This window comes from Xenopus tropicalis, chromosome 7, assembly GCF_000004195.4.
Source record: "Xenopus tropicalis strain Nigerian chromosome 7, UCB_Xtro_10.0, whole genome shotgun sequence".
NCBI classification, from domain to species: Eukaryota; Metazoa; Chordata; class Amphibia; order Anura; family Pipidae; genus Xenopus; species Xenopus tropicalis.
In genome coordinates, this window is record NC_030683.2 from 47682879 (window position 1) to 47827057 (window position 144179).

The window sequence follows — 144179 nt, forward strand, 5'->3', positions numbered from 1 at the left end:
CACTGTGTTTGAAAAAGCAATAATCATTCAAATCTGGCCTGTGCAGATCCTTACACAGTTGCACTGCAGGTGCATAATATTTAGTGATGGAAATAGAAAATCAGAATTTTTACAAGAGATACTTTGCTGCTAAACTACCAGTGCGTTGCCCCTTGTCACACTATTGCCTCACTGTGAGTGGGAGTGGCTGCATTATGTTGGTACATGTATTATGTAGTAGTTGAACTGCAGTTAACTAATCAATAAGAGACTTCTTATAAGGCTTACACATCGTATTATACAGACTGTGTGCACACAATCAGTCCCAAGTCTCTGGAGAAGCTGAATTTTGTGGCTACATCTATTATGTAGTAATGCAACACATCACTGTTTCTGTTAAGTAGATTATATGCATTTGAATACATGTTTAAATTTACAGAATGGTGTTTCTAAAATTTGTGCACAAACTTGATTTTGCTCTTTTCTTTACTAGAAGAATGTCTGTTTTATACATTTTAACCATTTTGTGAAATAAATTCTGTGTACTTTATTTGTATACAGAATGTATTTTTGTAGACACTTGAAACAAATGGCACCTCATCCCAGTCCACTGGCCGTCGGAATATCTAGAAATCTTGCTATTTATTTCAGCTTGAAAACTAAAATATTTCAGTTTTACTCACACCCTTTGGCTTTTTTCTGCTCTCTTAAACTGTAGCACTTTATCTCCTACTTCCTGGAACCAGAGCTCACTCACAACCCCTCCTTATTAGTCCCAATACCTGTACTGGCTTTTCCAGCTGCAGTGAACACAGCCTCTGGTATTCTCCCCATGTGTTTCATAGAGCATGGGAGAGAGATATACGTTGCTTTGAACCTTTGCCATTATAAAACAGGAAAAGAGCTGGCACTACCATCTTGAACTTCAATAAATCAGCCTGGGTGCAGGACAGGACATGTAAAGAAGGATCAAAGTACTGCACTCACAAGACTTAAAGCAAAGTGAAAGTTTAATCAAGCGTAGAACTGACATTTCAGCTCTGTCTGCATTTTATGTGGTAAATTGTTACAATATGTGCAATATGCTACAGATATCTCTGATATTTTGTTTTCTGCAGTGTATTGCTGTAGGCAACAACCTCCCTTAGCTGTCAGTAGGTGAGTGTTTGTGGGGCACATGGGCTATTATGACTTTATCATCCACAAGGCTGTACAAATATGATTCAATGGGTGTGACTTTGATATTGCGGCATATTTTATTTCTGGTGACTAAGCGATCTTATTCAATTAAATATGGCTGATATCTATAGGTTGGACTGGCTTCACTAGGAAGCAGCATTGACATAATGGTCACCCAATTATGTATAGTAATTCTTCGGTTGAACTTGTAAACCAGCCACTGTCTTTTCTGCCTCTCTACTCATCAAAACAATATACATGTATCGCCTAAGCTCCACTAGAACTGTGTAACAGCTGCACCAGTCAACCTTTAATTTTGGTTAGTCCAGCCGTACTGGTCCAACTAATGTCCCAATTAAACCTTATGGGCACCACCAGTAATACTTACCTTATAGGTTGATGTTAATGTACCTTACAATAGTGCCTTAGTCCTCTATATGCTCCCAACATCACACTGGTAGTTGGACAGGGAGTTGCAGTTCTGCATGAGAGAACATTTGCTCCCTGAATCTGAAATAAAATGATACCTTTTTTTCTTTTGATGTCAGTATTATTCTTATTGCACTGATATTTTACTATTGTGATTGTCTGCACTTATTTTACCTTTTGTTTGTTGTTTTTTGATGATTGCTCTTAGCTGTTTGCATCTACACTGGGGGGAGGATGTCATACTCCCTTTCTTGCGATGTCACATTCTGTTTCGCACCACACACAGTTTATCCGTGGCTTCTGTTTGTTTTTCTGAACGTCAGTTCCATGCTTGAATCAACTTTCACTTTGCTTTAATTCCTGTGAGCGCGGTACTTTGATCCTTTCTCTCTATCTATCTATATATATATACATACACGCAAACAAACATCTATATGTATAAGCAATAAAACAATTATTATTCTTATTTACCTACTGGAAATAGTGCCAACATATTCTGCAAGTATAGAGGTTATGTATTATCTTGTAGAACAAAGTTTTTAAATATCATCAAGCTGCAACAGAAAGGAGCCAATATTGAAAAATAACATATATTAAAATATATTCCCATCTTCCCTTCAATGCATCACATCTATTACAGTTAATAGGCTGATTTACTAAAATAAGTGCTGTATTACAAAAGTACTGTTGCCCATAGTTACGATTAAGATATTTGCTTTCATTTTCTTGTAGCAGAATGATCAAAAGCAATTGTTATATGGTTGCTATGGGCAACTGAACTTGTTATTTAGCACCTATGGTTGTTATTGAGCACTAATATGCTATATTCTGTACATACATTATAATACTCATAATGAAAGAAAGGTAAAATACATCTTGCTCTCTGGATCTGAAAGATGTCTATTATTATATTATCTGTTGTTACATTTGGGGAAATGTATGTATATATATATACATCTTTTGTTCTGATCTAAGACAACCAAGAATGATGTTTTTATTTATTCATATTGTTAACTGTTTCCAAAGTGCAAATACAATAAACTGATCATATTTTTTCCAGAGCAGCCCTTAAATGCCTCTGGTTATAATTTGCTAATACAGTTTCTGTTTGTGATTAGAATAATGCCTCTGCTATAGTTTTATTTTCCGGCACAGGGCAAAGAGTTTTTAGTTCAAGTAAACAATGCAGAAGCATGAACTGCCTGCCAGAACCATACAAATGCCTGAGGTCTTGGATGTACTGCTTCAAACATGCTTAGTTAATTAAATATTAAACAGATCACATGATTTGGTTTATGCACCTCCACATTTCTTTTTATAAGGTCTTGTTTACACTGTATTCAGGGATTTGTCTTTGGTCCTATTAATTAAACTGTGTAAAAAAAAAAGCAGAATGTGAATGCCCCATGTGTTACTTTGCAGGCATTACCAAGTAAAATCCTGTGTATTTATTAGACTGTGTATTGAATTTAGGTGTAGGTCAAGCCCCATGTACAATTTCAACATAAAAAGCAGGGGTTGTTTGAAAAACTTGTTAAAAAGGAGCTTGGCATTGATGCTTTTTATACAGGTTTTTACGAAGCTTCTGATGCAATTTTTCCAAATGACTAACTCTTCCCCTGGCAGCAGTTTTGCCTATTGTAAAAGTGCTAAAAGATTGGGGTACATAATGAACACTGTGTACATTAAATGCTGAAATGTAGGTAATCTGCACACTATCATTTTCCTTGCTAATGATGCAGAATCTGCATTATTGGACAGGAAAGGGTAAACTGGGTATGCCAGTTGAGGCTGTCTAATAAAGCTGATGCCACATGGGGCAGATTCCCAGCCTGTGCATACATGCAGGCCAAGTATCTGCCCCATGCTTCAAAAATCTTATTGTTTCGCCTGCACCAGGAGCCATTGTATTGTGCTAGATGCAAGCACATGAAACAGAATTCCTCTTGGTAAAACACAGATTTTTTTAAAAAAAATTTGGGCAAATTAAACCAAACTGTCAATATCTCCCTGTATGTCAAGCTCAATCTTATCTGACATGTACGTAAATCAATCTGTCAATTGATTTCAGAAGTAATCAAATGACTAAGCAGAATAAATGCCTGATGTCGTTGTTCAGGCAGCTGCCAAAAACAGGATTTAAGTTTGTACTGCCTTATTTATTGTGACAGTGTGTATGCAAATGAAATAATTTAGGCTATTTTCCAATCATGGCTTATCATAGCAATGTATAGGGACAGTATACCTATTGTTCATCAGAAGTCATTTAGTAGGGCTTGTGCTTAATATGTCCTCCTTATTGTATGACTCCAAAAAACTGTGGATTTTGTTATTTCTTGAGCTAAACATGACAGGAAATTAAAGCTACTCCTTATTGGGTCCTAGCAATGTAGGCAGATTACCAGTGCATAACCCCAGGTCCTCCCTGGGCACTGGACCACCCCACCTTTGGCAATTGCCAAAGGAAGAGGTACTCACCATTGGATTTAGCTGTAAGTGTGTGCAGTGGAGGGAATTAATGAGCATGTGCAGTGGGCCCACTGGTGCAGATTTACAAATAAGGCTTGCAGGGTAAAGACACCTTGTCAGCATGACACCACTATGGAGGGCAGTCTGGATAGATACCTCAGTCCTCAGGATGAATACCTTAGCTGTATTAGTATCCCATCAGCTGACTATGGAACAGGGGTTTAAGTACTAGCCTGATTCCTATGTCTTAACACTGCACTGCACTGCGGTAACGGTGCCTGTAAGGAAGGGTACTTCCAGCTACTTCTCCTATCTGCCTCACTTTCCTAGAAATTTCTTGCTATTGACTTTGACAGCCAGGGCAAGTGGGAGATGCAATCCAGGCCACTTCTGCTCTGCACAAGCATGTCTTCAATACCTACAGTACAGGTTTTGCAGACAGAAATGATAAGCAGGGAAAGCTGGAGATGCAATCCTGATCCTATCTTCTGTTGCGCTCCCTAGACAATTATTTGACCACATATTTCGCTGCAAATGCATCTATGGTGATTTTTTTTCACTCATCCCTAGTGTGATATAATAACACATAATGCTTGCCATTTAATAGACACAGTAACTAATAAACTAATTACTTTCAAACAGGTGACCAGTAAATGCTACCTGTTGACTGATGCTATGTTAAAGGAGAACTAAACCCCCCAGATACAAAAGTCCCCTTAACTGCCCAGCATCAACCCCCCTCACCACTCCCTTCTCACATTGCCTATAACTTTGACAAGTAGCCCTATAGAAAAACCCAATCTAAAAAAGCAGGGCAGCATAGCAGCGTACCTAGGTGCCATCTTTAGTTATTAGAAAATGATTCGGGTCTCACCACCGACCCTGCTTGAGCATGTGCAGTTGGGGCTGATTCCCGAAACATATTCTAATGAACGGAAGACGGTTTTCTAGCTTGGGTTTTTCTATAAGGCCACTTTTCAAAGTTATAGGCTATGTGAGAAGCGAGAGGTGAGGGGGGTCAATGCAGGGCAGTTAAGGGGGCTTTTGTATTTGGGGGGGTTTATGCCTGTCACCCAGGCATAAAAAGCTGTATAATAAAAGCCCATTTCAAATTAAATATGAACCCCAAACTCATTTTTTTATTAACACATCCATACCCATTATTTAAAATTTCCAACTGTCAATCACATATTGCCTGCCCCGCTTCTATTCCTTAGGCATAGAGGTGGGCCTGGCAGTTACTTTCACTTTCAACTCAGAACTTTTTAGATGTTGCTGCACTCCTCACATTCACCCTCCCTTCTCACAATCTAATTTTGTAACCAGTGTATGGACATGGGCATCAGGTCCCCCCATACTGGCACAGAAATAAGATTTTGACAGGATGAAAAGCTTGCCTTAATAACAGTGTCCACAAAATGGTGCCGGCCTGCTTGCTGCAACTGTAAATTCCAAGGCTGAAGAAAATAAGATTAAACTAATTTATATGGTGTAAGTAAAGTTTATTTTGCTTGACAAACACAATTGAGAACAATATGGAATTATTCTTAGGGTGACAGGTACCATTTAATAGACCTGGTGCAAAGTTTGTGGCATTTATTATATTATCCCCATAAACTGTATGGTACAGGTATTGTACATATCATCCAGATGGCTCAGGAACTGGGGTTATCTTTCCGTTATTTGGATCTTCATACCTTAAGTCTGTAAAAAATAATTTAAACATAATTGATATGGTTTTAAATAAACCCAATAGGATTGTTTTGCTTCCAATAACGATACATTATATCTTAGTTTGGATCAAGTTCAAAGTTCTCTTTTATTATTTCAGAGGATAAAGAAATCATTTTTAAAAATTAAATTTGCTTAAAATGAATTGAGATGGTCTTTCCCTAATTAGGAATTTTCTGGATAATGGGTTTCCGGATAAGGGATCCCATACCTGTAAATCATATTTTTTGTATATTCACTTGCTTTATGGCATATTATCTACTTCTTATACAAACATGAATACGGTAACTTTTTGATTTCCATTAGGAGCTGCATTGACCTGTTCCTTTGGGGATGATTTCATTTTTCATAAAAAAAAGATTTGTGAAGCCATAAATGGTGCATGCCTTATGAGTACTAGACAGAATGCTTGTTCACAGATATGTGAACCAAATATAATCGAATTGAGTTGTGCATATGGTTTGATATGTATTCATCAAGAATTCCATTTGTGTATAAACTAAAGTAATATCCAAAGCACTTATTTATTATAAAGGTAAGTTCTGCCCTCATATAAATGTAGTCTTCTGCTTTTTGGCTTATGTATTGCCACTGAAACAGATTGCTGCGGTTTCAGTAATATGAAAAGACAGGAAACCACTTGCCACTGAAGGGAAATGAGTCAGACTTCTGCATAAAATGATAGGAAGTAAGAATTTGTTGCCTATATGCATATTAGGAGAATTTCAAACATGAATAAGATGTAATGAATAAAACATGTTACATGAGGATTCATTCTCCTGAATCCTTTCTTTATGATTGTGGCTAGGACAAAAGAACGGCATATAGCTACCATTTGGCTGTAAGACTGTCCCTCTTGGCAGTATAGATTATTTCAGTTTTGTTATGTATGAGACAGCACCAGCAAAGATCGGAAGGTATAAAGGACTGCTTGGTTCTCACCTCAGATTCAGGCTGTAATCCCCCTGTATTGTTTAAACATGTAATCCCCTGTTATGTTCACACTTTTTAATCCATGCATTGTTCATCCCCTGCAGTGTTCACACCTCAGTCTTGGGCTGTAATCACCCCCATTGTTCACACCTCAGACATTGTAGGTACTGCCTGGACTATGCTGCCTGTGTGTATGGCACACACAGGGAACATAGGGCAGGCAGAGTATGGCACACACAGGCAGCATAGGGCAGGGAGGGTATGGCACACACAGGCAGCATAGGGCAGGCAGAGTATGGCACACACAGGCAGCTCAGGGCAGGCAGAGTATGACACACACAGGCAGCATAGGGCAGGGAGAGCATGGCACACACAGGCAGCTAAGGGCAGGGAGAGCATGGCACACACAGGCAGCTAAGGGCAGGCAGAGTATGGAACACACAGGCAGCATAGGGCAGGCAGAGTATGGCACACACAGGCAGCATAGGGCAGGGAGAGCATGGCACACACAGGCAGCTAAGGGCAGGCAGAGTATGGAACACACAGGCAGCATAGGGCAGGCAGAGTATGGCACACACAGGCAGCATAGGGCAGGGAGAGCATGGCACACACAAGCAGCTAAGGGCAGGCAGAGTATGGAACACACAGGCAGCATAGGGCAGGTAGAGTATGGAACACACAGGCAGCATAGGGCAGAGTGCTGCTTGTGTGTGCCATACTCTGCCTGCCCTTTGCTGCCTGTGGGAAGTGAACCTGGCAGGGGTTTGTTCTGGGAGTTTGTTAGCAGTTGGAAAGAGCCATTAAATGGTCCCTAAGGTCTGTAATTATGTGCTGGGGGTTGCTGTGCTATCCACAGGGGAGGAGGAGGCATATGGGTTTAAGGATATGTCTTAAAGGAGAAGAAAAGGCAAAGTCACTTGGGGGTGCCAAAATGTTAGGCACCCCCAAGTGACTTTAATCGCTTACCTCACTGTAGCCCCTGTATGGAGAAAACAGCACCAGTCCGAGGAACCTGGAGCGCAGCGCTTCCTCCTTCCTTTCTGAAAATGGCAGTGGTCGGCGCATGCGCAGTAGAGTTAAAGGAAAAGGAAAGGTAAAGTCACTTGGGGGTGCCAAAATATTAGACACCCCCAAGTGACTTAAATCGCTTACCCCGTACCCCGGGCTGGTGCCCCTGTACGGAGAAAACCGCACCAGCCCTGTTAAAAGTTCGGCTTTTAACCCTACTGCGCATGTGCGCGCAGGGAACCCGGAAGGAGGAAGCGATCGATGTTCCCCTGGGCTGGTGCGGTTTTCTCCGTACAGGGGCAACAGCTTACGGGGTAAGTGATTAAAGTCACTTGGGGGTGCCTAATATTTTGGCACCCCCAAGTGACTTTACCTTTCTTTCTCCTTTAATATGACATAATATAATTCTAAATTTCATTTATATGAATGACGGTTGATATCCCGCAGTAAGGACCAAGCATTTGGGTTTTTGCTGCACTACCACCATTGTGATAGGTGTGGTTTGAAGTGGGTGTGGTTTAAAAAGGGTAAGTGGTCAAAACTGGCTTCCATTAGTGGCCCTCCACCAAGTATGCTAGAGAAATTCCGGGCCTCCGCACTGCAGAAGTTGGAAGTATAAAAGAAGTTTCTAATCTCCCCGAAATGCCATCCCACCGGCGAATATGCAAATCGCCGGTGGGATGGCATACAGGCGCCGCAATTTCCCTTAAATTGCAGAAGTTTCCTCTCAAGGGCGGTGGGATGGCATTTTGGGGAGATTAGTCGCCAGCGAACAGGGAGATTTGTCACGAATGACTAATCTCCCCGTGTGCAAGAGCCCTTAAGGTGGCCATACACGACACAACCTCACCAAGCGAGTGGATCTTCTCCCAATATCCCCACCTACAGGTGGGAGATATCAGCTAGAACAACGGTGTAGGAGCCCGTCGGTTCAGGGACCGCATCAATGAGACGATGCGGTCCCCGATCCGACTAATTTTCAAACCTGCCCGATTGAGATCTGGCCAATTGCAGTGTGATTACACTTTAACTGGCCTTAAGAGGCTTTCAGGGAAATTCAGCAAACATTTATTTAAGGAAAAATATTATTTTCCTTACAGTCATATTTATCCTTGACTGGTCATTATAGACCATCTGCATGATTTAAAATAATGTTACAGCTACCATTGCTTGTTGGCCATTTATCCTAAACTACATTTCCCAGAGATCTCATAAAGAAGTGCTCTGTGGGAAGAAAGCTGGTAAAGGGGACCAACAAAGAGAATGGAAACATATTAAAACAATGAGGGCTTGTTTATCTAACAAGTAAAAAAATAGGCACAAATCACCATAGGGTTGATTCACTAAAGTTCGATAAAACGAGTGCTATTTATAGTATGCGTTAAAAATGTTATTGCGTCTTATTTTTTGCGTCTTAATGCACGATTCACTAAAATTATATTTGCGTTATTTAAGTTGCAAAGACTATTTTCGTGCGGTATTCGGCGCAATGCACGCTAATTAATGCAGCACGCTACTTGTCGCGCGCTCTAATTAACGCACGTGCGCTACTTATCGTGTGCACGCCATATTAGCCATACACACCATTACGTTCGTAAAACTACTTTTTTTGAAAATGACCATTTCCCTGCAAACTGGAGGCTGCATCACTCTAGGGCCAACACATACTTGAATAAATCACACTGCAAAGTCCATATTGTGTTGCCAAAAGCTCATGAACTGTACTTTTCTATAATTACCGCCTGCCCCAAGTAGGTGTTAATTTTTGCACAGACAAATGCGATATTTAGCACGTCTAAGTGTTTGTGAATCATGCGTTAGTATTATTTCTGCGAGAGAATTAACAATGCGGTAAAATTAACGCATTCGATTGCACGCTATTTAAAGCAGGCGATATGCGACTTACCGCATGCGATAATACTTTAGCGAATTGCGTGTTTTTTTGCGTCAATTTTAACACAAAAATGCATGTGATAAGTGTTATCGCACTTTAGTGATTCACCCCTCATGTATTTACCCACAAAGCAACATTTTTTTCCAAGAATACCAGTGTTATGTATCTTGCTGCAAATGTTGCACACCACAACTTGCACCTAAAATGTATATCCTCTTGCAAAATGCTTTTCAGAAATTAGATTAAAAAATGTGGGCATGTTGAAGTGTGTGTTAGAATTAAAGGGGATCTTGTGATTTATTAACTTTTGAGATTTGTTTCCCGTCTTTTTGCCCCGTCCATTTAAACCTGCTGCCATTTTCACAGTAATGACCCCAGGGCCCCCAAACTTTTCACTGTTGGTCACTAGGGGACTATAGTTTTAGTTTTGAAAAGTGGGCGGGGCCACCAACAGCCAATCATATTTCACCTACTGAATTTTATTGGTTTGATGCCAGGGTTCCCAAACTTTGCACAGTCAGTCATTGGGTGACTATGTACTCAAGGTTAGGAAAAGTGGGCGGGCACCAAAAGCCAATCACATTTTTTTCGTTGTTTTGAGTGGGGAAATTTTAACTGCTGCCATTCTCACATGTTTAATGTCAGGGTCCCCAAACTTAGCACAGTTGGTCACTGGGTGACTATGTTTAGAACAGTGGGCGGGGCCAACAACAGGCAATCAGATTTCACCTGTAGACTTCATACGTTTAAATTTAAACTGCTGCCATTCTTTAAATATTAATACTAAGGTCCCCAAACTTTGAGCTAGTCACCAGGTAACTGCAGTTCAGAGTTAGACAAAGGTGGTGGAGCCACCAACAGCCAATCAGATTTTAATTATTGATTTTTCAATGGGGAAATTCAACCTGCTGTTGAAGCAGTTGACACTATTGATGTCAAGGTTCCCAAACTTTGCAGTCAGTCATTGGCTGACTAAGTATTCAGGGTTAGAATAAGTGGGTGGAGCCGCCAACAGCCAATTCATTTCCACCACACAATTTTTATCCACCACAAACTTTTCAAAGTTAGTCACTGGGGGACTCCAGTTCAAAAATAGGAAAAGTCAGTTGGGCCACTAACATCAAATCAGATTTCATTCATTGAATTTTATGTTTAAATTAGCTTTTAAACAGATGTTTACATTTAAAATGCTGCCATTCTCCCACTATTTATGCCAGGGTGCCCACTGTTTGTCACTGGGTGACTTCGAATCAAGGTTAGAAAAAGTGGGCACACCCACCAACCACAATTTACCTATTGAATTTTATTGGTTTAAATTTAAATTGCTGCTGTTATTTAACTATTAATCACTGTGTAACTGCAGTTCCAGGTTAGAAAAAGTGGGCGGGGCCACCAACCACCAATCAGATGTCACTCGTTAAACACTATTAAAACCAGGGTCCCCAAACTTTGCACAGTGGTTTTTACTATATAACTGTGGTCCAAGGTTAGAAAAAGTGGGCAGATCAGATTTCATTCAGTGACTTTGCGTTTTTCAACCCAACATGAAGTTTGTTCTCAAAATTCCCTTTCTAGTTTGATTTTGTTTCTTCATTCAAGTTTTTTTGCGCTTTAAAAAACTCGAATTCAAGTTATGATTTAAAAAATGCGAATGTCTGGTATTTAATAAGCGCAAAAAAACCCGAATGTAACAATTTATCATTGAAAAGCATGTGAGTTTCTATAGAAGTCAATGGGAGTTGTCATAGGCAAAGTTAAGCCATATTCTCAAACTCTTAACCTCAAAAAATTCGAGATATTCAAGTTTTTTATTCAAACGAGTTTTCCTTATTAATAAATAAGCCCCCATTCAATATACAAGTTTATTTGAAATACACAAACTCGAAAACTGAAAGTGTTGGTGTCAGTGTCAAGATTTTATCATCACGGTTAAATATCAGTGATTTTGGGGTACTAACTCTTAGAAATTTTAAGTAGACAGTGTAGAAGAATATTATAGAACTAGACAGGGAGTTATAGGGTGGTGCCATCCTTGGTTTGTATCTGACTCATTTTATATATATTTATTTGATTTGGCTACATTACCAACTATTATATGATCATTGTATTTTTCACATAAGCACTTTTTTTTAAAGGGTTTTTTATACCTAAACTTTCAAAGCATGTCAGGGCAGTGACAGCTTGGCAAAATCTAAGCATTAATTTTATAAATACTGAAGCATACTCCTTCCTTAATAATATAAAAAGATGCACAATTGCATTCTGACACTTTGTTTGAACATAATTACCTAGAGGTGGGTGGGGTGCTAAATCTTAGGAATGTTGTGTACCTTCTAAGACACAGCACATTAGCTGAACACAAAATTAGAAATACATTGGCAGTGCAAGTGGGGCATCTGCATAGTTTCATGGAGGTTCCTCACTTGTTAAAAAACATCATTAATATAAATGGCAGGGGTCTTAGGTTTTATGTGTTTTAAAAGGTTCAAAAAATGTATATACAAAACATAAAACATTAAAAATGTGATTGACAGGGGTCTTCTGACCAATTTGATTGATACCAATATGCACAGAATTAGTCAAGTATACTTTTGTGTCATGTGGAGACCACTAAATGACATGTAATCTCAAAGTTCAATTTATACACTCATTCATTGTACAACACTGCAGAATATGTAGATGCTTTATAAATATGTGTTAATAACAATAATTATAATAATAATTTAGAAATCAAGAACGTTCTCCTTACAATGGAAAGTTGTATTAATGGCTTACTCATCTGATAATGCTACCAATAACTTAACAAACTCATTGAGCTTCTAGGCCAGCCCACTTTGGATTGTTATTACTGAATCATAAACAGCAAACAAGCCCTGTGGGTTTTGATTGGGAGATTGTAGCAAACTAATGCAGAAGTTTGGAAAATAATGCAAATGGGATAAAAAGCTTAATATTTAAATTGGCTAGAGCAATAGGGAAAATACAAAATAACGGCAGAGTAATTTTTTAATATAAGGAGCTTCATATACTTGCAAAAAAAACAAAAACAAAATATAGCATGCTAAAATGTCCAAAGTTAGAAATGGCAAAATCCAGACAAATTTTGGGTAGCATTACTGTGCAAAATCATATGTGAGTGCAACTGTTGACACTGAGTACTCCTTGGAGGTGATGTAATAAAAGGAACTAAGTTTGCCCAGGTGCAGTAGCCTATAGCAACCAATCAGCAGGTAGCATTTACTGGTCATCTGTTTAAAAGCTAACATCTGGTTGTTTGCTATGGGTTACTGCACCTAGGCAAACGTAGTGCCTTTTATTCCATATGGAGGATGAAACTTTTGCCATCCTGAACACAACAGTAATTTTAGGGTTTCCACAGCAGGTTTTCTCAATAGGCACAACGGCCTTGCACCAAAAGAATTCAACGCTATTGCGGTTTTAACACCATATACTGTAAGTGACATAATCTCTGCTCTGAAAATGTAACACAAAACTTGTGCACATGGAATTCAGTTTATTTTGGCACTTTGGGCACAACCGTGGTGGGTGCAATTGTCTGGGTTTACTCGGATGGGTTGAACTTGATGGACAATGGTCTTTTTTCAACCCTATGTAACTATATGTAACTATAATGGCGATATTCGTCCAATACCACAGCAATTTATACCACATGCCTCATAAACAGAAAATGGTATATAAGCCAACACTAAAGTGTAGATCTACCACTTCCACTTTCCTGGATCCACACATTTAAGCTTCTTGGTGGCTTCTGGGATTCAATTAACCTGATGCAGAGAGATATGTAAATGTTGGTTAAACTTAAATAGGAGAACAAAAACAGTACTTTGGACTATCAACACAACAATTCTTTGGATGGTAACAAATAGGTGGTACACACAGAAGTGATGTGATGCTGACCCTCCTGCTGATATAAAAGTCTGCTGATGTAAGCCATTTTTTTCAGAATAAATCATGTACGCCTTTATAATATCTGATATGTCTGGTAAAAAACAAACGCAGCATGATAGTGTGATATTCACTTGGGAGTGCTTATATCCCCTGGGAGTAAGAAAGGGAAAGTTCCACATAAACAAAGTGCTTAAAGACAATAGATTCTGAAAGCTCTTTGGCAGAAAATCAGCATTTTAATATATTTATTGCTCCTGCCCTATGTGGCGTGACTGTAGAGAGAATGATATAATCCAATGACTGTGTCAAGTTTGGTTACAAAAGGGATGAGACATACAGGGCTTGGTATCTATCTTATGCTCGTGACGTGTTTGGTGCTGCTGCAGCAGAAAGCTAATAGGCCCGAGGATGTAATTGCAAAAGCTTGCTAAGGGTTGGCCTTAACCTGCGTTCTGCATTAACTATTTATTGTAGGCAAGATGATGCTGCTATTGTATCCTGGACTTGGGAAAATATATTTTTAATGAACATCAGGTTATTTTGTTTTTTGAAGGCTTCAATGAAGTGGAGGGCCTTGAATCCAACCACAAAACTGACTGAAAGGTAATATTTTTTCATGCATTACATAATTATTATGTTTGTTTTCATGTCATTTTATTTGCTTGTGGAGAATATTACATGCTTTAAGATGATACAAGCACAGTACAGAATGTTTTCTATTGCTGTATTTTTATAATACCAGGAAGAATCTGTTTTTGTGTGTATTGATATTGTCAGTTCTTTTGTAAGTCAATTACAGTTCACTCTCTAATCTTACAGTAATTACAATCGAACTTTGTGTTCCACACATTTCTCTTTGACATATCATGTTACTTATTTCCCATTATCAGTGCTCTGATAAGCAATTTTATTGTTACTGTAATGCACTAACAGTATAGGGCAGGGATGTTCAGGGAAAGAAATGATAGAAATCAGTATATTCTATCTAGGCTATGACATGATTTCTATCCAAAGTGTTTTTCACTATAGAATCAACTCTTCATTGTTAAGTAAGCCTTGCCAAACACAAACATTTAGCATTGGTTTAAATATGCTTCTATAATGGAAAAACCTTTAATTCTGGCCTTATTGTTGAAATATAACAAAAATGTATGTTAATTTTAAGAACATGTCCTGTGATAGCTGTAAAAAAATATTCCGTCATGTCTTGTTGCTGTCATGTTTAATAGTGTACATGAAGCATGAATTCTTAATGTAACTGCCACTTCCCTGATTCTGAATAGTCATTGTAGGAGGGGGACAAAGTCTAATGCTACTTTCAGCTGCGGATATTATTGCAAAGCAGGTACAAAAATAGGGTTGCCACCTTCTGGCATGTGGGACTCTGGGCAGGGGGATGGGCAGTGACATCAGAGCAAGGTGGTGATGCCACAGGGCGGAATAAGTGATGTTCAGGACTGGGATTGTGACATCAGGGGCGCAGGACTATGATCTGGCAATCAGTGATTGGCCAATTGCCGCGTTAATCAAGGGGAGTCCTGCATGGATTTCCTAATTTGAAAATGGTAAATGGTGGGGGCTGTAACAAACTATAAAATGCAAACTTTAATACAAACAAAACAGACCTATGTCAGACCTTAATGCCCCCCATCAGTCAGGTTAGATTGTAAAGACTGTCCCTATGGTTATATAGTGAAGAATTATGCTTCTCAAAATGGGGAGGGGTTAGCTGATAACAGGTGGGGTTTGGGTGTGACTGGAAGGAGTGGGGAATGTTGGAAGGGCTGCCAACTAAGTAATGTTGGGCCTAGTGCATTATGATGGCAGCTATTTCTTTCATACTATTTCTTCTATAGGCCATCTTGCTCAGGCTTAGCTGCACTCCTTCTCTTCAGCATCATACAAGAAGCACCTATTCAGTGTGGCAACTACATGCCAGGCTACAGGTTTCTGTGCAGAATCTTATCTGGGCAGGTATATAATGCAAATAGAACAAAATTGGGACTTGTACCTGGTCTTGTTAGTCACACTTTTCCTTGCACTTCCCTCCCTGTGCTTTACTAATATTGACTGTGATAAATGATATTGCTGATATTTCTCTGATACTGCTGAGAAATGTATCTATTAAGCAGCAACTTAGGTGAGCTTCTACTGGGAACATTAAATGATGGAAAATATTTATTACTAAGTATATTTTTGTGTGATTGTTTCATTTTAAACTTTCAATGACATTTCTTACATTACTGACATCTATTGCTTCTTCATTATGAAAAATATAATTTTTCATAAAAGGAATACAGTTGAGAGTTTCTCTTCATCATGTGTGTCTAGTTAAGATTTTTTTAAATTAACATAATAGACCTATTTTTTTTAATATGTTTACATTTGAGTATACTGCCCCTTTAAATCAGTCTAAACAACTACTTTCCATAGACTTCAGGGAGATCCAGTGTAACCCTCATGATAAAAAATAAGCACCTGTCCATGAGCAAATCAGTCACCGTGTGAGTCAGTGCAAGGGCACACCTGTCTGAGCAGTGTACCTCTGTGTCATATTTATGAAAAAATATGTTCAGTGTTATGCACAGACTAAAGTCTGCTCCAGTTCTGTAAGTCATAGAACCAACCAGATGTTTGCTTTTGTTATACTATACTAACTTCACTAAACAACTAAAACCAAACTGTTGACTGATTGATAGCTTAAAGGGTTGGGCAAATTTTGAGGTAGCCACACATGGTGCGATCCACTTGTATGGGAGGACATCAAATAAGTGGATCACCTTCTGATATGCCCACCTAAGGTGGGCAATATTAGGCTAGCTTGAATGTTTGGCCCTGAAACGACAGGCATATGAGCCGTTGGACCAAGGACCGCATCAACAAGTCCATGCGGTCCCCGATTTGTTGGGAAAATTTAATCTGCCCAAGTTTAGGACAGATATCAGTCGCATAAGCCTGTCGGGGTGCCCATACGTGGACAGATATGCAGAATGTAGACTCAAAATTTTTGTATGAACAATTCAAGCATTATTGTGACCTTTTATAAATACAACAGTGATTAGGGCTGATTCACTAAAGTGCGATAAATTTTATCACACGTTTTTTTGCGTTAATATAGACGCGAAAATTAGCGCGCAATTCACTACAGTATTACCACGTGCGTTAAGTCGCGTATCGCATGCGTTATTTTTCGCGCAACCGCATGCATTAAATAGCGCGCTGAAAAGAATACTAACGCATGATTCACAATCACAGGCGCGCTAAATATCGCATTAGGCTATGCGAAAAATAACACCTACTTGAGGCAGGCGATAATTATAGAAAAGTACAGTAAATGAGCTCCATATAAAATATGGACTTTGCAGTGCTATTTATGTATGTATGTGTTGGCCCTAGAGTGACGCAGCCTCCAGTTTGCAGGGAAATGGTCATTTTTAATACAGTAATTTTACGAAAGTATTGGCATGTATGGCTAACATGGCGTGCGTTTATTCGCACGACTATTTATATGCGGCTACAATTGATGAAATGTTTCGCCAGTAATGGATTCGTGGCAAATTTTTGGACGTGCTGCGAATTTTTTCATGCGTTTCGCAAAACAATCCGCCAATGGCAAAACGCATGAAAAAACTATTTGTAAGCAGCTACTAATTATATGCTACCATTTATATGCTACCATATATATGTGGCGACAATTCATACGAGGCTACTATCTATTTGCGGCGACTATACGCGGGCATTAATTAGCGCATGTACCATCAAATACCGAACGAAAATAGTCTTCGCGAGTTAAATAACGCATGCAATATCGCGCGTAAATTAGCGCAAGTATGCTTATAGTGAATCGTGCGATAAGTCGCTAAAATTTAGACGCAATAAAATTTTTAACGCACGCTATAAATAGCGCACGATTTATCGCACTTTAGTGAATCAGCCCTATTGAGTTTAATTCAAATTTATACCATGTTAAGTTTATACGACTTTCAAGGCCATAAAAAAACTAATTTTAGTAAATCAGCCCCTTAGGGCCCCATTTGAATCACGAAATGGGTACAATTTGGATTAGGTACGATAATTTCTGATGATCGCAAATGTCACGAAAATGCTTTACGAAAAAATCGTATTAGTCACAATAATATTGTATTGGCGATCCGAAAGTCGGGAAAACCTTTCTGACTTTGATCCTTCTGTGCATGTTTTTGGAAACCTCCCATAGGACTTAATGGCACTCTGCAGCTCCAACCTGGCCCAAGGAAAGTCACGATACTGAGGCTTCCGAAACTTTCGTATTCGTTGCGACAATATGATTTTGTCGCGTAATTTGACGCACAGTGCGAAAAAGTTGCACAAATTAGTGAAAAAATCGGCGAAAATACACAAATTTTTTGGTATTCGGAGGCAATAGTACTTTGAGAAATGGGTGTCAATTTATATAAGAACTGATCAAGCCAAAGGGTCACTGCATTAGAAGGCTAAAAATGAATGAAACAATACTGGAACATTATGACTTGATAACATAACAACAATAAGGTTAAGTATATACATAAAAAGGCAAAACAGCAGCTGTTCAAATGATTGCTACATGCGGAATTTTCAATATATACTGTACATGGTAAAACACGAGATACAGGGCCTTGTTAACTAGCATTTAAAAAATATGTGCAATTTGTGTTTTTAATCACAATGCGGAGTGGTGTTGGTCCCTTCTGTATTCCATTTACAGTACAGGTATGGGACCTGTTATCCATCTTTCCATAATTCCATAAAAATCATTTCAATATTGAATAAACCCAATAGGCTTGTTTTGCCTCCTATAAGGATGAATTATATCTTAGTTGGGATCAAGTACAAGGCATTGTTTTATTATCGCAGGGAAAAGAAATTATTTTAAAAAATTAGAATTATTTGCTTTTAAATAAGTCTACGAGACATGGCCTTTCTGAATAACGGGTTTCTGGATAAGGGATCCCATACCTGTACTGCAAATAATTCCATGAAAGCATTTTGTCCCATACCAATATGACAATTATAAGGCTAACTAAAACCCTTGTGCCTACATTTTGTTCAATATGCAAAATGGTGACAATTGACATAAATACTGTAAAGTTAATAATAAGTTGTGCTTGCCAGTGTCACATGCATTACTACTACTTGGTGGATGCCTAGAATTCTGAGAAAAACATTGTATTGTAGGTAAAAACATAGAAATTTGTTAATGGAAATTGCACTTTGCACATTGCACTGTGTTCATAATTGAGCCCTTATATCTCTAGCCTATGGCATTGTTGTAGTGCACTCCAGACCAACATGACAGCAGCATGTTCAGTACTGCGATCAGGGAAGGCCTGGACTGGCAATCCGTGAATTCTGGCAAATACCATAGGGGCTGCTGTAATATGCCATAGAAAGTCACTATTTATTGGGACTGTGGGGGGCTGTATTATCCTCTGTATACTTTAAATGACAGGACCTCTTTTGAATATCAGTCCCCACCTAGGTGCTGGAGTCTGATCAGGTAAGTAGGAAAAAGTTGGAAGAGGGTAAGTGCTGCATTAAATTAAACAAAATACAGCTCAGGATTGTATATTTACTTTCCTGGTTTACTAACCTTTAATGGCTTTCTTCATGGGTTTGGTACAAGATACATTTTAGATTACTTAGGTTGGGGCAAAGTGTATCTATATTAGGTATAAGTGAGGTAATATAAACCCATAAGCTATATGTAGAACAAAATATCCAACAGCCATAAAACTAACAAAAGAGAAACTATTATCGCCGACTAATTGATTTTTGAGGTCAAATTTTTTAGCTTTGTTGCAATTTCATGACTACTGGTTATTTTAGAAAAATCAGAATCTTGTATTTTTTCTATATGCATGAGTGCAGTTGACAATGTACTATAGGTAATGCAGTGCCCCACCATACTTATCTAATTGTTCCCCATCCACATGGAAAGAAGAGAAATTGGTAGATTTACACTTTCACAGGATGGTTTGCTGAAACCTGAACACCTCAACCCCCAAAGTCCTATCCAGGTGGTCAGCAATAACCATCAAAATCAGCCAAACTGTGCATCTGGGCATGTACTTTAGGGTGATGACACACCTTTTTCTGGCACAAAAAAATCTCCATTATGTAAATCCATTATAAGATTCACATGGCTATGAAAAGTTATTTTCTGCCATTTTGTCGCCTGCCCTGGTGGAGATCAAGCACCAGCAACAAAACATTTTCCATGTCCTTTAAATGGTTATCATGCATAACAAAGGTTTGCTGAAAGCTGTAGGATAAAAATAAGGAGTGTCATGGGTCCCTTAATCTATGCTTGACTGTTAAAAATGACTTTTATAGATTAAATAGAAAGCCATGCAACATGCATATTAATATATACATTTAATCACATGGAAACACCAAAAGAAAACTGTTTGCATTTAAAGGACATGTAAACCCGACACACAAAAAAATAAAGTAAACAGCCTCTTTGAAATCTTTCAATACCTGCCACACTGGTTGTCCAGAGGTTAATAGTAAGGCTGCAACATCTCCTTAATCACTTAAGATTTCCGTCTCCTCCTGTAACCCACTTGGCCCCCTCCCTCAGGAATTTGCTTTGGCTGTTGGCTTGCGGGCATGCTCAGTTGTTCCAAGCTCAGATTACTAAACACGCCCCCCAGTCTAGCAGTCAGTAAAGAGAAGGCATTGCTGGTTCCCACAGAAACTCAGCTCTAGCTGCCTGCTTCAGTTTTTTTCTCCTGAGCTCAGCTTTACCATTACAGTGCTCAAACAAAGCAGAACTTTTATCAGAGACAGTTGTGACTGTGTGAGCCTGTATTCTTGATGAAATGTATGCTGAATAAGGGTCTGTGTGTGTCTATGCTGTTTGCAGATTTAAATGTATCTGATTATGTATCAGAGGAAAAATGGCCACCGGGTGAAAGCTGCTATTTGCTTTAGGAAAATGTGATGGTGCTGGCAAGAGGAGGGGATACATGCAGTACAAATGGTGCCATTTGGGTGGGGGAGACATGCCCAACTGATATACATTGTAGGCAAATGTAGGCTTTACATGTCCTTTAAAATAATACAGAGTATGATTAAAAAAGAAAAATTATGTATAGATTGTTTGAGCCAAAGTAAAAATCCTTAGGGGTGAACTATCGTGTAAATAAGTAAAAATACATTCTCAAGTGTTTTGTACATATTAGCCTTTGTATCCTGTACTGCACATTCAGCAGCATGTCAGGGTGTATGTTTCTTCAGGGCCTAAAGTCAGAGACATATTTTGAATGACACTGCATTCACTGACACATGATCACAAAGTCATCTTGCTAACCGAATGTGCATTACCTCAGCTATTGCAAATGCTTTTACAAGCTTGTAACAGTGCACACACACACACGCCCTGTGTGCTGCAAAAAGCATGTGTCTGCAATGATTTTGTGTTATAGCAAACTGGTAGTTATTCTTTTTTTTATTTGCAGAGTGACACAACTAAGATGTATACAATTGGAAAATGCCACAATGGAAATTTCTGTGGTCACTCTTTCAATGCTTTTTCAGTGCTCGTTTAGTATGAGGAGTGTGGGCATCTAGAAAAAAAGGTATATACTGAGATGCATAGAATCTAAAGTGTGCATTGGCAATGGTTCGATGATGTGCACTATATAAGTAAGAGCATGCACACAGAGCTATGGGGCATCACTTTGGCACAGGACATCTTACTCAAGAGCTTTGTCCAATGTCTACTGCTGTTAAGATTGATTATGAGAAGCAGTTCATCAACAAAATTATTTTACTGGAAAAAACAAAGGATTTTTATAGAATTATATTTAGTAATATGTTTGTTTTAGTGCTCTTTTACTGAAACTATACATTAATATTGTGGCAAGAGTCCCCCCCCTTAACAAATAAGTGAAATCCCCTTTTCATATGCATACAAACATTCGTATGCATCATGGCATATAAATTAACTAATTACATTTTAACCCCCATCAGCTTTGTGTCCAATCAAAAACAGCTATACATGTACATTCGTTCAGGAATTGAATCTAACTTTAAAAAAAAAGAATGGTGAATGGATTTGGTTGACAATTCCATGTATGTTACTGAAGGAATCACAGCTGCAGCTGTGAGATTCTGAAGAACAAAGGTTCATTCTTGTTTCCGAAGACTATTTAGACACTTATTAACACTGTCTAGTATCCTGGCAATTTCCCTGGAGACAGAAACAAAAAAACTGTTTATCTCACATATATAATTAAACTATAAAATGTGGTTAAAGAAAGAAAAATCACAACTGGCTCACCATCTGGATATGTGGTGTGTCAGCTATTTTACATATCCAATAGACCCAAATATATAGGCTAACAAAGCATAAGTCATGTAATTTTTAGGGCCTTTTGGTTAGTATTCCTAAACTACACGCATTTATTATTACTATCATGTATTTATAAAATACCATCATATTCTGTGGTGCTGTAACCAAAGGGTGTATGGATCAAACATAAATTACATACTGATACTGACCAACACAGGGAAAAAACAAGGACCTTCTCAATAGAGTTAAATCAAAAAATTTACCACCAACATAAAAACAAATTTCCATCTAACAATTAAGGGGCACATTTACTAAAATGCGTTTTTTTCTGGGTTTGAAACACGACATGGTATAATTTTGAAGTAACCACGATAATTTCTATAGTTCTAAAATGTGTCGACAATGCTTTTTTTCGTACGAAAAGTCATCAAATTTTTGTGCCGAAAAGTTTGTTAATGCCACGAAAACTTTGCTGGCTTTGATGCATTCCATGTCTGGCTTTGGAAGCCTTCTATAGGACTCAATGGCACTCAACAGATCAACAGATCAAACCTGGTGAAAAGATAGTCCGGATGAAAGTGTAACCAAAGTGTTAACGAATTCCGAAATGTTTGTATTCTTTACATAAACGAAAATAAAATGATTTTTAGTGGAAATATACCATAAAATTTAAAAAACTTGTGGAATTTTAAGAAACTTTTCGCATACCGTATTTTTCGCCGTATAAGACGCACTTTTTCTTCCCCAAAACTGGGGGGGGAAAGTTGGTGCGTCTTATATGGCGAACTGTCTTCCTCTCTGTGCCGCGGCTCTCTGCCGCATCCTCGCTTTTATAAGGTTGCGCCCGTGACGTCACACGCACAGGGCGCAACCTTATAAAAGCACAGAAGCTGCTGGGAGCCGCGGCACAGAGAGGAAGACATCACCGGAGGCCGGTGGGGGTAGGTTAGGGGGGAAATGGAAGGTGCGTGGGGGCCCTGGGGGAAGCTGAAGAAGGCTGGGGGTGCCGTGGGGGAGCTGGAGGATGCTTGGAGGCCCTGGGGGACGCTGAAGGATAGTTGGGGGGAGGGCCCTGGGGGAAGCTGAAGGATACTTGGGGGGGCCCTGGGGGAAGCTGAAGGATACTTGGGGGGGGCCTGGGGGAAACTGAAGGATACTTGGGGGGGGCTGGGGGAAGCTGAAGGATACTTGGGGGGGCCCTGGGGGAAGCTGAAGGATGCTTGGGGGGGGGCCTGGGGGAAGCCTCATTATGTGCGAGCCCAGAGACAATTAACTTTATACAGTTGATATAAAATATTTTACTACAGTATTTGGTTCAGAATCTTTTTTTTCTAGATTTTTCTCCTTTAAAATTGGGTGCGTCTTATATTCCGGAGCGTCTTATAGGGTGAAAAATACGGTACATTCCGAAATGTTCTATAATTTAGAAAAAATATGAATATATCTCAAAATTGTTTAGTAAGAGGCCCCTAATTGTTCATTTTTAGACACAATAAAATACAAAATATGGCCACCTTATATGTAGCTTTCAAAGACTAGTAATAACAGTATATGGAAATTATTTACACTGGCGGATTATAAATTATATATTTATGAATGCAGAGTGCAAACTGCAATTTTATATGGTGTAATATCAGTGTAATTGTGGCCCAGAGGATTTGTCGCTATGGACATAAACGTGTATTCTAACCCTTTTCCTGAACTACTTTGAGTCTTTCTGTGTACTTTACATGTTAACATTAAAAGACAGGTTTAACCAACATTAGCATTATCATTGAGGCACTCTTGCACATAATTGTAAAGACAAAATAAGGCATTTTGGTCCTATAAAAGATAACCAATGTAAGGATATGTTTATGACAAATTAGTTGGTGGCTTCTAAAACATAGATTTAGTATCAAATAAAGTAGTTCCCAAGTAAAAATAAAATCAATGTAGTTTGAACAACTAGAAATTCCTTCAAAATTGTTTCTCAATGTAAACTGAAAAAAAAAATATTATTCCATTTATTTTCCATATATGCAAACCTTCCAGGTACACTGTGACATTTCAGATCTTCTCAAGCGCATATTTCAGGGTTATTTGACTTATTCACATGACTGTGGGAAACAATAACATTGCTCATGCGAGAAAGGAAAGTCCTATTCCAAAATACATACCAGCTCTTATATGGCTCAGGTCTGCTAATTTTAAAGTTTTGAAACAAAATGGAAAAGTTGCTATTAATATATATATCGTGTCCACATTCTCTTTAATAGGAAGCCACACCCAGCCAAACCTTCTTTTGCCTTAATGATATATTAACGCAAATCTTAATAACTAAACTCTGTTACTTACACCCAGAATAAAAGTGAGTTAATTCACATAAAGCTTGCCATGACACCACATAGGGTTAATGTGCAACCAAATCACTTCCCCAAGGCATCGCTGTTTTTCCCGATTCCGCCCAAGCTCTGGAATCTCCTTACAGCAGGGAAGCCGGGGCGCATGAGAGCGCGGTGACATCAGGCTCGGGAGCGCGCAGACAGCCAACGCATGCGCAGAAACAAACAATATGGCGGCGCCGGTTTTCATGGGATGTGACCCAGGGACGTAATTTTTCCGAAGACAGCCCTTTTAATTCGGAGAGTGTCCCGGGAAATTACCGAACTGAGGGTGTGTGTGTCTATCAGAGCTTCCAGTTTCCAATACTCAAAGGCAAAACGAGGTGAGAAAATAAGTGATTCTGAGCTTTCCTGAAATACCATCGTAATGCTGATCCGCTTGTATGTAAACCCTATCGTTTCAACTGCAGATGACGGATTTTAGGCATGGCAAATGTAACTCCCATGCTCATTCTACAGCGTGTTGGTTTTAAACCCATGCACTAATCTGGCGTTAATGTGCTCAAATTTGAAATTGGCAGCAGGCTAAAAGTGCCAGCATCTGTGTGAGGAGCATACAGTAGATTGGGACAGATGCGTGTTACTGCATTTCTCCAGTGAAAGCAAATGATTTGGCGTGATATATTTTTCCAAAGTAGGTGTTTTATTCTGAGGAAATTAAAAGACTTTGATCTATGTTCACTTTAGAATGAACATCAAAGGGGTGCTTTATCTTTGGTTTTAATTATTTAGTTTTTCATCAACAGCTTTCCATTTTGGAATTTCATCTGGTTGCTAGGGTCGAATTTACCCAGCAACATGGCACTGGTTTTAATGACAGGCTGGAAGGTGAAGATCAACCATCAAATCTTCATCAATAGATGACGTTTTTAAATATGTACGAACTTGCTAATATCAATGGTACAAATATTTCAGCCACCCAATATACACACAATTTTTTGGTTTATTTAAAGCCAGCTATACATAGATGCTAGAGGAAGGAAAGAGCTAAAAGTGTTTTTTTTATTACCTTCTTTATAATGTATTTGTTATTTTTCTCAGCTTGCATGATGATGTCAGATGAAAAATGAAACAAGAAATAGTCTACATGGTCTGTAATTTGGATCACATTAAGCCTGCTAAAAATCATTTAAACATTAAATAAACCCAGTAGAATTGTTTTGCCTACAGTATGGATTATATTTTAGGGTTAAGTACAAGGGTTTGTATAATTATTATATAGGACAAAGGAAATAGTTCTAACAAATTAAAATATTTTCTTAAATCAGACTAGGAGAGATTGCTATCCCCTAATTTGGAGCTTTCTGGATAACAGATCCCATACTTGTACCACTCCCAAAATTCTTCCCTCTCTATAGCTGTGGCCTGCGAGAGAGCTTGCTATCTGAGTTGGAGAAACATTACCGACTGACGGTGGTTTGACCAGACATGCTTTTGTCTGGAATTGCTTTAGGGCTTGATTCTTTGCTGGGTGGAGCCATATGTAGGTATGCGCATGCAAATTTGGGGCCTGTGCGTACGCCACAATTGTACCCAAATTTGCATGCACATACAAATGTAAAATGTAAAGAAGAAGTAAACCCTAAAAACATATATAGGTAGAAATACTATATTTTAAATAGTGGACTTAGTGCATCAGCCCAAAGTTTGAGCTTTTATAACAATTTTAGTTTAGGATTTCAGAGTTGTGCACAAGGGGGTCACCGTCTTGGTATGCAATGGACATCATTATGTTTTAATGTCCAGCATGACAATGCTGTCTTGGAGGATGACAACGAAAGTAAAATGGCATCTGTGGTTGTTCTTACATAAGCAAACTTCGCTTATGCATTTGGCAAGGGGCTCTGATAGACTACTGTTTGCCCAAGTTGTTCTTACATGAGTTTCTTTGTCTTTTACATTATGATGTTAATTGCTCTGGTTTCAGAGCTGCCCTATAATGGGAATCTGAATTAATTAATGAACTATCTTGTATTGTGACATTTATATTCTGTATATCCTATATATTGTGAGTCAGTCCCTGAGCTCAGGTAACTTAAAGCAGCAGAGAGCATGTGCAATGAATAAGCAAAAAAGAAGATGGGAAGCTACTGGGGCACCTTTGTAGGCACCAATATTACCCACTAAAGGGCTGTGGTTGTTTTGGGTTGGTTCAGAAGCCCAAAATATAATGTCCAGTATTTCTAGCCTACTACTTTGTCAAGCTTTAGATCTCCCTTTAATACTTTGTATTTTCTCGAACTGTGTAGCTTACAATTGCTTCTGTACTACCCACATGCAAATTTTTTTTCTACCAGTGTAAAAAAGTCTTGTCCACACATTATGGATCTGATTCGCCTGTGGGTGCAAACATGGGCTGGTCCCTCGGTGGAGAAAACATATATGGTTATATATATATAAAACATATATGGCAGTAATGTAAGTGTGTCAGATTGTTGTACTACAGCATCATGCTAACCGCTTAAACCTAGAGAATACTAGGTGGCACATCTATACATTATTGAATGTATATGTTCCTGAACTTTTTACTTTTATTGAATTCAGATGGAATTTGACATACTCTTGTATTACCACGACATTGTTAAATTGCTTATGACATTAAGCCCACATCCCATCTAGTTTTAAGTATGACCAGGAGAGGGAAAAGTGGCTGGTTCTCTTATTGCTATGATACAGATCTCTGTAACTGAGCCTTTGTACTAAGAATTACCCATCTCGCCTGACTAAACTTAGCTCCTCCTTGCTGCTACATCACAGCTCTTGTTACCATGTTGTTAGACGGCACCCCGAGCAGCTAATTTGGTGAGTGCCTGTATATCTATTTGATGGGGGTGATTATTGTGTATAATTATGGGCGTTGAATATACTACTCCTCCAGGGGCTGCACGTGGGCAACCACGTTGCCTTGTGGATATAACAGCAGGAATCAGCCACAGGGTCACTGTCAGTTAATTGTACTTTATATTCTCTAGAGAATGACTGTAATTCTAGCCAGTATACCATTGATACAGCCATTAGCATTTGCTGACCCCATTGCACAGAAGGGCTTTATGTGCAATGGGGAATAGAGGGTCTGGGATCTATAAATCTTCTTACATGTTGAATAGAGATTAGAAGCTGGAACATTTTGACAGTCCAGTTGCATGACTCTTCTGCATAATGTAAGGGTCAAAAAGGTTCTTTTTTTTATGATTTGTTTTAGTTTAAGTTTAACCCCAACACTGACCAATGCTATCCTGGGCATTTAACCAGTAAAAGCAAAATGGAAAAATTCTGCGATTCACAATCAGGGCACATTCTTTGTTTATAAATTTATATTGGATTTTCTGTGAAGCTTTAGTCATTTCTGTGGTGTTTTCATGATGGAGCTGCATAATAACTATAAAGAAGAATCAGTGTTTCAAAGTTCACTTTATTTTTTTTGTTAATAAGCCTTATATTGCCCATTTCCTTGTGTTAGGAAACTTTAAACTTTAAGATAACTGCTACACAGCAGTACACTGAAGTAAAAGAAGAAAAGTGCTGCATAATGTGTCAGTGCTTTGTAACTAAAGAATATTAATTATATTATATTGCAAATAAGAAATGTAGCTCATGTAGCAAAATGTACCTACATTCATTTGAGGGTCGTTTTGTCAACCGCAATAAATCATAACTACCACGAATGACAAAACGTCCCTCGTTTCCTTCCTAGCGGCTAACATGCAAATTGCCGGTGGGAAAAACATACGCTGTGCAAAGCTGATTAAGTTACCTTGCGTATGTTTCCCCACTGGTGATTTGCAAGTTAGTTGGTGGGAAGGAAACAAGGGGATGCTTTGTTGCCTGCAGTAGCAAAGATTTATCACAGACAACAAAACGTCCCGTGTGCCATCACCCAACAGAAAACATTTTATTTAGGTCTAGGTTTGATTTAATTTGTATATTGTCATCTAAATTCAGCTATAATAATGAGAAATTCAGGTAGGCTTTATACTGAAAATATACTTGCATCTTTTTTTAACTGACTTTGTAGACAGCGTGTCGTAGATTGTTTCGTTCCTACGCCTTAATGCTGAAAAGGAATAAGGGCGGAAGTATCTGCTTTGTCTTGCCCTTTCCATACAAAAAGAGAGCTTTGTGGCACGTTAGTTTTAGGTTTTTTTTTTTTTTTTTTGTTACCAAGTATTTTACACCTGTATGCACAGTGTTTATAAACACTTGGCAAATTTACACCTGGGCAGTAACCCATAGCAACCAATCAGAAGTTTGCTTTCATTTTTCTACCTGCCACTGGATGCAAAAATCTAATCACAGATTGATTGCTATGGATTACTGCCCAGGTGCAAATTTGCCCAATGTTTATGAATAAGCCCTTGTCCAAGCTATATATGTATGTTTGTAAGTAATAAAAATGTAATATTAATCATTTGTATAATGATTATTATTATTTTACTTAAACTAACATAAAACCATGTTGACGGCAAGACAATCCTGATATATTTTTTATAGCCCCATTTCATTTTGGCCCATGCAACATCTTTTGTCTTCTAGGATGCATTCTGTCAGCCAAACAGGGGCATGCATATAAATTGTACATGTGTGGTGTGGCTTGATATGGGCTGCCATTAATAGAAAGAGTTACTTTTCTTATTTTTGTTAGTTGCTCTATCATTTTGCTCCTCATTTCTCTTACTCCTCTATGTTTCCACCCTGTTCAATTGTTATCCTTGTTTTTTGCACCTATATTTTTCTTTTCAATACCATACAACTATTTTTATACACTTTTATTTCTCTACTCCACTTTAATTTGTTTTTTCCTTAGCCTGTCTTATCCGTTTTCATTTGTTCTTTCCTTTTCTCCCCTTACTATTGCCTCTCCAGAGGTAGCTACTTGAAAATTTCAGGTAGAATTCTCAAGTCTCCCCAGCTGTCAGTGTACCTGGCAATTTTACGTGGTTCTAATCTTTTGGTCTTCCGCTAGTGGAAGTTTAGTGTGGCTAAAGCATCAAATGACTTATGGTTGATTAATACTAGTTTGTTGTAGTGAGTATACTATTGCACTATGGTACGATTCATATGTTTTACCAATGCAGATTTACGTTAAACCTCCCCCTGTCGGAAATCTCCTCCACGTGTGTTATCACCCTAAGCCTGCATGTCTATATTTAGATTAGTGGCCAGAGGACAAGACTTTAAGTTCTGAATGTCATTTTATGTATATCACATGCTTGCAAAATACATAGTTCTGTACAGATTTGTTGAGTCTTCATTTTGCTGTATTCATGTCTGGAGATTTTACTTCTGATAAGCAGAAGTAACGGATGTTTACATTGCAAATATAAAAGGGATATATAATATAGTCTAAAACAATCCTCTGTTTATTTGCTATGCTGGCAAACTACCTTGCAATATATATATATATAAATTGCTTATTTTTTTTTTTACATTTTTAATAATGGAAGCCCCCTTTGTTTTACTTGCATCACCCCAAGAAGAAGAATTTCACAATTATAGGGCAGTACTATTTAGCTGGAGGCTATCTAGAAGCTTTTTAAAGTGTCTGGTCTATTAAGAGTTCTATAGACATTTTTGTATGACATCATTTTAATATAAATCAGCCCTTCGATCTGCTCTGGTCCAGTGTGCTTGACCAAGATAGGTAGCTCTTTATTACGTGTGCAGTTTTTTTATGGAATTTAGGTTACATTACTTTTCCTCTCCCTTAGATAACCCACACAGTATTCTGCATGTACATAAGGATAATAGGAGTATTTCTAAGGCTCAGGCAGCCTAGCCCTGATCAGATCCCATCTGCAGATTTGTTTTACCCTTTGGGCTCACAAGTATAAGGTTTTCTAAAATGTGTTTTTGATCTGCATATAAATAGCACGGGAACCAGTTCCACCAGCAGCACATTTGGATAAAACCAGTTGATGAACATCAGCTTTAACAGTTTTTTATGAAAAACTTGGAAAAATTGGATTTCCACCCTAGACTCCTGATGTTTTTCAGATTTTTGGGCCCAAAAAAATCAGATGCTCTACTAACTAGAGTATTCCTGCATTTGTCCTTTTTACGTTTCAAATAATAGTTTTTAACTATACTAACCCTGAGAAATGTTTGCCTTTAAAGGAGAAAGAAAGGTAAAAACTAAGTAAGCTTTATCAGAAAGGTCTATGTAAATACAGCCATAACCACTCACAGAAACGCTGCACTTCTCTGTCAAAAGATTTTGTGTCTGTTTTCCTCTGCCAGAGACACGCACCTCTCTCCTTTCTCCCCTGCTCCCCCTTCCCTCAAGAATGCTAAGAATTCACTCCACCCCCTTTAGGAATGTGGATCTGAGCCAATCAGCAGGAAGCTGACTCATAGGGGCTGATTTACTAACCCACGAATTCGAATCCGAATTGGAAAAATTCCGATTGGAAAATGAACATTTTGCGACTTTTTCGTATTTTTTGCGATTTTTTTCGGCGCCTTTACGACTTTTCGGAAATTATCGCGACTTTTTCGTTACCAATACGATTTGCGCGAAAAAACGCGAGTTTTTCGTAGCCATTCCGAAAGTTGCGATTTTTTCGTAGCTTTAAAACTTGCGCGAAAAGTTGCGCTTTTTTCGTAGCGTTAAAACTTAAAAGGCGCGACGTTTTGCGCAAGTTTTAACACTACAAAAAAAAATCGCAACTTTTTGCGCAAGTTTTAACGCTACGAAAAAATCGCAACTTTCGGAATGGCTACGAAAAACTCGCGTTTTTCCGCAAAAATCGTATTGGTAACGAAAAAGTCGCGATAATTTTCCAAAAAAATCGCAAAATACCGATCATTACGAAAAAAACGCAATCGGACGCATTCGGCCCGTTCGTGAGTAAGTAAATGGGCCCCATAGTCTTACTAACTGAGCATGTACACCAGTCTTGCTCTTGGTGCAGGAGTGAGGCATTATGGGAACTTTCTTTACACAGCTCAGTGGTTTTTCTTCCTGTTTGGCTTCTGATCATCTGAACAGGAGAAATATGGGGAGACTTAAGGGCACTATTGAGAGAACTGAAGATATGCCTGCAGCTTGAGATGAACTCTTTATTAGCCTTTCCTTCTCCTTTAACTTAATAACCACTTGCCGCCGAGAACGTACTTTGAGTCATTGTACTTTTTTCATTGATTTAAGTATAACTTTTACAGGCACTGTGTAACATTCTTTTTAGTGTCATAGATTGCCTAAATGATCAAGTGAACAAAAGGCAAGTACTCCAACAATATTCAGGGGAAAACTGTCTCCTCTCCATATTCACTTGTACCTGTGCAGGGGAAATGGCTCTTTTTAAAAGGTTTCCATGCCATGCACTTTTTGATTTCATACTATTTTAAAGTTTACCGGTTCCCTAGTTTTTGTTTTTTGTGGAGGTGCTTGCACCGGGTTAACGGCTTCTTTCCTATTTTATTAATTTTTATTTCCTGTTATTTAGATAGCACCAACACTTTTCCACAGTGCTTAAAGGAGAAAGAATGATAAAAACTACATAAGCTTTATCAGAAAGGTCTACGTAAATACAGCCATAAGCACTCACAGAAACGCTGCACTGACTTCTCTGAAAAAAGATTTATTGTGTCTGTAATTCCTGTGCCAGAGACACGCAGCTTTCTGCTCTCTTCTGCTCCCCCCCCCCCTCAAGAATGCTAAGAACTCACCCCCCCCCCTTAGGAATGTGGATCTGAGCCAATCAGCAGGAAGCTGACTCAGTCTTACTAACTTAGCATGTTTACTTGGTCTGGGTGTCTGTGCAGGAGCGAGGCGTGATGGGAACTTTCTTTACACAGCTCAGCGTTTTTTCTTCTTGTTTGGCTTCTGAACAGTTGAAATATGGGGAGACTTAAGGGCACTATTGAGACAACTGTAGGTATGCCTGCAGCTTGAGATTAACTCTTTACTAGCCTTTCCTTCTCCTTTAACAAAGATTATACATCATTCACAGTCCCTGCCCCAGAGGAGCTTACAGTCTATGGTCCTTAACACACACACGCACAACTGACATATGCCAATGGGGTGACACCTTTCCAGCACACTGTGCAAACTAAACCTGTTCAAATCCGTGATTTGCTAAAGGGCATATTAATTTGTGCCCGTATTGGTGCATATGCGCAATTTGTGCAATTCTGCTTGAATTCTGAAAAAAATGCTGCATTAAGGTTAAAAAATTAAATTTGCTTGTGAAATCGATTTTTTTTAACTGAGTAATTAAATCATTTTTTTTTAAAAAGGTGAAATTTCAAAAATATGTTTTTACTGGGTGTTAAAGGAACAGTAACACCAAAAAATGTATATATTTCAAAGAAATTAAACTATAATGTACTGCTGCCCTGCACTGGTAAAAGTTTTGTGTTTGCTTCAGAAACATTACTAGAGCTTATATAAACCCTGGTGTGTAGCCATGGGGGCAGCCATTCTAAAGAAGAAAAGGCACAGGTTATATAGCAGCTAAAAGATAAACCCTGTAGAATACAATGGTGTCTTATCTGTTATCTGCTATGTAACCTGTGCCTTTTCTCCTTTTTTCCAGCTTGAATGGCTGCCCCCGGGGCTACACAGCAGCTCATTTATATAAACTATAGTAGGGTTCCTGAAGCAAACACCCCAGTTTTACCAGTGCATGGCCACAGTACATTATATTTCAATTACTTTAAAACACTTTAATTTTTTGGTGTTACTGTTCCTTTAATTTAGGTTAAGAGAAACTAAACCTCCCTTTAATTTTACCTCTTAGCTCCCATTGCCCTGCCCCTAAAACTGGATGTTATGTGGCCACTGAAGTTAGCCACCAACCCCTGCACAACTCTGCATGTAAAGTACACACTATGACTATGTGAGTGTGCTAACAGTTAAAATTGTTGGGTTTTGTATTTCTCTTACATTAAGGCAAGGTAAGCAAATGTGTTATTGTTTATATTTATTAGGCTTCTGTTAAAATGTGTGTTTTTTGGATATGGTAAACAATTAGTACTTTCACCTTAGTATTTTTTAAGCTCATTTGTGTTTTTGGAGTTTACCTATGTTATTTCATTGTTATTTGGTAAATATTAGGGTAACCATGCTCATCGATGTACACACTTTTTAAACTGGAATGTGCTATTTATTTCTAATTAAACATAGTTAATATACTATAATTGACACTTAGATTTTTTCTTTTTCTCTTAAGGTTCATGCAACAACAGACGACTGATGCAGAAGTTTTCTCATGGAAGAAAAAATCCAGGATCGACCATCACTAGCTACTAAGCTACCAAAATTTGGTGCAACAAAACAGTTGGGCACTTTCTTGCATCGGACAGCACAGAGTTCACATACAGGTCTACTTGCAAAATCAAACCACATTTCTGTAGAAAATAAGCACAATGACCTTGACAGAACATCAGGATTTTCTTTAAATTGGAGCAAGTTAAAGTGTCGGCAAAATGAACATACTGAAAAGAAACCTTCCAATATTAACACTGAAAAAGTTAATGATAAAAGATTTTCCCAGTCACAGACAGCAGCAGAGAATGATGGATCCAGATTTCGAGTAACAGCCAAAAACCTGAAACAAAGTAATATGTTGGTCACACGAAAACAAGATCTAAATGAAAACCATCTACCTGGACCTCCAAACTCTGGTAGGCTAACAAAAAATCATCCCCAGTTTGGTAGGACTATCTTTTCCAGCTTTAATGCTTTAAAATCACAAGTCAATGGTTATTACAGCAATAAGCCCCCAACTGGTTTAATGAGGCCACGGGCAAATTCTGCTACAACTAGAAATTTTTCTAATAATATTGTTGCACAATCTGCTGACAGCAAGAAGCCTTACTCAAGTGTGAGAAGATCACAAAGCTTTTCAGATTCAATTCCAAATTCTTTGCTCCCATCAACACACATGACAAGGTCTCATTCTTTTAGCAGAGAAGTAGATCTGTCAGGTCCATTTGAAACACATCAAGTACCTGTAAGAACATCCCTCAAACCAGCCTTACTGTCAAGGACTGCAAGGCACTATGAGCTGCCTAATGGCAGCGAGTCCCAAATAAAGTATGGTTTTACAAGGACATGCTCAGTAGGTCCTGCCTCTGGTTTAAGGAAAACTAGCTTATCTAATGGATCTGACCAAATTGTTCCTTCAGGATACAAAAGAACTCGCCCTTCTCTTTTAAAACCCAACAGAAGCCATTTGGCGATGGATTTAATCACTGATAGTACAAAAATGTCTTCTCACATTTCTTCAGTAACCGAGAACACTGGAACAGGGCCAAGTAGAACTGGGGAATCAACAGATGAACAACATGAAAACAAACTGAAAGGGAGAGATTTTGTTATTGATAATTATGTTCTTTGTGACAACCTTGAAAAAACAGACAGTAAAGACAGTTATTTTGGTGACGATATAGATGAACTCTCCATATCATCTTTGTCCTCCTCTGAAAAGAATGATCTGACTGAAGATTTCAGTGATGAATTTATAGATCTAGAAGAGGGAAATAAAACATCTGTTGATTCAGAAAAAGATCTGATAAAAAAATCATCTGCTGAATTGCCAGAAAATAAAGAATCTAACTTCAGAAAAACAGATGACTGGATTGGAATGAATATAACAGGTAAAATAATTTATTGTCATAGAAATTGGTAGCCAGTTGGCTGGTAATATAGGAACATTGTATTTGTTGGGCCTGTTAGGCCAGCTATTAGAGATATCATTATAGTGGGCTGATTTGAATTGAATTTAAATTAGTTTTTATCCAACAAAAAATCAAGGAGTCTTTGGACAGTAGATTATTATAATGCTTTTATTTCGATCCATTGCCATGCTATGAAAGTTACTTTGGTTTAGGAAGGTAGAAGTAATAGAGAAATTATTCATATTCTAGTTAAATTTTATCCTCATCCTGACCAATTAGGGTGGAATTCTCAGAATCCCTGTTACTTAAACTGTTTATTAAGGGGCAACAATGGTATGTATTGCAGGGATAAAATCATAATTAATAACACAGTAGCTGGCAACAGGCATTTCCTACCTCATAAGAGCTAAGAACCCAATGCATTCAAAATTTGGTTATGGAGTTGTGCTTAAATGACCTTATATACTAGTCAGATTTACTGCATGCCTGAAATAAATTGCTAGGGAGGCATTCTAATAAAAACAGTTGTGGCATATCATCTCCCACAATACAATTGGCTATGGGGGTTTAGTTGACTGCTGATGACATCTTATGATATAGTCATTATAATCATACACCATGGTACAAAGCATAATGATAGCTTACAGCAGGCTTTGCCATTTGGATTTTAGCTGCATGGGCTTTTAAGCCCAGCATCCTGCCAAAAGTCAAGGGTTCTGGGAGTTGTAGCCCAGTTACACCTGGAAGGGCGCAGGATTTGCTTATAGTTTGATCATGTCTAGTGAAACATAATGGATAGCCAGGGGCCTGTTAACACGACTTTATTTTCAAGATGGTATCTTATTTTAAAAGAGAAGGAAAGTCATAATTGCTGGAAGGTGTCAAAAGTATTTAATCCTCCGGGCCAGTGCTTCAATTAGGAGAAAACTGCACCTTTCCAGGGTAGATCTAGCGGGCACCAGAGCGATCCTCTTCTTACAGCGGCTTCTTTCTTTGCTACCCTGGGATCCACATGCCCAGTAGAGTGAAAAAGCCTGCTTTTCATTCTGTTGCACATTTGCAAAGAAAGAAGCAGGAAGAGGATCGTTCCATGGTAGTCGCTGGATAAACCCTTGGCTGGTGCAGTTTTCTGCCAACTGGAGCACCGGCCTGGAGTATCAAGGTAAGCGAATACAATCATTGGGGGTTCCATACTTTTGGCACCCTTCAGCGATTGTGACTTTCCATCTCCTTTAATGTCTGATTTTGTGATGATTTACTTTGTAAATCTACTTTTCAACAAGGCTTTAACGAAGGTTACAGATTACAACTGATCACTGTTGAGATTTGTCGTAATGGTGGGGATCGCAATGTGGCTATAATGTGTGTGTGTGTGTGTGTGTGTGTATATATCTATATATCTATATCTATCTATATATCTATATCTATCTATCTATACAGTGGTGTGAAAAACTATTTGCCCCCTTCCTGATTTCTTATTCTTTTGCATGTTTGTCACACAAAATTTTTATGATCATCAAACACATTTAACTATTAGTCAAAGATAACACAAGTAAACACAAAATGCAGTTTTTAAATGAGGGTTTTTATTATTTAGGGAGAAAAAAAATCCAAACCTACATGGCCCTGTGTGAAAAAGTAATTGCCCCCTGAACCTAATAACTGGTTGGGCCACCCTTAGCAGCAATAACTGCAATCAAGCGTTTGCGATAACTTGCAACAAGTCTTTTACAGCGCTCTGGAGGAATTTTGGCCCACTCATCTTTGCAGAATTATTGTAATTCAGCTTTATTTGAGGGTTTTCTAGCATGAACCGCCTTTTTAAGGTCATGCCACAACATCTCAATAGAATTCAGGTCAGGACTTTGACTAGGCCACTCCAAAGTCTTCATTTTGTTTTTCTTCAGCCATTCAGAGGTGGATTTGCTGGTGTGTTTTGGGTCATTGTCCTGCTGCAGCACCCAAGATCGCTTCAGCTTGAGTTGACGAACAGATGGCCGGACATTCTCCTTCAGGATTTTTTGGTAGACAGTAGTATTCATGGTTCCATCTATCACAGCAAGCCTTCCAGGTCCTGAAGCAGCAAAACAACCCCAGACCATCACACTACCACCACCATATTTTACTGTTGGTATGATGTTCTTTTTCTGAAATGCTGTGTTACTTTTACGCCAGATGTAACGGGACACGCACCTTCCAAAAAGTTCAACTTTTGTCTCGTCGGTCCACAAGGTATTTTCTCAAAAGTCTTGGCAATCATTGAGATGTTTTTTAGCAAAATTGAGATGAGCCATAATGTTCTTTTTGCTTAAAAGTGGTTTGCGCCTTGGAAATCTGCCATGCAGGCCGTTTTTGCCCAGTCTCTTTCTTATGGTGGAGTCGTGAACACTGACCTTAATTGAGGCAAATGAGGCCTGCAGTTCTTTAGATGTTGTCCTGGGGTCTTTTTTGGCCTCTCGGATGAGTTGTCTCTGCGCTCTTGGGGTAATTTTGGTCGGCCGGCCACTCCTGGGAAGGTTCACCACTGTTCCATGTTTTTGCCATTTGTGGATAATGGCTCTCACTGTGGTTCGCTGGAGTCCCAAAGCTTTAGAAATGGCTTTATAACCTTTACCAGACTGATAGATCTCAATTACTTTTGTTCTCATTTGTTCCTGAATTTCTTTGGATCTTGGCATGATGTCTAGCTTTTGAGGTGCTTTTGGTCAACTTCTCTGTGTCAAGAAATCACTTAAATAGGAATTTAAGTGATTTCTTGATTGAAACAGGTGTGGCAGTAATCAGGCCTGGGGGTGACTACAGAAATTGATATTGAAATTGAAAATTGAAATTGATAAACCACAGTTAAGTTATTTTTTAACAAGGGGGGCAATCACTTTTTCACACAGGGCCATGTAGATTTGGAGTTTTTTTTCTCCCTTAATAACGTAAACCTTCATTTAAAAACTGCATTTTGTGTTCAATTATGTTATCTTTGACTAATAGTTAACGGTTTTTGATGAGCAGAAACATTTTGTGTGACAAACATGCAAAAGAATAAGAAATCAGGAAGGGGGCAAATAGTTTTTCACACCACTGTATATATATATATATATATATATATATATATATCTATATATATCTATCTATCTATATATATATATATATATATATCTATATATATATATATCTATCTATATATATATATATCTATCTATCTATATATATCTATATATATATATATCTATCTATATATATACATATATATATATATACTCCACAGATTATGCGCACTCCACTTCCAAATGTTTAGACTTTATTCATGGATAATCACATATCTGTTACATCAACGTTTCGGTCCTGGTCTAGGACCTTGTTCACGATGTTATACCCTCATATATATATATATATATATATATATACATATACAATTCGAAACACATCGTAAAAAGACCTTGGAGTGCGGCTACAATGTGTTTCGAATTGTGTAATATTTCCCTGGCTGCACCCGGGCAATAATTATAGAGAAACTAATGGAGAGTTCGGAGTGGGGATCGCAATGTGGCTATAATGTGTGTGTGTGTGTATCTATCTATATCTATCTATATCTATCTATATATATATATATATCTATCTATCTATATATATATATATATATATATATATATATATATATATATATATATATATATTACAGTCCACACGACAGCACCACACTCCAAAATCTGCTGCTCTGTAGCTGCCCCTGTGCACGGGATATCATATAAATATCAAAATAAAACAGCCAGCACCAAGGGTCTTTGTGTTTCAAAAAATCTCTTGTGTATTATAATTGCATGTACAACCGACGTTTCGGTCCCTTTTGGGACCTTTTTCAAGGTGCAAATACATACAGCAACTCAGTTTAAATAGCCTCCTCCCATGAATCCAGGGAGGGCCAGTGACATCATATGCACATTAACCCCATAGTGACCATTAATACCATATACCAATTATATATTTTATAAAAGTGCATTCATACTTCATAATAAATCTGTTGCACATATTTAATACCCCAATCTAGTTAAAACTGCAACGATATTAAACAGCATACATGTGTATAAAATTGCCCCCACATCTATAAATTTTATCACCCACATAATGGGAAACCCTTTACGATTAGATATATATATCTCATTCTGTTAAAAAAAAAAAAAATCTTTTTCCACTTTTTTCTTTTTGCAAAATGTAGTTAGTCCTTACAAAGAGAAGAGGATTTCACCAGATATGGGTTATAGAGATCCATCTTCTTTGGAACTTTCCCCTTCTGATAGTTCTGGTGGCACATACATGTGGGATGAAGAAGGAATGGAGCCCATTGGAAATATTCATCCATGCGGAAGCTATGAATCTTCAGAGATGAACAGTCTGGTATGTTTCATGAATGCTAACCTTGAACAGCGTATTAGCAATAGTGACCTGGTTGCTAATTGTAAGGCATAGGTTAAATCCAAATCTCTTTTCAGCTCAGTGAATTCACTACACAACAAGTTCTGTGGCATAAACTTATCTTCCTTTTGTATGACTGAGGTCACTTTGTTCACTGCTAGAAGGTTCTTTAGGGCTGTGACACACGGGGAGATTAATCTCTCCGAAATGCCATCCCACCGGCTAGAATGTAAATCGCCGGTTGGATGGCCTACGCAGCGGCACGATTTGCCGAAGTTGCCGTGTAAGCCATCCTACCGGCCCGCCACAAGGGAGATTTGTAGCAGCGCGACTAATCTCCCCTTGTGTCACAGCCCTTAGTGACCCATTGCTCAACAACTGAGAGATCACTTGCCCCTCCATTTTATTGACACAGGTTGTTGTCTGGTGTTTTCTTGATAAGGGGTTTTTCTCATAATTATGATCACCATAGCTTGAGAATAAATAAAGCCTTTGAATCTGGACAAGTTTAAACACTAGAACTTTGACTTGAGGGTGTGACTTTTAATTGTTTTACTTGACACTATGTCAGTATGTTTTTCTTAATTGGCACCTCTGCAGTTTTGAGTCACCTTTAATTGCTGGTACGGTATGGCAGCTGATACAGCATGCAAGTGTGTGAGAGGTTGAACAGTGCACTTGCAATAGTACACAACAGCGACAGGCAAATCAGTTAAAGGCAGCAAAATAAATTCTGAATGCAATAAAATACACTTACTAGCTTATCTAGCTTTCTGTCTGTCGGACAAAACAGAAAATGTGCTGAAAAAAAAAAAAGTTTGGCACGTAAAATAACCAAATCATGTCCTATTATTATATGTTAAAATTGTGAAGCATCAGGGAGGACCTTGTATGAATATGTTAAAAGTTCACAGCAAGTGGTGCTTGAATTGTAAAACATGTCCAAAGGCATTTCGAAATAAACTAATATACAGCTCCCACTTCCCTGAAATTTGTGAGGATAACACATGAGCATACATGACTGTTGAGTTCATTTGCAAATGTACAGATAAGCATATGCCACAGACAAAAATGCACCTTTGTTGCAAGGTAGGGCAACTAAGGGTAAAGACACACGGAGCTACTTAGTAGCAGCTATTTGTCACAGCTACTAAACACCAGAAAATACCTCCTAATCAGTAAATGATCAGTATTGTCTGTTTTAATAGCCATGACAGGTAGCTGCTACTAGTAGCTCTGTGTGTCTTTACCGTAAGGGCTCTGGCACATGGGGAGATTAGTCGCCAGCGACAAATCTCCCTGTTCGCGGGTGACTAATCTCCCCGAGTTGCCATCTCACCGACTTAAATGTTCGCCGGTGGGATGGTAGTTCGGGGAGATTAGTCGCCTGCGAACAGGTAGATTTGTCGCTGGCGACTAATCTCCCCATGTGCCAGAGCCCTTAAGGTTGCTCTACTGCTTATCAGTCCATCACTGGAGTTCCAAACTGAGCTACTGTTTTATATATAACAATATTTAGTAGAGACTGAATGTGTATTTTTGTACAGATCGCCAGAGTCTCTGATTTTACATCTTTCATGTACTAAATTAATTGGGAAACAGAATGAACACAATGTAATGCAGCTTGCTGTCTGCTTAGTAAACCATCCCTTTGTCTACTGTGTACATGTTTAGGGCAAGGGGGTACACGGGGAGATAAGTTGCACTGCGACAAATCTTTGTTGTTGCGGGCTACTAATCTCCCCACAATGCCATCCCACTGGCTAGAATGTAAATCGCTGGTGGAATGGCATACGCGGCACCGAGATTTGCCAAAGTTGCCTTGAGAGGAAACTTCGGGTGACTTCAGCCATACATTCTAGATGGTGGGATGGCATTGCGGGGATATTAGTTGCCAACGACAACGGAGATTTGATGCGGCGCGACTAATCTCCCTGTGTCACAGCACTTATGTGAACCAGACACACTGTTATTGAGGCAAAGAGACCAGTAAGACAGACATTTTGCTTTGTGAGACATTTTATACACTTTTTTTTTTCTTTCTCAAATATAATAAAGATTTTTTTTCATATTAATTGAAACTTAAAGGAGAAGGAAAGTCAAAGTCACTTGGGGGTGCCAAAATGTTAGGCACCCCCAAGTGACTTCAATAGCCTACCTTTTACAACGGGCTGGTGCCCCTGTTCAGAGAGAACAGCACCAGCCCGGGGTAGCAGCGATCGCTTCCTCCTTCCTAGGTCGCTGCGTGTGTATGCGCAGTAGAGTAAAAAGCTGAATTGTCCCGGACAATCCGCAGCAGCGCGCATAGGAAGCGCTCGCTACAGGTACCCAGGGCTGGCGCTGTTTTCTCCTAGCAGGGGCACCAGCCCGGGGTGCGAGGTAAGCAATTAAAGTCATTTGGGGGTGCCTAACATTTTGGCACCCCCAAGTTACTTTGCCTTTCCTTGTCCTTTAATGCATCCTCAATTGGCTTGCTGGGGACACCTTGTGGACATTGGTTGTAATAGTTGTGAAATTATTTTCTGTTACACTTGCTTGGGTTTTTTTTTAAAATGTAACTTAATGACTGTGTGATTTGAAATAGCTGCATAAATTAAGATGATACTTTGGGACAGATTTATTCTCCAGATGTATTACCAGCCATTTAGTCTTAATAACTATTAGCATTTTATGCCTGTCAGCAAACATTAACTGAGTGACCTATATATCAATAAAGATAGATACACGTGTCAACTCATCAGAATATGTTCCACTACTTTTTCAGTGGGTATGTCACTACTAAACACAGTTCATCATCAGCGCTGAACACTACTACTTGTCTATATCCTTGATCAACAAAGTGTGTAGGCATCTTATCTTACTCTAGTACCTATGTATAACTCTAACATTTTTAGATTTTGCTCTGCTGCTTATATGTCTGTGCTAATAATTCCTGGGAAAGGTTAGCAATAGTGATGGATGAAATGTTTCGGCAGGCATGGATTTGCGGCGAATTTTTGCCTTTCGCCATTGGCGGATTGTTTCGCAATTTTTTTTTGACGTGCAACATTTTTGCTGTTTCGCGAATTTCCCACTGTTTCGCAAATCTTTTGAAAGATTCGCAAATTTTTCGGAGAAGCGAAACGGGACAGATTCACTCATCACTAGTTAGCAACATGGCAGTACTATTAGTTTCTGCTAGTTTAGCTGCTTTTTTTTCTTTTAATTAGTTTAGGGAAAAAAACATGATTATTTAGCTGAGTTTTTTTTTATCACAGCGTCTGAGCTTAAGTATTATAAATGTTTTATTTACAATTTTTAAATCTAATTACCAATCAAATTGCTTTTTAATTACTTCTACAAATCACTAGCTCTTTTGATATTATGAAAATTATAATTTTTAGCTAAGTTCCTTAGTTTTGGTGAGGTATAGGGAATTTACTAAAAGAACCCTGTTACATTAGACAGCTGTTACTATTTGAAAAATCATACTGTTTTTTTTGTCATTATTTGCTTTTGATTCAGTTTGGCGTCTCACAACTGTGTTTGTCTAGCAGATGAAAATGTGTCTGCCATCGCATTCATAAATCTTGTGAGAGACACAATAAATGAGGGATCCATTACAAGTGGTTACATTTGGGGACTTGTGTCTAGCTATCAAGTGACCTAATTTAAGTGCCCTGACCACATTCTTAGTCAATAGCATTTAAGTAGCATGCAGCATATGTGAAAAGGGATACACCCATATGCCTACTTGGCTCATTTGAGGAAATCTCCTAACGTCACATGGCAGATGTAATCATATTGTATCTCATGGTTAGAGTGGCGATCTATTGTTTGTACTTGCATAAGTGACTGCAGTGATACTTCAGCTACTGCTAAAGAACTTTTAAGACACTTGGAAGCATATCAGTTAATAATTCTAATACTGCAGTGGACTGAAAGGATATTAAAGCAGAGGGAGGTAAGATGGTTACACATGCATGTTATTATCCTGCACTTTTCACTGCCTTTGGCTGGTTGTTCTTAAAAGCAGCCTTCTATGTTAATGGGTTTTAAGTATGTGCACATTGTGCTTTATGTAAGATATTTGTACTCGTCAAGGATTGTGATTTCATGTTTGTAATAATACATCAGCAGTTTATATGTCTTCAAAATACGCAGGACTGCATTTTTATTGTTAAAACTAGCATTGCAAATATTTGCATACATTGTCATAAGCAACTTGTTTTATAACACATATGTCTACACACATGTCTAAAAAGGCTTATTTAAAAAACAGTTGTTTTGCTGCCTCAAAGTCTTCTTTGATCAGCCATTAAGATAATGAATCAAATTGAGAATTCTTCTGTCTGGAATAACAAAATCCATGGCCAATTTAAGGTTAAGACACCTTGTTTTCCACTAACCAAAGTCACAGACTGCCATGTTCTTTGCACTTTACCTCATCATGAGCTCCCAGAGGCCCAAAATGGACATCATGGGCATGTGCTTTCTAAAAGCAGAATGTAACTATGCCCTGGATGCAAGTGCTGACTGAATTAATGGTAATGGGCACAATTTAGTGCTCTCGAATTTGCATCTGGGGCATTTGTAAATGACCCCTCATCTGTTAATCTTAACAGGCCCTGACTTTACCCATCAGACAGTGATTTGTACCTTTGGCCTATAGATTTCTTTCAAAGTATTTAGGGTGCTGATTTTATTATTTAAACTTAGTGTCACTTTGCATTCATTAGTTTTCAGCAATGACCTATATTACATCTAAATAAAAATCTGACTGGCCCTTCTGGAAATGTTTCCTCTTGTTTGTAAATTTTGCCAAAAAGAAAATTGCTTGGTCGAATTTTATTTATTACATTGCGTACCCTATATAAGGAAGATTGAGCCAGGTGCTGGTCTCTTATTTCTAATATATTATTATTTCTATAACATCAGTAAGAGTGCTGTTGCAGAAGTTTTATTGTTAGACATATCAACTATTCAGTGAGTGTATAGTGCCCTCAGAAAATATGAAATATATAATACTTATTTAACTTTATAGAATCCTGTACACAAACGCAGTGAGAATGATAAAAAAACATTTAAACTCATGACAGAGACTTGGTTTGGCTTAATCATTTGAGGCTGCTCGGAGTGGCAGTATTAGCTCATAAGTGTCTGTGACACAAAACAGGTTTACCCTGGGATTTACGTTTATCAACATTCCTTAAATTCTACATACTGTTATACTATAAAAAGTTTATAAATATTCAAACATTTGTTTTCTGGCAGTTTTGCTTGCAGAGGATTTGTTTGTTTGTTTTGTGTCTGCTGTGGTTTGTGCCATGTCACACCTTTTGTGTTTGAAAAACATTTACCAGACAGAGGCTTGTACTTATGATGAAACATGGGACTTGAATGCAGATAGACACAGCACTAACATTTATATGATTCACCCAAACACAGGTAACATATCTAGGTTTTGCCTACCTCTGTTTGTCTCATATTACTAGTGTAAATATGTTTAAAGGGGTTGTTTACTTTAGTATGATTTAGGGAAGGGGTCCTCAAACTTTTTTTTATCCGTGAGCCACTGTGAGCAACATCTAAGGCTAATGCCACATGTAGTGTATGTAGCATATTCAATGCTTTCAGGTGCAGACACAAGGTAGGCAGATTTTACTGAAGTGGGACATATTCTTGGCTCTGGCACACGGGGAGATTAGTCGCCCGCGACAAAACTCCCTGTTTGCGGGCAACTAATCTCCCCTGCCTCGAGAGGAAACTTGCACGATTTCAGTGAAATCGCGCCGCCGCGTATGCCATCCCACCGGCGATTTACATTTTTGCCGGTGGGATGGCATTTTGGGGAGATTAGTCGCCCGAGACACAGGAGATTTGTCGCGGGCGACTAATCTCCCCGTGTGCCAGAGCCTTAAGGGGTTGTTGAGCAGCATGTTGCTTCTGAGCCACTGGTTGGGTATCGCTGATGTAGAGAGTAAAATTCAGCTATCAGTCTGCATGTTTTATTATTTCGCTTTTTGTTCAGCAATTCAGTTTCTAATTTCAACAGCTATTAAGTTGCTAGGGTCCCAATTACCTTGGCAACCAGGGATTGATTTGAATGAGAGACAGGAATTTCAATAGATGAGGGCTTGAATAGTAAGATAAGGAATAAAAAGTAACAGAGCAAATGTTTTATTGGCTGCTGGGGTCAGTGACCCCCATTTTAAAGCTAGAAAGAGCAAGGAGAAGGCAAATATTTCATAAACTATACAAAATGAATAATGACGTCCAATTGAAAAATTGCTTAGAATTGGCCATTCTATAACTATAATTTAGATTTTTTTAATTTATTAATTTCTGATTATCTAGATTCTAGGATGAATTTCCTTTTTTTTGTTTGTTTCCTACTGGATTTTTTTTAAAGCATGAATGTTAAATGTTTTTACATGGTTATGGAAATGTGGGTTAATTCTGCTTCTCTCCATGCCCCCTCCTTTATCCCTGATGCTGGGGTATTTTATTACAGCATTGCTCATCTGTTCTTTAGCAGTAACAGCTGGTTCAATTTGGCTGCTTGCCAGAATCTGTTATTGTTTTGGGTTAAGAGGTGCATTTGCTCACTAACCTCTAACAAAGTATATGACCTTGGAAGTTTTATTGCCACTTAGGGAAAAAATATCCCAGGGAAGTCACTGATGACATCCTTATCAGATTTATTTAATTGACTGGCAGTAGTTTCTAAGCTGCTATATGCATGTATTGTATTGTGCTTATAGCACATTGACATATAGATCATAATAATTTTATAGACTTTGCTTTTTGGTAGCAGGATGCTTGAAGTTGCTATAGAGGGTAGCCATAGAGGGTAGGATGAAAAGACTTGCTATGGACTGTGTGTAGCTCTCTTTGCTTAGAGGAGGTTGTGTTGACTCATCATTTGGGATTGCTACCTCAGTTGAGTTGAAATAATGGTCCTGCAGACCCACTTCCCAAAACAGTATGCACAGTTTGCATTCCTGAATAATTTTCTATTTTCTCAGTTAATTTATTTACTCCTATTAGCAAAAAACCATATGCAGAGCAAAAAGCTTAAAGATAAATCACTGTTCCTAGTAGGTGACATTTTTAATGGTTAGCATTTTGTAGTTTTCAAGTTACTATTTCAGAAACTATGTTAAGAAATGGTTGTTCCCATCGATACATTCCCTTCAACATTTTGTCAGAACACAAATAATTTTTTGTGACTGTTAGCTGTTGTTTTGGTGAAGTAGAGCATGCATAAAAGTGATTGATCAGAGACAATTCATTGTCATTACTAATTAAATTCTAAAATTACCATTCTTATTTGAACAATTGCTTGTCTGTAATAGAAAAATGCTTGTTAGAGGTCGTATTTTATTTGATTTGTCTGATATATATATTTATATTTTTTTTTTTGTGAAAATGTTTAAACCTCTTCATTTTTTTTTTGTGAGCAGCATTCCATAACCATACATATGTAACTTTCAAATCCAACATTTAATTATAGGGATAGTGATTACAGTAATAAAAAGCTTATTCAGTTCTTTCTCATGTTAGTTGTAGGATCTGTTTTTCTCTGTAGTAATGAGACTGTTACTTGTGGTTAAAGGAAAAGTAACACTAAAAAATTTTAACTAAAAATCTATTCTACCCTCCCCCAATAATTGCCCTATCCTGAAAACCATTTGTTATTTTGAATGCTTTAGTAGAAAATACCTGTAAAAACTTGGCTTCCTGTCATTTGAACTAAGGCAATACGGCGATGTCGGGGAAAGAATCAGGAGATGCATGAACTATGCGGCGATGATTGATCAAGCCTAGCCTGACTTCTGTATAGGAAGGAGTCAGGCTAGGCTCAATCAATCGATCGCCGCATAGTTCATGCATCTCCTGATACTTTCCCCGGTATCGCCTTTGTTCAAATGACAGGAAGCCGAGTTTAACAGGTATTTTCTTCTAAAGCATTCAAAATAACAAATGGTTTTCAAGATAGGGCAATTATTGGGGGAGGGTAGAATAGATTTTTTTATTTAAAATTTTTTTGTTTCTTTTCCTTTAATATAAACCAAGATTGCATAGTGGTTCTATTACGAAAAGTAACTTTATAAATAAAGACATACATACATATATACATACATACATACATACATACATACATACATACATACATACATACATGCAACTAAAAGACTCCTTATACAGAGCCTCAGGTCTCCAATCATGCTGAATAATAAACTAACTGTCTGCTATGTTTACCAGTAACAGTTTGAGATCAGCTTCCCAAGGCAGAATTTCTTAAAGGGGTTTTTCATTTTATTAAAAAAAATCATTTTCAAATAGCACACCCTAATCACTTTTTGCTATCATTTTCTATATACCATTTTTCCAAAATGTAAATTTTTAAAAATAAGCTTGGATTTTTCTTCTTTGGAGTCTTCTTTTATGGCCCTAATTTTTGGTAAACAGTAAAATTTACTGGGGTGTGTTGTTGACTTTTTTTTTTTTTTTTAAACTAAACTGCGACCCTAAGGGCTCTGGCACACGGGGGAGATTAGTCGCCCGCGATAAAACTCCCTGTTCGCGGGTGACTAATCTCCCCGAGTTGCCTACCCCTGCCATCCCACCGGCGAACATGTAAGTCGCCGGCGGGATGGCAGACGCGGCGGGGCAATTTCAGGGAATCGCCGAAAAAGACTCGCGAGTCTTTTTCGGCGATTCCCTGAAATCGCGCCGCCGCGTCTGCCATCCCGCCGGCGACTTACATGTTCGCTGGTGGGTTGGCAGGGGTAGGCAACTCGGGGAGATTAGTTGCCCGCGAACAGGGAGTTTTATCGCGGGCGACTAATCTCCCCCGTGTGCCAGAGCCCTAAAGCAGTTCTTTTTATGAGAGTGTCATTCCACTATCATCTTCTATCTTCCCTGTGATTTCTTACAGTACCCTAGGCTGGTGCATGCACAGTATAGTACATTTTCTGACCTTACTTATACATGGATGTGCAATCCCCAACTCTATCACATGGATTATTAATATAAAACTGGTCATACCTTCACTAATATTTTATACAGTTCAGATTTTTCTGACCATGCAGTATAATGATGGTATGTGGTACCCCTAAATGAGCTATTTGGTCAAACTTTGAGGCAATCGCAGTAATAAGCCTGACAGAAAACCATTGATACTGCATCACGCGTTAGCCAACCTGGAACTGTAAAAGCCGTTATTGTATCATATTGGGAATTAGCTATAGTTTGGCCAGCTTTAATGCAGCGGAACGGACAGAAGAAAGCGCTGCAATAGAGAATGTGGTTTGCTTTCTTCTGTGTCTGAAATATGTCCTGATGTGAGTAATGCCTATTCTGTTGCACAGATACCCACCCATTATGTATAACAGTTGACTTAATTTCTGAAGATTTTAAATAATGTGGTTGACTTTGACTTGGAACAGGAACCCCTTTCCTAGCAAAAATAATAGTATAAGATGTGTTAAAGCATAATTAATGCATGTTGAGCCGATTATTATAGTGAACAGAAGGTGTGACATTCTCTCACATTTAACATTAATAGACAAGTTTTATACTGATGATCTTTGTATATAAGCCTTTTTTTTCCTCTGCTGTCATCCTTTTGTTTTGCTGTCTATTGACATTTCACGATTTTGAGTAAATTATTAGCTTTTTCATTGCTTGACTGCAGTTCGAAAGTATGAGACCTTCATTCACATCCATAGGATCTCATATAGTTGCAATAATTAAGCAGACAAGACTTTTCTCTGTTTTTTCTTTGTTTCAATTGTTCCAGTCTGGTGATAATTGAAGGAACATGTGATTGACCTTTAGTCAAAGTATTGTACTTTTTTACAGAGAATTTTTGTTGAAAATACATGTGTGCCCAACCCCACTGTACTCTTTCCTGACATGGAGCTACAGCAATTAAATTACTCATTCAGCAATCACAGTTGGATACTCTCTCAGAATATGTTCAATAGAACTGACTATTAGGGGAGGGGGTTATAATTAAAACATGCTCTGTCTATAAGTAGTGGTTCCTTTGCTTTGTCTTAAATGGGTGTTGCACCTTTAAGTTAACTTTTAGTATGTTATTGAATGGCCAATTTTTAGTCTCTCATTCAAACCACTGCCTGCTTGCTAGGATAATTTAGACCCTAGCAACCAGATAGGTGCTGAAATTTCAAATTGGAGAGTTGAACAAGAACATAATTAAAAAAAAAAAAAAAAAAAATTAGGACCAATTGCAGATTGTTTCCTAATATTGCTCTCTACATCATACTAAATGTTAATTTTAATGTGAACAACCCCTTTAAGTTAAATTGTCTCTTTGAATTATTTCAATATTTCCAATACCTGAGCGATGTACTTGTTGATTTTTGATGATCAAAACTGGGTTTATGATACCCACCGTCATTATAATGTAATTTGTTACTATATCATCTCTCCAATAGTACAGATGTAACAAACAGTACTGCTTGTGTTGTCAGAAGCTGAATTAATTTCATAAAGTTTTTCACTTTCTTATATATCTGTTTAGTACATTTTAAATAGTTTCCTACACTTGGGTGATTTCACAGTAGTGACTGTTTTCACGGTAACTAACAGCTGAAGCAACGTATAGGATACATCTAAATTTTTTTTTTCTTTTTTGTTTTAAATTAATGCCAAGGTAAGCTAGATCTGTGTGTGTACATAAAGAACAAATATAATGTATGCTGATTCTATACAATATATTTGGTTCTTGCTCAACTTGCTGAGTGGTTTAGCTGGTGGTAGACATCATTTTAGGGGCCTCACATGTGGTCAGTGACTATTTAAAACAGCGGTGATAGTACAATGTAATTAAACAAACTTAGTCACTAGGAAAGGGACATATGCCATTGACTTCTACATGACCTTGACAGGTGGAGAGTTTCGGATTCCGAATTGTCACGGAAAAAAACCATAATAAATCTCAAAAGTCGCTACTTTTTTTTTTTCCCTGCGGCTTAGCAAATGCTAACTCATGTCATGTCATTTGAACATTGACTTCTATCTGTGCACAAGTTGGTGTACTGGGTTGGTGTACTGGGTGATGGAGGGCCCACCAGAGCTTCTGCCTCAGGGGCCGCTGCACCTCTTAATGGCCCCCAACACCCGTCCGGTGGATCAATAGAGTTCCCTGGGGGGGATCGGCTCTGGGCAACTGGGGCCCACCGGGTTTTTTCCCAGTGCCCCAAGGCCCAGTCTGACGCTGAATAGGCATAAATCAATTAATCCATGTTTTTAGTGTGCCTACAAGCTTTATGCTGTAGGTTTGTGGATAACCATGAATTTCTTTCATGCTTTATTTCTATTATTCAGTTTTAGCAAAACCATTTTATTTCAAACAGGTCATCTGGACCTTCAGGCCCAGTGGCTCCATAGTAAGCTGTGCAGTTTGCAGCATATTTACTGCTGTATGGGGGCTGTCCCTGATTAATATTGGGCCAGAAATTAGGCATATATAACTTGGGCAGGTTTGGAAATCTCGTTGGGTAAGAAATGCATTGACAAATTGATGCAGTTATCAGCCTGATTTTGTCCAGTGCGGGGATGGCCAATATGGCAGAGATACGCTACTTTGGCAAGGACCAAGTTTATGTCCAGCTCATTATTCAATGTTCTCAGACATATGTAGTTGTAATTTTCTGCAAGGTGGTCAGCCCTGCCCCACCCTTACATAAATACAATGTGCATTATTTAATAGAATTCTTTATACAGAAGCTGGTAAGACAGCATTACTGTTAAGTGTGAATTGCAGTAACACAGGTCTAGCGGCATTGTGAATAATTCATTATATAATCATTATACATTTGTATTCTCAGGGTATTACCATTTTAAACCTGCTGATATATGCCTTGCTCCACATGACAGAAAAAGTGTTCATTGATCAAATGATGCCATGTGGGTGTGTAACTCTTAGGAGCGGAGACCTAATTTGCTCTTGATTTTGGGTACAGACCACAGAACAGGGTCTAACAAATGCAGGTTGAAAGTGCACATATAATATATATATTTTTAAGCATTTAATAGGCATATATGGACTAGCTGTTTCTTTTCTGCCTGTTGGTATGTTTGCTTTTTATTGTTTTAAAGTATTTTCTCTGTAATGACAATCATGTTACAGTGTTTCATTTGCAAGGATTTTGTCATGACAGAGATTGTTTTTTCCTAGAAATTTATATTGTAACCAGCATTAACTGTATTGAAATAAAAGTTAATGAATGTATGTTTTATATTGCAAAAGAAAGGACAAATACAGAGGACACACTTGTGTAACAAATTATTTTGCTGACCTCAGATTATAATTGTTGTGAGTACTGTAATACCAAGTTTATATTGAATTTACTAATAATAGTTAATGATTTGCAGGGGGGAGGATGTATCTTTACCACATATACAGGTAGGGGATTAGTTATTCGGAAACCTGTTGTCCAGAAAGCTAGGTATGACAGGAATGCCATCTCCCATAATTTAATTTTAATAATTTTTAAACATTTATTTTATTTCCCTTTTCTCTGTAGTAATAATATAGCAGTACCCAGTACTTGATCCCTACTAAGATATACTTAATTCTTATTGGAGTCAAAACATTTCTATTAAGTTTAATTAATGTTTGCAATTTTTTTTTTATTTTTTAGTAGACTTGAGATATGGAGATACAAAATATATAATGACCCAAGGTCCCCTGTAGTCTGGATTAAAGGTCCAATACTTATAAATAAACTAATAACACCCCAAGCCAGAATAGTTTTTATTCCCCCAGCTGACCTATTTATTGGGAAATGGTCAAGAATCTTCCTCGTGGAAAGGGATGTGGCCTACTGATTATGGTGAGGCTTTCAGTATGTAAGTGGTCTTGCTGGGTGGACTAGTGTTTTGTAGTATGAGCAGATGAATGGTCAAAAATTCAATTTTTTTTAAATTCACAATTGAATCAGTTTTGTATTCTTGATAAATACAATACCAAATTAAACAAATTGTTTATTAGGTCATGGACTATTGCCAAGGTTGTGGCTGTTTTTTTCCTTGCAACCTTACTGTTGTAGTTTATATCTGCAGGGTCAGATTCTCATTTAGCATAACTTTAAAAGCAGACTTTTCAAACTGTGAAATTGACCACCTCGTGTGTTGTAGGGTGGGTCTGAAATGATTTAAAGGGGGAGCTTGGGCGCTGAAAAACTCTCACTTATGCTATGTTTGTCTGGAATTCTTGCAAGCTGTTGACCATTTGCACATGGGAGCAAATGTAGCAAGGACACAAACCATCAGGTTGTCTCATCTGTGCCTTTTTGTTCTCATAGAATATAAATGTAAAACACATCATCTTAGTTGTAAATGTTTTGTCACAATGTATCCTAAAATCTGAAGTGAGCTAGACATCTTGTATGCCTATGTCTCTAAATGATATAATTTTTTTTGCTCACTAACTAATTAAACACCCCTTTTCTTTCTTTACATGATACCAATGACCCTTAATGCAAATAACCTCAGAAACGGCAAAGCGAAAACAATAGCAAATTGAGATTTTTCTTATGAAATAAGGACTGTACACATGTCGGCCTACAATTTAGCACACTGCATATCAGTTGTGAAAATGGCTTTTTTTTAATTTTTACGGGATGAGTTTAGAACATTACAGTGAAGTGAATTTCATATACAGATTTTTGTTGAGTGCAGAAATAAATCAAGCCGTTTTCAGTTATGTGATACACTTACAGTGGAGGAAATAATTATTTGACCCCTCACTGATTTTGTAAGTTTGTCCAATGACAAAGAAATGAAAAGTCTTAGAACAGTATCATTTCAATGGTAGGTTTATTTTAACAGTGGCAGATAGCACATCAAAAGGAAAATCGAAAAAATAACTTTAAATAAAAGATAGCAACTGATTTGCATTTCATTGAGTGAAATAAGTTTTTGAACCCCTACCAACCATTAAGAGTTCTGGCTCCCACAGAGTGGTAAGACACTTCTACTCAATTAGTCAACCTCATTAAGGACACCTGTCTTAACTAGTCACCTGTATAAAAGACACCTGTCCACAGAATCAATCAGACTCCAAACTCTCCAACATGGGAAAGACCAAAGAGCTGTCCAAGGATGTCAGAGACAAAATTGTAGACCTGCACAAGGCTGGAATGGGCTACAAAACCATTAGCAAGAAGCTGGGAGAGAAGGTGACAACTGTTGGTGCGATTGTTCGAAAATGGAAGGAGCACAAAATGACCATCAATCGACCTCGCTCTGGGGCTCCACGCAAGATCTCACCTCGTGGGGTGTCAGTGATTCTGAGAAAGGTGAAAAAGCATCCTAGAACTACACGGGAGGAGTTAGTTAATGACCTCAAATTAGCAGGGACCACAGTCACCAAGAAAACCATTGGAAACACATTACACCGCAATGGATTAAAATCCTGCAGGGCTCGCAAGGTCCCCCTGCTCAAGAAGGCACATGTTCAGGCCCGTCTGAAGTTTGCCAATGAACACCTGAATGATTCTGTGAGTGACTGGGAGAAGGTGCTGTGGTCTGATGAGACCAAAATAGAGCTCTTTGGCATTAACTCAACTCGCTGTTTTTGGAGGAAGAAAAATGCTGCCTATGACCCCCAAAACACCGTCCCCACCGTCAAGCATGGGGGTGGAAACATTTTGCTTTGGGGGTGTTTTTCTGCTAAGGGCACAGGACAACTTATTCGCATTAACGGGAAAATGGACGGAGCCATGTATCGTGAAATCCTGAACGACAACCTCCTTCCCTCTGCCAGGAAACTGAAAATGGGTCGTGGATGGGTGTTCCAGCACGACAATGACCCAAAACATACAGCAAAGGCAACAAAGGAATGGCTCACGAAGAAGCACATTAAGGTCATGGAGTGGCCTAGTCAGTCTCCGGACCTTAATCCAATAGAAAACCTATGGAGGGAGCTCAAGCTCAGAGTTGCACAGAGACAGCCTCGAAACCTTAGGGATTTAGAGATGATCTGCAAAGAGGAGTGGACCAACATTCCTCCTAAAATGTGCGCAAACTTGGTCATCAATTACAAGAAACGTTTGACCTCTGTGCTTGCAAACAAGGGTTTTTCCACTAAGTATTAAGTGTTTTTTTGTTAGAGGGTTCAAAAACTTATTTCACTCAATGAAATGCAAATCAGTTGCTATCTTTTATTTAAAGTTATTTTTTCGATTTTCCTTTTGATGTGCTATCTGCCACTGTTAAAATAAACCTACCATTGAAATGATACTGTTCTGAGACTTTTCATTTCTTTGTCATTGGACAAACTTACAAAATCAGTGAGGGGTCAAATAATTATTTCCTCCACTGTATGTGTTAGAGTGTGAACCATGCCATGCCATGAAAATTCCTGACAATTTCACCAGTTTACTTAAAGGTGAGTATGATAAGTTGGTGAATTAACTCCAAGTTTTCTTTGCTTTGGAGTAAATTCATATAATTTTTCTAGTGAATAGTCACAAATTTACAAAGCACACAAGAATGAAGTTTCTCCATGTTCAGGCTGATGAAGCACTTTTGTAAAAAAGAGCATCCATGTTTGCATTTTGTTATGTCACCACCCCCATGCAAGTATCGGACATAGGTCATTTCTTTGTAGTGTAAATTCCCTAGAAAGTTTTCTCCACTACAGCGGTATGGGGAATTTTAACACAAGATTTTACGAAAGAGGAAATTGACCACATTTCTCCCTTTAACAGGTTACTTACAATTTTTAGTAAATATGAGATGTGTTGTGAAAATACACCTGATGAATTTAGGTAAACTTTGGTGAAGTAAAATATGCCCCATAGTGTTTTGTGTACATTTCTGGAAAAACAGCTGTAGCAATAAAAAGATGTTATTTTTAAAATGGATGCAGAAATTATTTAGCTTGTTAACATTATCATGTTTGTTTTTATAGGACATTTTAAATAACCTAGATTCTTGCGATTTGGAAGATGATGATCTCATGCTGGATGTTGATCTGCCAGAGGACACCCCTTTTGACATTGGTTTGTATATAGTTTACTGTACTGTTGAAAGATTATATACAGGGACACTATCACTGTATGTTAGGAAATATGTACTCTGGCCCTAACACAGAGCCAGCAAGTAATCGTTGCTGTTGCATTGTGGTCTCGCTCATTGGTTCCACTGTAGTCCTCATTTATCATTGAATGAAGAAATTTGTTGTTTATGACACAGTTTCCTTAATGGTGTTGTATAGGTACAAAGACAGGGATCCAGAAAGAGTGCTCATTTAGGGCAATTGCACATTTTAATATGTTTTTATTAGCTGGGCATAAAATTGCTTTGGATCACGGGCAATAAATTCTGTGAAATGCAGCATATTCCTTTTTTAATTTAAATTCTTTATCAAGTGAAGGTTATAACAAGAAAGTGTACCAATACATTTTCAAAATAATGTATTTTAGATGGTACCTAGTTAAGGAGGAGTACAATAAACTATTCCCCATGCTATGCTTTTACATTAAGCAATCAGCAATCTTTATATTTGTCAGTATTTAGTGGTCTTACTGTTTAAGGGGTTGTATAGTATTTTCTGTTTTAGAGGTTTACTCATATTAATGTACGGGTATAGGACCCATTATCCAGAATGCTCGGGACCAAGGGTATTCTGGATAAGGGGTCTTTCCGTAATTTGGATCTCAATACCTTAAGTCTACTAAAAAATCAATAAAACATTAATTAAACCCAATAGGATTGTTTTGCATCCAATAAGGATTAATAATAACTTAGTTGGAATCAATTACAAGGTTCTGTTTTATTTCTACATAGAAAAAGGAAATCAGTTTTAAAATTCTGAATTATTTGATTAAAATGGAGTCTATGGGAGTCGGGCATTCCGTAATTCGGAGCTTTCTGGATAACGGGTTTCCGGATAAGGTGTCCGATACCTGTATTATAAAATTTATATAGAGGATTTTAATTTTTTTTTGTGCTGTTTCTCTTAACGCAATTTAAATTGTTCATTAAAGCGTTGTGCTTCTGTACAACTAATACTGGCTCTTTTGCTTTACACCATTCTGTAATTGGCTTAAAGTACCAGGAAAGGGTAATTCCCTTTGCAGTGCCAATCTGTGAGACACCCCTAGTGTATTAAACTGTTAACATTTTCCCTGGACAAGCGCTAATCAGGGCAGTACATTTCCCTAGCTTATTGAACCAGCCTAACCGTTAAACATCTCTATAGTAGTAATAATCCAGTCCTTTAAAGTTGTCACAGGGGGTGACCATAATGGACATGCTCAGTGCGCTCTGAGCAGCTGTTGAGTAACAGTAAGCTTAGGGGTTGTCAAATTATCAAGTAAAAAAAGTGTGTCTGTCATATAAGCTGATCCTAACGGGCTGATGATTAAAGTCTGATGCTAATAGCGCTGGTTTCAGAGCTGCCATGCAGTACCAGTGCCAGTGCCATCAGACAATGGCTGATAAAATTGCACCTCTCTGCCTGTAATCGCTCCTAATACTTGTGAATGAAGTGCCATACTAAATACACTTGAAGCAATGACAGTATGGAGGGGGTGGATACAAAGCACTTTAAGTGATAGACCTATGTTTGCTATAACGTGCCTGTAAATGTTAATTGGCAGATTGCTAAAATTGCAGTGCTGTTGTCAGTCAGAAAAAAACAAGTTGTAAAGCTAACTCCAGTTATTTATGTCAAAAGTCTGAGCCACCACCCAAAAAGAAAACTGTTTGACTTAAGTGCTGAAGAATGACTGTGCTTATGCTGTTTCTTTAAAAGGAAAAAAAAAACAAAAAAACCTCCTTTTAATATCCATAGCTCTTTCACTTTACAGCACAGATTGATAATTCCCCTTTAACTAATCCTAGACAAATCATTTCTTGTGCATTTTAAGTGCTGATTTGTGTGTCCCTTTAATAAAGCTGGAATCCAGCCAAGGAATGCAGTGATTATAACAAATATGTGTGTTTAAGTGGCTTTGTTTAACGTTCTTGTACTAGTCTCCATCCCGGGAGGTGCTGCTATTTATAATCTTAGCTCTACCTCACTAACTATTTAAGTGGTTAGTTCGGGCTGAGGTTTCAAGTCATAGGACACAACTGGGCTGTATTCCCAGGCAGACGGAGGGAGGGAATTCAGTAGGAAGGAAGGCCTGTTTGTGTAAATGCCTTGTATGTAACAGTGTAGGAATCGACAAGAGAGTGACACAATGTTTCCCTTGTGCAGTTTTGCTGTTTGGGTAAGTGGATGAGTCGACATGGGTGGAAAAATATTTTGGAAAATTGTAATGCAAGCTTTTCCTTCTCGTTGCTGAAAGTTCCCTCCGTTGCTTCTGTTTTTGTTTCTTTCTTTCATCTGTATTTACTTTAACTGGATTTTCAGGATTTTGTTTTTTTTAGCATACTTTATATTCTTGTTGAAAACGATTTAACACATTTATGGTAAAAGCAGTTTTGTATAACCTAACAGACTACGGGGAGACTATCTGATTTTCTAGAAATCTTGACATTTTAGATGTGCTGGAATTCTAGTTAACTGTTAACATTTTTATCTGTTTAAATTTTCATATGTGATGTTTTGTATATGTTGTGTGGTGTTTAAATTGGTTGTGCTTAAGCCCTAATTTCAATTTCTTGTACTTTTGCTTTGTTTGATGATTTACCCAGTGCAATTGTTTCAATCGTAAATGGTCTGACTGGCTTGCTTTTTTGACTGCAATCATAAAAAAGCACTGAAAATGTCATAGAACTTTTTTATTTTGGGGTTTTCTATTAATTGGCTTTATTTTACTCTTGGAGAATTCCAACAGAAGCTGTTTTCTTTTTTTCTAGGGAAAGTGGAAAATATGAGTCATTTTGAAAGAGCAGAAAGGAGTTTAAGGCAACCACAACAGGCCTTCTGGAAAAGAGCAGTCCAGAGTCTTAATGGACAGGAACAGTACCACCTGAGCAATGCAGACAACTATCAAAATAGCAGGTACAAAAATAAAATCAATTAATGCTGTTTATCTAAGTGCCCATTGACTACAAGTGCCAAACCCCCTCAGATTAAAGGTAAAAATATGATTTATATAGGGTTTTTTATATATATATATATATATATATATATATATATATATATATATATATATATATATATATATATATATATATATATATACCACTTTTTATTAAATGGCAAAGTCTTTGCTTGGATGTGCTGAGCAATAGCTGTGGAGTAAAACATTTGAGAATATGATTTTAAGGGTTGAAGTTGTAACATAGGCTTTAATATATATATATATATACCACTTTTTATTAAATGGCAAAGTCTTTGCTTGGATGTGCTGAGGAATAGCTGTGGAGTAAAACATTTGAGAATATGATTTTAAGGGTTGAAGTTGTAACATAGGCTTTAATGCATCTTATTAATATTTAGCCTTTCAGAGCAGTAAATAAAGCAATTATACAGTTGTTACTGTTATTTATAGGACTGAGAAGTTTTCCCCTTTACTGTTTAAAAGTGACATTTACTATTTAATTCACTTTTAATCTTGTATTTTGATGGAAAAAAAAGCACTCTAAGCCAGGGGCGGGCCAAGCCGACCGGGCGCCCTAGGCAACCCGGTCGGCCAACTCCGCCCACCTCCCCACCCCCCCCAACGGCGCATGCGCACCAAAGCGCATGGGGGGCGGTGCGATAAGATCGGGTCATTGCCTCCGCCGCTAATGACAAGCGGCGGAGGCAATGACAAAATAGCACTAGGGGTAGGCAGGAGAGGCTCCTGCCTGGCGCCCCCCAATCGTTGCGCCCTAGGCAGCTGCCTCTTCTGCCTACCCCTAGTTCTGGCCCTGCTCTAAGCAACTTTTTCATGCATAAGCTCTTGCAGGGTACAGGAGAGAGAATGTCAAAAGGGAGACTTGCTGAGGAATATGTGATTACCAAAATGGGGCTCACAATACAAAATAATTTGTAATGTAACCTTTTGCTAATGAAACCATTAGTGAAAGGCTGCCCTACAAACAAAGCAATACTGTTGTACTGTATGATGAGCACCTTAAAAGCAGGCAACAGAATGTAACAAAGGGAAATGAAGCCTAAAAAGGAAAAGCAAAGCTGCAACAGATACACAAAGTCTGTACAGAGAACTATACCTGGCTTGGCTGGTTAGCTGTGTAATGCAGCAATTATAGTTATCTTCCCTTTCAGATAGCTACATAGGCTGGTTTTGTAGACAGTTTGGCTAGTTTTCTTCCAGAGTTGCAGCACTGCTCTAGTTTTAAGCCTAGAACAGTCACTATTCCCCATGAAAATGTATTTAAAACAGATTAGGTTGGGACTCGCAAGGCTTACCTATGGCACAATGCATGCTTTTGAATTACCTTTGTAGTACACCACCAACTCCACTGTCATCACCTCCAAAATAAAAACTGTATATTCCAGAACTAAATCATACTAAATATTATTGTAAAGGTGAGCTACTTACACTTACTTACATTAAAGTGATACTGACACTAAATAACGACTCCTCAAAATATGTACATAAAAAGTTGCCTATAGCTCATGTTGATTAATTTTTGGTGAGAGATTTGCTTTTGTAAATAATTGTTACTTGAAGTTCCTAAACCTGACTGTTTTGCCAACCTGACTGTCACTTCTCAGCCTGTCAGTTATAGCTTCTAATGCTAACGGCCTCCTGCTGGACAAATATGGCAGCCCCCTTATAGGGGAACATGGGGGATCAGACAGGTAATATAAAAGCATTGGGCAAATACTTTTATGGCAAAAATGAAGGTCATGCAGACAATGTTATGATAGATGTAAAAAAGGTTTAATTTCTGGTGTCAGTATCGCTTTAAAAGTAAACTACACTACACTAAATGACCAAAAGTATCTGAACAAACATACAGTTGGTCCACCCTTTGTTATTATAACTGTCTCTTTTTCAAAGGTTTTTAGATGTAGGAATTTTGCTTGGTGCTGCTATTTATTCTTCCAACAGGTGTTTGTTGGCCTGCGCAGATGCCAAACCTCAAACCAAATAAATGTTCTTTAATTCCAATTTTAGCTAATCATCTCTATGCAGTTGGGTTTAAAATCAGGGACTGTATTCTAAAAGATCTGAGTGTGGACTCATGAAAAAGAGTTACCATTAGTAATTACAATCCTGTGTTAGTGGCTTTGTTTTCATGACCTACACTAATATTCATCAGGCCTAGCTGCAATGCATTTTCTTATGAAGAGGCTATTTAAACCTCTGTGTCTTCGTCCTCAACATTGCTGGCTTGTTGATTTCCCTTGGTGGTTTAGTTTCTGTACCAGTCCTGGGGTCCATGTGGTTTATTCAGAGCAGTACATTTCTATTACTACTAGGATATTTTGCCTGGCAAGTTTTGCTTTAACTAGACTTTCTTCAGAAAATTTTACAGTTGCCCTCACTTATTCAGGCAAGTATCAGTTCTTCTGACATCTACATTGCTACGATAATTATGGTTGCTTAATTCAGAAAACCCATTTCCACCTTTCCAGTGTCAGCTGGCATAGATCTTTACACCACTCCAGCCAATGTATGCCATTACACCTGGTGATGTTAGACTTTTGTGAAATTTAATACATAGCAAGGAATGTAAAAACTGTGGAGATGCAATTTTTAGGAGGGTTGTCCATATACTTTTGGTCAGTGTATATATATATTTAGATTCCATTAGTAATGTAAGCAATTTAGAAAGTTATTATTTATCTGTAAATTATAACCAAGCTGATCTTTTAATTTTGTGTTGTATTATGAAAAATCATACAGACCATAGAAAAATGTTTTTTTAGGTAAGAGCTATCTTTTCAGAATGAAATCCCTCTTCTTGGTAAGCTAAATACACTTTATCAGGTTAATTGCAAGGGAATATGATGGTGCTTTATTAATGTATTAATAATATTTGCATCCTGCTGATTGTTGGCAAACTACACACAAAACAAGCAATATGAGAGAAGATTGTTCACTTCCCAGCATATCCTCCTTGTACAGAATTGCAAACATAAGTAGAGCTAAAGAATTTGTTTGTTAAAGTGATACTGACACTAAATAGCTACTCTTAAAAATATGAATGTACATTAAAAGTTCCCTATAGGTCATGTTGATCGTTTCTCACGGATAGAGCTGCTTTTATAAGTAATTGTTACTTGAAGTTACTAAACCTGACTGTCACTTTTCAATGCTAACTGACTCCCGCTGCATAAATATGGCAGCCCCCTCATAGAGGAACTTTGGGGATCAGATAGGTAATGTAAAAGCACCGGGCAAATACTTTTAAGAAAAAATTATAAATAGCATGCAAAGACAGTGTTACGATGGATGTAAAAAATTGGTTTAATTTCCAGTGTTGTTACCTCTTTAAAGTCTACAGGCATACACTTGCTAAGAAACAGCAGATCAGCTTCACTCCTCTCGCTTCTTGGTCTGCAGTGACAGACACTATGTTTTGAAAATGCATACTCTTGCTTTTATAAACTGGCCTTAGCCTAAAGGGGTTACTCACCACCATTGTTTTGCAGGTATCCTTTCCCACTCGAATGTACAGTAAAGTGTGAAAAGCTACTATACTGCACATTTACTGGCCCAGGATGGCACAAAGAGTACCCGAACAAAGGGAGTAAGATGGTAGTGCTGTACCCTGGGCCTATGTGTTTTTTTTTTTTTAATAGAGCAGAAACTATTATATTGGGGTAAAAAAATGTATTTGTATGCCTAATGAATTGGCACCACCCCGGTGATTTTAAGTTTTCCTGTTTAAGTGAGCCGAGGTAGTGCAAATGTGACGGTAGCCTGGCATTGCAAATTTTTCAGATTGGCATGCTGTTTCTAATTATTTGGGGGTGAGTGCTGTCTATTGCAGGTTGCGATTTCAGGGAGACACCCAAGATGATATACAACCAGTGCAGTATCCCTAATTATTTAATTCTTTCCCATAATATATATATGCACTGTATTATTTTTTAACAAGTCACTCTATACCATCTGCTCACGGAAGAGGTTTTATGAACAAAATTCTGCACCATTCTCCACTTAAACTGCTTAAGGAATTTTCAGGATATTTCACTGCCATTTTTTTTTCTACTGATGATTTAGTAATGGGCCCTGTATAGTTGTTTTTTACATTTATTAGTGAATATTTGTTGTTAAAGTAAAGTAAATAAACTGTCCAGACATGTTTTTAGTTTGTCATTTATTAAATATTGATAGACTAGAAGGTATATTAAATATTGATGGACTAGAAGGTATTGAAATGGTCTTGTATAATAATCCAATTAAATTTGGATGTTGCTACTGCCAATGGGCCTTCTGGCAGTTCTTTAAGAAGCACCAATAACATGAAAATTTGTACGGAAGTACTCTGATTCAGTGCTATTAAAAAAAAAAAAAAAAAAGTTTTTGCATGATTAAACATTAACTTAAGTGAAATACATAAATATTTCATCTGCTATCTTTGATATCTACAGCAGTGATCCCCAACCAGTGGCTCGTGAGCAACATGTTGCTCTCCAACCTCTTGAATGTTGCTCTCAGTGGCCTCAAAGCAGGTGCTTATTTTTGTATTCCTGGCTTCCTGGAGTCAAGTGTTGATTGCATAAAACCCAGTGTAAAGCCAAACAGAGCCTAATATAGGCTGCCAGTCCACATAGGAGCTACCAAATATATTTTTCAGCAGGTCTTTCTTCAAATAAATATCTTGTATGTAATGTGAAAATTATACATAAAAAATAAGCATTACAGCATTAGAAATACATCTATATTAATTGATGGTTCTCTGTCAAAATAGGGCTGTTTTTGATCATACAGTAAAACACTTTTAAAATTTAATCAGTAAAAAATAATAACAATGCTGCCTTACTCCTTTTTTTTGTCTTCTCCAGAGGACCTTACCTGGAGTCTGCAACTGATCCAAGAGAAAGCTGTGGTAGTGCAGGCATTTACTCTCAATCTCCTAGATGTGTACAAATGATGGGATTGCGTGAGAACACCGTGATGCTTGATGAATTTACCCTGCGACACATGGTCCAAGACTGCACCGCAGTAAAAACTCAGTTATTAAAGTTGAAACGATTACTCCAGCAGGTTTGAGGACAATTTCATATTTATGTCTTCTATGCTAACAGTGAATTTATAGGAAGAAATAAGGATGTGCTAAAAACATACCTAATAAAACAAAGCTTTTATGAAAAGTAAATGACAGTTGCTACATGTACGTGTGACTTTTGCTTGATTCCTCCCTTTGCAGTGTGTTTGTGTGCATATATCTGTGTGAATTCATTTTATTCAGGTTTATTATAACATTGGTGCCTCCATGACAAACTTGTTACAACATGGACATGTTAGCTGTACAAAAATGCCAGGCAGGCAGTATAAGGTGGCAGGAACACATGTTGGATTTTGGAGTCATGTCAGCGCTAAACTCATACAGGGGGGCAGTGGTGTTTTACTGCCATTAGAAATGGCACGTGTGAACACTTCCATTAATTGTTCTACTGACAGAAACCGGTTATCGAGAGAACGGATTCATGGTGCCTTGTTGCTTTAGTACAGTTCAACTCCCTTCCAATGTTAAAGAGCCATACTGCTCATGAAAATATCCCTGTTTCTTCACTATTATAAAAGTATGATACATTCAAAAAGAAAACATTAAACACTTTAATTGAATTTATATTAGAATATTGTGTAGATTACAGGCACTTTTAATCTCACAAAGGTATATGTCACATACCATATAATTTAAAGCAAAATGCTGTGAACATTGTAGCTAAATCTTATCTTTGTTATACAGAAAAGTTTCATTTGAAGCCATGAAGAACACGCAACATGTATATGTTGTTTTAAGAAGGAAGAGTGCAGAATGCAGAATATATTGGATGATATTGGAAAATAAAGAAATCATACAGAATCACACAGAGCAGTTGCTATATCTGCTTGATTTTAGGGTACTTGGTTTAAATCCTTAAGTGTTTACACAATACATACAATTTTTCATAGATTTAATCACTTACAAAGGTTTTAATGTAAGTCAGTAACCAATTACACACTTAAATTATCCAGTTATATTTCTGGAATAGCCTCAGGGTCTTGTAAAGCCTTATAGGCATGCTGGGTGTTTTGACAAGCACAGTTCTTTCAAGGAACACTGCAGCAGTTAAACTATCTTTCATCAACTGCGGCCACTTTCCATTCACATCAGTAAAAATGCATTGCTTATGACAAACTCTGGCTATGTCAGGTGGGTAGTGTTCACTTTGGTTTTTGCAAGCGATTCCTACTTGACAACTCTGGTGCCTGCCATAAGCAGCTACTTTTTCTTAATGTTAACAGAAGGCAACTTCAGACTGTTTGTCAAATGGTCAAATGGTTTAGTGAGCATTGGTCTTATCTCTCTGTGCCAAGTAGACATATACTTTTTTAAAAGTGCAGAAGAAATATTTTGGAATTTGAATCATTGCCTCTCTGTGTTATGGAAACAACATATTATTTGACATTGTAGTTTTTTTTATTAATTTGAACAAAACAAGTATTGCAATAGAGAAAGTGTGGTGCATGCATGAAAATTGTTTAAATGTTTTCTCTGCAGGAAGATGATTCAGGATCCCTGTCAGACATACAACTGTCTGTACCATCAACACCAGAGCCACAAGAAACTGAAACGCTATGGAAGGTAAGACTGAATTAAATGCATGCTTATAAAATAACAGTATCAATTGAGTATTTATTAAATGATATGTCTAGGGTGGCAACTTCCAAGGGCAGCCCTGTGGTATCTAAATATATATTTGCATCTGAAAAATCAGCAATGTTAAAGATGAGAGTAAATTTACAGATATGGGATAGATACTTTGGGCCTGACCTTTTCCATAAGAGATGTTTCCATAATTTGGACCTCCATACTTCTAGTCTACTTAGAAACAAAATTAAATAAACCTAATAGGATTCTTTTTCCACCAATATGGATTTATGCAACTTCCCAAAGCGCAGCAAAAACCCGAATAGTTGGTGCTTAATTCAGGGATATTACCCTTCATTCTTGTGATAGAGGTTTATTGTCATATTAAGACATACGCTTAAATGCATAAGCCTCCACATGTATGTATGTATGAACAGTAAAAAAAAAAAAAAAAAGCATATATATATATATATATATATATATATATATATAGCAAGAAAAAAGAGCTGCACTCACCAGGACTTGGCAAAAATATAGTAAGTTTATTTAAGCAAAGAGATCCTTGGATCTCTTTGCTTAAATAAACTTACTATATTTTTGCCAAGTCCTGGTGAGTGCAGCTCTTTTTTCTTGCTGTATATTTTTTAGCCAGCACCCTGGGCATTTGAATTTCAATAGGGTGTGCTCCGTTTGTTCTTGCTATATATATATATATATATATATATATATATATATATATATATATATATATATATATATATATATATATATATATATATATATATATATATATATATATATATAGGCTTTTTTTTTTTTTTTACTGTTCATACATACATACATACATACATACATACATATATACATATGTATATATTAATTGAGCTAGCAAGAGCAAGTAATGTTACATATAGGGTAACTGGTGTGTCCAGTGTAATTGAACTACTTATACAAATAAGTGTGTGTGTGTGTGCGCGCACTATCTGTATGTATAAAAATCAATAAATATCGTTGATTAAAGCTTTGAAACAATATTGGTTGGTTCAAAATAGAACCATACATAAACCATTTTTTAAAATCTGTGTCTTGTGTCAAGAATTGGAGAAATGACCTTCTCTTTGAGTGAGCAAAATTTTTGAATTGAAAACATTCATAAAATTACCTTAGGTACAGTTGATTGTTGGATTGTTTTTTGTAATATGTTTATTAATGATTTTTGTTAAAAGAACATCTAACCCCTTTTTTGAAATGCGTGCATTCAGTGGGTTTATGTAGCGAGGGTATATAAACACTCTCTGAACTTCTAAAAAATAAATGTCTGTTTGTTTTTTTTTATACACAGCCATACCTGAATGCACAGATTGAAAGGAAGCCATTATAGTCTGCTTGTACTGCAGAGACCAGTTTTGGCACCTTTTTCCATTGTGAAGTTATGGATTATGGTACTTGAAGTCCCTGCTTGCCAGAGAATGTGTACCACCCACTATAGAAAAGAATTGGGATGTCAAGTCCCAGAATCTATAACTTTACAATGGAACAAGGTAAGAAAGGGGTTGGATTACAGTGTCAGGCTGTGGAATGCTGGGAAATAGCTCAGAATCTGGAATCAGGTTTATTTATATTTAATTTTGGAAGTTTAGATAATATTTATTTACCTTTTTTACATAAGCGCTACTGAATAAGCTTTTGTCAGAAATGGGAGTATGGAAGTATAATATACATTTAATAATCATTTTGACATTTTGATAAAGATTTTACATATGAACATTGTATGCTGTACAATCTCATATTTTATGGTCATTTGTTATTTGTCCTTTTGTTAGACTGAAGACCTGCTAAATGAGATCCGACAGCTTAAAGAAGAATCCAAGAAAAAAGATGAAAAAATCAAACAATTAGAAATTCAGCTGGTAAGAATTATACATCTTCTTGTTATTCTTTTCTGTTTTTTTTTTCAAACTGAGGTGGAATGCTTCTTAATTCTCATACTCCGTATGCATAAGAGCCATGGATCTTTTAGATAAGGTCAGAATTCATGTTTTCAAGTAAATAGATTTGTGAGCACAATTATCATGTAAACCAATAGCTTGGTAATATTTTACCTTTTTACTAGTGAAATACATTTATAGTCTTGAAGAACACCATATCAATATATAAAATCTACTTTTTCGAACAGTCATGTTGACCTACCTACCAGCTGCATTTTGAAGTGTAATGGGAATATTGTACATATTCAGAGGTGCAGTCCCACCATCTTTCTCCCCACTATTTAGCATCTTGTTTTCTAATGGTGATTTTGTTGGCACAAATTTAGCGCTCCTTTTTACTAACCTGTACATCACTTGTGTAGAATAGAACTTTGCTGTAAAAGTATCATAAACCTTTGGATACTAGGTACACAGGAAACTGATGGTAAAACTTATATTTATTGAATTTTATTCGGAAGGTGTTATGGCTTTGCATATTTTGTTTGTTCAAGACCATAACAGCAGACAGATTATTCCACAACCTCACTACTTTGAGCAACCATATAAATTGCTTTTAATAAAAACACCTTTCCTTTATTCTATAAGTGTATATATATATATAAAATATTGTACGGGTAATGGGACCTGTTAAACAGATTGCTCGGGACCCTTGATTTTTTCTTTGTCTACTAAAAATTATTTAAACAGTAATTAAACCCAATAGGATTATTTTGGCCCATACCTTTTACTGACTGGCTTAGTGTTTTAAAATTTGTTGCTGTCAGTGACCCCCCAATCATTTAATGTATAACTAGCATTCATATTGTTTCTGCCCAAAAGCATGATTGCAGTTACTGCATTAGTGTTTGACCATTTCTTTTTCCACTTTTCATTTAGCTTTTCACATTTTATTCTAAGTGGTAACAACCTTGAAGAAACCTGTTGTTTAGCACAATTCATTTTAATTTATTTCTTTCATAAGAAGTGGCAGAGACAGTATTTGCTATTCTTACTTCATGTTCATTTAAAACAAAAAAAAAGTGAGCTCAGGTCGGACTTCTGTGTTACTTCAATAAAACAATGGAAACTGCTAAAAAATACTAGACTATTATATATTTTTTTCAGTGCTACTTGGATATATTATTGTGTATGTTTCATTTAATGAAAGTCTGTAGTGAGGGGTAAAAGTAAAGACCAGACCGCCAAATAACATAAACATCATGAACATGATGAATTTGATGGTAAACTATTTTTATATACCTAGCAGTGCTTTACTGAAATACTGTATTTGACTTTCCTCATTGTTTAGAAAACACCATGCAAATGTCAGAAGGATAGCCAACAGGCAAAAGGAGAAAAGCCTAAGCAATGCGAAAAATATACTCAGACCACTTGGAAGAGGAATTCAGTGAGTAAAGTGTGTATATGTCTTAGAAACCTGTTCTTTATTTGATAATGTACTATAATGGCTAGGTTCTTTTTTTAAAATTCATCTTTTCACTCCTCTGCACATGCACAATGAGGGAAGAGGATCTCTCCATTGCTTACGCCTGAGCCAGTGTGGTTTCAGGCAAGCAATTACAATCACTGGAAGGGGGGGTAATATTCGAGTCTGGGTGTACAGCCAAGGACCATTAGTGGAATATAGAAACTTTGTCTGCGTGTGTGTGTGTATATATATATATATATATATATATATATATATATATATATATATATATATATATATATATATATATAATATATATATAATTTGCTTTATTGCCAAGAAAGGGTGAACTAACGTTTTGGCTGCAACACCAGCCTTAGTCAAAGTTGGTATATATATATATATATATATATATATATAAGTAATCTAGCAGCCAGTCAGCAATATATGTTATTACAATAAAAAAGTTTTTTTTTTAGTCTGACAGCCATACAGTATTTTTAATTGCATGCCAGTGAAAGGCAAAAAAGGAAGACTTGTCTGAATACTGTCTGCATTTTTTCTACTGAGACATTTCCAGGAGTTTTTGTTTTGACAACATATTGCAATATGTATCATCAAGGGCTGAAGACATCATGACCACATATGTAACATTTTAGGAGCTTACCAATACTGCCACGTGTAAAAGCACACTTAGTCACCCATTGACTTTAATGCATTTCCTAAATTTTTCGGCGAAATGGGACAAATCAGCCCATCACTAATCGCCTATTTAAAAAAAAAGTTGTCAGGAAACGTTATTTTTATGACTGCTAGAATTTTCAGTAGACTTCTTCATGGCTTTTCATATTCTTTGCCTGATAGAATATTGAACAGACTTTAAATTATTTATGTCCATTAGACATTTGGAAGTGGAAAGATGCTTTGATAAATAAGCCAGATTTCTATTTCAATTTTTCTTCAGGAGAGTGAATGCCAGGAAAAGCGTTTTTAAAGGTTAAAACAAATGTTAAAAATGCTATATTTTACCAGAAATGGCAATTTGGTCGCTGATAAATCTACATGTCTGGGAAATTTCTTCATGAAACGTTTTTCAGGTCTTTTCACAAAGGAAAAATTAGGAAACTTGTTAGGAAGATGTTAGCAAATTCAGGAGCAGATTCGCAATGAAAGCAGCTACAGTTCTTATTCAAGCAGTTATTATCACCGCATGTTGTTTCTTATTCAGAAGAGAAGAGTCTTTTTTAGCATAGTAAATACCTTCAACTTTTATGTTCAACTTGCATTCAGATATTTTGTTTAGTTTCAGTTGCTTGAAGCTGGCCACATGGGGAGCACAAAAGAGCTGATTTGGTTGGTTTGGGTGTTAACATTTACCTTGGCTTTCTGCCTCACTTTATGTAGGACCCTTTGAGCACTGGAGTTGACCAATCAAAACTGGTACATGAATGAGCTCATGTGCTCTGGTAATGCAAAATTTGATTGCACCACTGCATTAGCTTTTAATTGTAATTTGTATATGCAACATGCAGCATTTGTATGTGTCTGTGGTTTCATAAGATATTAAATTAGAGAAATGCATGTTGAACTCAGAAAAACACACTTTTGGTAAAAAAAAATAAATCTGAATAAACAGAGTAGATGCAATGTAATGCATTCAGCATGCATGTAAGAACTCTAAAGGTGCGGTGCAGCTTAGCACAGAGTTATATTTATCAGTATTTAAAACATATTGCTTTGAAAGGAAAATGTGAACAGAGAAACATTATCATATCCTTTAGTGCACAGAAAGCACAAGCATGGGGATCTGGTAACCAGAATTCTTTAGATTGGTCTTTTCCATGATGGTATCACCATACCTTAAGTCAGTGCTGTCCAACTGGCGGCCCGCGACCCCCCTCTGTGTGGCCCCCCACCTGTCTGGCTGCTTTGATGGCTTACTCTTGTGTAAGCTTTAAATGGTATCAGTACTGTGATTAACTGCCCCCCTGCATGGTTCTCGCCTCAGATTCAGGCTGTAAACCCTCTGTATTGTTTAAAAATGTAATCCACTGTGTTGTTCATACCTTTTAATCTCTACATTGTTCACCCCCTGCAGTGTTCACACCTCAGGCTCAGGCTGTAATCACCCACATTGTTCCCCTGTTCACACCTCAGACTGTAGGAGCAGTAGAAACCCACAAATAATCCCTGCACACTACAAAAAGAACATATACTGAAGTGGTACTGCAATTAAAACGTTTTTTAATATATAGTTATTGTGCAGACTGTAGGAGCAGTGCCATCATTGTGTCACTGTAGGCTGCCTGTGTGTGCCATACACACAGGCAGGGCAGGGTATGGCAGGCAGAGTATGGTACACACAGGCAGCATAGGGCAGGCAGAGTATGGTACACACAGGCCGGGTAGGGCAGGCAGAGTATGGTACACACAGGCCGGGTAGGGCAGGCAGAGTATGGCGCATACAGGCCAAGTATGGCGTAAACCAGCCAAGAATGGCACACACAGTCAAAGTATGGCACACACAGGCAAGGTAGGGAAGGCAGAGTATAGCAGGTTTTTGCTGTACTACAACCATTAATATGGGTATGGTCATGTTATAACACAGGTGTGGTGTTGGTCAAAACTGGCTTCCATTATCGGCCCTCCACCTCGTTGGTCGGAAAAATTCCGGCCCTCGTTACCACAGAAGTTGGACAGCACTGCCTTAAGTTAAAGGACATGGAAAGGCAAAGTCACTTGGGGGTGCCAAAATGTTAGGCACCCCCAATGACTTTAATCGCCTGCCTTTTACCCCGGGCTGGTGCCTCTGTTGGGAGAGAACAGCACTTTGCCTTTCCTTGTCCTTTAAGAAGACTAAAATATTAAAGTTGATTGAAATTCTTACTAGAATCCTTATTAGAATACCGGACAAGTGCTTGAAGGTTTCTTTCTAATCATTCGCTGAGAGACATGGTTGATCCGCACCTCCAGGGGGCAAATTTATTTTTATATGGGAGGTATGTTGTTAGTCACCAGGCAAGAAGGACCTTTAAATGATTTGGCAATATCTGGGCTAATCCGATCATTTAACCCCCTGATTCAACAATTGGATCATGATAGGGTCCTATGCAGGCTTGTCATGAGAAGACTGACAACAGGCTGATGCAGTACTCAGCTTGCAGCTTTTTTTAAACCTGTCTGAAATGGATTGGCCAGATATTGGTCAGGCAGGACAATGGTTTGTATGAAGACATGGTCTTATAAGCTGTGAATGGCCTTGGCAGCTAAAATTAGACTGTGTACGGGCAGCATTACTCATATATGGGGTTTTGCTGGAGTCAGTCTTTGCTGATATACAAATGTTTCTGTATTTAAGTTTTGCTTTTTTTTTTTTTAATATCAGTTGAGCAACAAGGACTGTCATTCTTGCTATTTGCTTTTGTTTTCTAATGTGTGTTAGAAACATCCCGAGCGTACGCTTTATCCTAACAAATGAGCCATTGCTTCGCTTTAGAATTATGAAAGTGTCTAAATATTTTTATATCATAAAACCAATTTCAGATAGATTTAATTTAATAAGTTGAAAGCCATTGCTATTGCTGAAAGCAAATTTCACAGTTGAGATAGTCCCAAAGTGAAACTCTGCTGGGAGTTTTGCTTCTTAACGTTTTAGTTCATCAAAAATGATTGCATTGCAAGTCAGCACATGCTCCATTTTTCCAATAAACTAAAGTCAATAGTGAATGCTTAAGGTATTTTACAACTTCACGAGCTAAATAACACATTTTGTTTAAAGGGGTACACCAGCAAAATATTTAAAGCATGATTATTATGCGATATCTGGCTGTATTTTAATTAAAATTGGAATGGTTTTTATATGGACAGTATACACCCATAAACACATTTAAACACAATAAGTAGGACTTATGTTGAAATTACATTCTGCCTATTGTTTTAATTTAAGAAAATCCATATTTTCCTATTTTTTTCCATTATCTCACTAATTTGAAAGTTGGGTTATTTTCATTGAACACTGCCCCTCCTTTCCTTTGTAGAGAAGGCAGCTTGTTTAGAGCTCCCTCTCTGCATTTGAACAAACCAACCCCTCCCTTTTCTAAGCAGGAGCATTTAAGCAGCTCATCATGAGGGGCTTTTTAGGGGACTGGTACTGTTCAGGTATTAAAGTGAACCTTCTTATTCTTGTATAGTGTCAGAAAGATGTTTCTTAAGTAAAACAATAAGTAAAACGTATGTTCAGCACATGCCCTATTTATTGAACTCTTGTTTAAAAAGGGGTGTATAGCGTCCCTTTAAAGGCACACTAAACCCTGCTGCACAGCACTGCTCAACCAAACTTAACTCAACTGTTGCTAGACTACAAATCCCAGAATAATATAACATATTATGAAGGTTGAGGCATGCTGGGACTGTAGTCCAGTAACATACAATGCACAATAAAACTTTTCAGGCTCTCCAGTGCCTGCGGCAGCATTGAAGTGCAAAAGAATCCTCCAATGAGATCCCAGCAGATGTGTGTAAATCTGGCTCCATGTTCTTGGGAGTTGGGAGCATTAAGCACAGTTTCCTTTATCCCCATGACTGATACCTGTGCCATATAATAAAGAGAAAAATAACATAATTATCTCTATATGTGAGATACCAGCAAGATATCTGACATAGTGCTGGGAATCAGCATTCTCATTGGTCAGTTCTCTTGCATCTTTAAATGTTTGGTCCATAAAATTCTCATTGGTTAATTGGTTTCCATGTGTAATTATGTTTTTTTCTATAGAGTACTAGGGGGCACAGAAGGACAGCTTTATGGTTGGGTTTAGTGTCCCTTTAAAATGTTTAGCTGAGCTTTCCCCTTAGCCCACTGACATTTCTATGTTGTTGCTCATTGTTTTTATTTTATTTTTACATTCATCATTGTCACTTGCAAAGATTTTCAGTTTTTGGAATTAAAAGAGCATAGTTGGCCAAGTGACTGGATACCTTACAAGGCACTGCATAAGCAGTTATGACTTCAGCGGGGGCTTTTACATTTTTTAAATTAATTTTATTTTCTGTATTGTAAAGTTAATTTACAAGTCTTCAACTGTATTACTAAGGTCTCTGGGTTTGCTACTTTGGTCCCTTGATTGGTGTGGTTTATGATGTAGAAGGGGATTGATAGTACATGTGACTGATCTACAACCACCCTATTACTTCTCACTTTCTATTCTATGATTGACCAGATGTCCGGAAGTGCCAGGTGTGGATTTCCAATCGTCTTATCATCTGGCACAGGCTTAGTATGGATGTATTTTAGGTAAAGAAACAAACAATCGATCTATGGCAGCAACCAAAACTTTGTTTTAGAACAGACCTATAGGTTTAATTTTGCACAAAACTAAGAAATATTAATAGAGTGAATTTAAACTGGTAGGCACAACGGACAACAGAGTTGTGGAGCTTCTGATGAACACCAATATGTAGTCTCTGTAGAGATCTTTCTGAAATAACCACATGGGCAAAAGTGTACCATTGATGATAATAGTAATATGTGGCATACATTTTTTAAATATCCTTAATTTTTTCATTTCCTACATTTTATTATCCTGTTTCCCCTTTTTTTCTGCACAGAGTGGGTATTCTACTCCCTCCTACTCTTCCTGGCAGGGCTCATACCAGGGGAGTCCACGGACTGGTCCACCGCAACGCAGACAGAGTGAGTCTGTGCACCTCTCACTCATTCCCACCCCCTTGTCTGCCTACTAGATACTGTTTTTTGCATGAAACATCTCTCCACTAGCATCCCTGCCCCAAAGTCAAGGGTGTACAGGCATAAAAGAATGTGCTTTTTCTAACCAAAATGCTTTGTTTGGTCACGTTACAAGCAGCTAAAACAATATCTTAATGAGTTTTTTTAAGGAACTTATTTTATATGTATTTCTTTTGCAGGCTAACTTGACGAGTTGTTCAGCATTATAATTAACTTTGATTCATCCAATCTTTCTTTTCCGTGGCCTTAAATTTAATTTGTCATAGACTGTAACATGTCTGTTCAACAGTAGATAATGAATGATAAATTATTTGAAAACCAATATTTCTACACAAAATACCTCACTGCCTCTAAAACATTCATCTACTTGGGAAAGTTAATGCTTTCTTGCACTGTTGATCAGCACTTATCTACTTGTACTTAGGTTATCTTTACTGGGATTACTAGGAACGGTTGAACTTTATAGACTCTGGTCTTTTTTCAGCCTTGTGTAACTATGTTACTCAAAATTAAAGAAGTAAATTGCCTTTTAATTTTAACATCAGACCCATTAAAAGAAAGCTTTCAAACAGGCAGCAATATATCCTGCAATTCACATGTATGCATACATGCTGTATAAAATGAAATGAGAACTTTTTCGTTAATTCATTGTCCCATACAATTATCTGATAGGTAAAATCTTACTACTGAATGGGCTAAAGCTCATTTTTAAAATTAATGCCTGCCATGATCTGTGCACGTCCACAACCCTGCTGTGTAGTAAGCTCCAAAACCACACAGTTCAAGTTGTCAACATAGATATCTAGACAGCCACAAAAAACATAGAGCAAATCTTACAGGAGTTCAGATGGCCATTAGGTCTATATTATGGTTTAGAATAAGTGCAGTGTTCAAAATAGATACATAAGTCAAAGTTAGTAAATAATTAAATCTGTTTATAAATCACCACAGCCAAACACTTTTAAATGCCCGAGATCAACACAAAACATCTGGAGGCCACTTAAAAGAAAGATCTGCCCAGAATAACGTGCTGAATGTCTTGTTCTATTGTTGCCATTACCTTATTTTTCGTTTGCCTTTTAAATTGCATCTTAACATCTGCAGCATGTTGTCACTTCGTCTTTTTCTAACAGCCTCAGTGCATTGTAATGGTTCGTCATGTGCTCTCCTTTTTTGTTGAAGTTTTTGACATTGTAGTCCCTAAGCAGTTTATGCTTACTTTTCCCGTAATTGAATGGTAAGTTGATTATATTTCGCTTGTGGAAGGCTGACTGAATATGGAATCATTGTAAAGACAAGTCTAAATCATCCATAACAAATATTATTATGGGGATTCAAGTTAATTGCTGATTTTCATGTCTCTAAGGGGAAAATATAAAAACAAAACTAAAACACAATTTAAAAAGAAGAGGTAAATATATTAGTTATTCAAAGACCACATCCCTGTCCCTGTCATAGCTGCAAATTTAAAAAAACAAATTAGTGTTGCACTTTAGGGAAATTTAAAAAGAAAATTGTGTTTAGGATGAAACGTGTGTTTGAAGTCTAACCGTAAGGCCATAAAATCATCACATAAGAGTGATACCAAAGCCTTAAATATTTTCAATTAATGCCATAAAGTCAGACTGTGAAACACTCATGAAGTCACTAGGAGTTCTTATTTGTATTTTTACAAAAATAATACCAAATAATAATTATTAGAGGGCTGCATTAGAATACTTGTTTTCATTGTTATAAGGCAACACTAAATCGGCAGCATATGTAGTTGTCCAAGAGAGGGTTTGAGATCTTTTTTTTAAAAAAGACATACATTCCAACTTCTGACTGCAATTGTTTGGTCTGAGAAATCTTGGTCTGTCGAAGAATTTCTTCCTAATGTTAACTCACCTTGCTGGGCTTTTGTCTATGGTGCGCCATTTTACGATTTTATAACATTCTCTTATTTAGTTTTGTTGCCTTTTATACGTACATTGAACAAACTTTTTTTTTCATTAAAATATGATGAGTATTATGTCATTGTAATATAAAATGGGCTAAAACTAATGTTAAAGTTTAATTTTCCTCTGCTCCGTGGGGCTGATTTAGTAACATTTGAATTCAACTTTTCACCACATTTTGAGGGGTTTTTTTGTGACAAAAATTACCAATACAATTATCTGAAAGTTTTGAGATTTTTGCGATCTCAAAAGCTCAAATAGAAAATGTTGACATCTAAAAGCTAGGGAGTTAATGTAGAAGTCAGTGGGCGTTGTATTGGCAAAATTCAAGCTATTTTTTAAAATTTTGCAGACCCCTTAAAATTGTTGGGTAGAACATAAGTTTGTTTTTTTTTTTGTTTTTTTAAATAAGTATGCACACATTCGAGATGTTTTAGCTTTTTTTTTTTCACTTGCGAAAAGAAGCTCATATTGACCTTGCTAACTTCTTTTTAAGAGAAGGGATAACAAACCCATATGTGGTTTCATTAGACATTTAATAAAAAATGTGTGCAAATTTTTGCGGTAGGCATGGATTCACAGCAAAATTCCGCATTTGGCAAAATAAATTTTCAGCAACAAAGAAATTTGCAGAGAAAAAGCGCCCATTGACTTAACTGTATTTGAAGTGAGAAAAAAGATTGTCACGCACGTAAAAAAAAAAAAACGTAATGCAGTAGCTGTGACAAATGCATTTTGCTAAATTTTTAGCAGTTTTGTGAATTTTCCAGCAAAGCAAAATAGGGACAGATCGACTCATCACTATAAATTAACCCAATAGGATTGCTTTGCAGCAAATATGGACTTATGCAGCTTAATTACAGAAGGAAGGAAACTGAATCATTAAATTATTTACTGAGAATTGAGACTGAGTGATGGCCTTCCCATCATATAGAGTGTTTTTTTTTTTTATATCAGAGCTGTTTTACACACTAATACACACACACCCGTGCCAGCTGAAGAGCCAAATTTCCAGAAATCTGGGAATAGGTAAGGATTTGAGATTGATTTTAAGACATTGACTTTTTTTTATCCAAGAGGCGAAAAAGTCAGTAACAATCAAGTGTGTATATTTGGGGTAATTATAGGTGCAGATGAATAAAGTAGATATGACAGTGATAACTAAAACTTAATGTGTAAATAAGCTATTTTGAAGTAATATGTGATCAAGCAAGTAACTGGTGTTTGAAATACATCCTGAGAGAGAGAAAATGATGAGAGGTGGGCTTTCCTTAGTATAAGTAAATTAGTACACAGATATACAGTTAGGTCCTTAAAGGAGAATGAAAGTCATTAAACATGTAAAGCTCAATGAAAAGGCTATAATAAGCGCATTTACGTACCCTGAGCACTTATTTCATCAAATAACTGTTTCTACATAATCCACAATTTACAAAAAAATTATTTACAACATGTTATAAAATCCTTGTCTTCCTTTTCTTTGGTAAAAATTTAAGGCATGTGCACATCATTTACCTTAGAGCTCTGCACGTGCGTGATATAGATCCAGTTCTTCAGTGTTTAGCAATGATGGACAGGTAACATCATACTACTGATTTTCCTGTTCCTTTTTTGTGTTAAGCTCCACAAATAGGAGCGATCATGTTCTGTTACCATAACAGTGTGATCTCTCAGACACAGCACTCTCTTTGCCACAGGGTTACAGTGCAGGGAGGACTGATTTTGGCGCATGTGTTGGACATAAAGGGGAAGTGATAAAGTTATTGTTGTATAGCTTTTTACAAAAAAATATTAAAGTTGAAATTATATAATGATTGAGTGAATGGTTTTGGAATTTCAAAAATATATGTAGTTCCCTCCTTTTAAAGAGACCAAACGTAATTAAGCTATTGACTTATAAGCTGTTCCATAGCCAGGTGTGAGAAATTCCCTCATTATTTCATTAAAGGAGAACTACACCCCCCCAGGTATAAAAGCCCCCTTAACTGGCCTGCATCGACCCCCCTCACCTCTCCCTTCTCGCATAGCCTATAACTTTAAAAAGTGGTCCTGTAGAAAAACCCAACCTTAAAAAGCAGAGCAGTGCAGCAGCGTACCTGTAGTTCTCCTTTAACAATTAGGCAGGTAAAAGGTCTGTAGTTGATGTGGAATTTGCATTTGGAAGCTGTTGCTGTGAATGCTCAGTATATGCTCCAGTGAGTTGTCAGTGCTAGTAAAGTAGATCATCATTAGGTTGGGAAAACAGCCTGTTAGATTAGGAGTGGTAATTGTTTAAAAAGGAACACATTGGTGAGCTCTGCAACAGCGATGCCTGGAAGACCACAGAAGACAAATGTACCGCATGATCTCAGAATTACTTCCATGGTGAAGAAACCTAGCCAAGTCAACACCACTCTCCATAAGTCTGGTGTCAATGTCTACAATCATAAGAAGACTTCAAAAACATAAATACAAAAGGTTTACCTCAAAGTGAAAACCACTGGTAAGCTAAGAACAGTAAAGTCCGTTTAAAAAAAAAACAAAAAAAACCTGTCCAGTTATGGGACACTTTTTATTGGACAGATAAAACTAAGAACCTCTTGTACCAGAATATTGGGAAATTGGGAGTATAGAGAATGGGAGGAATGGTTAATGACCTGAAGGATGCCACTTCATCTATGAAACATGGAGGAACATGGAGTGTTAAGACATGGGCATGCATTGCTGCCAGTAAAACTGGGTCACTAGTCTTTATGATGATATGACTGCTGACAGAAGCAGCAGGATAAAAACTGAAGTGTATAGGTCTGTAATCTCTGCTCAGATGAAACCAAATCTTGCAAAAGTGATATGACAGGCAACAAATTGGAATATATACCTGACCACTGCCTAGTTGAACATACATCTCTAAAGACAAAAGACAGAAAAGACCAACGCAACGCCAGCATAACTGGGGGGGGGGGGGGGGGGGGGGGGGGGGTTCATTTTTAATGAACTATTGACTATCATTATATTTATGATTGTTAGTGTGTCTGATTATATTTGAGCTCATAAAAACAGGGGGGACTATTGCATTATTTTAAATACATTATGGTGGTGTTCAGAGCCAAAATAGTGATAAGGTGACTTAAAACTTAAGCTGGTCATACACTATAAGATCTACTCTTTCGGTGAGGTCAGCATCAACAAGCCAATGAGGTCCTCTATCTGACGGGAAAATCAAACCTGTCCAATCAACATCTGCCCGATTTTTGACCAGATATCAGTCAGGTAGGCCCATGGGAGGGCCCAATGCAGGAGCTGATAAGCTGCCAAATTAGTCTGATGGCCCCAAATCAGCTTTACATTATAGATGTATCATAAACTGGGTGAATGACAACCTTTATAGACTTCTGGTATTGTAAAATAAAGTCCTTTTTTTCCAAAAGCATGTAAAAATTGATGATAGATCCCCTGCTAAAAATTCCATTGTAGGGCACCAGGGACATTTATGGGAATGATATAGAACTAACAGGCAAAAATAAATCCTTGGCTTTTTGCTTGGGAAGGTATGGTTATAAAATGAAGATATTAAACATCAGGCTGTAATATTAAGACATTCAGCCATTGGTAAAACAGTGGATCTTTGGTAGATTTATGGTCTTTATGGTAGATAAATCGGTATTGAAGCACAAGTCTAGCATTGGGATGAGTAACTGCATTGGACTAATTGGCTGCGTTGACCTGTGCCTGGCTGGAGAGGGGAGATAATTTCTGTATCAAGGTTCTCTTTCAAAATATACCTGTCTGCCTACCTATAAACCCTAGCAGCTTAATATAAGTGGAGTAAATTTTGTACCAGTTAGAATTAGCTTTTCGTATTCATAACAGGCACCCTCTACCATGTTTATTGTGGCAGGGCTTCTGCTGTCAATAGAAAAAAAAAAATACTTGTCCTATGAGAGTGGGATGAGTCGCCCATCAGTATTGGGGCTACATTATTGTGACCAGTAGTTTACTATTTATTAGCTGATTTCTTTGATACAAGTGCAAATAATCCATGATGAGCTCAATAGTGAGAGAATTTAATTAGGGCTGGTTTTTATAAGTTGATGTCTGAATTGTTTGACTATCCCAATTTTAATAATCACCTAAACACGGTCTGTGCCCTAGATTTCTCTCAACAACTCAAAAGGAAGTGCCATTTATATGTGTAGGTCTTACAATGTTCCTTTTCTGTGCCTTCCCCAAGCAACGTACAGCTGTTGGATAAAAGTATCTGTTCTGAGCCAAAAATAGCTATTTGCTTTTTGTGCTTCTCTGATGCCATTGTCCTTGTCTCTCTGTCTCTGCTTCCCCATTTGCCATTGGAAAGGAGTTGAGGAATTAGTCCATTACTTCTCTGATAAAGCGTGGTATAGTAAAATTTCAGATTTTTAACTGTTTACCTTTTTTTTTATGACACACTTAAGATATATTTTTGCATGTTGCATGTAAAAGTGTCTTGCATGCAGCAAAAATGTGTTCATATTTCTTTTTTTTTTTTCCTTACTGGTCATTTAAAATTATTTGCTATTCTAAAAGTTTATCAATGCACAGTTTTTAGATTATTAGTTGTGTTCTTTGAGGTAAGGCAGTAGATTCCTGAATGATAGTAGGAAATTTTGATTGGAGCAGTCTGAAATTTCTTCATAACACACATTGGGCTCCTCACTTCCAAAATGGTTTTGTTACCTTTTAAGAGAAAATACCCATCGGTTATTTGTTATGTACAGGTATGGGACCTGTTATTCAGAATGCTCGGGACCTGGGGTATTCTGGATAATGGATCCTATACCTGTATTATTATTATAATGTCCCCAGTATGTAAGGGTGCAGTAGTTATATTCTGTGGGAATAAAAAAAATATATAGTTGGTTCAGCTCATGTTATTATAGCAAAGGGTACAATAGGTAATACAGAGGTAATAAAATTCCACCAAAAATACTTTTTGCCAAATTTTACAGTGTATATAATTAAACATTCAGTGATCATATGGTTGTTTGTAATTTCTCTTCTAAGCAGTATTTTACTGTTCTTTTGATTTATCTCTCCTGAATAAATCCAAATCTATTTTTCAAAGAAATGGAGTGCCTGCCACCTAGGTGCCTCTTCCTTTAATTAGAACACCAGGAAAACCTGATTCACTAAATGGTGCCAATGTTTTTCTTGGGCCAGTGCATCATTTAGGGAAAAGACACTGCATTGTTCCTCCTTCCCTCGTCAGACTTAAACTACTGTGCATGCTTTAGTGCAGTGATCCCCAACCAGTGGCTCAGGGGCAACATGTTGCTCCCCAGCCCCTTGGATGTTGCTCTCAGTGCCCCCAAACCAGGTAGTTATTTTTGAATTTCTGACGTGGGGGCAAGTTTTGGTTGAATAAAAACAAGATTTACTACCAAATAAAGCCTCCTGTAAGCTGATAGTGTGCATAGAGGCTGCCTAATAGCCAATCTTAGCCCTTATTTGGCACCTCCAAGAACTTTTATGATGCTTGTGTTGCTGTCCAAGTCTTTTTACATTTGACTGTGGCTCACGAGTAAGAAAGGTTGGGGACCCCTGCTTTAGTGTAAGTCATAATGTGGGACCCCCCCCCCCCCCACTGCTGAGAAAAATAATAGATAATTACTGTATATACTCGAGTATAAGCCTGGTTTTTCAGCACCCAAAATGTGCTAAAAAAGTCACCCTCGGCTTATACTCGAGTCGGGTGCAATGAGTCCCTCCAGACTAGCACCCTCTGTCCTTTGTGAGCAAATTAGGCCGCCCGCAACCAGACTCTCCAGTGCCCTGGCCCACTTCTAAATTCATCTTCATCTACATCCTCACCTGTCTCTTTCTGCACTAGACATTGCACTTTATATTTTATATAAACTATATATAGTTTTTAACTCTTTTTGTATTTTAGCTTGGTTGCTGATTGAGCTAAGGGGGTAGTAATCTTAAGGTATCATTGTTGATACCATATTGTTTTTGTTGACCCTCTTCTCCACTTACAGAGCTAGTTTACTGTTTTTCTTTGAAATAAATATTTAAAAACTAATGCCTCATTTAATGTAATTTTATTTGTATTTATTTTGATTATTGAAACTTAGCAGTAGCTGGAGCATTTTTCCCACCCTAGGCTTATACTCAAGTCAATAAGTTTTTACAGTTTTCTTAGGTAAAAATTGATACCTAGGCTTATATTTGGATCGGCTTATACTCAGGTATATATGGTACATCTAATATTGTCAGGCTTTGTGTTTTGGAGTAAGACATAGGTATGTTGTGACAACCCATTATAAGAATGAAATATCCTCCGCCACCAGTTTCTAAAAAAAAAAAAGTCTCCAAGAGCTTTAATGTTTGTAAAAGTGGATCCTGAGCAGAGTAAATTTAAAGGAAATGTCCTCTTTTGAATAGATTTATTAGTACCCTTTTTTAAAAAATTGGTGTTCACATCTAATATAATTCCACGAAACATGCACCCATTTAAACAAAAGGGAGAATTTACATTTTCAGCAAAATGAGACAGATTTAGTCATCACTATTTTTGTTAAAGATTTGACAATGTCAAATTAGTCAATTGAGGAAATGAAAGGCGACCTTAGGTGGCTTAAGGAATTTAATAGGAATGAAAAGCATTAAAAAACTTTGTCAGAGAGGACATTAGTTCTACAACACTACAAGTGTAAAGCAGCAGGAAGGCAAAACTTTTCCATAAGATATCCTTTGCCTTGCAGGCTAAGACTAACCTAATCGTTTTTACAAGTATTTTATAGTAACATGATGCACATTGAGGGCTTTATTAAATAATAAAAGTATTAAATTTGGTTATAAAGGATTAAAACACAAGATATGGCACTTAAATGTTAAGGCACCAGGACCTGGTAGAATACACCCTTGGGAACTTGGTTCAGTTTTAGCCAGGTCATTTTTTTATTTTTTCACAGTCACTTTCATCAGATATGGTACCAGTGGATTGGATGAAAGCTTATACAATTCCAGGACAGATCATGTTAAACAGATTTAGTTACTTTTTATGAAGAGATGCTTAGGAAGTAGGGCAGTGGTGTTGCAGTAAGTCTGTTTGGATTTTTAGTGTCAGAGGTATGTTACCCCTCGTTAAGCATATTTGTTAATTGATCTATAAAGTTATCAAAATGTGCGTTAAAGAAGAAGGAAAGGCAAGTAATGAGTTAATCTCAAGCTGCAGGCATACCTTCAGTTGTCTCAATAGTGGCTCCCCATATTTCACCTGTTCAGAAGATCAGAAGCCAAACAGGAAGAAAAAACGCTGAGCTGTGTAAAGAAAGTTCCCATAATGCCTCACTCCTGCACAGACACCCAGGCCAAGTGAACATATGCTCAGTTAGTCTATGAGTCAGCTTCCTGCTGATTGGCTCAGATCCACAATCCTAAGGGAGGGAGTGAGCTCTTAGCATTCTTGAGGGAGGGGGGAGCACCCAGGCCAAGTGAACATATGCTCAGTTAGTCTATGAGTCAGCTTCCTGCTGATTGGCTCAGATCCACAATCCTAAGGGGGGGAGTGAGCTCTTAGCATTCTTGAGGGAGGGGGGAGCAGGAGAGAACAGAAAGCTGCCTGTCTGTGGCACAGGAATTACATTACAGACACAAGAAATCTTTTTTCAGAGAAGTCAGTGCAGCGTTTCTGTGAGTGCTTATGGCTGTATTTACATAGTCCTTTCTGATAAAGCTTACTTAGTTTTTACCTTTCTTTCTTCTTTAAGAATTTAATACATAAAAACTCTCCCACATTCTATTTATTCCTATGGGATTTTAGAAGCATGTTTATCAATGGGTGAAAGTCAGAGTTCACCATTTGATAAAAACACTTCTAAAAATCCCATAGGAATGAGTAGAATGTGGGTGAGTTTTTATGTATTAAACTCTAAACTCACATTTTGATAAATACCCAGAAGAAATTGGTCCAGCGAGTGATCCTCCACTGGGACGTATGCTTTGTTTCTACCTGTTGATGTTTGGCAAGAGTACTTGCCAAAGTTTTTTTTTTTTTTTTTTTTTTTTTTTTACAAAGGACGGTACCAATTCAAGTGAAGGTACCAAGTACTAAATTGTCTTATTATTTATCAGGTAAATGTTCCGTTAGGGATGTATTGAAAAGTTTTGGATTGACTGTGAAAAGTAGTAATTATATAGTGTGTGTGCTGTTACTCCAAAGCACTAGAAAAGGTAGAAACATATTGAGGTACTGGGAGTTGTATTCGATGCAGATATGCTTTTATGTCTATAATATACTTTTGTTTTAAATAAAGCTTTTTATTAGGTTCAATAACTTTAAAATTTTGGTCCATGCTTTCCTAAACTGAAAACTTCCATTGGCTTTTTTGTGGCACTAAATTATCGATATAAGACTGATGCCACACCAAGCGTATGGCGTATATTTTCGGCAAGCTGAAAGACGCTTGCCGAAAATATGCATTATACGCACCATATGCCCCTACCTGTGCCTGCACCCGAGTGTATTCCATTTATTCCGGTGCAGGCACAGGTAGGAGTGCATGGCGCGTATTTTCGGTAAGTGTTTTTCAGCTTGCCAAAAATATACGCCTGGTGTGGCATCAGCCTTATTTGATACAAGGGGTCTCCATTACCAGCTGATGTGTTCCTATGTGATCAGAAACATGAATCATGCTGTAAGGTAGATTGATGGACCTTTCTCATCAGTTCTACCAGCAAATTTCATAGACTTACATGGAAACAAAAGCTTTTTTTTGTTGAGTTTTTTAGTACAAAATGATACTAAAAGTGGTGGCAGCTTTTCATTTTAAGTTTTGCCCCTAAAACTATATATCACATTATATCAGCAAATGCTATTTTTTTAACAATTTTTTTTATATAATTAGTGTATATTTGCACCTTATATCTTGAAATGTAGTATCCATATCCATTTTTATGAATGAAGACACTGAAATTTAAGGAATGCATGGTGGGTAATCAAATTAGAGTAATAAGTCCATGTCATATTGCTGACATGACCCCCAACTGCAAGTGTGGGACTCAAAAATTTCTTCTGAAACGAAGAGAAGTTCCTTTCTTCACCTCCTCTAAGTACACTTTTAAAATAGAAGAAGCAAAGAGTATCAGGCGAAGCGTATCTATGCATGGCTGAGAGAAGCGGATCCACTTCGCCGTTCTGTGTGCCTGCACTAAAACCTATGGCAACAGCCAGAGTGTGCGTACAGAGTTCGGCCTGAAAAATGCAAAAGCGACGTATGGAAGCAGATCCGCTTCTCTTGGCCAGGCAGAAAAGCGCAGGGTGAGAAAAACAAAGATACGCTTCGTCTGACCTCACCCCTTATGTAGAGCATCTATCATCAGAACAGTGCTTAGAAGCCCCTTGAGCAGGATAATGTTGGTGTGTGTTTCAGGATTTAGTTTGGGATTCGGCCAAGATTCAGCCTTTTTCAGCAGGATTTGGATTTGTCCAAATCCGAATTCCTGGCCGAACCGAATCCTTTAAATGACATTTATTTTTTGGTCGTATAAACATGGTCTTGTTTGTACAGGTATAAGACCCATTATCCAGAATGCTCGGGACCAAGGGTATTCCGGATAAGGGGTCTTTCCATAATTTGGATCTCCATACCTTAAGTCTACTAAAAAATTAATAAAACATTAATTAAACCCAATAGGATTGTTTTGCATCCAATAAGGATTGTTTATATCTTAGTTGGGATCAAGTACAAGATTCTGTTTTATTTCTACATAAAAAAAGGAAATCAGTTTTAAAATTCTGAATTATTTGCTTATAATGGAGTCTATGGGAGACGGGCTTTCCGTAATTCGGAGCTTTCTGGATAACGGGTTTCCGGATAAGGGGTCCGATACCTGTATATGCAAAATAGGAATTCTTCAGTATTCACATGACTCTTTCAGAAGGGATTCAGGCAAATCCTAAAATAGTGGATTCAGTGCATCCCTATTTTAATGTAAATATCAAAACTGTTAAACCAAGAAAGATTTATATAATTAGATTTTTTTTTGTAGTTTGTATAAAAAATATAGCCTTGATTTAGTGTCCTTAGAATCAAGGTACTCTTACCAGCAGCATGAACTTGATTTTAGTTTACTTAATATAAAGGCTATGAATAAACTGTTTACTAGCAAAGCCTTTCTCTAACCAGCATTTGCACATACCCACACATCTTTCATTAAGTGCCCCCACAATCCAATTTTTGGGTAAAGGATATCGCAGTATATTCATCAATTAGACTCACAATATACCTTTTTTTTAACATTTGGAAAACTTGGTATCTACACAGGAAAAAAAAATGAAATGTTTACGGATTATGGTATGTGTAAAATATACTTTTTGCCTAATGCTTTAATCACAAAATATCTTTTGTAATTTTTTGGATGTAGATAATTAGATTACTAGTTTACCGTCCCCTTTTTTTGCAGGGGAATTCTATGCACTGGTAATCTACCTTGCAAGGACCAAACATGGAGTAGCTTCAATCTCTCTGTTTGCCCTCTTTAGCTCAAGAATCCACAAAAACCATAGATTGTTTGTGATTAAAACCACAGACAATTAGTATGTTCATCACACTCCCTATTGAACTCTTGTGGACCATACAGATGGTCCATATGTTTGCCATAGTCAAATATGAGTTAAATAAACAAAGAGTAAGGATTTCTTGAAGTTAAATGCTTTTGTTAATGCTGTTTTGTTGGCTGGTGTTGTAGGCAAAGTCATGTTATTACTTCAGAAGCTCATTTATAGAATATATAAATAGTGGTTTTGCTGTGTTGGGCTTTAGGGCTTAAAACAATAGCAAATAAATGATAAACCATTTAGAATATAGTGCTCTTTCTTTATACATCCTGCTTGAAACTATGACTAAAGCTAATGACATGTACAGAAAAATGCACATTTGTAGTACACTGTATAGAACCTTAGATATTCAAGCTTAGCTGGTGTGCAGAGACATTTCTTTAATTGTTATGAAAAGAGGATATCAATCTTTTTTTAAACAGGGTTTTGATAAGGCTTACAATAAGTTTACAATAAGGCAAATATTTAAAAATGTTGTGCTCAGAATATGTAGGAGAAATGCATTTTTTCATTTTTATATATATATTTTGCTTAACAGCCTCAAGTACTACAGTGTTCCAGCCACAGCCCCAGTTCTTCAGATATCCTCACGGGAAAATCAACACAAGCACATCAAGAGGACCCCAGAAAACATGGAGAACTGATCCAGAACCCATGCAGTGAGAATGGGGATAAAGTTAGCATCTCCAATGTTCCTGAAAATGAACTGAGTGCCTTACTGAGTACTCAGTTAAAAATCACTGATGTAGAAGGCAGTCCCAAAGAGTCTACAAACACAGATAAGCATGCTCAAAATCCTGGACCGCTTGATAAAAAACAGTTGCAGGATAAAAAGCTTAATTGTAATATTCTGCCATCAGTAGCAGTGGATGCAAAAAGAAATCTTCAGTCCAGATCAGTTACTAAACCCACGTCTTCATCATTGCCTGGGCAAATTCCAAGACCAACGACTTTACACCTTCTAAAGCCCAAACTGCACACAGCTGTTGCAAGTCAAGGGACTGTTAATTCTGAAATACATCTAGCTTCTACCAGTCACTCCCCATTACAGTCACCAAATTCTTCCCAGCCCGTGGTACAAGAAATCCAGCAGCCAGTTAATCATGACCATTCTGTAGGTGAAGACAGTGTACATGATTCACCTGATACAGCCTCAAGCAAACTACAAAAAACATGTGTTAAGGCAAACCAAAATCATTTATTGCAGAGTAATCCAGGCTCCAGACCCCAACATCCTATAATGCCCACTTGTATATCAAAACTGGCAACCCATCGGCAAGTACCAGCAGTTGAATATTCTCAGCAGCCACACAAACAAATTTCCAAAGGATCCATACTAAGGCCACCAAGTAGTTTTGCTTCTAAACTTAAGAAACCAAGTAGTCCTAAGCCTGATATTGTACACTTGGCAACTGCTTCACATGAATCTCCTAAATCCCCTTGCAAAATCACATCGTCAGTAATTCCCAGGCCATCTTCTAAAAAAGAAACTCTACAGGAAGCTGTGGATAGTGCAGCTTTGAAACGGCAATCACGTCTCCCTCAGCCAAAGACCCGTTAAACAATATCTCTACAGGTTGACAAATCTAACATGGTGTATTTAAATATTTTAATGCGATAATTTACTAAGATGTTGTTTTTGTTAGGATTTTCATCAAATTTCATGGGTTTGATTGTCTTTCATATATATATATATATATATATATGCGGCCTGGGTTAAATCCAGTGACTTTTCTTTCCACCATTGCATGGTTACACAATGTTATGGGACTTTTAATTACCTCAATTGGTCTATAAGTTTTCATTCTTCAAGGTGTAATATACCTGTATATGTGTGGACCCTGATCATTCATTTATTTTGTGAGGACTTCCCAAGGTGAATGCATTGGTATTTTTCAGTACTGAAAGACAACAGACACCATTTACTTGCGCAGTTTATTAACATTAATATAATTATTCATCTCTGCTTGCTGGTAATAACTGCGTGGTTTTTCTTTCAATAATTGGCACAATTGCTTTTATTTCCAAGAAAGAATAATGTATACTAATATATAATATGGATCATATATTTATAAGTAATGTATATTTAATGTCACCATAATTTTTCTGAGAGATGCAAGTATATATGACATATTTAATTATTTGATGACAATAATTGTATTTATTTAAACTTCTCAGAATTGCTTAAAGATGAATAGCATTTTGCACATTGCCCAGTTTCATCTGGTTTTCAAAAGTCTTTTATCCATACTAAGAAAAATAGCTAAAAAAGCATTCAAATAGAAGAATCTAGCATGCTTCCCCTGGTGGTAGCTATTTTTTTTAATCCTAGAATTTGGGACCAAAATAATTGCTATGCTGGGGACTTGAGAATGTAGACAGTATGGTCAAAAGATAGCAATGAAACGGTTGCATAGAACGCATATATTCTTATATGTTTTTATTTTTGTTATGCATCTTGCATCATGGGATGCTTTTTTTTTTTTAGATAATATGGAAATAATTTATTTTCAGTTGATTACTGTTGTACCAGGAAATAAAAATTAAGTTATTTTGAAATCTTTCTGCAGGCCATGTGGTCAAGTCATAGATTTTTTTTCCCCGCAAGAACATTCAACAATATAATATATGTAGGTTTTGTTATTCAGTCCTTTTTTATATTTCCTGCCATAGGGTATGTGTTATGGAACTTAAATAATAATGTCAAAAATACCTGTGCTAGTATAGCTAGAATAACCTCCATCTTAATTGTACAGATATGGTATTTGTTATTTAGAAACCCATTATCCAGGAGGGTTGGAAAAAACTGTCAAATGCTATTTACCATTTACTCCTGTAAAAAGAAGACAACGCCTTGTACTAGAGTAACACTAGCCCAACATATATCCATATTAATGGAAGGACAAGTATATTGGAAGTTAATCATTTTTGGAAATCATCCTTACCCCTTTTACCCCTGCTGATATTAATTCTAAAATTCCCAAGTCTCCTCCTGTATTATTTTCTGAATCCGGTTATTCTGTAATACCAGGGAAGCCCCTGAATAGTTTTGAAGTGTGATTTTCCACTATATTTTAGTGTATTGAAATTGAAATGCAGTCTAATGGTTTTCTCCTGCACCATATTTCATCTGTAGTGAACAGATAAGAAAAGAGAAACAGAAAAAGTGAAAGAGAAAACATCAAAATATATTTTAAACTATGAATAACCTTAACAATAAACTGCATTTACATGACCTCTAATGCATTTTTCTGTAGTGGAAATCTACGAAGCATTATATTACTTTTTTTGAATTGCTGCTCCTTTAAGAGCTCTGTCTACAGTATTTTAAAAATCCAATTTAAATTAATTAATTTAATAGAGTACTGTCACTATTTGGCTATATATAATTGACTTTTAATCATTCTTTGACATCCCTGAAGTACTTAAAAGATTGTTCTCTTCGAAACCACAAAATAAAAGCCAAAATGTCAGAAGAAATGAAACTTGTTTTTGGTAAAACTCAAAGAGGTCAGAGACAAAACATCACCTACCTCACAACCATTCTGAACATTAGCTTTTGTGCTCCTAATTATTACACTGGTTAGCAAATGTAATGCACAAAATAGGAAACCGGAAATGTTTATTCATGCAGTGCTGAGCTGCTCAACTTAGGGAAAATTTGTTCCCGCCCCAAATTATATTCAATCCTCCTATTTTCATGGTGGAAAAGTTTGGGATGGCTTCTTTTGGTGTTAAATGGTACCTACCCATTGATGAAACCTTTTGTTATGTGCAGCCAAATAGATATTTACAACTTCTCTCATCTGATATGTGGAATACAGAACAGTGAGGGCAATAACTTGCAGGGGGTACAGCAAGGTATGGGAGCTTACTTGTTATATTATAATTGAGACACTTCTATATATTTAACAGTGGTGCATTTTTTTGCAATTACATGTTCAATTCCACGAACATTTAAAAGCCTAGTAATTTTATGAACAAATTTTATGGGAGTTATAAGGAAAATTATCACAGAAATATGAACAGGTTATGTATAAAAATATTTTCTTGTGCGTTTACGCTCATCTTAAGGATATATGAACTGGTTAGTTCTAATAGCTTGATTTTTGTTAGCAAAAGATGCAAGTCTTTATTTCATACCATTTCTTCATTTAATATTTTAGGATCAATTACTTCTTTCTCTTAATATTCCATTTAACCAAAATACCAGTAACAACATTTGTGTTCTTGCAACTCTGATTCTTATTCTCTTTACAATATTTTCTTAGAAAACAATGAGGTGTACAAAGGAAAACCTATTAGTCCAAGACAGTATTAATACACTTGTTTAAAATATCCAAAATATTGAAATGTTTTGAACCTAACATTTTTCATTGATTGGCATTAAAGACCCGGTTTCCTTTTAACGATATCACATTAGAACTATTATACCAAAAACATTTTTAAAAAAAAATCAAACACTTGTTTTTTATGTGTGTTGTGTGTTTTATTGTTTCACTTATTCACTGACATGCTCCTCCTAACTTGAACACTTGTTGTTAGTCACTTCTCATTTTCACCCAGTTTTAGAAGGAAACTTGATTCTTAATTAAAGCAGTATTTTGTTAAGTTTATTCACCTTTCAGTGTAAATTGTATAGCCCCGGCACATAGAGAGCTCTAGTTTACCTTTAAGTTTATACTGGCTCCTTGTTTTTGGGGTGCTTGATTTTTTTAAACAGAGATTTGCTGTTTTTACATGATAATATTGAGAAAGCTGAAACAAATTCCCAACTTCTCCTGCACATGAGCATAATAACAACAATTGTACTAAACGAGAAAGCACTTTCTTATGTTTTTATTTGCAATATAATCTGTAACTTGTGGGGACTGAGTGTGGCATCACCTAACGCTGAAATATGTTTGTGGCTTTTAGCAAAAGCCTGCTCTAATTTATAGTAAATTGTTGTTGGACATTTGAACTTTGTTGTTTACTTTGGCATTGCAAAGTAAATAAGGATTGGGATGGAAAGTAGAGATGAGAAGGTAATGGAAAGTTAATTGTTACAGAGTAAAATAAACATTTCAAAGAAAGCTTTTGCCTTCTAAATTGTTCCAATGTGGATCGTCCTATATGTTTCACAAGGAGGATGTTATAAAAAGGGTAAAATATCACTTTTGGGGGTCAAATATTTTTTCACCCTGTCTTCAACATATGAATATGTTTTTCAAACTGCAGTTTATAAAGGAACATGTCTCCTGAACAAAAGTGCTTAGGTTCTAGGTACAGTTTTATGCATTCTTCAATGTGCAACAGTTACGAATTAGAATTCAGTTAAAAGAATGCCTGGATATAAGAACTGAGAGATACCTAGAGATAGGGGCCCTTGTATTAATATTGATATTGGTTTGATCCCATATTTGTATACTTCATTTGGACCATGATGCATTTACGTTCTTGAAATGCTTGATGGATTATATTCATAATAGTAGAATAGATAACATCATTAACAATAAAGTAATATATTTAATTTTTAAACAAATAGCAATATGCTTGGCAAGTGCTTTTCTGGTGCAAGTAACTTTTTTTTATTGCGGATAAACAAATAAATCCATACAAAATGATGAAAACCTTGGCAAACCCAAAGCATACTAGCTACAAAGTAATCCAAACTGATTTAATGCTATCACACATTATAACAATACATTTGTACCTAATGGCAGTTTAGCCTAATAATTATGAGGTCCCCCCGTTCACATTTTTGGCTAATGCTGCATTGCACTAATGCATTGTCAAACCCAGATTATGAGGCAATGTTGTATTTGCTCTTGGAATTACATTAACATGGTTGCTACTTTGATTTTTAAAAATAGGGTAAGGAAAGTGTTGTATAATTGAGTGCCTTCATTTGGTTGCTTATCTCATATACTTTTGAATACATCTAATATGGTACTGTTAATATGTTCATTGGAAAAGTTGAATTGATTTTGCTACCATAACATGTCCGACAGGATACTTTTGCCTCTTAAAGGGGAACTAAAGCTAAATCAAGGTAGTAGAGCAGAAATGTTGTACATTATTATGGGCTTCTGTGTCAGCCCAAGGCAACAACAGCAATTTTAATAGTAGCTCCCCATCTTCTTTTCTGATAAGTTATCTGTTGTATATACAACAATATATAAATTGTTTGCAAAATACATTTAATAATCATCCCTGTAGCATCAGCTACAGTAAGCACATTTTCGGCTTGAGGATTTGCAGCGACCCCTAAGCTTAGTTTCTCAACAGCTGCTCAGAGCACATTGAGCGTGTGCAGTGTCACTGACACTCCTTTGAAGGCCTAGAATATCATTATTCTTATAGAGATGCTAATACTGTAGGCTTGTTCAGTATATAAAATTTCATATTTAGCCATATTAATTCTTAGGCTTTAGTTCTCCTTTAAGAGTCTAATCATACATGACTGTTGGTTATGTAATTATGCCCGGATATCCTTTATCTTTCTAATGACTTGTTGCAGCAACAAAATTATTCAGCATTACTGCATCCTAGTAGGTTTAAAGGACTTTTCTCTGATATTATATGCCGACCTAGTACTGATAAGTATTTAGAGTAGGAGAATAGTGTTAACTTATTAAGCATGCCTTTCCCACTCATTTTAGGCTACTCTAAAAGCTACTGAAACCATCCGTTCCTATATTATATACTGTGCAATACCTTTTTAAAGTCAAATACTACTGTACCTTCAGAGTGTTAGAAAGATAATAAATGAAGATGATAATACACAAGGAAACAAAATGCACTTTATATGAGCTTTATTGCTTGGAGTTGTGCCTAAAATTATCAACTTGCCTCCTGTTATTTGGCTTTCTTTCCATGTATAAATAAAAAACGTTTTTTTGTAACTGTTGTGTCTGGGTTGTCTTTAAGTACATAACACCATTAAATACCCTAACCTTCATTCTACAAATGAAGCTTGCTCTGTATTATAAAAAAAAAAATTGTAGTGGGTTTGTATATATAAATACAGAAACATAAAAACTACACTCCATATTTATATTATCATATAGTATAATATTTTCATATTATTATTTTCATATTATCATACCATTATTTTATTTTACTACTCCTATTCTGCTTAACACTTATATGCAACTGAAAATAATTCTTGGTGCACCCAGAATAGGAACATTTAATATAAAAATTTAGACTACGTGTATTTGTTCTAGAATTCAATTGGCTTCACTATAGCAAAACTTCCTTTTGTTAAAAAGCCCAAAAAATAAATGTTCCCTAGTTAAAATCACAAGCTTTTGCACAAAGCTGAACACAGCACCCATCCTGACCATACACCAAGCAGTTGCCCCAGATCCTTATTTGCCAGTGTTGATAACTGCAAGGTTATACACTTTGGTAGAAATAATATAAAGGCAAGTAATACACTAAACATTAGTTTAATTGAGCAGGATTTGTGGATTTTTGTGTATTACAAACTGTGTAACTTGAAGCAGTATCAGTGGCTACTGACATATCAACCCCCCAACCAAAAATTTTAGCAGAGAAAAGCCTCACAGCACTGTTTAAATACCTGCCACGCCTGTCCCTCAGAAGCAAACACTGAAGCTGCAGCGATCCCTTGGAATTTCTCTCACTGCAGAGCTGGATAACTCCCTCTCCCCCCTCCCTTCAGAATCTCCTTGTCTGCCTGGCGTGGTGCACATGCCCAGTTCCAAGCCGTTTTAATGAGCATGCTCACTTGAGATGAATCTCTTCTCTACACAGCAGACGATTGATCTCTTTAACCACACCCACAGTCAATCCTCCAATGAGCCGATGCATAGACAGTTGCTATACTAACTCTGCCTTTGTAAACAAAAGCTCTCTGCTCCCTCTCTTGGAACACGTTCTTCTGACTGCAGGCAGGAAAGTTTAACCTTTTCACCGCTGAAGTGAGTCTTGCAAGCTTAAACAGTGTTTGCTGAAATACTTAAGCAATGTACACTTCATTCCTGTTTAATTTTATTGTTGTTTAATGCCCTAACAGTTTCATTTTAAGGAAAAAGCTGTCTGTACAGCTTTGTTTAAAAAAGAAGCTTGAAAAAAAAAAAATCCTTGAAGAGGTCAGGCGCGCACTCTCAATGACGTCACCCGGCAAAATGGCCGCCGGGTGACACACAAAACGGAGCAGAAAAGAATGTGGTGAAGCAGGCTGTAGGAGGAGATTGAGGGAGCGGCACTTATGCGGTTTAAGTGGGGGTAAGGCGCCCTATCCATTAGAAGTGAAATTAAAATTAGGGTTGACATCTCCTTTAAGCAAATTGCATAAAAAGGCATTAACTCAAGGGATGAAAACATAATTCTGCCTTTATAGGTTCCTGGTAACGCTTCACCTTGTACAACTAAACTAGTATGGAAGATTTAAACTATGAGGAAATACTGTTAATTTTGGGCTTGTCTTCTCTGGAGAAGAGGTGTTTGCTTTACAGGTACATTAGAGGAGTCTATTTTTAATAAGAGCCCCCTATTTAGACTATAGAAACTGAGTTTTTATTTAAAGTGGTGTAGGTGGTTTTCCATGGTGAGGGCACTGTGGAATGTTGTGAAGGCAGATTTTAGTATTGCTATTAAGAATGACTTGATTTCTCGAACAGGCATAATATCCAAGGCTATTGTGATCTTAAGATCTGCAGATAGTTTACATGTATATACTGTAGGTGCACAGGGGTTCATTTGGAGTGGTATTTTGGCAACCCAGATCAACTGTGTAACTATGTAACAGATGAGCAAGAACATGTACACTACTATAAAAGTAGCTGAAAATCCATTTCTCCAAATAATGTGCCATGATACTCTACAGGAAAATCCAAACCATTTTTGGGGGGACCAACTCCTATTATTCTTCCACAAATTATATGCCTTGACTAGTCAGACTTTATCAAAGTTAAGCCCAGAATAACACACAACCCCTGATAACTGTGCCCCATTACACCATAGCATCTATTCAGAGACCCGTCTTACCTTTTTATGTACATAAACATTAAAACTGGGCTTCAATCTGGTCCCATGGCATGCACACATATTGCTCTGATCCACAGTAAGGGAGTCAGCCAAACAGTATGGGAATTAAGAGAGAGACAGATATTGGGAAAGCTGTGGCTGCCAAGATAATAAAAAATGAGTATGAGTTTTTTTGTTGTCTGCTTGATAAACAGGAATTAAGAAGGAAAAAGAGAATGAGATGCTATAAAAAAAGGGAAATGTATTAGGATGATGGAAACATGATCAGAAAAAGCCAGGTAAATAGAATTATATTTGATAGATTAATCAGGATTTGATTTTTCTAACCAGGCCACATATTATGACTCATGCATCTCATTTAGGATCAAGTTTAAGCTTTATTATTACATAAAAGGAAAAATGTGTATTATTTGCTTAAAAATGGACAAATAATTTGATTTCTCTAACCAGACCACAAATACAGTATTGTGTTTCATAATACTGTGATGGATGCTAAAATGGTACATGTTCTTTAAAGAGGTTCTAACTATGTACAAACTCCTCAATTGACCCTTCACTTTCAACCATCCCTCTGAACCCCATTGTTACATACCTTAATGAAACAACAGGAGACAGAAATGGGTAAAATGGCCACAGCATTTATTCACATTTTATCAAATAAATAGGACCTTGCCAGTCTTACCCCAAGGCAATATTCAAAGCCAAAATTCCATAGATCCAGAGATTACCAATATGCTCTGCCGTTCCTCACTGAAGACTTGAGATCAGCACTGTGTCATTATATCTACAACTGAGTATTAGACTGCCTCTTCCTACAGAGGGGATGCCCCCAAACTCTGCTACCAGCAGGAGCTGTGTGTCCCACCATGAGAGAAGTTTCAGCAGCCCTGCTGCCGGTCCTGAATCTGCAGTGTCTCGATGATAGGAAATCCAAACAGGCTGTCACCTAGCAAAAGTAGTAGTAGCGTCTGTATCAATCCACCGTGCAGTCACAGAAAAGAAACCTCCTTTCTCCCTCTGCTAAAATTACCATATATTCACTGTTTTGATCCAGATGAAGGCAAAAAACCAAGAGGGAAAAAATTCCTTCCTGACCCCTTGGCGTTTGAAAACATTCCCTGAATCAAAGATTTGACATTCATTTAACATAAATGATACCATGCTGACTTTCACATTTACACTGTATAACATTACCGAAACCACAATATAACAGTGCACACAGGAAAACATCCACATTCTGTTATTATTAGATAATATGAGAACATAAAGAAGAGAAACTCCTGGCATTTCACAAAATATGCAAAAAAGAGGGGAGGGTGGGTGGAATGTTTCTACCTGCTCAGAAGATAGGAAGTGGACTGCTTCTCTTGTGACATCACATCCCTATCCTTCTCCACCCCCAGCCCAGTTTCCCCTGCCTTGACTCATTGCTTCTCACCCAATCACAGCTGCATCTGATTATGCCAATCTTTAAACATAAACCAGTGTAATCTGGCTGCTGGTCATTCGGATCCCTTGTCATGCAGCCCCTGTGTTCCAGGGCTTTCCTTTGTTCTTGCATTATTTGTGCCATCTTGATTTACAGTAGGTAAACTTGTGTTGCCAGTGCCTTGAGTATGCTCGGATTAGCAGTCAAAGGCTTTTATGAAAATGAAAGCTGTGGGCAGATCAAATCATTTTTCTTTCAGGATATAATCATATACAGTTGCACGTCTCTGCACTCTCTCCAGCTCATTTCTTCTGTGTATACAGTAGAGGAGCCAGTGGGCCAAGTCCCACCCAATAGCTGCACTGTTGCCTCAGCTCCAACTACACAGTGGTTGGCGCAGGATATGGTGCTTAAAGGGTTACACACGATAAATGTAAACAAGGCACCTGGGCCAGATGGAATACACCCTCGGGTACTGAGAGAGCTAGGGGCAGAATTGCAGTGGCCCTTGTTTCTGATATTCTCAGACTCTCTTTCATCAGGTATGGTACCTAGGGATTGGAAGAAGGCGAATGTCATTCCCATATTTAAAAAGGGAGTAAGATCTCAGCCTGGCAATTATAGGCCTGTAAGTTTGACATCCGTGGTGGGCAAGTTATTTGAAGGCTTGTTAAGGGATCACATTCAAAATTATGTAGTGGAGAATGGCATTATGAGCAGTAATCAGCATGGCTTTATGAAGGACAGGTCATGTCAGACCAATTTAATTGCTTTTTATGATGAGGTAAGTAAGAAGCTGGACAGTGGGGATGCAGTAGATATCATCTATTTGGATTTTGCCAAAGCATTTGATACCGTTCCCCACAAACGACTGCTTTCTAAGCTAAGGTCTATTGGTCTTAGTGAAGCCGTTTGCACATGATAGAAAACTGGCTACAGGATCGGGTACAGAGGGTGGTTGTTAATGGCACATTCTCTACTTGGAATAAGGTCCTCAGTGGGGTCCCTCAGGGTTCTGTACTGGGTCCACTTTTGTTTAATTTGTTCATAAATGACTTAGGGGAGGGTATTATGAGTAATGTATCAGTGTTTGCAGATGACACAAAACTCTGCAGACCAGTCAATTCTATCCAGGATGTGACATCCCTGCAGCAGGATCTTGACCAACTGGCAATCTGGGCAGCTAAGTGGCAGATGAGATTTAATGTGGATAAATGTAAGGTCATGCACCTGGGATGTAAAAACATGCAAGCCCCGTATACCCTTAATGGGACTGCACTAGGCAAATCCATAATGGAGAAGGACCTTGGAGTCCTTGTAGATAATAAACTTGGCTGTAGCAAGCAATGCCAGGCAGCAGCTGCAAGGGCAAACAAGGTTTTGAGCTGTATTAAAAGGGGTATAGATTCACGGGAGGAGGGGGTTATTCTTCCCCTTTACAGAGCGCTGGTAAGGCCCCATCTAGAATATGCTGTTCAGTTTTGGTCTCCAGTGCTCAAACGGGACATTACTGAGTTAGAGAGGGTCCAGAGAAGGGCAACTAAGCTGGTAAAGGGTATGGAAAGTCTCAGTTATGAAGAAAGACTGGCCAAGTTGGGGCTGTTTACACTGGAGAAGAGGCGCTTAAGAGGTGACATGATAACTATGTATAAATATATAAAGGGATCATATAATAACCTTTCTAATGTTTTATTTACCAGTAGGTCCTTCCAACGGACACGAGGGCACCCACTCCGTTTAGAAGAAGGGAGGTTCCATTTAAACATTCGGAAAGGATTTTTTACAGTGAGAGCTGTGAAGTTCTGGAATTCCCTCCCCGAATCAGTCGTGCTGGCTGATACATTATATAACTTTAAGAAGGGGCTGGATGGATTCTTAGCAAGTGAGGGAATACAGGGGTATGGGAGATAGCTCTCAGTACAAGTGAGGGAATACAGGGTTATGGGAGATAGCTCTTAGTACTAGTTGATCCAGGGACTGGTCCAATTGCCATCTTGGAGTCAGGAAGGAATTTTTTCCCCTCTGCGGCAAATTAGAGAGGCTTCAGATGGGGGTTTTTTGCCTTCCTCTGGATCAACTAGTAGTTAGGCAGGTTATATATAGGCATTATGGTTGAACTTGATGGACGTATGTCTTTTTTCAACCCAACTTACTATGTTACTATGTATTAATATCCTTCTTAAGGACTGGAGCCCAAAACTGCACCACATACTCAAGGTGAGGCCTTACCAGGGCACAAAGGGAGCTTGTACCTGATCTCAACTAATCTGCATGAATCTACTGTATGTCGGTGGCAAAACATTCCTATTGGGTTTAGTTAATGTTTAAATAATTTTCAGCAGCCTTAAGGTATGGAATTCCAAATAACGTAAAGATCATTTATGCTGAAAACCCTAGGTCCCAAGCATTCCGGATAATAGATATACTTGTATAAATCAGGGGGCAATGACAGCTTATTACAGGCAACCATACCTTTGCCCTCACACATAAAATACAAACACAAGGTATGGTCTGGATTAGACACATCACATTTTTTCACAAGATCAATCTCTTTATGCCTTAATCAGCATGTAATTCCACAATATGTGTATAAAATGTTTCTCCTTACATGCATGAAGAGGATAATTGTAAATGGGTCCATGTGGGTTAATTAGACTTTTTTCAATACCTTCCTTTATCCCTGATGCTGTGGGGTATTTTATTACAGCATTGTTCATCTGTTCATTAGCAGTAACAGCTGGTAAGGGTTGGCTGTTTGCCTGTTTGGCTGAAGAACCTTGATATTGTTCTGCATTTAGAGGCTTTTTATTTCAGCAGTGGATACATTTGCACGCTAACCTAATAATGTGACCTTAAGCAACACATATTCCTATTTCCAGGTTCTATGTATTAATTTAGTTTTTTATATGTATGCTATAATTATTGTTTCAGTTGTATTGAATAATAACCAATCTTAGCGCTATGCACAACAATTCTTGTAAATAACAAAGGTAGATTTTCTCTTCTACATGACAATGTCAAGATGCAATGATCAAATTTTAAAGAAATTCAGAAAGTTCTGCAGAACTGCATAGTGGTATGTGGCCTCACTCGTGTACCTCGTCAGTCGCTATTGGGCTGAGTGTAATCGTTCCATCTCCTAATTTAAGTAATCTTGAGGTTAGATATTTGTAGAGAGAGACTAAGGGCTCGTACTCAAGAGCATTGGTTTCTGCATTCCCCTGTGGTGGTGTTCTCCTCCATTCCATCGCAGGGGAGTGCAAAAACAAACGCATTCCATCCATCCGTATGTGCCTGTACTGACACAGGTGCATGTACGAGTTGAACGCAGGTGGAACGCAACATGCTGCATTCCACATGTATTGGGCCGTGAGTATGAGCCCTTACTGAATCTGAAAATTGGATACACTAGCTCCTAAAGGTTTGAATCAACTAAAATTGAGTTTTGTAATGGTGAGATGTTTTTAGTGTATATATTTCTTTATACATGGCATAGGCAGTGATCAGAAAGATGCAGAATGCCTGAATATGAGTAATATAGAAATATCCTTGTCTGTGATCTAGTTGGTGAGTACCAGGCTCAGTTGCAACTTTGCTTCTTAACTCAAAAAATACATTGATATAAACTTACTCAGGGTGGTCTTCTGAGCATAGGAATACTCTCATGGATAAACATGTTCTGCTTCTCCAGCAGAATCCTGCATTGAAATCAAATTTTCAAAAATGCAAACAGATTTTTTTTATATTTAATTTTGAAATTTCACATGGGGCTAGCCATATTCTTCATTTACCAGGGTGCCACAGCCATGTGACCTGTGCTCTGATAAACGTCAATCACACTTTACTGCTCAGCTGCAAGTTGGAATGATATTACTCCCCTTCCCTTTCCCCCCAGCAGCCAATCAGTAGAACAATGGGAAGGTAGCAAGATAGCAGCTCCCAGATCATATGAGAATAGAGCTCAATAGTAAGAAATCAAAGTCTGGCTTGGGACTCCTCCACTTGCATGGGAGTAGGAGAAACTATAGGTTACCTGAAAGCGGTTCTAATGTGTAGCATTAATTTATTTCTGAGATTATTAGTCACTGTAACAGACAGCTAATACCAGGGTTTCAACTCAGTAACTCTCTTTGAAGGTTAGAGTGTCAGTGCCCTTACTGTCTAAGCACTTTGTGTAACTGTAGGGATGCTGACACTCTAATGAACCAAAAACATTAGTATTAGCAGTCTATAACTGCAAATATCTCAGCAACCATTTAAAAATCGCTCCGAAATTTTATTATGATACACTCGTGTTTTGAATCAATAAAAAATCCAAAATAAATTACAAGCATAGACAGTACCTTGTTTTCTCTGGAAAAGAGGTGCTTGCGAGGGGACATGATTACTCTGTACAAGTACATTAGAGGGGATTATAGGCAGATGGGGGATGTTCTTTTTTCCCATAAAAACAATCAACGCACCAGAGGTCACCCCTTTAGATTAGAGGAACGGAGCTTCCATTTGAAGCAGCGTAGGTGGTTTTTCACGGTGAGGGCAGTGAGGTTATGGAATGCCCTTCCTAGAGATGTGGTAATGGTAGATTCTGTTAATGCCTTTAAGAGGGGCCTGGATGAGTTCTTGAACAATCAGAATATCCAAGGCTATTGTGATACTAATATCTACAGTTAGTACTAGTGGTTGTATTTATAGTTTATGTATGCGAGTGTATAGATTGGTAGGTGTGGGTTAGGTGTGCTGGGTTTACTTGGATGGGTTGAACTTGATGGACACTGGTCTTTTTTCAACCCTATGTAACTATGTAACTATGTAACCTTGTATATACAAATCACATTTCCTATTCTGTGACATTTGTCTTTTAAATGTATTATAGGAGCCTTTTTAACCCATAAAGGGAGTGGGACCTTGAGGGATTGTGACATTTGTTTTTTAAAGGTGTTATAGGAGCTTTTTTATCCCTAAAGGGAGTGTGACCTTGGTATACTTGAAGCACTGTACATGAGAGATCAGAATTTTTTTTTAGCTCAGAATAGGAAATGTAATTTGTATATACAAGGTACTGTCTATGCTTGATAATTTTGTGTATATATATTATTAGTATTGTTTTCACAATTTTATGTCTTGTAATTTATATTTTCAATTTTTTATTGATTCAAAACACGAGTGTGTCATAATAAAAGTGATTTTTAAATTTGTTTTGAAGTGTGTGAATTTTCATGTTGAGCGCCAACTCCTAGTAATTAATACTGTGAGAATGTCAGCAGGTTGAATTTCCCCATTGAAAGTCAATAGGTAAAATCTGATTGACTTTTTGTGACTCCGCCCACCTTTTCTAACCTTGAACCGCAGTTACCTGGTGCCTAACTCTGCAAAATTTGGGGACACTGACGTTATTTCTGTGAGAATGGCAGTTGAATTTTTCCCATTAAAAGTCAATAGGTAAAATCTGATTGGCTGTTCACAGCTCTGCCCGTATTTGGGCTTCCAACAATCATCACATTTTCATTCAGGCTGACCCCATGACTATGTGATTCAAGTTTGGGGAGTGTGGCCTCAAAGCTGTAAGATTGGCAGCAGTTTCAATTTCCCCTAAAAGTCAATGGGTGAAGTTTGATTGGCTGTTGTTGGCCCCTCCCACTTTAGTGTCATCCAACAAATGTTGCAGTTTCATTCGGGGTGACCCCATTATTATGTTATTCAAGTTTGGGGGGTTTAGCTTCAAAGCTGGAAGTGTGGCAGCAGTTTAAAAATCTTCCCTGTCAAAGTCAATGGGAAAATTGGAGTGTTCAGAGCGGAGAACAGTAGGTTGGGTTTTTCAACCCAGCATAATGATATGGTTTCATAATAGCCCCTGTAACTAAGGATTGGAGCGTACCAATTTGGCGGGGGGGGGGCTGGGCCATACCATTTTGTTGGAAGGGGGGTTAGAACCATACCATTTTGTTGGAGGGGGGCTCCGACCGTACCATTTTGTTGGGGGGGGGGGTTAGGCTGTACCATTTTGTTGGAGGGAGGTTGGACCGTACCATTTTATTAGGGGTGGGTGGGACCGTACCATTTTATTGGAGGGGGCGGACCGTACCATTTTATTGGAGGGGGGGTCGGACCGTACCATTTTATTGGAGGGGGGGTCGGACCGTACCATTTTATTAGAGGGGGGGGGTCAGACTGTACCATTTTGTTGGGGGGGTTTTAGGCCGTACCATTTTATTGGAGAGGGGGTCGGACCGTACCATTTTGTTGAGGGGGGGTCGGGCCGTACCATTTTATTGGTGGGGGGGTTGGACCGTACCATTTTATTAGGGGGATTGGACCGTACCATTTTGCTGGGGGGGGGGCGGGTTAGGCTGTACCATTTTGTTGGAAGAGGGGTCGGGCCATACCATTTTATTGGTGGGGGGGTCGGACCATACCATTTTGTTGGAGGGGGGGTTGACCATACCATTTTTTAAGAGGGGGGGTGGGCCATACCATTTTTGGTGGTGGGGGGGTTGGACCATACCATTTTGTTGGAGAGGGGGGTCGGGCCATACCATTTTTTGGTGGGAGGTTGGACCGTACCATTTTGTTGGACGGGGGGGTCGGACCATACCATTTTATCGGAGAGGGTGTCAGGCCGTACCATTTTATTGGGGGGGCGGACCATTTTGCTGGAGGGGGTTGGGCCGTACCATTTTTTAGAGGGGGTGGACCGTATCATTTTTTTGTGTGGGGGGGTCAGACCGCACCATTTTATTGGAGGGGGGGTGGTCGGGCCGTACCATTTTATTGGATGGGGGGTGGTTGGGCCGTACCATTTTATTAGATGGGGGGTCGGGCCGTACCATTTTGGTGATGGGGGGGTTGGACCATACCATTTTGTTGGAGGGGGGAACGGACAGTACCATTTAAATGGAGGGGGGGTTGGGCCGTACCATTTTTTGTGTGTGTGTGTGTGTGGGGGGTTGGACCGTACCATTTTATAGGAGGGAGGGTCGGGCCATACCATTTTATTAGAGGGGGGGTCGGACAGTACCATTTTGTTGTGGGGGGCGGGTTAGGCTGTACCATTTTGTTGGAAGGGGGGGTCGGACCATACCATTTTATTGGAGGGGGGGTCGGCCCGTACCATTTTATTGGTGGGGGGGTCGGACCATACCATTTTGGTGGAGGGGGGTCGGACCGTTCCATTTTATTGGAGGTGGGGTGGGCCGCACCATTTTTTTTTGGTGGGGGTCAAACCATACCATTTTGTTGGAGGGGGTGGTCGGGTCATACAATTTTATTGGTGGAAGGGTTGGACCATTCCATTTTGTTGGAGGGGGGGTCGGACCGTACCATTTTATTTGATGGGGGGGTTGGGCCGTACCATTTTATTAGAGGAAGGGGTGGTCCGTACCAATTTTTTTTGGTGGGGGTACTATTTTATTGGAGGGGGGGTCGGCCATACCATTTCATTGGAGGGGGATCAGGCCATATCATTTTAGTGGTGGGGGGTTGGAGCATACCATTTTGTTGGAGGGGGGGGTCAGACCGTTCCATTTTATTGGAGGTGGGGTGGGCCGTACCATTTTTTTTGGTGGGGGTCAAACCATATCATTTTGTTGGAGGGGGTGGTCGGGTCATACAATTTTATTGGTGGAAGGGTTGGACCATTCCATTTTGTTGGAGGGGGGGTCGGACCGTACCATTTTATTTGATGGGGGGGTTGGGCCGTACCATTTTATTAGAGGAGGGGGTGGTCCGTACCAATTTTTTTTGGTGGGGGGGTCGAACCATACCATTTAGTTGGGTAAAACCATTTTGTATTTGAACGGCAAATACCCAGTAAACAACTTGACAACGCTGCAATTAATACTTAAATAATGGCATTAGTTTAAATATAAACTAATGAAATTTAATGGGTGCAAATGGATTGGCTGTTGGTGGCTCTGCTTTGCAAAGTTGGGGGACCTTAGTATTTATATTTAAAGAATTGCAGCAGTTTAAATTTAAACATATGAAGTCTATAGGTGAAATCTGATTGGCTGTTGTTGGCCCTGCCCACTTTTCGAAACTTGAGCATAGTCACCCAGTGACTGACTGTACAAAGTTTGGGAACCCTGGCATCAAACCAATAAAATTCAACAGGTGAAATGTAATTGGCAAAACTAAAACTACATTCCCCTAGTGACCAACTGTGAAAAGGTTAATGGGGTTAATACTGTGAGAATGGCAGCTGGTTGAATTTCTCCATTAAAAGTCAATAGGTAAAATCTAATTGGCTCTTGGTGGCTGCGCCCACTTTCAAGAAAAAACTTGAAAACTTAGTCACCCAGTGACTGACTGTGCAAAGTTTGGGAACCCTGACATCAAACCAATAAAATTCTATAGGTGAAATATGATCGGTTGTTGGTGGCTCTGCCCACTTTTCAAAGCTAAAACTGCAGTCCCCTAGTGACCAACTGTATAAAGTTGGCAGCAGGTTAAATTTCCCCATAGAAAGTCAATAGATAAAATCTGATTGGCTGTTGGTGGCTCCATCCCTTTTTTCTAACCTTGAACTGCAGTTACCTGGTGCCAAACTCTGCAAAGTTTGGAGACCCTGATGTTATTACTGTGAGAATGGCAGCAGGCTGAATTTCCGCCAATCTGATTGGCTGTTCACAGCTCCGCCTACTTTTGGGCATCCAACAATCATCATATTTTCATTCAGGCAGACCCCATGACTATGTGATTCAAGTTTGGGGAGTGTGGCCTCAAAGCTGTAAGATTGACAGCAGTTTCAATTTCCCCTAAAAGTCAATGGGTTAAGTTTGATTGGCTGTTGTTGGCCCCTCCCACTTTAGTGTCATCCAACAAATGTCGCAGTTTCATTCGGGGTGACTCCATTATTATGTTATTAAAGTTTGGGGGGTGTAGCTTCAAAGCTGGAAGTGTGGCAGCAGTTTAAAAATCTGCCCTGTCAAAGTCAATGGGAAAATTGGAGTGTTCAGAGCGGAGAACAGTAGGTTGGGTTTTTCAACCCAGCATAATGATATGGTTTCATGATAGCCCCTGTAACTAAGGATTGGAATGTACCAATTTGGCGGGGGGGGGGCTGGGCCATACCATTTTGTTGGAAGGGGGGTTAGAACCATACCATTTTATTGGAGGGGGGCTCCGACCGTACCATTTTGTTGGGGGGGGGGTTAGGCCGTACTATTTTGTTGGAGGGGGGTTGGACCGTACCATTTTATTGGAGGGGGGGTGGGACCGTACCATTTTATTGGAGGGGGGGGGTGGGACCGTACCATTTTATTGGAGGGGGGGCTGGGACCGTACCATTTTATTGGAGGGGGGTTGGACCGTACCATTTTATTGGAGGGGGGTTGGACCGTACCATTCCATTGGAGGGGGGATCGGACCGTACCATTTTATTGGAGGGGGGTCGGGCCGTACCATTTTATTGGAGGGGGGTCGGGCCGTACCATTTTATTGGAGAGGGGGTCGGACCGTACCATTTTGTTGAGTGGGGGTCGGGCCATACCATTTTGTTGAGGGGGGGGTCGGGCTGTACCATTTTATTGGTTGGGGGGTTGGACCGTACCATATTGCTGGGGGGGCGGGTTAGGCCATACCATTTTGTTGGAAGGGGGGGTCGGGCCATACCATTTTATTGGGGGGGGGTCGGACCATACCATTTTGTTGGAAGGGGGGTTGGGCCGTACCAATTTTTAGAGGGGGTGGGCCATACCATTTTTCGTGGGGGGGTTGGACCATACCATTTTGTTGGAGGGGGGGTCGGGCCATACCATTTTTTGGTGGGGAGGTTGGACCGTACCATTTTGTTGGATGGGGGGTTGGACCATACCATTTTATCGAAGAGAGTGTCGGGCCGTACCATTTTATTGAAAGGGGGGGTCGGGCCGTACCATTTTATTGGGGGGGTGGACCATTTTGCTAGAGGGAGGGTTGGGCCGTACTATTTTTTTAGGGGGGGTTGGGATGTACCATTTTTTTGTGTGGGGGGTCGGACCGCACCATTTTATCGGAGGGGATGTCGGGCCGTACCATTTTATTGGAGGGGGGGGTCGGGCCGTACCATTTTATTAGAGGGGTGTCGGGCCATACCATTTTGGTGATGGGGGGTTGGACCATACCATTTTGTTGGAGGGGGGGTTGGACCGTACCATTTTAATGGAGGGGGTTGGGCAGTACCATTTTTTGTGGGGGGGGGTCGGACCGTACCATTTTATTGGAGGGAGGGTCGGGCTGTACCATTTTATTAGAGGGGGGTCGGACAGTACTATTTTATTGGAGGGGGGGTCGGCCATACCATTTCATTGGAGGGGGATCAGGCCATATCATTTTAGTGGTGGGGGGTTGGAGCATACCATTTTGTTGGAGGGGGGGGTCAGACCGTTCCATTTTATTGGAGGTGGGGTGGGCCGTACCATTTTTTTTGGTGGGGGGTCGAACCATACCATTTTGTTGGAGGGGGTGGTCGGGTCATACAATTTTATTGGTGGAGGGGTTGGACCATACCATTTTGTTGGAGGGGGGGTCAGACCGTACCATTTTATTAGAGGAGGGGTGGTCCGTACCATTTTTTTTGGTTAGCGGATCGAACCATACCATTTTGTTGGGGGGGGTCGGACCGTACCATTTTATTGGTGGGGGGTTGGACCATATCATTTTGTTGGAGGAGGCGGACCGTACCATTTTATTAGGGGGGTGTTGGGCCGTACTATCTTGTTTGAGGGGGGGTCAGACCGTACCACTTTAGGGGGACGGGGAGTGATAATGATACAGTTTCATGACTCCCTGTAACTAAAGATCAGACCGTACCATTAGCAGTTCACTGTCATTCACTTTACTTTCTCCTCCAGACTCACCCTGGCATCAAACCAATAAAATTCTATAGGTGAAATATGATCGGTTGTTGGTGGCTCTGACAACTTTTCAAAAGTAAAACTGCAGTCCCCTATTGACCAGCTGTGAAAACCTGCTGCCATTCTCACAGTATTAACAAAACATGGTCTTTTTTGAGATAATGCTGCAGAGACAGCTCTATAAGGGATTAACAAAAACACTCGATTTTAGACGTGCAGACTTTGCCAGTATAAGGGCATCTCTGCAATGTGTCAACTGGGAAAGGCTTTTCATAGGATTAGACACAGAAGGAAAATGGAACATCTTTAAAACATTGCTTTGCAAGTATACACAACAGTATATTCCCCTTGTAAGCAAGGAGAGGCATCGCAAAGCAAAACCTTTATAGCTGAATAAAAGTGTTAGCATTGAGATTGGTAAGAAAAAATGTGCTTTTAAAGCATTCACATTAGCTGGGACAGCAGAAACTTTCATCCGGTACAAGGAAGCAAATAAAGCATGCAAAAAAGCTATCAGGCAAGCTAAAATAGAGATGGAAAGGGATATCGCAGCTAGGAGTAAAAAGAATCCAAAATTATTTTTTAATTATGTGAATGGTAAAAAAATTAAGCAAGAAGGGGTGGGAACCTTATTATCACGGGGGGGTACGTTGGTTGATGAGAACGGGGAAAAAGCAGAAATTTTGAACTCTTATTTTTCATCTGTCTATACATCTGAGGAGCCAGCTAATGAAGTCTTCCCTTTTAATATACCCAGTGCTAGTAATTTAGCTACTGACGCGTGGGTCACTCGGGAGGAAATTCAAAAGAGACTTGAACATGTAAAGGTAAACAAAGGTCCAGGGCCGGATGGGATTTATCCCAGGGTATTAAATGATAGAGATGTAGCGAACATCGCCGAAAATGTTTGCGAACCCGTTTGCGGACTTTCGCCAAAACTCGCGAATATTCGCGAACTTTGCGAACCCCATAGACTTCAATGGGAAGGCGAACTTTAAAACCTAGAAAAGCCATTTCTGGCCAGAAAACTGATTTTAAAGTTGTTTAAAGGGTGCCACGACCTGGGCAGTGGCATGCAGGAGGGGGATCAAGCAAAAATTTATCTGAAAAATACTTTGGAAAAAAACACCAAAAAAAACGCAAAAAAAAATAACGCCAAAAAATAACGCCAAAAAAAAACCGCCAAAAAATAACGCCAAAAAAAAAACGCAAGCTATTCCTATTTATATGCATAGGTGATAAAATGCGGCGGAAAAACCAAGGCGAAAAAACGCGGCGCCAAAAAAAAACGCGGCGAACCCAAAGTGGCGAACATCGGCAAAAGTCCTGGAATTTTCGCGAACGCGAACACCCGATGTTCGCGCGAATTAGTTCGCCGGCAAACAGTTCGCTACATCTCTATTAAATGAGCTGAGCGCTGTGATTGCCAAACCTCTTCACTTAATTTTTCAGGATTCGTTACAACGTGCAACTAAACTGGTACAAGTGTTATTTTTTCCCATAAAAATGATCAACGCACCAGAGCCCCCCCCCTTTAGATTAGAGGAACGGAGCTTCCATTTGAAGCAGCGTAGGTGGTTTTTCCCAGTTAGGGCAGTGAGGTTGTGGAATGCCCTTCTAGTGATGCTGTAATGGCAGATTCTGTTAATGCCTTTAAGAGGGGTTTGGATGAGTTCTTGAACAAGCAGAATATCCAAGGCTATTGTGATACTAATATCTACAGTTAGTATTACTGGTTGTATATATAGTTTATGTATGTGAGTGTATAGATTGGTAAGTATAGGTTGTGCTGGGTTTACTTGGAAGGGTTGAACTTGATGGACTCTGGTATTTTTTCAACCCTATGTAACTATGTAACACCAGGGTTACTAGGGGACTGCATTTTTAGGTTTTACAAAAGTGGGCGGAGCCACCAACAGCCAATCACCTATTGAATTTTATTGGTTTGATGCCAGGGTTTCCAAACTTTGCACAGTCAGTCACTGGGTGACTGTGTACTCAAGGTTAGAAAAAGTGGTCGGGGCCACCAATAGCCAATCACATTTCTTTCATTGTTTTCAGTGGGAAAATTTTACAGTAATTGCTGCCATTCTCACATGTTTAATGTCAGAGTCCCCAAACTTTGCACAATTCTTCACTGGGTGACTATGTTCCAAGTTTAGAAAAGTGGACGGAGCCAACAACAGTAGCAAACAAAAAAAATCACAGCTGCACTCACTTTAGGCAATTTTCTGTGGTGCAAAGTCTCCTAGAGGTATGGCAGCACCCCAACAATGTATAGAACAAAGCAGAACTATTAATTTTGAATGGGGAAATTCAGCCTGCTGCCATTCTCATAGTATTAACACCAGGGTCACTAGGGGACTGCAATTTTAGGTTTTAAAAAGTGGGTGAAGCCACCAACAGCCAATCAGACTTCACCTATTAAATTTTTTTGGTTTAAATTTAAAATGCTGCCTTTCTTACACTATTTATGTCAGGGTTCCCAAACTGGCTGACTACATATTCAGGGTTAGAAAAAGTGGGTGAAGCCACCAGCAGCCAATCCTTTTCCACCCATTAAATTTCATTGGTTTATTTTTAAACTGATGCCATTATTTAAGTATTAATTCCAGGGTTTGTTAAACTTTCCAGAGTTAGTCACTGGGCATTTGCCATTCAAAGTTAGGAAAAGTGGGTTGGGCCACTAACAGCCAATCAGATTTCACCCATTGAATTTTATTGGTTTAAATTTAAAATGCTGCCATTCTCACACTATTTATGCCAGGGTGCCCACTGTTTGTCACTGGGTGACAAAAGTAGGCACAACTACCAATCACAATTTACCTATTGATTTTTATTGGTTTAAATTTAAACTGCTGCCGTTATTTAACTATTAATCCTAGGATCCCTAAATTCTGCAGAGTTAGTCACTGGGTAACTGCAGTTCCAGGTTAGAAAATGGGGGTGGAGCCACCAACCGCCAATCAGATGTCACTTGTTGACTTTCAGTGGGGAAATTTAAATTGCTGCCATTCAGACACTATTGAAACCAGGGTCCCCAAACTTTCCACAGTGGTTTTTGCTATATAACTGTGGTTCAAGGTTAGAAAAAGTGGGTGGAGCCAACAACAGATCAGATTTCATTCAGTGACTTTACGTTTTTCAACCCAACATGAAGTTTGTTCTCAAACTTCCCTTTCTAGTTATTTATATACTACTATAACTGAGTGGCTTCCACCAAAAATGCCTACAGGGATAAAAATAAAATAAAATAATTGAATTTGATCACTTCAGATTATAAATTGGATTTTTACAAACCTGATAGACTTTGTGTTCACTAGTATTGATTCAATTCCCAGAACAATATGGTATGCGCTAAAGCAGAGTCCCAATCCAGCACTTTTCAAAATATAATTCCTAGAATCTGACCTGCTTTCCATCACCTCCATTACCAACTAAATCACAGTAAAGGAAGAATTTTATCAAACCTGTAGGTCAAATTTTGATTAGTTTTATAGTGAGAGAATGCCCCTACTGACAATTTAGACCTAGACATAAATTTTATGAAGGTTTAAATATAGTGTACTTCATATCAGATAGCTTAATATGGTGTAACCTAAACTTAGAGGAGGAGTTTAGGCATAATTAACACTGTAACACTTTTTTAATTGGCTCTTTTCTTCTGTAGACTGATACAGGTCAAACTGATAAGGGTGAAGACACATGGAATACTAGTAGCAGCTACCTTTCATGGCTACTAAAATAGACAATGCTGACCATTTACTTATAACTGTCTCTACGTGTGTCTTACCAGAGGCAATTCTCAGTATTGTCTATGTCAGGGTATTTTCTGGTGTTTAGTAGCCATGAAAAAGTAGCTGCTACTAGTAGCCCCATGTGTCTTCACCCTAAAGGTTTGGTTAAATTTCCACCCCAAAACAAATACCACTCAACAGCTCAAGGTTAAACAACAATGGTGTGGAGACATACCAGAGGATGGAATGTGGAAAGACGCCCTAAATCAGGTACCCCAAATTACCATCTCTAGTAGAGATAGATATGTACAGATTAAATTTCTTAATAGAGTGTATCTCACCCCACAAAGAGTGGCAAGAATATACCTTGGGGCCTCTGACCAGTGCCCTAAATGTCTTAACGAGGTGGGATCCTTTTACTATGTCTTCTGGGAATGCCCGGTAATAAAGGGATTCTGGCGGGAAATGCTCAGCTATGCTGAGTCAGCCTTAGCACCCCCCAATATTTTGCCAGTCTGTGCCTACTGGGCATAATGGAAACACTACAGCTGAGACCTCCAGCCAAACTATGCTACCTGCAACTGCTATATTATGCCAAAAAGGCATTACTACTACATTGGAAAGCTACAGGACCACCCTCGCTGGACTTCTGGAAAAAGTTAATAAACAACTCTCTACCAAAGCAGAAACTGGTATACTAAGCTCGCGGATGCCTGGACAAGTTTGAAGCCATGTGGGGATTATGGCTCACAGCAAACACACCACCTTAACAGATTCTGAACAATCATTGTAGAGGTATTGCGGTGTTAAGAGAGTAATATAAATGTAACCCCTTGACTTGCCCCCCCCCAACTCACTCTTTTTTCTTCCTTCCCCCTCTTCATCTTCTTCTCCTCTTTCTACTCCCCCTGACTCTCTCCCTTGTTGGTCTGTAAAGGGACTGTTACCTTAATGTTGTAAAATCTTTAAAAAAGCAAAATAAAATCTTTAAAATAAAAAAAAATTCCACCCCAAAACTTTGGCTTTACCTAAAACTTTTTTTCACAGTAACTGTGATATATATTGTTTTCTATTGCTTGGTGTGCAAAATTGACTTCATTCTATTGTGATAATATGGAGTGTTTAGTAGAGAGGGGTTTTAGAAAAAAATGACTTGAAGCCTGAAAAAACTACACTTACTTTGGTATTTTTAATAGAGAAATGTAACTGAATAGTTTTCTTACACTCACAAAGCAGCAGTCTTGTCACACTTAATGGATGCAATTACAGCTATCATTATATCAGAACATTTAGACCATAGAGGCTGAAGATCTTATACGGACCTCATAATTTGCATCAAAGAAGCATAGTGAGCTAGTAGCAGAACTGAAACAGGAACGCCTAGTAAAGAAAATGGGAAACACTTTGTGACAGTTTTACAAAGAAAATTATATCATTGTTTGATTGCTGAATGTAATTTGCAGCACAGATGTGCCCATTATGTGCTATAAATTGAAATCAAAATATTTTCAAAATTAGCAGATTTGAGGTTGCAGTATCCCATTTCACATGTATAAGCCATTTGCCAGGCAGCAATGTTTATTATACAATATATAGTTTACACACCTCTGACTTGCAGGTGAGACTGAGCTACAATCAGATGATTGAAAGAAAATAGATAGGCCCATGAGAACAGGATATATGCAAAGAGAAAAGTGCAACAGTTAATGCAAATCATACTTTACCAACATCTTGCCCACTAAACCATGCACATTGTTTACAGATAAGCACAAATACAGTTAAACAATTTCACAAAAGTAAAAAGAAGAACCAAGCGAAAAAGTAGATTAATCTAAACTTTATCTGGATGAGAGAAGGTCATGATTAATATTTCAGTCATTCCACTGGCACTGCAGAATGAAATGTCTCACTTATTTTATATCGTCTTCCATTTCAACTACAAGACTTGCTAATAAAGACCTGTACTTTGCTGAAAGCAAATGCATAAAGTACATTTCCAATAAGTACCATAGGGAGCTCATAGCAGTGATATATTTACATTACAAGCTGATGAAAAGATTCATAAGTAATGTCAAACTGGTATTTCATTTATTCATGCTATTAATGAACAATTTCTGTTTTTGAAAGAATTAAATCTGTTTCCTTGCAGCCCCATAGTTGCCAATTACAAAACCCAGTGGGAGAGGAGGGTAGAAGTAAGAACTCTATCTTTCTAGTGGGAAAGGAGATCACAACAGAAAAGAATATTTTGGCACAAAATGGCACTGACTGCAAATGCATGGATCCATCCTGTATACAGAACAGCATAGTATCAAAGTGTACTATCATAATGAATTCAGTATGTCTTCCAAACCATATAGAACTAGAATTAATACTGACAGGTGAAATTTCAGTCAGGCAATGCCATGTTCATGGGGTAGAACATAGGACAAATGGAAAAGGCATTGATGATATTATTGATGGAGTACAGAAAAACTATAGGTGCAAATATACAGTAATGGTAAAAATAACACCTTGGAAATGTTGTGCTATTAGTCAAAATGATAACACAGTGAAATATATTATTAATATAACCTTTGAAACAAGTAAAACAACTTAGGATGGACCCATAATATCAAATACATCAGACTGAAAAAGTAAAGACATGAAGGTGAAAAGGCCACAACTCTATTCAAAATTGAAATTAAATTGTTCGACATTTAAATCATAGTGATTAACAAAATGAATCTCTAAGCTTGTAATGCTTTGAGCTCCCACCTTAACTGCCAGGAGCCTATTGATATTTTTGTTACTTTCATTAAGCAAAAGACATTTTTCTTTTACTTTCCTCCAAATCTGCGACAAAGAAAAATTAAAAAAATTATTATTATTTTTTTTTTTTAATAACAGAGGAATCTCCTTAGCCGGTAAACTATATTTGTAAGCTCTTTTGGGCAGGGCTCTCTTCACCCCTTGTATAGGTTATTGATTGCTTTATATGTTACTCTGTATGTCCAATGTATAAAACTCACTCATTGCACAGCGCTGCTGAATATGTTGGCGCTTTATAAATAAATGTTAATAATAATAATATATGCCCCCTTCCTTCCTCCCCATGACCCCTTTCTAATCACACTGTCAGTCTACACTGGCTTTCCCATAAAACTCCAGCTTTCCCACCCCCCCCCCCTTGCCTAGTATAAACCCTCCTCTAGCCTCTTCCTTCTAGCACAGCAGACTCCCTTTCATTGAGGTGCAATCCGTCATGGCTATATAGATTGTATCCCAAGGAAATGTCAGCCCAGTGTTCTAGGAACCCAAACCCTTCCTTCCTATACCAAGAGTTTAGCCACGCATTTAGCTCCCTAAGCTCCCGCTGCCTCCCCAGACCTGCTTGGCACCTTAAAAAAACAAAACAAAAAAAAAAACCTCACTCCGTTTCTGCACTGCCCTGAAAACCTTGTGTACCTGCAAGCCGATTATGCTGTGCTCCGACTGGATCTTTCTTCTTGTGGATTCTCCAATCAGAGCACAGCTTTCTTGACAGACAGTACAATTGACCAATCATAGCACAGATGTGCACAGGGATCGGGAGATTTTGCAAACTGAAGGCAGTGCAGAAATGAAGACTGAAAAGAAGAATCTGCAGACTGTAACTTTACCCGAGAACCAGCTCTCAACTTTTGCTGCAGATTTCATCCCACTCCTACAGGTGCTATACCCAGGTACTATACATGAGTACTATACACAGGTGCTATACACAGGTACTATACATGGGTACTATACACAGGTGCTATACACAGGTACTATACATGGGTACTATACACAGGTACTATACGCAGGTGCTATACACAGGTACTATACATGGGTACTATACACAGGTACTATACACAGGTACTATACATGAGTACTATACACAGGTGCTATACACAGGTACTGTACATGGGTACTATACCCAGGTACTGTACACAGTTACTATACACAGGTACTATACACAGGTGCTATACACAGATACTATACACAGGTACTATACCCAGGTACTGTACACAGTTACTATACACAGGTACTATACACAGGTACTATACACAGGTGCTATACACAGGTGCTATACACAGGTACTATACAGTTCTAAAAGCTAAATCACTAGTTGAAATTAAATAGTTTTTTTTTTGCCTGATCTGACATTTATAATATCCCTATCCCCTACCCTAACATATGAATGGTAAGTTAACTCTTTCCCCCTGAAAAAGCTCATTGTGCTTTTATATATTTGTTGTTTTTTGCACTTACTATTTTGTTTTTTTACTTTTGTCATTGTTTTGTTCATTTCTAGTTACAGTGGGGCCAATGTTGTGTATTGGTGCCAGTGTTATAGTGCCAGGGCCTGAATATCTGCCATTCGTACGCACTGCATCTCATGGCATGTAATATGCTGGTTTTGTAAATACAGACTGCATCTCACTGTATATTATGTGCCTGGTATGTCAGTACCCACTGCCTCTCTCTCTAGAAAACTAACTTAAACACATATAAAGGGGAGGTTCATTTTTAAGTTAATGTTTAGTATGTTATAGAATGGCCTATTCCTAGCAACTTTGCAATTGGTCTTCCTAATTAATTTTTTTTATAGTTCTTGAGAAATTTGCCTTTCTCTTCTGCCTCTTTCCAGCTTTTTAAATGGGGGTCACTGACCCCGGCAGCCAAAAAGTATTGCTCTGTGAGGCTACAAATTTATTATTATTGTAATTTTTTATTACTTATTTTTCCATGCAGGCTCCTTAACTATTTATATTCCCATCTCTTGTTTAAACCACTACCTGGTTGGTAGTATAAATAAGACCCTAGCAACCAGATAGCTGCTGAAATACCAAATGGAGAGCTAAATAAAAAGCTAAATAACTGAAAAACCATTAAAAATAAAAGAGGACCAATTGCAAATTGTCTCAGAATATCAATGTCTACATTATATTAAAAGTTAATTTAAAGGTGACCTAACCCACACTTTTGCAAAGAATCCCTGGGAGTCAGTGGGAACGGCAAGAGATAGTTGGGAGGTTAATTTTTTACACCAGCAGCAAATCCACTAAGTCTCACATTAGCTGTAGATCAGACACTGTGTGGCCCATCTTTAGCCTCCCCAAACAAAAAAGTCACCCTCCGCCTATGCACGTGGCACAGGCAAAAATTAAGAAAAAATTACATTGGAGGTCCTTTCCTTAATCTTAGAGCCTAGATCCCTGGACTCACTCTTCAAGGTACTCCACAACATTATTTTGTCATTAGTACCAATATGTAACAAGACAGTTGGGTCATGCCCAGCCCCTCCCAATAATTTGTCAACATGATTAACCACATGCCCTGGCACCAGGAAGACAGCAAACTGTTTGGTTGTATCGATTTGAGATGACAGATTACCCTGTCCACTTTCCTAATAATTTAATCTCCTATAACCACAATCTGTTTAGTCCTAGCTCTGCTCTTCTCCCCACCAATACTAGAGAAACTGGTCTCCTGGCTGTTAGAGGGATCAGCCCCATCTAGAACCGCCAGTCCAGAGTTCACACTCCCATCTTCTTCACACAATCTGACAAATCTGTTGGGATGCACAATCCCTGGAGCAGCCTTCCTTTTCCTTTTCCCCACGCTAGATTTTCTGTCACCCAGCTTTCTGCCTCATCATCCTTCTGCTGTTCTCCTCCCTCGAAACTATCTGACCCCGCTAGCTCCTGCTCAGTGAGCAAGAGACTCTCTCAAGATTGTCAATTGAGCAGAGCGTTGCTTGTTCCTCTAGGGCTTTAACACGAGCCTCTAAATTGGCAATTCGCTCACATACACGACAGAGGTAAGCACTTTGGAACTACTGTTCCAAATCTGCATACATTTGGCAGACTGCTGCATACCTTCAATCTTGCTGCCACTCATTCTCCCAGTTACAGAAAAACAGTTAAAAAAAACTAGGTTAAAAAAGACTTGGAACAAATAAACTTTGTATCTTGTTTTAAACTCCTTTAGTTTGTAACTCCTGTGGTTTACAACTTCACTTTCAGCGCACCCACTAACTCCTGTGGTTTATAACTCCGCTTACAGAGCACCCACTAACTCCTTTGGTTTATAACTCCGCTTACAGAGCACTCACTAACTCCTGTGGTTTATAACTCCGCTTACAGAGCACCCACTAACTCCTTTGGTTTATAACTCCGCTTACAGAGCACCCACTAACTCCTTTGGTTTATAACTCCGCTTACAGAGCACCCACTAACTCCTTTGGTTTATAACTCCGCTTACAGAGCACCCACTAACTCCTGTGGTTTATAACTCCGCTTACAGAGCACCCACTAACTCCTGTGGTTTATAACTCCGTTTACAGAGCACCCACTAACTCCTGTGGTTTATAACTCCATTTACAGAGCACCCACTAACTCCTGTGGTTTATAACTCTGTTTACCGAGCACCCACTAACTCCTGTGGTTTATAACTCCATTTACAGAGCACCCACTAATTCCTGTGGTTTATAACTCCGTTTACAGAGCACCCACTAAAGGGTTGATTCACTAAAGTGCGATAACGCATATCACATGCTTTTTTGCGTTAAAATTGATGCGGAAAAAAATGCACGATTTGCTAAAGTATTATCGCATGCGTTAAGTCACATACCGCGTGCGTTAAATAGCGTGCAACCGCATGCGTTAATTTTATCGCATTGCGTTAATTCTCGCACAGAAATAATACTAACGCATGATTCACAAACACTTAGATGCGCTAATTATCGCATTAGTCTGTGCGAAAATTAACACCTACTTGGGGCAGGTGGTAATTATAGAAAAGTACAGTTAATGAGCTTTTGACAACACAATATGGACTTTGCAGTGTGATTTATTCAAGTATGTGTTTGCCCCAGAGTGATGCAGCCGCCAGTTTGCAGGGAAATGGTCATTTTCAAAAAAAGTAGTTTTACGAACGTAATGGTGTGTATGCCTAATATGGTGTGCGCGCGATAAGTAGCGCACGTGCCTTAATTAGTGTGCGCGGCAAGTAGCACAATGCGTTAGTGTGCGTTGCGCTGAATACCGCATGAAAATAGTCTTCATGAATAAACGCAAACAGCATCGCGTCTAAATTAACGCAAATATACTTTTAGTGAATTGTGTGTTAAGATGCGAAAAATTAGACGCGATAACATTTTTAACGCATGCTATAAATAGCGCTCGTTTTATCCCACTTTAGTGAATCAACCCTTAAATCCTGTGGTTTATAACTCCACTTACAGAGCACCCACTAACTCCTGTGGTTTATAACTCCCCTTACAGAGCACCCACTAACTCCTGTGGATTATAACTCCCCTTACAGAGCACCCACTAACTCCTGTGGTTTATAACTCCACTTACAGAGCACCCACTAACTCCTGTGGTTTATAACTCCGCTTACAGAGCACCCACTAACTCCTGTGTTTATAACTCCACTTACAGAGCACCCACTAACTCCTGTGGTTTATAACTCCGCTTACAGAGCACCCACTAACTCCTGTGGTTTATAACTCCGCTTACAGAGCACCCACTAACTCCTGTGTTTATAACTCCGCTTACAGAGCACCCACTAACTCCTGTGTTTATAATTCCCCTTACAGAGCACTCACTAACTCCTTTGGTTTATAACTCAACTTACAGAGCACCCACTTAAAGAGCAGCTGATAACCAGAACAAGCTCTACTGGTGATGACAGTGGTTCTATTTATACTGTCTGTTCAGGTGCAACTAATCAAACCCCACCCAACTCAAACTGAGGGAAATGTAACTTCTGGCAAACTTGCTGTAAGCCTTATAGATTACCAAACTTTGTAATTTAAAAACAGCAAAAACTTTGAAAAAGTAAACCACAACAGTTAAACAGTTACTTGTAATAAAGTCAATAAAATATACTTATATACATATAGATTGTAAGCTCTACAGGGCAGGGACCTCCATCCTCTTGTGTCTTTGACTCTTAACTTATTGCAACTGTATCTTGTATTTATTTGTGCTTATTGTAATACTTTGTATTTATCTATTTTAATACCCCTGTTTATATTAATGTATTCTACTGTACAGCGCTGTGTACATAAGTAGCGCTTTATAAATAAAGTTATACATACATACATACTTTTTTTGTTGATATGACCTTTTACAGCATTAGCTAGCTGCATTCTGTTACCCACCCTGTAAGTAGGATTAACCTTGATATTTATTCTAACTTAGTTGTTTATATTAATAAAACTAAAACTGCTTGCTTTGTTAGTTCATTCTCAGAAACATATTTTTAGATTAATAGCCACTGATTTGCACACAGTTTTATATCATTATGACATAATGCTATTTAACCTAAAATACCTGCTAGCTTCTTAATGTATCATAAACACCTAATGTATCTGAGAAGCAGATTAAACATCTCAGTAGGTAAGTACAACTTAGAATGCTTTGTTTTCTTTTTTTCAAATTTCTGCAATAAACAGCTTTAGATTTAACCATAAGATGGCAGTAGCACTAAAGCGACTGAAATGCTATATTCAACATGTTGAAATTCTTACAATATACAGTTACTATTAAGTTAATGAAATTATGAAATATTTTTTGTGTTTCCAAAGGGATGCCATTAACAAACGTTATTGCAACCATTTGCTAAAGAATAGAAATAAAAGCCTAACAAACATTTGGCTATTATGTTCCTAAAGAACTACAGGATCTTACATTGTACCCTTATGTATGCAGAAGTATGCAATTATATTGGAAACTACATTTATGTATTCCCTATTGATTGCAACAACTGTCAGTACTGTCAAAGCAGCAAATCACAGACTTCTGCTGCACAAAAATGGATGCAATGTTAAGTAATTCAGCAGTGCTGTATAACTTATTTTATTAAAGAGATACTGACACTAGAAATTAAGCCTTTTTTACATTTATCATAACATTGTCTTGGAATGCTATTTATAAATTTGCCATAAAAGTCTGCCTGATGCTTTTACATTACCTATCTGATTCCCATGTTCCTCTATTAGGGGGCTGCCATATTTGTGCAACAGGAGTCTTTTAGCATTAGAAGCTATAACTGACAGGCTGAGAAGGGACAGTCAGGTTTTGGAAGTTCAAGTAACACTTACTCACAAAAGAAGCTTTATCAGTAAAAAACGATCAATTACCTATAGGTACCTTTTAATGTACATTCATATTTTGAGTAGTTTTTTAGTGTCTGTGATGTCTGTAGCTGTACAGACATCACAGATTAGGTGTTTTTGTCTGAACACTTTGGCCAAATCTTGGTGCATTACCTGTAACTTTGAAACTATATTGTGTTAACTTACCTTATATATTATCCTGTAAAAGTGTTACCCATATAAATATGTGTTTGTGGACAAGGAAAAATTAAAGTACAATTCAATTTTCATTACAAAAACACAGACTAAACAAAAGTTTTTGTGCTACAGAAAACCTCTGCAAGCAATATAACAATACATATCACCCCCAGCCCCAGCTGCGTCCTCACCCCTGGCTACTACCTGTCTGTCTCAGCGTGGTCCTCGGCCCCCCCACTGAGGCAGACAGGTAATAGCCAGGGGTGAGGACGCAGCTGGGGCTGGGGCCAGGTAAATAACCTTGGGCGGCCGTATCCGGCCTGCCACCCGTAGTTTGAGGACCCCTGTATTAGACAATAGGGATGCACCAAATCCAGGATTTGGTTTGGGATTTAGCCAAGATTCTGCCTTTTTTAGCAGGATTCAGATTCGAGCGAATCCATGCCTCTTGCCTAAACGAATCTGAATCCTTTAAATCACGTGATATAAACGTCACATAAACACAGAAGTTGAACATTTTCACTGCGCACTTCACGAGCGCTTGTCTCTGACCCTTCCTTGTCTTTGCATATGCAAATTGATATACAGATTAGGTTCAGTGTTCGGCCAAATCTTTCGCAAAGGATTCAGGGTTTGGCCGGATCCTAAAATAGTGGATTTGGTGCATCCCTATTAAATAATAAAGCTCTCTAAGCATCTGATGGTACCAAAGCTCATAGAAATAACACCAGCACAAATATTGCAAACTCTTTTGGCCAGGACCCTTCTCACTATTTGTATTGGTTATTGGTTGCTTGGTATGTAAATCTGTCTGTTCAATTAAATGAGAAAGGAACACCAACTCTCTGAGCATCTGATGGTGCCAAAGCTCATAGAAATAACACCAGCATGGATATTGGAAACTCTTTTGGGCAGGGCTGCTTCACCTCTTGTGTTATTGTTATGTATAAACCCATTTATTGTACAGAACTACAAAATATGGTCTCATCACAACGATGGGCATGCAGGCCATTGAACAGATAGGTCCCAGTGAGCCATGCAGCCTTTGCCCCCATGGGATTTTAAACCAGCCTTTCAGGGGCCCCATAAATGGCAGATAAGCTACCCTAAGGGGCTGATTTACTAATCTACAAATCCAAATCCGGAATGGGAAAAAATCGGATTGGAAACGAACATTTTGCGATTTTTTTGTCGCCGTCGCGACTTTTTCATAAATTGTCGCTACTTTTTCATAGCTGTTACGACTTGCGCGAATTGTCGCGACTTTTTAATATTGAGCGCTCGTAAACAACGGGCAAACAGCGACGAAAAAGTCGCGACAATTCGCGCAAGTCCTAACGGCTACGAAAAGGTCACAACAATTTATGAAAAAGTCGCGACGGCGATGAAAAAAATCGCAAAATACCGATCATTACGAAAAAAACGCATTCGGACATTTTCGATCTGTTCGTGGATTAGTAAATCGGCCCCTAAATCTTCCTGTGTATGTCCACCTTTATCACTAAAGATTTGTGTTTCGCCTCATTTTTTATTTTCAAAATATTTTGACATGGTAAACAAACATGAGTTATTGTGGGGGAGGTACTCATTGTTTTTACATGATGCCAAAGCTGCTCCAGTGTTTCTGCACTTGAATTTCATTCAGACAAAAAAGAATACCTTTTCATTTCTTCAAGAACAGTCAGAAAAATAGCATTTACCAAATCTTTCTGCATCTTTTTAATCTCACCTTTATCGCTCTTGCACAAAAAGAAATCCAGTGACAAATTGCAGCCTCCCATTATGCTAAAGCGTAAAGCTATTCTTTATCTTATTTATATACAGGATTTATGTATTGTAGTGTTGTCTCAGCAACTCAGTATAGTTTAGATTTCTGGCATTCTTGGCATCTGAAAATTATGTTAAAAGCAAATATTCTCAATTTTTAATGGATTTTTAGGTATGATTATGTAGATGCTACTTGCCTAATACAAATGAACCATCGACAACTACATAGTAAATTTGTAAAAGAGAAAAAGTCAGCTTCTTTATAGATACTTTGCTCCCAGTGAAGATGGCAGCAGTGATTTATGATTTACATTTGCATTTTCTTTTATAGAAGAAAGTGTTTTAAAGATGTCTGAATTAGGAAAAGGAACTATAATTTTGAGTTAAGGCATGCAATCAGCTTCCAAGAACTTTCCAAGTCTAACTAAGTGCTAAATATATGTATAATATTACATAACAAATTCCAAACAGGTTTCCTTTTACTTCTCTTTAAAGAGACATATTCTGGTGTTGAATGTTGAAAACAATGATTTTTTACAGTGTTATCAATCTAAATATAAGAAGTGTGCATACTAATGTGGTACCTCAGTAAAGCTGTTCAAGCAAAAAAAAAAAAAAGCCAGATAAAATTACTGTATATATAATATCTCTTGAAAGAGTATAGTAAAGTTTTTACATTCAGTGCTACATTTTTATTTATATTTATGTATTTATCTACCCTACATTAAGTTTCTTGCTGAACTTTTCAGTCACTATGTATTTAGGCCTACGTATTTTATTTACATTATAACTATTTTAGGCTGATGTCCCACAGGAAGGTTTCCCGTGGTTAATTCTCTGCTGGCAGCAAAGTGAATTGCTGGTGGAAAGGCATACGCGTTCCTCTTGCAGGCAACTTCACATGACTTTGCAAAACGAAGCAACGCAAATGCCTTTCCAGCGGCAATTCACTTTATTGCAGGTGGAAATGCATTTCAGGGAGATTAGTCGCCTCCAGTTAATATTGACCACCGTAGGTGAACAATCTCCCTGAAATCCCTTTTCACCGGCAGTAAAGTGAACTGCCTGTGGAAAGGCATAGCGTTGCTTTGATTTCAGAGGAAACTGCCCGCGGCTTCAGCAAACAGTGAAAAAAGTGGTGTGTATAACTTTCCACTGTCCATGAGCTTTACTGTAACTTTCATATTTGTACTTTGATGTAACAAATTGGTTGTAAATATATGTATAAATATATGTATAATAATCATATGAGACATGGCAGGATAAACTTCACGTATAATATCTTTTCCTGCATGTTGCAGGCACCTTTTTTAAAATACACCCATGGTTGTTTTATCAGCTGTTAAGCCATGCTGGGCACTGAACTCCAGTTGTATTCTTAAAGCGATATTGTTTGATAGAACAACCCCCCTGCTTTACAAATCTAGCTAAAGGGGGATTTGTTTTTATACAAACATTTAGTATGTTTTAGAATGGCCTATTCAATTGGTCTTCCTTTTTTATAGATTTTTTTACCTTCCTCTTCTGCTTCTTTATAGCTTTCAAATAGGCTGTTCTAACCCCAATAGTCAAAAATGAATCTTTCTACAGTCTCTTATTTACACACCTGCCTGGTTGCTAGGCTAAATTGGACCCTGGTAGCCAGATGCTGCTGCAGTTTCAAACCAGAGAACTCCTACACAAAAAGATAAATAATTAAAAGCCACAAAAAAAAAAAACACTAATTGCATATTCACCCAGAATATCACTGTCACATCACTATCACATCAAACTAAAAAAAATATTATTACCCTGGAAACAATGGGGTTGATTCACTAAAGGTCGATAAGCGTTATCTCATGGTTTTTTGCATTAAAATTGACGCGATAAATAATGACTGATTCGTCAAAGTAATTCTGCATGCGTTAAATCGCGCGCTACTGCAATGCGTTAATTTTAACGCATGCGTTAATTCGCGTGTAGAACTAATACTAATGCATGGTTCACAAACACATATGAAGCGTTAAACGTGCTAAATATCGCATTAGTCTGTGCGAAGATTAACACCTACTTGGGGCAGGTGGTACTTAAAGAAAATTGTGGTTCGTGAGCTTTTGGCAACACAACATGGACTTTGCAGTGGTATTTTTTCAGATATGTGTTGGCCCTAGAGTGATGCAGCCTCCAGTTTTCAGGGAAATGGTCATTTTCAGAAAAGTAGTTTTACGAACGTAATAGTTACGTGCGTTAAATCGTGCGTCAAATCGTGCGCTAATATAGCAAGCGGCGAAATATATCGTGCACAGCGAGAATTAACGCACATTGCGACTTAAATAATGCAAACAACATCACGTCTAAATTAACGCAACTATCCTTTTAGTGAATTGTGCGTTAAGTCACAAAAAATAAGAAGCGATAAAGTTTTTAAAGCATGCTATAGATAGCGCTTGTTCTAACAACCTTTAGTGAATCAACCCCAATGTGTATTAAAGAAGACATACTGTATAGCATTTCATTAATATGTCGGGCTGACAGGACATTCGGCTGCTGCATTTTTATAAATATGTGTGTGTATATCTGGATTATTGATGCTGTGGGATTCATGCTGGGGGATACACTTACTTACAAATCTATTATTCCTAAACCTGGGCTACTTTTAAGATAACAGACACACTGAACTTTAAGTTCCATGCAGGATGCTGCCACTTTGCAGAGTGTTTTGACTAAATTTGAAAACTGGGCAGCAAACTGGAAAATAAGGTTCAGTATTAATAAGTGCAGGGTTATACATTTTCGTAGAAATAATATAAATTATATAATGGTTGTGTGGTAGTGGGTTGGGAGTGTCGTTAACGGAGAATGATCTTAGGGTATTTTGTGGATAAAAAGCTGTGTAACTGCACAAAGAAAAAAAAACTGGCATTAACTCGAAGGATGAAAACTAGTGATGATTGATTCTGTCCCGTTTCGCTTTGCCATAAAATTTGCGAAACGGCGAAAAATCTGTGAAACGCATTTGTTACTCGCCTTTTTTGTCACCTGCGTTTTATTTTTGTTGCCCACACACATTTTTGATGCAACAAATTGTTCAGCAAATTTTCGCAGAAGTTTAGCGAAACAATTCGCCAATGGCGAAATGCGGAAATTCGCTTCAAATGCATGCCTACGTTTGAGGGGGGACATGATTAATCTAACATTAGAGGGAATTATAGACAAATAGTGGGGGATCTTGTTTCCCATAGAAAAGATCAGCAAATCAGAGTTTGCCCCTTAAGGCTTGAGGAATTAAACTTCAGTTTAAAGCAGCAAAAATGGTTTCTCTGTGAGGGCAGTGCAAGTGGAATGCCCCTCTGGGTGATTCTATTAATGCCTTTAAGAGGGGCTTGGATAATTCTTCGAACAAGCATAGTTCCAAGGCTTTTGTGATTTTCAGATTAGTTTAGTAGGTATTTGTATATATACTGTATATATGTCTGTATAAGTATGTGTATATATGTGCACTGGGGTTAATTTGGAGAGGTTAAACTTGATGATCGTTTTACTACATAACCAAAATAACTATGTATTAAATATGGGTAACTCTAGTTTTGTCCTTACACAGTTTGCATTGTACATGAGATATGCTAAAAACACAAATGGGGGTGAACACCAACTGCAATATCATCAATGTTGGGTTATAGCCCTGAATATATTCCCCTCTATATCTATGGGCAGGTTTCAAAATCCTTTCAGATAATTACTGCATTATCCATGGGGTCTGCAGAGGCTCACAGACTGATCTGATCCAGTGAGCCAAATAGTGCTCTAGAACTAGCATCAGGGATTCTTTTAAATTACACCTTGTGAGTTTTGGTGGTTAGCTGCTGGCAAAACAATATACCAAGAACATAAAATGAAAAATATGTTTTTATTCCCCCATAAAACAATAAAAACAAGTTAAAAAAGCAATTTGCCATGCAGCAATTTCGGTGGATACTTCTTTTGTTATACATTTTCCATTGTAAACTAACAAGCTACAGGCAAAGGTGCAGTCTCTGTGAAAAACCAGTAAAGGTGGGGCTTTATAATTTGTATTCACCTCACTAAGGAAATTTGGTAGCACTAGATATGCAGCTATAATGTACAGGTATGGAATGCTTTATCCGGAAACCCATTATCCAGAAAGTTCTGAATTACGGAAAGCCCATCTCCCTTTTTCCTCCTTTTTCTCTGTAATAATAAAACAGTACCTTGTACTTGATCCCAACTAAGATATAATTAATCCTTATTGGAGACAATACAAGCCTATTGGGGTTATTCAATATTTATATGATTTTTAGCAGACTTAAGTATGGAGATCCAAATTACAGAAAGTTCTCTTATTTGGAATACCCCAGGTCCCAAGCATTCTGGATAACAGGTCCCATACCTGTACTCTGAAAATGAATCATTTTTTCCTTTAATCTTGTGTTATGGGAAATAATGAAGTTTACATTATATGGAAGAACCCTTATTCAGGGTGTTAATGCATGCACGTCAGACTGGAAATAGGTGGCAACAAGAAACATTTTAGGGCTGTGATGTCTTACTATGTACTGACTGGCAGGGTGCTTTACTTTTTTCTATTTACTATTAATCATATATATGATTTTTAGTGTGCATATCCTGCATGAAACCAAGTGCTCATTTATTGACTTTATGATATTTCTGTCATGCAAAAACAAAGGCAGGTAATATATTAAAGAGAGGAGATGGGCACAGAGTTTTAACCTTTATTAAGCAAGTATTCCTAAATTAAAATAGGTAGAAAATAACCAGCTCTCTGATTTGCTATTATTTTCGTGCAAGCCATGATAAGTAAGACTGACTTACTACTGTACATCTCCTGGTTGGCCCCTAGGAGGCTGTGTGGCTTCAGCCTTATAGTTAATGGTGATGAATCTATTCCCTGCCCTTGCCTGCCTTGGTTTTAACCTGTAAATCATCAGTTCCAGCAACAGGTACCAATTAAAGAGTTATTTAATCCCACCTCTTTCTTAAAATTGTTACATGCTACATGTAATTTCTTGGCTTCTTGTGGAGCTTCTGTTGGTTAAAAAGGAATCCTTTTTTCTCCTTTCACTGCTATAGTCTTGCGGAAGGATGTAATACACTTGCAGGGATATATTTAGAGCTTTTATTGCAGTAAACATTTTTACTTCTATCACAAGGACATGTTTAGACTTGCATTTCAATTCTTTATCTATACACTGTACATTTTCTTTTTTGATCCATCCACACAAATTTGCTATTGCTTTAGTGTTTTCTAAAGATCTAGTATACGTTTTGATGAGCAGCGGCAATCACAAGATATGTTACCTTGTTATATTCATTAATAATTTATACATTTAGAGACTCATTTATCAACATTTAGATTTTTGTGGTTTTTGAAACCACAACTAAACTCATTTCCACGAATGTCAGTCTTTTTTCAAATGCATGGGACAATAAGAAAACCGTGACTTTTTTGTATTGCCATATAAATACAAGCTTTAAAAACTCTAGAAAACCATCAAAACCACGAAACAAAGAAATATTCAGTTCCAGTTGAAAAAGAGATATCTGCCAGTAACTTCTATATGATCTGGACAGGTCTTTAGACAAAAAAAATTGAGTTTTTTTTCCACAACAAGATCATATTTTGGTGCAAAAAAATATAAATCCTAAAAAAAAATGAAAGCATTAGAACATGCCCCCCTTAGTTTAGCTTTAGGTTTGTCTGATGCCCCATCTGCACTAAAGGGTAAACTAGACTGGCACTGTTTGCAAAGCAGCACTCTTAACACTTTATAGATAATATTGCTTTACAGTAATGTATGCAATCTCTTACTCTTACAAAGAATACATCAGTTTGATGCTCAGGGGCCAGATTTTCTTGGCAGACAACATGGGAATTTAGAGTTATATTTAATTAGAGACAGTTTTATGCAATTGAACTTATATGTGCACCTTTGGGATACCTCATAGCTTTGATTATTGCATAAACAATGAAACACTGTTCATGACCTAAATTTCATCTCTCTTAGCAATACAGGTGAACATTTGTGCCTTTTATTTAAAGGACTGTGCCTTAGGTTTAATAAAGCCTTTTGAATATCTGGATTTTTCATTATGCCTTTTTATGTGTGTTCCCCTAAGAAATATGCAACTGCTAAATGGATAAGAATTACTTGTCTCAAAATAATTTAATCATTTGCTTTGTGCCTTTCTCTTTCCCGTGAATGCTTTCCCAAAACTTTTATTTTAACCTATATTTTGCCTTTTAAATTCCATGGTAACAAAGGTGCTGCTGGGAAGGAGAAAATGAGGAGACCACATCAAATTTAGTCTGCTTGTTCTGTAGGAAGTGCACACTCGAACGTTCAGATACTCATCCTGAAAGTTTCATCCTGGATTTCAAATGTTTGAATATTTATACAAAACTAATAGCAACTGCAATCTCTCAAGTATCTGGTCCTATGTACTCTGACAATTTTATTCATTAACTTATTCATGGACTGACCCTCTTAACTAAGCTTGTCTCAGATATCTGCCTTCTGGTGGTTGTGTAAAATCAGGACTAGATTAGCAAACTACCCAAGATTTACTAGGGATCATTTACAATGCCCCTTGCAGTGTCTTCATTGGCTTTTTCTTTTGCACACTGTATCGGCCGTTTGAAGAATGGCTATGGGGTGGTACGTAGGCAATCCTTTAGTGCTCTAGCTCTTGGTTTAGTAAATGACCCCATTTTTCTTCATAGCATTTCCTGCCCTAGAAATTTGAGCTTTATAAAAAATAATGTACGTTCAATTAATAGGTTTTACAGCCGAACCTTTTTTAAATGTGTATTTTAATGTTGTTTCACAAGTCAAATCCTCATATAGTTTCTCATACAGGATAGTGCTTTCTACTTCTTGTTGCACTGAGAATACAGTTTTAGTGACAACCCAAAACGTGGCCTTTCCTATAAGATGAAATATTTAAGCAATGTAAGGCTCCTATTTGTGCTCCCAATTGCTGTAGGGCATATATACTGTATATCAGTGATCCCCAACCAGTGGCTCGGGGGCAACATGTTGCTCACCAACCCCTTGCCCCCAAACCAGGTAGTAATTTTTGAATTCCTGATTTGGAGGCAAGATTTGGTTGAATAAAAACAAAATTTACTACCAAATAAAGCCCCTGTAAGCTGATAGTGTGCATAGAGGCTGCCTAATAGCCAATCTTGGCCCTTATTTGGCACCTCCAATAACTTTTATGGTGCTTGTGTTGCTCTCCAAGTCTTTTTACATTTGACTGTGGCTCACTAGTAAGAAAGGTTGGGGACCCCTGCTGTATATGAACACAAGCTTAAATTGCTAAGCTCACAAATGGTTGCACAATTGAGTGTGCCTTGACTTTATACTTAAAGGTACTCATGTCAATACATGTTCCTTTGCTACTTGCAGTGAGTGCCAAAATGCCCCTTTAGCCAGACACAATGGAAACTCTGGAATAACCATCAACCTGAGCCTATTAGTAATGCCAGGGATTCCTTGGCAAGTTGCCAGAAAAGAATCAGATGCAGTGCCCTGCGATCATGTACTAAATACTATATGCCCACTCCCAAGAACCTCTTCCCCACAGCCACACGATGGTGTCTACCTAGCTGCACCAGAAACAGGAGATTTGAAAGCTGGGGCTGTCCCCAGTGCAGCTTCCCATCAATAATAAATGGGGGTGGTATACTGATCAGATGCTAGTAATACATAGTACATAGTAAGTTGGGTTGAAAAAAGTCATACATCCATCACGTTCAACCATAAAATGATGTTATTGACAACAGAAGCTATGCCATTCAAACACAATTGTTCTTGAACAAAATTTACCAAAATGCACTCTAATTTGTATCCATGCTGGCTCATGTGCAAATTCTGGTGGATCCAAGCATATCTGCAGAATTCTGGGGAAAAAATGCTGTATTGTGGCTATAAAAATGCAGTTTTGAATTTTGTACATTGTACTGCATTTATAAATGAGCCGTCATATCTTTACCTAAGATAAGTAATAAGAGCAAACCATACAGCTTTTCGGCTTATTTCTGTCCCTTTTTCTAAGCCACATATCTCCCCTACTCCCATAAAACTTTCTGACCGAATCATCACCTTCCCTAAAACTTGATAACACATAACAGCAAATAATGCAGAGTGTAAGGAATATCTATGCTGCATGCTGAGTTTCATCAATGCTGGAATAAGTGGATTATTGTTATTAATGTAAAGGAGTTAAATAGCCATCTCCTACTGTTTTCAATCATTTGTGGTATATAAATATATTTGTTCTGCTTTGCTCCTTGTTTGACCCATTCTTAATGGCAAATTTGTTGCAGGTTGTTGAGGTTAGCCAAGTGATACTCCACAAATTCTCAGATGACAATGGATCATTGTAGGATATGCACCTTTTCATTCTTTAACCACTCATCACTGTTAAAAGGCACTGCTTGAATTCTTTGTATCAGCCTGCCTACTAAATACACTGTGCTGCATGGGAAAAACTTTGTCCCAAAAACTGTTATCAGGGTTATAAAACAGAGCAACAACCATTAGCTTACTGACAGAGTGTCTGAGGACTGTAAATAAGCACAAAATAGCTCCAAGGACTGCACAAGTAGAAGGAACTCTTTAAATCTTGACTGTATATTTATTTGGTATTGAAATGGAGAATTTATAAGGCAAGGCTCTTGGGATCACTGTTCCCTCTAAGCTGTGCGCGTGTGCGCGCGCACACGACTTTCCGAACCCGCGCACACAAATTAAAATAGCGCGCACAAAAATTAAATTTTTGTAACTTGACAAACTGAAAGACCTGCGCAAAAATGCCCATAACTGAACTCCAACAAACATTCTGTAGCGCACAAAAATTTAATCTTGCTTTAAAATGCGCACGGATGATATTTTTTGCGCACACAGCCTATAAAAAATTAGAGGGAACGTTGCTTGGGATCTGTAACCAGGGGTAGAGGTGCTGTGATATTTAGAAATGTATTATGGTAAAAAAACAAATGAAATATTTCTGCAATAAATATACTTCATGTTTTTTTTATTACTACATTTATTCAGCACGCAACAAAAGGCTTTAGACTCTTAAATGCTAATATTTGTACTGGAAGCAACACATGGGTGAACTGATAATGCTTTTGTGATGAAGTGAATTGAATACATAACGAAAATTTGCAAAGAGTAAATTTTCCCTTCTTTCTTTTGTATTTCAAATGATTAAAGTAAGACATCCTTTAAAAAAAAAGGCTCATTTATGATTAAATAAGGGCTCATTTATGATTGCAGGTACAAGTACAGTCGTGCTAAAATGGATGCTCTTGTCCAAACACTATCCTTGTCCCGTCATATAGTTGTTTAAAGCATCTTCTGCCTGTTGATACAGGGAAGCCCTGATGCTACCAACACCCTGACGTGGCAATTTCAGAGTTCCCACTGTGGCTTCATGAATAGACAAAGCAGACTTGCACCTAAAGAATTACACACAAATATCATATCAATGCTGAGTGTTTGAAATGATGCAGATCTGACTGACAATTATGAACATAAACTCATCTTCAATTGCACTAGGATTAGGGGAAAACCACTGCATTGTCACTTCCCTTTGCAATATGTGGTTGCATTTATAAAATGAGCCGTTATTATTTTCAGCAAGGAATGGTCTTTTTCCATGTCCATCTGTTTTTCTGTTGACATAGCTCCTCAGTAGAAATTACTACATTAATACTGAGCCCATTGGATATGAACCATGAACATGGGACTTTAGCAAGTGCAAAATGCACTGTATGTTAAAACATTTACTGCATAATGTATTGGTAATTACTGGATTCCTCAATAAATTAACAAAACAAACAGTAGTTCTAGTAGGGCCGTCTTAAGATTCCTGGGCAAAGATCTAACTGATGGGCCCCTATCATCCTGGCGTGCTCAGCATGGCAAAAACATTTTTAACCACATCCACTTTTTGGTCACACCCTTAAACACTAAACACTGCATCCATTTTTCCAAAAACATAATTCTAATTGCTAATGTAACTGCTAATATAATCACTACAGAAAACAGATAATGAGCATATTATCTAGATGTGTTAATATAATCCCCAAGTAAAATGGATAATAGACATATTAATCCTAGATGTGCCAGTATAATTACTATAGAAAATGGATACTAAACATATTAACCCCAGCAGTGCCAGTATAATCACTGTAGAAATGGCCAATGAGCATTCATAAGACAAGCTAGTAAAATCACTGGAAAATGACCAGTGAGCACTACATTAATTCCAGACATCAACAAAAAAAGATGTTCAGCCAAAGCAGGTGTGTAGGATCCTCAGTGCTTAACCACCTCTGTCTTGTCCCAAGCACAGCACTCACTGCAACTTAATATAGAAATCGGTGGAAACTGGATGGCAGAGCTACAATTCTTATTTATAGTGCTCAACACTACATGTTTCAGGCATGCCTTTTATGAAAAGTATCATAAGCATGCCTTTAATCAAGTATATACAAGATATAAAAGAATTTCAGCATAGCTCTGCCCTCCAGCTTCCTTTGATTTCTTTGCTAAGTTGCATTAAATCCACACATGCCAGTAAGAACACTTAAAGGACAAGGAAAGGCTAAGTCACTTGGGGGTGCCAAAATGTTAGGCACCCCCAAGTGATTTAATCGCTTACCTTGTACCCCGGGCTGGTGCCCCTGTTAGGAGAAAACCGCACCAGCCCAGGGTACCTGTAGCGAGCGCTTCCTCCTTCCACCTTCGCTTTTGGAACAACTAAAGACAGGCGCATGTGCAGTAGAGTGAAAAGCCGACTTCTCTGTTAAAGTTCCGCTTTTCACTCTACTGCGCATGCGCACGCGACAGAAGATGGAAGGAGGAAGCGCTGCAGGTACCCCGGGCTGGTACTGTTCTCTCCTAACAGGGGCACCAGCCCAGGGTAAAAGGTAAGCGATTTAAGTCAAAAGCAGTGGCCGGAGGAATGGAAAAAAAAATTAAAAGTAGTGACACAGCAGGCTCCCCCAATCAGAGGGCCCTGGGCAGATCCCTCTTTTGTCTATTTAGTAAAGCGGCCCTGAATGCTAGAACTCACTCAGTAATAATACACTAATGTCTGGCTTAAGACTCACTATTCAGTAAAATGTTTGCAGTTCAAGCACAACAACCTGCTACATGGGTATGGCAGATTCACAAACATGATATGGCCCCCTGCTCCCTGACTCCATCCATATTGCAATATAGCCTCAAGGAAAGGGCTGCCATGGGGTGGTAAGCATTACTGCTTACTGACGCCACTTGGGGACTGTCACAATTGGAGGCAAACCCTTGCTTCCACCACTGCAGTAGGACTGATGCCCTACCTAAACAGGGCAGGGCACAAGCCATGAGGCCTTGCCACGAATCCCAATGCCAATGGGGGTGGGAAACTGTACTGAGGCATCTGTGCTGCCAATGGAAACACACTGACCGGGCACTACCAACTCATGCCACTGTGTGGGCCTGCTGCAACAATAGTTTCCTTGGTGCAGTGACACTTAATTCTCTAACAGACCCTCTGTTGTGTAGGTATCACTGGAGGGTAGCAAAAAAAACATTCCCTACATAGCCCATCCCACCCAAACTGACCTTAAAATTCTGCAGGTATTATTCAAAAAATTGAATTGTTTAGGGTTTGCTTAATGTTGGAAGGCAGCATGTGGTTAAACTGCCTGCCTTGAAATGCCCAATTACCTTCTGCCTGACATGCCCATCTATGATGTTACTGGGCACAAAGTGCACAAAGGAAGTATGATCTCCCTGTGTCTGTGTGGGTTTTATTTGTATGTATTTTGATGCCACTTCCCTAATCAATAGTGTAAAGGAAATTTGAGAAAATCACTTTGTAGAAATATTGACTTATTTGTAGTCTAAAGTACTAAACTATATAGCGTTAGATGTTTTTTCTTTGTAAAAACTGTGGGATCACTGCAAGATGAGCTGATATTGCTTATTGTTTTCTTATGATTATAAGTCTTCAGCCTGATACTGTAATCTATAAATTAAATTATTTGAAAATCATGCATAAGACAATATTACATTATATGTCAAATCTATTGGGAAATTTTACCAGCCAAGTTTCAAGTTTATTGTCATATACAAATAACAGTAAAGCATCATTACTGTAATGAAACATTAAAAAAAGCCAGTAAAAAAAAAAAAAAAATATATATATATATAGTAGTATATACCAAAGATGTCCGCATTCACATTAAAGGTTTATCGGGTGCTGCAAATAGTTGTATTAGACATCTTGCTCCAAAAACACTGTGCACTCCATTCATAATTGTTCCAATTTATTATTCCATAAAATCACATCAACGTTTCGGTCCTGGTCTAGGACCTTAATCAAGATGTGTGCAGTGTTGTTGGAGCAAGATATATATATAGTTTTTTTTTTTTTGGTTAGTTAGCATGTAATCTATGTGTTTGATGTGTACACTTTTCTATTGTACAGCCGTGTAAAACACTTGTTGGCATTTGTCAATAATAACTATGTAGTTTCATTCAAGTATAATTATCATAATAGAAACACCCAAGAATCTATAAAGACTATAAAACCACAACAAACAAACTACAACAGACTACAGTATCAATGTCATAATCATTGATAATAACTATGTGGTTTTATTCAACATTGTTAAGAGGATGGTTAACATTTACAATAACTTTTAGTATGTTATAGAAATGCACATAACTGTAAAATAATGAGATATAATTTTATTGTTGGAACATCTTAACTGTCACATAGTTATGTAGTATACACTGAACTGAATTCTTAACATAATTCACCATTTGTCATAAAGTAACTATATAATTTAATGTCTTGATTACTTGCCTAGTATTTACCTGCTGAAGAATCTATAATGCAAAGTAGCAGTGAGACACCTCAACCAAACTCTGAAGGTGCTCTAGTTTCTAGCAGCAGTGACAAACCTCCAGGAAACGTTGAAGAGCCACTTACAATACCAAGGTAATAGAAAATCTAAAGGCAACCAGTCTTTCACTTAGAACAGCCATTGTTTCAAATGTAATTAGTGGTGAGTGAATCAGTCCTGTTTCGCTTAGTTGAAAAATTTGCAAAACTGCTGAAAAATTTGCAAAATAGCAAAAAAATTTTGAAACACATTGAAGTCAAAAGGTAACTTTTTTACACACGACAAATGTTTACACGGGTGTCATTTTTTATGTGCAACATTTTTTCTTACTCCAAATGCATTTTTTTTTTTTGCGAAAAAATTCACAGGTGGCGAAATGCGGAATTTTGCTGCAAATCCATGCCTGAGGAAAAAATTTGCTCACCGCTAGTTTTAATCAAACTGCCGAAATTATTTTAAATTCTTGTTTATTTGCTTTCAGTTTGACGTGCATTCCTAACGTTTCTGAAATGATTTTCACTTTGGTCCTTTCTTGGTAAATGACCATGTCCACAATTGAAATCCTGATTTTTATTAAAATTTTCATTGTAATTTATGATAATCTTTTGTGCCAGGTGTATCTGGACAAATTCAAGAGAACAGAACAAATCGTTGTTGTCAGGCTTTAAAAGAAATAAATATTTTGGGATCTTGATTGGTAAGTTTCACCGCAATTAACTGTAAAAGATTTGAATCTCTAGTAGACATAGCTATAAAAATGTAGCCAGTATTTACAACTGTGCCATATTATAATGCATTCAGATACTGTTTTGTATTCAGATCCTTGCATGCGATTCCCAACAAAGCTCAGATAAAAATGTATATGGCCCATAAGTTACTGTATATTTATAATGCTTTTATTTTTCAGTCTAATTCCAGAAAGAAGCATCCTATTATTGGCAAAACAGGCACATCAGCCCTTTGTGATGAGCCTATTCGCCACTTTCCAAACAAGACAACATGCCTGCCTAGCAATGGATTGGGCTGCTGGCGGTGATTTGAAAAAACAATTTAAGAAAAGACCATTTTCAGAACAAACAGTTGTGTTAGTGCAATAGACCTTAGAAAACGTTATATGGTCAACAGATTTGTAGCAACATGATCATTGTACAGCAAATGTTCATTACATATATTTCAGATTATCAAACCCCTTCTGTTTTGTTTTGGGCTACTGGAAATTTTAAATGTTCTCAAACAGTAATGCTTTCTGTTTACTGTATTAAGGATGCTAACATTTAATAAATTGATCTAATCCAGTTATTTCAAATGGGCATGATCTGTGACATATACCTTACAGTTTTCATTCAATTACATCATCTGGCTTTTAAGAGTTTTATATTTATGTAAAATATTGATCAAGTCCTGTTGTGTCGGTATTTTTGTGCTATTTAAAATATTGATGTCATTGTTTTCTACTGTTATTTATAGGTTCACAATATCATTCATAGGTAAGTCTTACTAAAAGTAATAGGGTCCTGTTGCTTTAGTCATAGGACGCTGACAGATGGGACATTTTAGCTGCATGAACTTTCTTTTCCTAAAGGGCAATTAAGCGCTCTAAAATAATTACCCTTATTTGTCCCTCAAGATTAATCTGAATTGATACATGTAAAGACTATTGGCATGATTACTGGGATCCCGTATGTAAACTGTTTCGCATGCAGCAATTTTAATGAAATCTAGAGGGGCTGAGAAGATTTCCTGAAGGCCATAAAATTCCCCATCTGTTATTGCCCTTAGAACAGAGGTTCTCAACCTGTGGGTCGGGACCCCTTTGGGTCGCCTAAGACCATTGGAAAACACATATTTCCGATGGTCTTAGGAATAATTTTATGGTTGGGGGTCACCACAACACGAGGAACTGTATTAAAGGGTCACGGCATTAGGAAGGTTGAGAACCACTGCCTCAGAAGCAGTTGTATGTTTTGTACAAATGACTACATTTAAACAGATTAACAACTGTAAGCGACAAATACCCACAATCATATACAAGTATGGGACCTGTTATCCAAAATGCTTGAGATCTGGGGTTCTCTGGATAAGGGATCTATCTGTAGTTTGGATCTCTATACCTTATGTCTACTAAAAAAAACCCAATAGGATTGTTTTGCCTCAAATAAGGGTTCATTATATCTTAGTTGGGATCAAGTACAGTATTGTTTTATTGTCACAGAAAAAAAGGAAATCATTTTTTAAAATTAGAATTATTTGATTAAAATTGAGTCTATGGGAGAAGGCCTTCCCATAATTCAGAGCTTTCTGGGTAACAGGTTTCCAGATAACTGATCTCATACCTGTAATGGTATTCAAGCCAAATTTGTTATTGTGTCCTCTTTGATATTTTTGAGCTCTGTAGTTTGGTCACATGACAGTGGTGTTACAGACACATTGGAAGACAAAAATGAAACAGCAAAAAAAAAAAAAAAAGTTGTAAAAATTCAAGTAAGAACTACATAAAGCAAGTAAACTTTAGAGAACTGCTTTTTTTTCCACAATTTAATGAATGAATGAATGCAGGAATCTGAAACTAGAGAATATCTTAGTTTCAGCAAACAAGGTAAGATTCATAGATAAACATTATTCGGATAAACACTGATTTCCATGTTTGGGAAGTCTCCCAGATACAAACATCTGTTAAAATTAATTTAATGCTCATTCTCTTTTGGAATTTACTAAATTGCACAGTGCTCTAAGTAGTCTTTACAATTCTAACAAAATGCCGCATGTCAAATTGTCAGTCAGGAAAGTATGAATAACTGCTAAAGGTATTAATCCAGTTTGTATTTTAGTAACTCTGCAATCATAAGATAATATCATGGTGTTTTCTTGTCTATAATCAACTACTTATAATTAATTAGAGAGAATAAAAACTGGCCTTGTATTTTTTAAATTTAGACAAGCATGTACATATGTATGTCTAACCTGTGGCTTAATTCAGCTTGTACTGAATTGTATCTTTTGTAAAGAATAGATTGCTAGCAGCTTTCATTCAGAATATTTAATACTGACTAACTCTGCTTGTCTCTGAAAGTGATGGTTATGATTAATTATGACTAATGTACTGTTTTTTGTAACTTTTTACTGTGTTTGTTATTAAGGAGTAGGATATGGACAAGATGTCCATGCCCATTATTGGAACAGCTTACTAAATGGCCCCAAAAATAATAAAAAAGAGGCCTATACCCAAGCAGTGGACTGGTGGTCTGTAGGAGCCATGATTGCTTCTTCGTCAGGTAAACACAAAGTATACTGTATATAATCGAGTATAAGCCTAGTTTTTCAGCACCCAAAATGTGCTGAAAAAGTCCCTCTCGGCTTATATTCAAGTCGGGTGCCATGGGTCCCTCCAGGCTAGCACCCTTTGTCCTTTGTGTGCAAATTAGGCCACCCGCAACCAGACCCTCCAGTGCCCTGGCCCACTCCCATACTTATTTCCCCTTACGTGTCCTCCAGAACTGGGTCTGCAGCAAATTTGCCAATGCACAATGAGCGTGGGGTAGTACTCATATTGTTTTTGTTGACCCTCTTCTCCACTTACAGAGCTAGTTTAACTGTTTTTCTTTGAAATATATATTTAAAAACATATACCCCACTGATGCCTCAATTAATGTAATTCTGTTGGTATTTATTTTGATTATTGAAACTTAGCAGTAGCTGCTGCATTTTCCACCCTAGGCTTATATTTGTGTTAATAATTTTTTCCAGTTTTCTTAGGTAAAATTAGGTACCTTGGCTTATATTCGGATCGGCTTATACTCGAGTATATACGGTATATTATAAAAATAAATTGTGTCACTTTCTGTTTTCTTATTTATGCATCTGTTGAGCCTAATTTGCTCAGTGAGCCAACCCTTTATAATAGCTGATATTACTGGTAGAGGTACAAAGAATGAGACATTTTCTATTAGAATATTTAAAATGCTCCTATAGTCTAGTGCTTTTTCCTAGAAACCCTGGCTAATAATCTAACTAATTATTCTCTTCTATTGCAGTTCCCATTTAGCAGACTATCTACAAAGTCGATATCTCGAAGCATCATCAATAAAAAAACAAAATATCCAAAGAATTTATCTCCTAATGCCTGTGGCTTAATAGGAAATGTAAGTGTTCCACCACTTAAGCTTTTAGTGATTTAACTGATTTATTGATGTAATCTGCTGTCATGCAATTAGTTTTTTTAATTTGTATTATTTATTTATATCACTGATCATTAAATATTTATGAATGTCAATATTGATATCTCTCAATGACATGTTGCCCTGATTAACTAGATCAGCTTGTATCTAGTATAAATAAATCTAAAGCAACTGGACTTGTTAAGTAATCATTAAAGTCGTTTCACCACTCATCTGAGCAGCTTCTTCAGTTCAACTGACTGGTATGGGAAGTCCTCAGCATATATACTCGTCCACTAATCCAATCACAATGGCACTTTGTAACTCTTCAGAGAAGTGATACCTGAACCTCACAGAGGTGTGAATACTGTAGAGTTACCCTGAAAGGATTACGAAAGTATCACGTAACTCATCGAAACAGGTGTTACTTGTTAGAGTTATAATCTGAAGAATAATCTGGAAAGCCAAATTTAAGAAACAACACTGAAATCAGAAGATACAAATGCTCAGTGTCAGGCGGACAGCCAAAGACATTGGGTCATCAGCCATATGTTTCATTATAATTCTGAAGAAGGGGTTTGGAGTGGAGGATAGTGGTGAGGGGAGACAGCAGGGTAGGAGGGCATTGGGGTCGATGAGTAAACCACAGATGCTTAGAGAACTGCCTCAGCCTTTGACATTATAACAGGAAGCCAGCTGCTTAGAGCCAGGAAAAGGTGACGATTTTTGAGATTTACTTTATCTAAAATATTTTATTGTGAACTTTAATATCTCTGCCGTGGTCAGAAGACGTGAATCTAAAGAGTAATCAAAAGCAAGCTGAATCTGAAAAACAAAAATTAAATCAGAATAGAGAAAACCTAAGTGTCAGCTGAAGACTGAAAAAAATGTAAATTCAAAATTAATTGCAAATAAGGGTTGTGGACTCTAGCCATCACCTAAGATAAATGCATAACTCCAGAGCCTTGCAATCCTGGGAAATTGTGACAGCTATCTAAGCACGTAATATCCAAGAGTAAACTCCTAGCTTGGATTTTGTTCCCCCACCCAAGAAGGCGTGAAGTAAAAGACCAGGTGCAACAGACCTTCCACATCAAAGCAGAGCTACCAGACAAATATACTAGTATACTTCTATTAAGCACCCCCCCCCCAGGTTTCACAGTAGTATTATTGTATATATGTTTAATGTTCATGTACAGTTGTGACATAATGTGCCCAGATACTTACTGCCTCCTGCTGCTTGTCTGGCTGCACATCATTGTGTGGAGTACCATTTGCATTGACCCAGCCTGACCTGACCTTCAATATTCTCTGCATGAACTGACCTCTGGCCTGTCAATTTGTCTACTCCTCTGACACTCCTGCTTATTCTTCACACATACCCCTGTTCTCATCTTCAGGGGTCTCTGTGTTGGTGAATTTGAAGGTGCTGCCATTTACTACATCCGGGAGCTCTGCTTCGCTGTTAACATAATGTTGTCTGACACACTTTCTCTTTCTATCTTTCTCTTTCATATTCCATACCCCTCTCTCCCACACTGATGGCAGTCCAGCGGGACTTTGAAACAAGACAACTATGAGACAAACCATAGCTGACTACAAGGCACAGCACCAGCTGACAGTATCAGGCACAATCCAGCAACTGGAAAAGGGTGAGTTTGCCTCATTCACCAACACTAAGACACATATACATGGTCATTGAATTAGTATCATAAATTACCAAGGATCTCAATAGACAAAAGAGAGCAAAACTCACAAAATGGGCCAGACAACTCTATATGGACATTCTCTTACCACAAAAGACCAACTTGACTGCTCAAAAACCCTTAAAAATGAATGCAAAATTAATTCCTAAATATACGCCTCTAATCTGAATTTTAAATATGGAGTAGCAATATGGACCAATAAAAAAGTACCCCATCAAATGACCAGACAGAATGGGCAGATTCCTTATAACTGTCTTCAGATCATACCAGCAAACATACACCAAAGCAAGTGTATACAGCCCTACCACACCCCCCAGTGATTGTAATCACTTACCTGATACCTGGGCCAGTGCTCCTGTTAGCAGAAAACTGCACCAGCCCGGGGTATTTGCGAGTGAGCAGTCCTCTTCCTTCCTCTTTCTTCTCGCTGCTTGCAAATGCACAGTAGAAAGAAAAGCTGAACTTTAACAAAAAAGCCAGCTTTTTCACTCACCCTGCATGATAGAAAATGGGAGGAAACTAATAGCTTGCTTGCGGGTAACCCAGGCTGGTGTACTTTTCCTTCTCCCTTAAAAAACTAGAGGATATGCAATCAGGCTATATCACTATTGGTGGAGACTTCAGTGTTCCCCTTCAACATGATAACATTAAAACCCTGGGAAAACCAACTTACAATCAAGAAACCAACAACCATGCAAACACATTCCAGGATTAACTAATAACAAGTGCCCTATATGACATGTGAAGAATACAAAACCTATTCAAGACCTTCAACACCAAATTCAGGAGATAGAAAATAAAAAAGTAGAATGGCAGCTGCAGACTAAAGTTAATCAGATGCACAAAAAGCAACAATGTGACACAGCCCACCTTGCTAGCATACTCAAACTGGTGACTTTTTGTCAGATAATCACGGATTTTTTCGTAGCCGTTACGACTTGCGCGAATTGTCGCGACTTTTTCATAGCCATTACAAATTTCATGAATAGTCGCAACTTTTTCATAGCCATTATGACTTTCGGGAATTGTCGCGACTTTTTCATAGCCATTATGACTTTTGTGAATTGTCGCGACTTCTTCATAGCCATTACGACTTTCGCGAATTGTCGCGACTTTTTCGTATTGAGCGCTCGAAAAAGTCGCAAAATACCGATCATTACGAAAAAAACGCATTCGGACGCTTTTCGGACGTTCGTGGATTAGTAAATGTGCCCCTTACAGGTGGGTTCGGGATGCCCAATATAAAAAAGTACTACTAGGCAACACCATCTATGGTCCACTGGCTCAACAGGAGCAAAGCGTAATCTCACCCCTTACCCTCCAATATATAATGTAGGCAACAGCCGCTGGCACCTATCTACGACAAACAGACATAATGCATACTACCACAGCTGTATTAGCATTGTAGCACTGTATTAACATACAAATTAACTATCATATTACCCAGCCCTACAGACACCTATAGAGACCTTAGAAGCTTATATTCCATACCTTAAACAAACCAATTGGTGGAAGGAATACCTCAAAACTATGACCACTCCTCACACAGCCCCAAAGGCATTGCAACAATCTACAAAAGACTAACAGAAAAAAATGCATCAACAAAACTAACTAAAACAGAAATCAGAATTAAACATCACAGCTCCATTACTTTATTGGATCCAATGGTGAATGCAGTATATAAGTACAGTACTCCAATTACACTAAAAATACAACTGATGGTACAAATTCAAAAAACTCCTACACTGATACAACCCCAACATACCAGCAACTTACTGGAGAAATTGCAAATGCAGGGTGATGACCTTAAATAGCACAATTATGGACCACAAGAACCAATTTAGCCAAACTACCAACAATGAGATAGACTTAACAAAAGCATTATGTTGACTAAAATTTTTGTTTTTACCTTTTTATTAAAAAGTATAACACTGCTTTATTCTTGCACAGGAAAGACACTTGTTTGGAAATATTAAAATTAAGTAGGTCTAACTATATGTGGAGCAAATGGTGTGCAAAAGAATATGAGTTATAAAAGGCCCTTCATGCGCCCTATATCTACAGAATCCATACCCTGTTAGTTATGTATATAGTTATAAAGCGATCCAGGTTAAAGATTTTTTCCTATTTGGCAGCAGCCAAAAAATACCAACTTCAGTTGGAACTGTACAGATATGTTTATGTTAAGCCTTCTTTGTCATGTTTTATGGTACATAGAGTGAGATTACATCTCAGGAACCTCAGCTCAGCAAAAGAATTAAATCCATCATTTTAAGAACAAGGAACTATACTATACTATTTTGCTAGCTGATATTTTCCATGTAGTATTCTAGACAGCTGCGATAGTGCATTTACCTTAGTAATGTTCCTAAAGTATGTTTTTTTTTTTTTTTTTGCTAGAGTTGTACTATATTAAACTATAGAATTCAATGTAAAAACAATGGTAATGGCTTAGTAATGTTTTAAAAAATCAGCAGTATTTCTGGCTGCACAGAATACATTTAATCAAAAGGTATCATGGCGACCCAGTGACCCAGCCTAACCTTATCTATTCTTGCCCGAGTTTTAGTATGCTGTGTCCCAGAAGCTGTGTCACACAATGCAATACTGCTGTCTTCAAATGTGCATAATACAGAGCCCAGGCAATACTGTTTAAAGCTACTGTATCTCAGGCTTGTCTGCATACTGTCACATCAGATTTCTGCAGTCAAGGGCGACG

At 37.9% G+C, this 144179-nt stretch overlaps 1 protein-coding gene across 5 annotated transcripts; it reads left to right on the forward strand.

The window, feature by feature from the left end:
* Window positions 1-24301: 24301 nt before the first annotated feature.
* On the forward strand, window positions 24302-93490 carry ccser2 (coiled-coil serine rich protein 2). 5 transcript variants are annotated; one of them, XM_012966831.3, is made up of 12 exons: window positions 24400-24555; window positions 33406-34834; window positions 39066-39244; window positions 55197-55287; window positions 58097-58241; window positions 63153-63354; window positions 64856-64939; window positions 66769-66855; window positions 68222-68329; window positions 73949-74033; window positions 80358-80397; window positions 87142-87343. In XM_012966831.3, exons 2-12 carry the CDS (start codon window positions 33445-33447, stop codon window positions 87245-87247), a joined length of 2517 nt encoding a protein of 838 aa, XP_012822285.1. In that variant the 5' UTR covers window positions 24400-24555; window positions 33406-33444; the 3' UTR covers window positions 87248-87343. The 5 variants fall into 5 exon arrangements, with proteins under 5 accessions (XP_012822284.2, XP_012822285.1, XP_012822286.1 ...); XM_012966832.3 differs by having other exon boundaries at window positions 68222-68320; XM_012966833.3 differs by lacking the exon at window positions 80358-80397 and having other exon boundaries at window positions 87142-87662.
* Window positions 93491-144179: the final 50689 nt, after the last annotated feature.

Bases quoted from the DNA above. Each gene is read 5' to 3' on its own strand.
- ccser2 (XM_012966830.3), top strand. From the start codon at position 33,445: ATGGAAGAAAAAATCCAGGATCGACCATCACTAGCTACTAAGCTACCA. The intron at 66,856-68,221 runs GTAAGAATTATA...CTCATTGTTTAG, and splicing joins AACAATTAGAAATTCAGCTG to AAAACACCATGCAAATGTCA. The intron at 68,330-87,141 runs GTGTGTATATGT...TTTGCTTAACAG, and splicing joins AGAGGAATTCAGTGAGTAAA to CCTCAAGTACTACAGTGTTC.